General features: G+C 42.9%; 1 protein-coding gene and 1 pseudogene across 2 annotated transcripts; one reads left to right on the plus strand and one right to left on the minus strand.

The window, feature by feature from the left end:
- Positions 1-11,067: 11,067 nt before the first annotated feature.
- On the plus strand, positions 11,068-101,714 carry MRPL1 (mitochondrial ribosomal protein L1). Of its 2 annotated transcripts, none has more exons than XM_040966560.1 (9): positions 11,068-11,162; positions 24,138-24,252; positions 37,892-38,150; positions 43,924-44,007; positions 45,940-46,011; positions 50,161-50,272; positions 66,762-66,868; positions 98,953-99,034; positions 101,404-101,714. In XM_040966560.1, the coding sequence occupies exons 2-9, from the start codon at positions 24,173-24,175 to the stop codon at positions 101,520-101,522; spliced, it is 915 nt and encodes a 304-aa protein (XP_040822494.1). In that variant the 5' UTR covers positions 11,068-11,162; positions 24,138-24,172; the 3' UTR covers positions 101,523-101,714. The 2 variants fall into 2 exon arrangements, with proteins under 2 accessions (XP_040822494.1, XP_040822493.1); XM_040966559.1 differs by lacking the exon at positions 11,068-11,162 and adding an exon at positions 12,259-12,393.
- Positions 101,715-138,456: 36,742 nt separating this feature from the next.
- Positions 138,457-138,557, minus strand: LOC121147623 (annotated as a pseudogene).
- Positions 138,558-144,179: the final 5,622 nt, after the last annotated feature.

The raw sequence follows: 144,179 nt of genomic DNA on the forward strand, positions 1-144,179 counted from the left end.
TGGCTGGAGTTGAGCTGATCCGAAGCCTGGAGCCGGGAGCTGCTTCTGGGTGTCCTACGTGGGAGCAGGGTCCTAAGGTTTTGGGCCATCCTTGACTGCCTTCCCAGACTACAAGCAAGGAGCTGGATGGGAAGAGGGACCACCGAAATTAGAACCATTGTCCATATGAGATCCCGGTACCTGCAATGTGAGGACTTTAGCTGCTAGGCTATTGTGCCAGGCCCTAGAATAGAACTTTAGCAAAGTGAAGACTCATGAGACAGATCTTTGATGCAGTGTTAAGAAACATCAACATTCCACATTAGAATGCTTAGGTTTACCTCTTGACGCTACTCCTGCGCTGGGAGGTAACAGATGATAGTTCAGCTCTTGGGTTCCTATCAACCATATGCGGGAACTGGATTCTGCATAGTTCAGAAGCAGGCTTTGTGGGCATTTAGGGAGTGGTCCAGTGGTTCAGCGATGGCTCTTTCAACCTGTTCTCAGCTTACCAATAAAGGCAAAAAAAAGACATACATCATTTTAAATAAAGATTTCATTTATTTTTACTGGAAACACAGAGAGGAGAGACAGAGAGGTCCTCAATCGACTGGTTCACTCCCCAAATGGCTCCAATAGAAAGCTGGAGCTGATCTGATCTTTAGCTGGTTGCCAGAAATTTCTTCTTTGTCTCCCATGTGGGTACAGGGGCACAAGGACTTGGATCTAGCTTTTGCTGCTTTTCCAAACCATAAGCAAAGAGCTGGGTTGGAATTAGAGCATCCAAAATTAGAACCGGCACCCATATAAGACGCTAAGGTGTTGCAAGAGGAGGCTTAACTATGCCTCCGTGCTGGCCACTAAATCTTTTTTTTTTTTTCTTTTTCCTTTTTGGCAAGGGGCAACAGGCTAATCCTTCACCCTGCATCACCAGCATCCCATACAGGCCCTGGTTCTTTTTCCATTGCTCCACTTCCCCTATAGCTCCCTGCTTGTGGACTGGAAAGCAATGGATGATGTGGAGGATGGCCAAAGTCTTGGAACCTTACACCCATTTGGGAGACCCAAAGGTGGCTGTTGGCTCCTGACTTGGGATTGGCTCAGCCCTGGCTGTTGCAGCCATTTGTAAAATGGACCAATGGATAGAAGATCAATTTCTCTCTCTCTCTCTCCCTCTCTTTCTCCTTCTTGTTTTTTTTTTCTTTCTCCTTCTTGTAAATCTGCTTTCAAATAAAAAGAAATAAGTTTACATCCCTGGAATGCAGGGATGGTTCAACATTCGGAAATCCATAAATGTTATAAACCATATCCAAAAACTGCAAAACAAGAACCACATAATAGTTTCAATAGATGCAGAAAAAGCTTTCGACAAAATCCAACACCTCTTCATGCTAAAAACTCTAGCCAAAGTAGGCATAGATGGGAAAATCCACAACATAATCAAAGCAATTTATGAAAAACCCAACGCCAGTATCATACTGAATGGAGAAAAGCTAGAACCCTTCCCACTGAGATCTGGAACAAGACAAGGGTGCCTGCTATCACCACTGCTATTCAACATAGTCCTAGAGGTACTTGCAGAGGCCATAAGACAAGAAAAAGAAATCAAAGGCATACGTATAGGAAACGAAGAAGTCAAGCTTTCACTATATGCAGATGACATAATCCTATACATAGAAAAACCAGGAGACTCAATACAGAAACTACTAGAACTTATACGAGAGTTTGGCAGAGTGGCGGGGTACAAAATTAATGAACGAAAATCAACAGCCATAGTGTACGCAAATAACACCAAGATGGAAGAAGATCTAACCAACAGGATACCATTCAAAATAGCAGAGAGAAGTATGAAGTATTTGGGAATAAATCTAACCAAAAGCGTAGGAGACCTATTCGAAGAAAACTACAAACTATTTAAAAAGAAAACTGAACAAGACCTCAAAAGATGGAATAACATCCCGTGCTCCTGGATAGGCAAAATCAATATCATTAAAATGTCTATACTACCACAAGCAATATACATTTTCAACGCAATTCCAATCAAATTGCCCAAAACATTCTTCACGGAACTGGATACAATGATTCAAAAGTTCATCTGGAAACACAAAAAACCACGAATAGCTAGAACCATCCTGAAAAATAAGAAGTTAGCAGGGGAATCACAATCCCGGACCTCTGGACATACTATAGAGCAGTGGTTATCAAAACAGCCTGGTACTGGCACAAAGACAGAAAGGAAGATCAATGGAATAGAATAGAAGCACCAAAAGGGAACCCACACAGATACAGCCAATTAATCTTTGACAAAAAGACCAATGACAGTCCAAGCAAGTGGGAAGGCCTCTTTAGTAAATGTTGTTGGGACAACTGGCTGATAGCCTGTAGAAACAAAAAGCTAGACCCTCATCTATCACCATACACTAAGATCCAATCTACATGGATAAAAGACCTAAACCTACATCCAGAAACCTTCAAACTCTTGCAAGAAAATGTAGGAAATACCCTGCAAGACCTAGGAGTAGGTCCCGACTTTCTAAGAAGGACACCAAAAGCAATAGCAGTTGAGAACAGAATAAACAAATGGGACCTCATCAATCTAAGAAGCTTCTGTACAGCAAGGGAAACAATCAACAAAGTAAAAAAGCAACCCACAGAGTGGGAGAAGATCTTTGCACACGATATAGGCGATAGGGGGCTAATTTCCAGGATATACAAAGAACTTGAAAACAACCAAAAAACCAAAACAAACAAGCCACTCAAGAAATGGGCACGGGAAATGGGAAACATTTCACAAAGGAACAAGTCCAAATGGCAAACAAACATATGAAAAAATGTTCCAGCTCCCTGGCAATAAGGGAAATCCAAATTAAAACATCGATGAGGTACCACCTAACACCAGTAAGATTGGCCCACATAAACAAGAACACCAACGACGCTTGCTGGCGAGGATGCGGGGAAAAGGGAACCCTACTCCACTGCTGGTGGAGCTGCAAATTGGTACAGCCTTTATGGAAATCAGTCTGGAGAACACTCAAACAACTCAAAATCTGCATACCGTATGACCCAGCAATAGCACTCCTAGGAATATATCCAAAACACCTGTTTTACGACAAACCAACATGCATCCCTATGTTCATTGCAGCACAATCAGTAATTGCAAAAACATGGAAGCAACCGAAATGCCCATCAGCAGAAGATTGGATAAGAAAACTTTGGTTCATCTACTCCATGGAATACTACTCAGCTATTAAAAAAAACCAAAATGCAGTTCTTTGTGGCTAAATGGGCCCAACTGGAAACTATAATGCTAAGGGAAATGAGTGAATCCCAAAAGGTTAGATACCACATGTTTGCCTTGATTTAACCTGTAATTTTTTGTTTGGTTGTTTGTTATTTTTTGAACCTGTCATTGATACTGTCTCAACCCAGATGTTTCGAAGAATGGAACTTGCATTATTTTTAACATATTGTTTACCCAATACTATGTCAATTAATTCCATAATGTTGTATATTGATACTGAGGTCTTGTTGGGGCTTTTAACTGACCGGATCTTTACTCTGTTAGACCTATCTTCAGACCATAGAAGGTCTCCCCAAGAGGCCACTGAACTTATCTGGACAATAAGACGCTGAACTTTATGCTAGGCATGTGTTTGCAAGCAATGAATCTCAACTGAACTTGAACTATGGTTATGCAACAAGGTGGAGGAATCCACCATGGGGGGAGGGGTATGGGAGGGGTGAGGGGAATCCCCAGCGCCTATAAAACTGTACTACATAATATAATGTAAGCAACAATAAAAAAAACAACAACAACAACAACAAAAAAAACCAAAAAGAAATAAGTTTAAAAAAACGACAGAAAGAGGGTAAGTATTGTGGCACAGGAGGTTAAGCCGCAAGGCAAGTACCCTCTAAGGAGCACTAGTTTGTGTCTGCAATGGGAGACCGCCGATCCAGCTCCCTGCTAATGTGGTTAATGTGCAGGGAAAGCAGCAGATAATGGCCTTGCCTTTCAGTTTCTTTCAACATTTGGTGCATTTATGGCATGCTTTTCATCTTCTGAGGCTTTGCTAAGCCTGGATCTACTCTGGGACCTTAGAATCTCAATTCCCCTATCTGAATATTTCTACCATTCATTCATTTTCTAAATGGCAGCTTAATGAGAACGAACCATGCCATGTCTCTGGCCACAGCATAGAGGGATGCTCTTCAGGCCAGGAAGTTTCTATGGAATTCTTTCTTTTTTCTAATTTTAAAATATTTTATTTTGTTGTATGATATAATACTCTAGGCTCTAGAGTAGCCCGTGCCCTTCCCCAAGGTCCCCCCTGCCCCCCTCACCCAGCATTGATTTCCCACTACTTTTACGATGGATGTCCTTCCTGAACAGTCACAAGTCCATCCTGCTGTTATTGAAGTGTTTCCTGACAGTGTAGGCATGGACAATGTCAGAGAGCCCATCATCTTACTGTTAGGATGTATTCAACTATTTTACTGGGAGTCCTTCTTTGGTCTCTATGCATAGAGACATACAGTATTTTGTCTCTATATTGGAACATATCAGTCTCTGTTACACTTCTATTGTATATCCCCTAAAATACAGAACCAGTGCGCACAGTCCACAACAGGGTGAAAATAAGGAAGAGGCTAATATGCAGACTATACGAAGAACTCCAGCATAACCGTAGGAACAAAAGAAATAAACCAGTTAAGAAATGGGTGATGCAAATGAGTAGACACTTTTCAAAAGAACAAATCCAAATGGCTCACAGACATGAAAAAATGCTCCAACTACCTAGAGATAAGGGAAATTCAAATAAAAAACAACACTGAGGTTCCACTTAACTCCAGTAAGGAGAATATTACCAATAATACCAGCTGGTGAGGATGCAGAGAAAAAGGAACCCTACTCCACTGCTGGTGGGAATACAGGCTGATGCAGCCACTGTGGAAGTCAGTATGGAGAATATTTAGGCAACTGAAAATTCAACTATCATATGACCCAGCAATTGCACACGTGGGAATATATCCAAAGGACCCGAAACTTGAGAAAGCAACATGTACCCCACCCCTGCATTCATTGCAGCATAATCAACAATTGCAAAGACTTGGAAACAACCTAGATGTCCACTGACAGAGGACTGGATAAAGAAACTGTAGTTCATCTGTTCCGTGGAGTACTACTCAACTATTAAAAAGAATGAAATATAATCATTTACAGCCAAGTGGGCTGAACTGGAGACCATTATGCTTAGGAAAATTAGCCAATCCCAAAAGGTTAGATACCCCATGTTTACTCTGATATAAGATAACTCCCATCAAAAATCTCAATGCTAAAATAGCTAGGGGTTGTTTTGTTCATCTTCTTATGGAATGGTTCTTTCTTGTTTCAATTTGCAGTTTTGTAGTGTCAAATATAATTGTTTTTGCTGTAAATCTTATCTTTTCACACTTCCTAGTTATCTGTATCTTTCCCAATAAGTTCTTGTGATTCATTAATTGATCATCAATGTAAGAGATACATTGCTTGTAAACACTAAGATTGTAAATGTCCATTTCAACACTGTTTTGCTACATATCATGAATAATGAAGGTCTAGTTTTTTTTTGTAATTCCTGCAACGCCACAAGGGTCACACACTAGCATCTATTCCTACAAGAAGATTTTCAATTCCCATTTTCACCACTCTTGTGATGCATTTCTATTCTTGTAGCATGTTTGTTAACTTCATGTTGATAAAAAAAATTTATTATTTTCACTCTGTGAAATTCTAATAACTGGGGCCGGAAAAGCAGATGTGATGGGACAAATTACCTGTTGCTAACATGTCTGATGAAACGTGGAGTGAGTAGGCTTTGTATCATAACAGTTCTGCTTTAAAAAAAAAGTGACATTTTGGCATGTATGGGAGACCACCTGAGCTTATTCCCTTTTTCTAGGTAAGAGTTTATTCAGAAGGTTCTGACTTAGGACCAACAATAGAATTCCAGGTTTTGCTCTTCGATGTGTTCTAGAATCTTGCTACTCATAATCTGATCAGTGCCCTCAATATCATATAGAAACCTCTCAGAAAGCAGACTCTCAGGCCTTACTCCAGACCCATCAAATTTCTTATTTGATTAATTTTTCACATTTGGTAAGATTTTCTGTGTTTTACCGTCACACTACATTGTTTTAGAGGTTTATTTGTGTATTTAAAAGGCAGAACTAGGGAGAGAGAGAGCAAGAGGGAGAGAGAGATCTTCCATTTGGTGGTTCACTCTCCAAGTGTCTGCAGTGACCAGGGCTGAGCTGAATTAAAACCAGAGTCTGGAACCTTCCGAGTCTCCCACATAGGTGTAAGAATCCAAGAACTTAGGCCATCCTCCACTGCCTTCTGAGCTGCAGTGGCAAAGATTGGAAAAGTCACCTTTGATTTTGAGAAGGGTGGCTCTAAGATGAATTAGTTTCCTATAATCTGTTTAAAGGTTATTGGGAAACTTTTAGCAATATGGACCACCATTTGAAAACAATGTGACAAAAAATTTTGTGAGTTGGCTGATTTTATGTTTGGTAGCTGGAAGTCAGCTACTTTGACAATGCTGACAACATGGAAATTGGCAAATACTGCAAATCAAATCTTTTGCATTGTAAAATCCGATTTTAAACTTTTGCCAGCATGCCACCGGATGGTTGCAAATATCTTAATTCAATCTGGAATTAAGCCAGCCTCTTGGAGAGAAAATGACATTCTTGCAGATGCAAAATATCTATTAAGTTCTTATCTGCCACTCTCACAATTTTGCATTGTATGATTATAAAATCTTTATTCTAGATGGTCAATTCTATGTGAGAACAAAATTCAATATGCAGTAAACAAAAAGGGGGGTAAGGGAATCTAGGAGCTGATAGGATTCAAATTCCAGGTAGGCTGATAGGTACTGGAAACCCTCCCAGCTGACAGCAACATGGAAGCTGAACCTCAGCCAGAGAACAATAGCCACAGTGCATAGAGGAAGATCAGAGCAGGTAGATTCTGGTCCCACAGCCATGCCACATGGGAAGCTCTATAGCCTTTATTACGCTGAGCATCAAATTGGTAAATAAAACAAGTTCTCGAACAGTTAATGTAAGGTGTATAAAGCAATGTTTCAGAAGGAGTAGATGTCAAAATATTGGTCTCTGGACAGTTGTATCAGTATCACCACATGATCTGTTATAAACGCAAATTTGGGCTCTGTAATCCCAAATCTAGGGGATTGGAAACTCAGGGGATGAGACTCACCGATCTGAGTTTAATACATCTTTCCCATGGTTCTGGTGTGCAATATGAAATATGCCTTGGAGGTTTTTGTGTTGTTTTGTTTAGAAACTAGTTTGGGAGACAGAGAGGGAAAATATGTTGATGGACACACAGAGAACACTTTTCCTCCAATTCATCATCTAAGTAAGTGCTACCAGTTGCTGGGGCTGGTGCCGGCAGAAGCTAACAGCTGGGAGCCAGGAGTCAACTCAGCTCTTCTATGGCCCGAGAGCCAATTCCTTGAACCATCGCTGCTTCCGCCTAGGGTCAACGTTTGCAGGAAGTTGGGCTTGTGAGCAGAACTGGAACTTTGACTCTGGGCACTCACATATTTGATGTGCTATCTTTTAAAATATGTAATAAATGTTTTATTTTTGATGATGTTTACACAGTTAAGGTGATGTGTTATCTTAGTTAGTGTCTTAACTGCTAGATCGTTTGTGTGCCTTGGAGTCCCTTGTTTATGTTTAGTAAGATAATTCATTTCAAAAAAAGAATTCATTTCAAATTGAACCCCAAATGGGAAGTGACTATTCTTGCTCAACTGAAAGACGGTTGAAGAAGGCAAAGAATACAGACGAAGACAGCCACAAAGGTAGGCAGATATATCAAATCTTTGTCCAGAGAATTATCTGGACAGGTTAACAGCTGGCATTTTGCCGACACCCTTAATGCTGTATCAACCTTTCTAGAAATCAACTGGAAAGAGCTGTATTTTAAAATGAACATGGAAGAATTGCATAAAGACACACTAAAGCAGTGTTCCAAAAATACTAATAGAATCCTTTCCTGGGTGTCATACATGCCTGGTAACACCCAGCATGTATGAGGACAAAAGTAGCATGGGTCATACTAAGAAAGAAGCAGGGCATAAGTTGTGGTGCAGTAGGATAAGCCTCCTGCTGGGATGCATGCATTCACATCAGAGTACTGATTCACATCCTGGAACCTCCACTTCCAATCCAGCTCCTCAATAATGCATCCTAAGAGGCAGGACATGATGGTGCAGGTGCCACCCATTTGGGAGACACGAATAGATTTCCTGATTCTGATTTCAGCCTTGTCCAGTTCTGTCTTTTGCAGGCAGTTGGAGAGTGAAGCAGCAGATGGAAGATTTGTCTGCTGTACTGCCTTTTGAGTAAGAGGAAAGTGAATACGTAGCAAGAAGGGCTGTGGCACAAGTCAGAGCCATATCAGAGCTCTGGTTTAACGGCCTCTCCGCTTTGGATCCAGCTCTTCACGGTTTTGATGCTCTTGGGCCCTTGCCACCTACGTGGGAAACAAGGATAGAGTTCCTGGCTCATGGTTTCTGCCTGGCCAAGCACCAGCTGTTGTCAACATTTGGAGAGCAGTGCAGTGGGTGAGGTATCTCTCTTATCTCTCCTCTCTCTCTGCTTTATAAATACACACACCGCTAAACATTTCAAAAAGAGGATTATAAATAAATACTTAAAGAGAAATAAGCAGCTATTGGAAGATGGGTACTGAATAACTGTTCCATCTGCCTCTGAGGTTAAGTGTTCTTTCTATTTCCCTAATAACGACACAATTAAATTTAATAATAATTATTCACTGGGAGCTTACTCTATGCCAGTTCCTATGTTAGTAGCTGGGAGTTCTTTTATTATTGATCCCATATCACAGGTGAGGAAACCAAAGTTCAGTGACTTATAGCTCTAAGTCACATAACTAGTAAGTGACCATACTGGACAGTTTGGCCCCGGAGCAATTCCTCTCTATTCCAGAGAAGCTGACTATGCAGTGAACCATTAAGAGACACGGAGTTCCCACTTCAGAGTTTTATAGTTTTCAAAGAATACGTCTGTAATTTTAATGAAGTCATAAGCCAAACAAACAAACACCTCTTCATGAATTGTTCTGTGCACAGGAACCCAGGATCCAAGCTGATTACTGTGACCAAGTTCTGATGTTCAAAGGGGACAGTTAACCAAGTTGTATCTGTACAGGATGGTGCTTTAGTGAGGCCATTACCGTATGCATATTAGGTGCAATTTTGTGTCCATAATGAATGTTTAAGTTCTCTCCTCTTACATCTCAACAGAGATATAGAAGAGTCCACAGATGGAGGTTGGTCTGTACAATGAGTTAAGCCCCTGCTTACAGCATCAGCATCCTATGCCAAAATGCTGCTCTGCTTGTGAACTGGTTCCCTGCCAATGTACCTGGGAAAGCAGGAAAAAGTGGCCCAAGTGCCTGGGCCCCTGCTATCCACACGGGAGGTCAGGATGGAGTTCTTGGCTCCTGGCTTTGGCTGGCTCAAATCTGCCTGCTGTGACCACTTGGGGAGTAAACTAGTAGAAGGAAGATCTCTCTCTTTCTCTTTTTCTCTCTCTCTGCATTTTGTAGAAATGTAAAAAAAACAAATCTTAAAAGAGTTCACAGATCGGGGCATTTAGCCAGACAACACCAACTATGGAAAGGAAGTAAATGTGGAATCTAAGGATCAGCGCCTTTAATCAGTTTTTCTTTTCTTTTTTTCTGGAAAGGTCTGAATGAATTTGCTCTAATTTTGACATTTACTTGTAAGCAGAAATAGTGTTTAAGCATCATGAAAGAAATGACTGCATCAGTAATTTTCTCTATAGCTCCATATAGCTAAGCACACTATTTGACACATGGTAGATATATACCTGTGAAGAGAGGGGAGGATGGAAGGGAGGATCAAGAGAGGAAAGAAAGTTACAAAGATAAATTCAAGTTCAAGTTCTTTGAATTTTTTACACAAACATCACACATGATTGTGAAACTTTTATATACATACATTTATTTATTTATTTTGATTAGGGCACAAAGGGTCAAGGGCTACAGGAAAGAGGGTAGTAAGACTATGTTTGGTTGTGGAACTTTTAAAGTAACTGCTTAGATATTAACAAGATATGTCAATAAATTAGAATATTTTTTATAAAACAAACTTATATTTTAAAAAGCTTCTGTTTATTAGTTGAAAGGCAGCGCCAGTGAGATTCCACATGCTGCTTCACTTCCTAAATGCCCCCAAAGCTGGGTCTGGAAAAGCAGAAGGCAGGAGCCAGGAATTCAGTTTAGGTCTCCTGTAAGAGTGGCAGGCATCTGGGGACATGGGTTATATTCCGTTGACTTTCCAGGCACATTATCAGGGAGATAGATCAGAAGCAGAATGGCCAGGACTCCAATTGGCACTCCCATAAGGGATGCAGATGCTGTAAGCAGTGGCTTATCCCATTGTGACACAGCATTAACCCTTCAAATGAGACAGCTTCCATTTTGTATAGGTGAGTACTACACACAGATGTGAAAGAAAGCATTAGGGATATTATCCTTTTGATCCTGTCATTTTCCTGCCAGTGGTGCCATGGAGACAAGGCAATTTTGCAGGCTTGTCATAGAGTTGTCACCAGTTCATGTTACACAGGAGAGGGCTTTAAAGTGTTTCTGAAAATTGCATATTGTCTTTAAAATATAAAAAATTTTTACTTTTCATGATTTTTACATAGGTGGTTAGAGTGTAAAGGGTCAAGAGCTACAGGAAATTGGGTGAGGCCATTGTTTCCACAGTCTCCTCATCTTGCAGTTCCCTCATACATTCATTCGTTCAGCGAATATGTATGGAGGGCCTGTAATGTGCTTAAAACTGTAGGAAATGCTGATTCTACAAAAACAAGTGGCACGCTTTCTCTACAGCAAGAGCTCACACTGGGGTGGAGTGTGAAACTGCAGCGATAGTTGTGCAACTGTGAGGATATGCTAAAAGCCATGGAATTGTGCAACTTAAATCGGTGAGTGATGCGTGGATTATGTCTCAACATTTAAAACAAAAACAAAAGTCAAGGGCTGAGTACTGTATAAAACCAGCGTGAAGTGGCCTCAAGAATTTAATGTCTGGGAAAAGGCTTCATCGGTGATTAAACTTTTAGCTGTAATGTTTATAAAGGTAAGTTCCAGGGGTTGGTTTGGAAGTCACCATCTGCAATGCCCACAGCACATGTGGGTGCCAGTTCAAGTCCAAGCTGCTCCACTTCTAATCCAGCTCCCTGCCAAACACCTTGGAACATAGCAGCAGATGGCCCAAGGGCTCCGGCCCCTGTACCTTCATGGGAGATCCAAAAGAAGTTCCAGGCTCCTGCTTTTATTGCTGATATCTGGGGAAATGAACCAGAAAATGAAAAATCTCTCTCTTTCTGTAACTCTTTCAAATAAATACGTCTTAAAAAAGAAAGAAAAATTACTTAGTGATACAGCAGAAAAGACTCCAAGCAGAAAAGCAGAAGGGACAAGCGCACCAAGTCGTAGAGGTGAGAAATGGTGTATACAGTATGTTTTAATCTAAACTGAGAAGTAGTACAACCGAAATCAGCTGTGTTTTGGACAAATCACACCAACAGCCATGATGTAATGGAAAGGACTCACCTTTTTTTTTTTTTTTTCCCTTGCAGAGTAACTTGTGCGCGTAGGTTTCAAATCTGCCCTTTTAGGTCTGAAAGTGTTACATGGATGTCTAGTACAATCGATCCTACCGAGGGGGCTTGCCAGCAGGGAGCAAATGGCGAGCAGACCCATGAAAGATTAACATAAAATCTGATCTTGCCCCGTTTATAAAAAGGCAGTTTGTTCACTGGCGGGCCCTGCTCCTCGGGTGGTGGCGACAAGTCTGAGAAATTCTTTTTAAAAAGGTCTTTTCATACTGGGAAGGGGGCAGAGGAAGCCCGTGCATTCCTCAGGTTTCCTGCTTTTCAAGATTTTAGAGGCTGGGTCCTAGGTGCTCTCGCCATCTATTAAAGTTACCATTCTGAGTTCACCTGCAGGATCAAAAAGGAAATACAAGACGATTGAAGTAAACACGGCACGGCCAGCACGCGCGCAACTTCCTAAGTGATTCAGTGCCCCTCGCACAGGAACCAAGGAACCCGACTCTGAGCAGCACGGAAGATTGACAGTGACACCGCCACGCCGCCAGCGAAATTAGGTGCTCAATTCCCCGTTCCTCTTGCACCTTCTAATTCCTTCCCACTTCGCTAGTTTCAGGGCGGAACCCTTTTTTAAAGTTCTTCCTAGTTGGGACGTACGACCGATTTCGTCAGCACAATCCGGGAAGGTCAATATGGCGGCGGCCATAAGGTGCCTCGGTGCAGGTGAGGCGGTGGGTTCCCGGGCGCGGACAGCGGCTGCGGCTCCGACTCGGCCGGTTGCAGCGCCCTCTAAGTCGGACTCTCCCAGGCACGAGCCTGCCCAGGGTGTCCGAAGTCCGCGTGGTCTCTCCGGGCTGCAGGTCTGCAGCGGATCAGTCCTTCTGAGAAGTGACCTAACGGGTTTCACTCTTCTCTGGTGCCTTCTTCTCTCAGACTCGGGTGGGAGGGGGATGTACCGCGACAGCCTTCCAGCCCCGGAGAGGAGGGCAGGGACGGGCTGGATTTCCTATGCCGAGAATGAGGGTCCCCGGGAGGGGTGTGGAGACAGCTGCCGGAAGAACCGAGTTCTAGAAAGAGAAAGAAAAGTGGTACGTGTGTGTGTGGCTTCTATCAGCGTGCTTTGCCGTTTTCAGAGATGCTCGTTTATGTTTTCTGGATACATCTTTGTAGGAGATTGAGCTCTCAAACTTGCAGGTGTTCTCTAATTAGGATCAGCGTTTGTCACTGGGAAGCTAATTGTATAGCATCTGCTTTCCGTAGTTGATAGTCAGTGATGTGAAGGAATCCTAAGCCAGGTTTCTTTAGCACTATGCCACCGTTTTCTCTTTGACTATTCCGCAGGAAAGCTCAATGTCAAGTCCAGCATCTTTCATTTGCTGCTCAAAAGTGAACAAATAGGGCTTGGCACAATAGCTCAGTTGGCTAATCCTCCATCTCCAAGCACCTGGATTCCATATGGGCACTGGTTTGTGTCCCGGCTGTTCCACTTCCCTTCCAGCTCCCTGCCTGTGCCCTGGGAAGGCAGTGGCAGATGGCCCAGAGCCTTGGGACCCTGTACCCGTGTGGGAGACTCAGAAGAAATTTGTGGCTCCTGGCTTTATATTTGCTCAGCACTGGCCATTGAGGCTACTTGGGGGAGTGAACCGGCATATGGGAGATCTTTCTCTCCATTTCTCCTTCTCTCCATAAATCTGCTTCTCTAATAAAAATAAGTAAATACAGTGAACAAACAAACATTTGTGTATCTACAATATAAAGATGTATTTATTTTATTTGAAAGGCAGAACGGCAGAGAGAGACAAAAATTTTCTGTCTACTGGTTTACTCCTCAGCATCCGTGATTGGGCTGCTACTGGATCAGGCTGAAACCAGGATCCTGAAATGTTGTCTGAGTGTCCCGTATGGGTGGCAGGAGCTCACACAGCTGGGGCATCTGCTTTCCCAGCACACAGGGAGCTGGAAGGGAAGTGGAGCAGCTGGCACCAACCGGATGCCCTGAAGGGGACTCTCTGTATCACAAGCCACAGCTTAACCTGCACGTGAACTCCCGCAAGTGTATTGATGGCATTGTTATATGGCAGAAATCCCACGTTGGACAAAACTAAAAGAAGTAAGAAGAGATCTTAAGATAATTGTTCCTTTCCTGAATTTCCTTTTCTTGGCATCCAGAATACGTCACTCTTGTAATCCTTCTGTACTTCCCTCCTCACATTTCTCCTAGCCTCATTCTGTTTCTTTGTTGTCCCAGGAATCAGGATTCCATCCTTCATTCTCTTACATAAGGTCAGTTCAGTCCCGTAGGAGGTGCTGCAGTTGCAGGCGGAGGCTTGGGCTGACATGCCATGGTGCTGTCCCCATTATGTATGTATTTTAGTGATTTATTTGAAAGACAGTGTGATAGAGAGCTGGAGCTCTTCAGTCTGCTCAAGTGCCCGCAACAACTGGTGGCTCAGGCTAAAACCAGGACCCTGGAACTCCATCTTGCTCTCCCATATGGTGGCAGGGGTCCAAGCAGTTGGGACTTTTGCTGCCTTCCCAGCTACGCAACAGGAAGCTGAAGCAAAAACAGAATAGGTGGAACTTGAACTTGCATTCTTGATAGGGTGCTTGCACTGCAGCTCATGGCTTAATCCACTGCACCAGCATGCCAGCCTCTATCCTAATATTTTTACCTTGATACTGAAGTGGAAATATTTTGGAATATTAGCTATAGTAAAAATATACTAGGTTTTATTAGTAATTACACTGTTTTTTTAACCTTTTATGCTTAATTTCTTAAAAAGTTATTTATTTTTATTGGAAAGGCATATTTATAGAGAGGGAGATCCTTTGTCTGGTAGTTTGCTCCCCAAGTGGCCGTGATGGCCAGAGCTGAGCCAATCCAAAGCCAGGAGCCACGAGGGCCTCCCATGAGGGTTCAGGGTCCCAAGGCTTCTGGCCATCCTCTACTGTTTTCCCAGGCCACAAGCAGGGAGCTGGATGGGAAGTGAGCAGCTAGGGCATGGACAGATGCCCATATGGAATCCTGGTGTGTGTGAGGCTAGAATTTAGCCACCGAGCCATCATGCCGGGCCCTGTTCTCAACACTTTTTGAATTATACTTGTGCTGGTGGCAGGTGTGGTGATACAGCAGGTTAAGCTGCTGCATGGAATATTCACATGATGGCGTTCTGCATTAGAGTGCTGGATGAAGGTCCAGCTATTCTGCTTCCACTCCAACTTGCTGCTAATGTGCTTGAGAAGATAGTGGATTGGGACTCAAGAAGTGGAGTCCCTGCCATTCATGTTGGAAACTTTGGTGGAATTCCTGGCTTGTGACTTCATGTGGTCCAGCTCCAGCTGTGGTGAGCATTTAGAAAGTGAACCAGCATGGGTCCCAGTGCGATAGCCTAGTGGCTAAAGTCCCTGCCTTGCTTGTGCTGCGATCCCATATGGGGACTGGTTTGTATCCCAGCAGCTCCACTTCCCATCCAGCTCCCTGCTTGTGACCTGGGAAAGCAGTTGAGGATGGCCCAAAGCCTTCGTACCCATAAGAATCTCCTGGCTCCTGGCTTTGGATCAGCTCAGCTCTAGCTGTTGCGGTCACTTGAGGTGTGAATCAGTGGATGGAAGATCTTCCTCTCTGTCTCTCCTCCTCTCTGTATATTTGACTTTCCAATAAAAATAAAAATTAAAAACAAAAAAAGAAAAAGTGAACCAGCAGATGGAAGATCGCTTTCTTATTCCTCTCTGTCACTCTGCCTTTCAGATAAAGTAATGTCTTAAAAAAAACTTACACTTGTGGTTCACATTCTGCTTCTATTAAGTAGCACTGCGTGGAGTCTTCCACATCTTCTGGTGCCTGCTTTCTATCCACTGCACCCAGCTCGCCCCTTCGACCTCTGCTCTAACAGTTCTAGCTCTACTCACTTGTGATAGCTGCATTCATCTTCTTCTTGTTTTTAATTTTTTGAAAATTTATTTGATTGAAAGGCAGTTTTACAGGAAGAGAGATCTTCCATCTACTGGTTCATTCCCTGAATGATACTGGGCTGATCTGAAGTCAGGAGCCAGAATCGCCCATGTCTCCCACGTGGGCACAGGTGCACAAGTACTTGGACCATCTTCTACTGCTTCCCCAGACACATTTGCAGGGAGCTAGATCAGAAGGGAAGCAGTATGGACTTGATCAGGTGCCCGTATGGGAGGCTGGCTTTGAGGGAGACTTAACTGTTAAGCCTCACTTTTTTTTTTTTTTTAAGATTTCACTGTTGGTTAAAATTGAAATAATTTTACTCCAACATAATTCCTGTATCCTATGGGATCTTCCCCATATTATGTCTGTCATTGCTGTCTCTCCCCACTAGAATGTCAGCTCTGCGAAGATAGGAATTTTTGTGTTTTTGTAACTGATGTATCCTAAATTGGGACATATTTCATTCATTGTTGTTGACTGAATAAATGAGTCATCGCAGAAAGATGCGTTCTTCTATTTGTTGGACAGTAGGCTATGTATGTGTATATATGTGTAAGTGTATAGGCACATGACTTTTATTTGAAAGAAAGAGATAGGCAGAGAGCTTCCATTTGCTGGTTCATACCCTGAGTTCCCTACAGTAGCTAGGTTTGAGCTAAGCCAAAACCAGGGGCCTGGAATTCCATCTTGGTCTCTCACAAGGGCAGTGGGAACTGCAGTGCTTGCACTGTCACCTGCAGCGTCCCTGGGTGCACATTAGCAGGAAACTGGGTTAGAAGTGGCGTAGCCAGGGTTGGACCCAGGAACTTTGGTTATGGGTAAGGGTATTGCAAACGGTGACTAAGCAGCAGGGCTACTTGCCCCCTCTCAGATAATATCTTAACTAATTGGAATATCATCTTTGCCCTCCTTTTAAAAAATTCTTTCATTCACTCCACAGATAGTGACTGAGTCTCCAGACTTGCCCAGCACTGCTGCTAGGTGTTAGGGTGACAGTGGCAAACAAGCTGTATATAGCTGTATAAACTTTTTTTTTTTTTGCCTATGATAGAGCAGCTATTAATTATATAATTTTTATTCATTTTGGTCTTGTTTTTTACTTTCCTTTTTTTCCCCAAAATTTTACTTATTTTTATTGGAAAGGCAGATTTGGAGAGAGAAGGAGATCCGTCATCCATTAGTTCACTCTGCAGATGGCTCCAATGACTCGAGCTGTTCTGAAGCCAGGTCTCCCACATGTGTGCAGGGTCCCAGGCTTTGGGCAATCCTCTACTGCTTTCCCAGGCCACAAGCAGTGGAGCGGCCAAAATATAACTGGTGCCTATATCGGGTCCTGGATTGTGCAAGGTGAGGATTTAGCCACTGGGTCATTGCACGGGGCCTTTTTTTTTTCTTTTAACTTTTTGAAAGACAGAATAAAAGAGATCTTCCATCTGCTCTTTTTCCCCAAATGCCCCAACAGCCAGGATGGGGGCTTGCTCAAGTCAGAAGGCTGGAACTGAATGTGGGTCTCCCCTGTGGGTGTCAGGGAACCGGTGGTAGTGGTCACCTGATGTGTCCAAGGTTGCTAGTTAGCAGGACACTAGCATGGGGAAATGCAGACCCTCCAGTACTGAATACATGTGCGTCCCTGGCACATCTTTTATTTTATTTTATTTTCATTTCTTTAAAAAAGTATTATTTATTTAATTAATCACATTGCATTATGTGACACAGTTTTATAGGTACTGGGATATTCCCCCCATCCCTTTCCAAGCCCTCCCCCCATGGTGGATTCCTCCACCTTGTTGCATTACCACAGTTCAAGATCAGTTGAGATTCTTTCATTGCGAGCATATATCAAGCATAGAGTCCAGCATCTAATTGTCCAGATAAGTTCAACGGTTTCTTGGGGAGACCATCTCTGGTCTGAAGGTAGAGCCAGCAGAGTATCGTCCCGATCAATTAAAAATCCCAACATAACATCAGCAATAATTTATAATGTTATGGAATTAATTGACATAGTATTGAGTAGCCAACATGTTAAAAGAAGAAAAAAAAATACAAGTTCTTTACCACATCCTGTGACTCCTTCATTGACATTTCAATTTTAGTTTATACACGGCTGGGTTCTATACACCTCAAAATGGCTATAGATTACTTTTCAGCTGTCTCGTGTCTATTTACATTATAATATTTAGCATTATATAGCTTTAAAGCATAATTTTGCTGGACTTGGCTTTTTTTTTTTTTCGGGTAGTCTAGACTGCCTTATAACTCTAACAGGACATATGTCAACAATTGAGGTTCAGAACATTTTTTAGGAGGGGTGTGCAGAGAAATCTTCAATACCCTAGCAAGGAGTAACCAATCTTTGTGTCCCACCTAGTAAGGTATAAGTGCATCCACGCTGACCGTTTCCTGTCTGATTCCAAGCTTTCCTTGTTGTTCTCTATCTATTCTAGAGTTTTATTTGTTTGTTTGTTTTCAGGGGTTTCTGGAGCTATCCTGATGGTCATTGCCAGACAGGGTGGGGACCCAAAGTTGGAACCAAGTGAGGACCAGAGAAAGCTCCCCTCCCTAGTCCCGAAGGAAGTTTACTGTTCGGTTTCTGCGGACTGCTCAGGGCTCCTGGCTGTTGTTCTGATGCCCTTGGATCCTGTGAGGAAGGATTTGGACTTCTTCCATCCCATGTGGTAGATCCAAGCGGGAGTGGATGACCTCAGAGTTCTTGGCCTCCGAAGGCACTCCAATTCCCCATGGTGTTCTTGGCGGTTGGGATGTAGTCCTTGGTGTTCATACTGATGGTCCTTGGTGAGAATCCGTGAGTCTTCAGGGTTGGGATACAAGCCTCTTGTCTCCCTGCTCCACTCTGGGGTCCTCCCCTGCTCTACCCTGGCACATCTTAATTACAGTTGTCCTAAATGCTGTGAGGGGGAAGTCTGAGATTGGATGAAAGACAAAATCTATTCTGAATCTTCAGGGATGGCTATGCTGAAGAAGTAGCATGTAAGAAGAGTCCCTGAAAATGAATTGAATTGCTCTGAATTAGCTGTGTGACAGATGAGTGGTAGAGAGAATGTACTCAGATGGAAAGAATTTTGCCATCGAAGGGTGGTAAAGAATGGGATGCAATGAGGTAGTCAAAAGGTGGCAGGCGTGACCAGTGGGAAGGAAGATGCTGTTAGAAGATGCTCAGTAGGTAGGTTAGAAGAAGCTCATGGAGTACTGGGGCAATAACTCAGTTGTTCAAGAAACCAGGTTAAGCCATCCTAGTTAATGTCAGATACTATGAGATGTTCATTTTAAAAATGGTCTCTCTTACTCATAGAAGGTGGAAAAGAAAAGAGAATGTAAAGGATAGATCGCTTGGGAGGTTGCTGCAGTAATTAGCTAGTAGATGATGGAGGCCTGGGCTGTCATGGTTGGAGGGAAGGGTAAGACTGCAAGGGTAGGGTCTTCTGGGAGGGTTGAGATGAAAAAGTTAGATGAGAAGGCACTTGTGGACTGAACCCTGAGGAATTCTCAACTTTCAAGACTAGTGATAAGACAGTAAGCCAAAAAGAAACTGAACTAGTTTCTATTTCAATTCCAAGGGCAGAGGGCTAGGAAGACTTCTGAGACTGGGGCAGATTCAGGTGTGTTCCAAAGTAATTGAGTTCTGATGTAACAGGAGCAGTCACCTACTATGCGTGAATGGGGAAGAAATGCATTAAAGGAAAAAATATAAATGACATTGATGCCAGAGGATTAGAAAATACAGATATTATCTGACAGTGCTACTGAAGTAAAGTACTATTTGTTTACTGTTGTTTCCTTAATTTCTGTTGAAAATTACAATTTCTGATTATTACTAGGGATCATAACTGGTAGTGCTTTTGTTTTTGTTTTTGTAAATAGCACATTGCAGTTGATGTATTTAAAGGTATTCCAAGGTTACTGGATTCTTGTTTAGTATGATCAGCATTGTCCCAAAACATTTGTCATACCTTGAATGGGTAATTGCTTGTTCCTTAATTTACCGTATCTGATTTTTTTTAAAAAGATTTATTTATTTATTGGAAAGTCAGATATACAGAGAGGAGGAGAGACAGAGGGGAAGATCTTCCATCCGATGATTCACTCCCCAAGTGACCGCAATAGCTGGTACTGCGTCAATCCAAAGCCTGGTGCCTGGAACTTCCTTCTGGGTCTCCCACGCAGGTGCAGGGTCCCAAGGCTTTGGGCCGTCCTCGACTACTTTCCCAGACCACAAGCAGGGAGCTGGATGGGAAGTGGAGCTGCCGGGATTAGAACCGGCGCCCATATGGGATCCCGGTGCATTCAAGGTGAGGATTTTAGCTGCTAGGCCACGCTGCTGGGCCCTACCGTATCTGATTTTTATGAAAAATCAATGTATTTGAAAGTCAGAGCTGCAGAGAGAAGGGAGGGATGCAGGGAGATCTCTGTTCACTGGTTCATTCCCCAAGTGGCCGCAGGGACTGGGCAGAAGCTAGGATTTAGAAGTACATCTGGTTCTTCCTCGTGGTGGCAGAAGCCCAAGCACTTGAGGCATCTTGTGCTGTTTTTCTCCAAAGTGTTACCAAGGAGCTGGATGGGAAGTGAAGCAGTCAGTACTCAGCTGCTCATTTGGGATGCCAGTGTTGTCGGTGGTGGCTTAACGTGCTATGTTACAACACTGGTCCATGTATCTGATTTAAGTTCGTTGACTTATGTAAAAATGTGGAGCCTCTCCCCTTAGACTCTTTGATTACAACATAACCTACTCAATTTGAGATCTCACTGGTCTACCTCCCTTTTTCTTGCTAACTGGTAAAGCCCATTGTGGTTTTTCTGCCACGAAGAATTCCTGACAGAAGTGGATCGCCTCTGCTGCCTCCGCTGTCACTATTGCAGGCTCGCACATTTCACAGTTGTGTTGATAATCATGTTCTCCGGCTCTCTCTCGGAAGATTGTAGATGAAATTGAGATTTTTAGCGTGGGGCTGTGGTGACAGTTGAGATGATAGTAGTAAGGAGTGAGTTGGTATGTGGGAGGATTAAGAGCTATTGTCTCGCAGACTTCTGCACCGCTGAATGTAAAGTCCTTGAGGCAGGAATTCGCTTGCTGAGCCCCAAGGTTGAAAGGGGAGCTTGGTGAGCATGTGGGAGGAGTTACGGGGCAGTGGGCGGGACCTTGCAGCCCTCCGTGAGGGCTTTGTAGCTGTTCTGCACACCCAGTGCTGTGGCTTCACTTCCTGCAATAAATCCTCCTTCTGTTCAGGCAGAAGCTTACCATTTCTGTACTGCTGGCTGTTGCAAAATTTTACACAATGAGTTGAATATCAAGATGTTGGGTAGTTAGCAATCATTTTACATGAAAATCTAGCTGCAGAGTGCTAACTTAAAAAAAATTGAATTTTAGGCTGTTCCCAACAGAAGAAAATATAGATGGCCAAACATAAAAACATGCTTGGCAAAAAAAAAAAAATACTTGGCCTAAGTCATCAGCAAATACCAATTAGGACAAATCTTCCACTTATTAGATTGGTAAAAGCTACAATGTTTGATGACACTGTGAGTAGTGTGTGAAGACGAGTGAGCTTCTACTGCTGGCGGATGTGCACGTGGGGACTGTTACTGTAGAGGACAGTGTTTATCAAAATTACAAATGTTTATACTTTTTGACCCCAAAAATTCACTTCTATAAATTGATTCCATAAATATACTCGTATTTGTGTAAAACAATGTTTGTACAAGATTATTCACTACAATACTGTTTATAATAGCAAAATGTTGTAAGCCATGAAATGATTGGTCCCTGATTAAGAACATGATAATACAGTTGCACAGAGTATATGGAATCTCTAAGATTATGCCCTTTTGGACTGCTGGGAAATTACCTCTTATGTATGCACATAGACTTAAAGTGTTGAGAAAAATACATGCGTATGCCCTCTGTGAACATCTCATAGCATAGATATGGGTGGAACAGGCACTTAGACCTTTAAGAGAAAAAGCAAGATATAGAGTAGTGAGTAGAATATGTTTTGATTAAAAAAAGTACTGTTTTGATAAAAGAGGACAGGACCATATGTTTATACTTGTACATACTACTGATTTTTCTGGAAGGATTCACAGGAAATCACTAATGTGGGAGGGAAGCTGGAGGTCGTGTGGAAGGAGGATTTTTATACAATCCTGTAATCTTTAGTTAAAAATGTAGAAAAAGATTTCTGTTTACAAGGGAATATATGTAAGATATAAGCAATAATAGTAGGTTGAAATTCTGAATCATTATAATTCAACTCGATAAATACAACATTATCATATTCAGAGACCCAGGGATTTTAATATTTCATCTTCCTCTTCCTGTTTTTCCTGAATTTGTGTTTAACAATACTGTTGTTTTTATGTACATTTTTTGACAAACATACTTCTAAATATAATCATGTTCAGTTTTTTTTGGAAATATTTATTTATTTGAAAGTTAAAGTTACAGAGGGAGAGAGATATTTTCTATCTGCTGGTTACACTTCTGATGGCTGCAGTGGCTAGGGCTGGGTCCGGCCAAGGCCAGGAGCCACAGCTTCGTTGGGTCTCCCATGTGGGTGGCAGGGTCCCAGACACTTGGGACATCCTCTGCTGCTTTTCCCAGGCCAATTACAGGGAGCTGGATCAGAAGTGGAGCAGCCAAGCATCGAGCTGGCGCCTAAATGGGATGCTGGCACCACAGGTGGAGGATTAGGCTTCTGTGCCGTGGTGCCGACCCCATATTTCTTTTTCCAAAGTTTGGTTTTATTTATATGAATGCCAGAGTGATTTAGAAAGAGGGAGAGACAGAAAGAAAAATAATTCTTCCATCTGCTGGTTTATCCCAAAGTAGCAACCATGTCCAGGATGGGGACAGGTTGAAGTCAGGAACCTGGAACTCCATCTTGGTTTCCCACGTGGGTGGCAGGGATAGAAACACTTGGACATCAGATGCTGCCTCCTCAGCCTCATTAGTGGGGAGCTGGATTGGAGGTGGAGCTGACAGGACTTTAGCAAGCACTCCAATATGAGATGCTCTCATGTCAGGCAGTAGCTTAACTGGCTGTGCCACAATTCAGACCTCTCTGTCATATTTCTTTTAATAAGTTTATAAAATTAATTTGAAAGACAGAAGGGTGGTAGTGGTGGTGGGACCTGGGAGGAAGTTGGGACAGGGATCTTCCATCTGCTGGTTCTCCCCAAATATCTGCAACAGCAGAGAGTGGACCAGGTTGAGGCTGGGAAGTGGGAGCTCGGTCTGTGTCCGTTGAGTAAGGGGTGAGACCCAAGTAGAGGAGCTGTCACTTGCCCTCAAGGCTGTGCATTAACAAGAAGCTGGAACTGGGAGTGGAGCCAGGACTGGAACCCTGGCACCATGATACTGTACATAGTTATTACAGGTTGTGTCTTAACAGCTAGGCCAACTGCCTGTCCTCGTTATTATGTTTCTTTCATTTATTTATTTTTATTACAAAGTCAGATATACAGAGAGGAGGAGAGACAGAGGGAAAGATCTGTCTGATGATTCACTCCCCAAGTGACCGCAACGGCCAGTACTGCGTCAGTCCGAAGCCAGGAGCCTGGAACTTCCTTCTGGGTCTCCCATGCAGGTACAGGAACCCAAGGCTTTGGGCCATCCTCGACTGCTTTCCCAGACCACAAGCAGGGAGCTGGATGGGAAATGGAGCTGCCGGGATTAGGACCGGTGCCCGTATGGAATCCTGGGGCACTCAAGCGAGGACTTTAGGCGCTAGGCCACAGTGCTGGGCCCATTATTATGTTTCTTAAAACTATGATTAAGAATAACAAAACAGGGCCCAGCATGGTAGCCTGGTGGCTAAAGTCCTTGCCTTGCTTGTGCCAGGAGGATCCTAGATGGGCCTTGGTTTATATCCTTGTTGCTCCACTTCCCTTCCGGCTCCCTGCTTGTGGCCTGGGAAAACGGGAGGATAGCCCAAATCCCTAGGACCCTGTATCCATGTGGGAGACCCAGAAGAAGCTCCTGGCTCCTGGTTTTGAATTGGCTCAGCCCTGGCAGTTGCGGTCACTTGGGGAGGGAATCAGTGGATAGAAGATTTTTCTGTCTTTCCTTCTCCATAAATTTGCCTTTCCAGTGGAAAATAAATACATCTTAAAAAAATAATAACAAAATAGAGGCAGGTGCTACAGCAGCACCTATAACCCTGGCATGCCGTATTGGAGTGCTGGTTTGAATCTTGGCTACTCTGCTTTTGATCCAGCTACCTGGATCAATACTCCTGGGAAGATCCCGGACACCCATATGGGTATGTGGATGGATTTCCAGATTCCTGCTCAGCCTGGCCCAGCCTCAAATATGTGGCCATTTGGAGAGTGAACCAGCAGGTGCAAGATCTCTTTTTCTTTCCTTCTCTGATGCTCTGCCTTTCAAATAAATAAATCTTTAAACAGCTGCAAAATATAGAATGTTTTTGTTTTGGAAATGCTGATTTTTATGTAATGATTGTTTAGTTCTCCTATTTTGTATGTGTTTCCTTTCTAGTCTTGATACGTCATCAAAGGCCTGGTCTTGCCAAGATGGTTTGTCAGACATCTCTTTATCCCTGTTCCATTAACATCCAGGTGCCCAGCAGGCATTTTGCTGCTGCTGCTACAAAGTAAGTATTTTATTTTTTCTCCTGTTACTTCATTTTGTATCACTTAAAATAAAAAAAAAATTTTGCTTATTTATTTTAAAGATTATTTTAATTTGAAAGGAGTTACAGAGTTACAGAGAGGGGATGAGAGAGAGAGAGAAAGAGAGAGAAAGTGGGATCTTTTATCCCCTAGTTCGCTTTCCACGAGCAACAATGGCTGGAACTGATCTGAAACCAGGAGCCAGGAGTCTCTTCCAGGTCTTCCATGTGGATGCGGGTTCCAAGGGCGTTGGGCTATCTTCTGCTGCCTTCTCAGGCCAGAAGCAGGAAGTTGGGTGGGAAGTGGAGCAGTCAAGACATGAACAGCTGCCTATATGAGATGCTGGCATTGCAGGTGGAAGCTTAGCATACTCCACCATGGCGATGGCTCACCAAATTATTTAATTGGAGAGAGAGAGATAGACAAATAGACTAATAGACACATGAAGAGAGAACTTCTTTCCTCTGGCCTACTTCCTAAATGCCCACAATGGCTGGGATTGGAGAATTCAATTCAGATCATATCCGTGACTGTGGCAGGAACCCAGTTTCTTGGGTCATCGTTGCCTCCCAGGGTCTACGGTGGCAGGAAGTCAGGGTCAGAAGTGAGAGCTGGGAATTGAACCCAAGTGCTCTGACATGGAATGCGGGCATCTTATCTGCTAAGCTAACTATCTACTCCCTCATATAAATTACTTAGTAAGAGATATACTTAGTTCTATTGCGAGTTAGAGGTATATACAGTTGTAAAAGTTTATTATCTTTGCTTCTTTCACCTTACACTTCTGAAGACAAGATAAACACATAATAACAGTACTTAACACCTAGTGAACAGTGGTGTTCGATACGTTGCTGGACTGTCATGCAGCTTTATGTGGCAGTTATTGTTTGGCTTATTTTATTGTGAATAAGATCAGGGCGCAGATATGTGATATAACTAGTGCAGAGTTGAGAGCTGACAAGTGTTGGAGCTAGGATTGGACCCCATTGAGTCAAACTTTTTTTGAACCCACTGTTTCAGTGAATTTGAGTAAGTTTTTCCTCTCTCCCTGAGTGAATGAGTGAGCAAGTGTGCTTGTGTGTGAGTGTGTGTAGGTCTCTCTACTCTTTAAATTGTGTGTTTTCCTGCTAAGTACTTCTCTTTGATCAGGTGTTACAGGATTATTTATCCTATGATAATGATAGTGGGATTTCAGATGTGACTAATTTGTAGTAGGGTATGAATTTAAGTTGATTATGTAGCATTTGAATAAGTATAAACTTAAGAGATAAAAATAAAAAAAAATATGTATTTAGTTGAAAGGCAGAGTTAGAGGCAGAGACAGAATGAGTGAGACAAAGAGAGAGATCTTTTATCCACTGGATCACTCCATATGTGGCTACAACAAGTCAGGCTGGGTTAGGTTGAAGCCAGGAGCCAGGATCCGAGTTTCATCTGGTTCTCCTATTCTGGGTACAGGGTCCAAATGTGTAATCCATCCTCTGGCTGCTTTTCCAAGTCCATTAGCAGGGAGCTGAATCCAAAGTGGAGCAGTTGGGACTCAAACCATTGGCTGTATGGGATGTTAGTGTGTAACTCACTGGGCTTCTGATTTTTTTTTTTTAATAATAAAAGATTATTTGAAAGGCACAACAGTTGAGAGAGAGGGAGAGGGAAAAGGGATGGAAAAGCAGAGAGATAAGGGAGAGACAAAGTTCACTTTTCTAGTCAGTCTCCAAGTGGCTGCCAATAGCCAGGTCTCTGCCAGGCTGAAGCCAGGAACCAGGACCTCCTTCCATGTGTCCCAGGTGGGTGCTGGGGCCTAAGCACTTCATCCTATGCTGCCCTCTGGTGCATTACAGGGAGCAGGATCGAAGTCAGAGTAGCCAGTATATAAACTGGTGCTCCAATATGTGATGGTGTCATTGCAAGCAGTGGCATGTCACACTTTGCCACAATGCCAGCCTCTCAACTTACAACTTTAAAGAGCAATGTTTTTTCAATATTTTATTTATTTTTTATTTGAAGGGTAGAGTTACAAAGAAAGGAGAGACAGAGAGAGATCTTCATCTACTGGTTCACTTGAAGTGGCACCACAGGTAGAAGCTTAATGTGCCATACCACAGTGCTGGCCCCCAGCAGCGGTTTGTTTTCTAGTAAGAAGCTGGGCTCTTTCTTTGTTGATACTTCCACCCCCTTGTTAAACTGACTGGCAATGTGATAGCCTAATAATATTCTTGCTTTGCTCCCCACTGAGGCAGGACTGAGAGCAGATGTTGGCTGAGCACTCCAGCTCCTTCTTGAACTATCTCCCTGCAGAGCATCTTACTAATTGTGCTTTTCCCCAGATGGTGCTGAGCTTACTGAAATGCAGAAACAGAGGTGGTAGTTAGCATCATCCTTTTTCTGATTGTCTTCTACGTTGTTACCAGTTTTGAGGCTAAAATGTCTTAGATAGAATAAGATATTGCGAAGCTGTTGTAAAAACTTATGAACTGCTTACTTTATGCCAGATACTCTACCAAGAGTGTTAGCTCACTTCATTTAATGTTAGTTAATTTAATCTTCCCAGCAGCTCTGTGGATCACAGATTGTGTTTTAAGTGTTTCACAGAGAGAAGAATGACAGTCCAGAGGTTAAGTAATGTGTCCAGGGTTGCATAACTACAAGCTCGTGGAGGAAGGTGTTCAGACCACGTTGGCAGAGATGAATAGAATCCATGGCTTTGGAGGGTGGGATCTGAAAAGCTTGTGGAGTTCAGTCTCCAGGATCTTATGACAAAATTTACTGGAATGCAATTCTTAGCTTATGGGGTACCCCAAATGAAAATGGAAACATGGGAATATATGTATACATGTATCTATCTATCTATCTATCTATCTATCTATCTATCTATCTATCTATCTCTATATATATATATATAGAGAGAGAGAGAGAGAGAGAGAGAGGAGAGACAGAGAGAAATATATTCTGTCTGATGATTCACTCCGAAGTGACTGCAGCGGCCTGTGCTGCGCCAGTCTGAAGTCAGGAGCCAGGAGTTCTTCCGGGTCTCGCACACGGGTACAGAGTCCCAAGACCTTGGGTCGTCCTCGACTGCTTTCCCAGGCCACAAGCAGGGAGCTGGATGGGAAGCAGGGCTGCCTGGATTAGAACCAGCGCCCAAATGGGTTCCCAGTGCATTCAAAGGGAGAACTTTAGCCATTAGGCCACTGCATGGGTTCAGGAATTTTTTAAGTTTGTAAACATTCTACCGTGTGATACATTCTTGTTTCTGTAAATTTAGTGTCTGGCAGCTTGGCCGTGCTGTCTCTGTGTTTACTGTGTGTAGTGGAGTGTGTGTTGGGCACTGAGCAGGATGGTGTGATATGAAGATGAATCAGGAACCTGTTCTGGTCCTCTACCTTGCAGATTTCGCAGTGAGCTGGCTGCAACGTAAATGGTTGCTTTTTAACTTTTTTTTTTTTTTTAATGAGTTTGTTAACTCTGTTGATAGATAAGAGGTACTCATGGTAAGCAGTTTAAAAGTAAAAGGGGTATGTAGTGAAAAGCAGGTCTTGTTTCCACCGTTCCTGAACCACTCAGTTTTAATGATCTGTATATATTACTTAGTTTTTGTATAAGTAATAATATCTGGTATACTCTGTTCTGTGTCTTGCTTGCTGTTAAATTTACATATTTTAGAAATAGTTTCATATGGAGCTGACTTTTTTTTAAGATTTACTTTTGTTGGAAAGGCAGATCAGATTTACAGAGAAGTACAGACATGGAGAAAGATCTTGCATCCATTGGTTCACTCCCCAAATGTCTGTAATGGCTGGAGCTGAGCTGATCCAAAGCCAGGAGCCTGGAGCTTCTTCCAGGACTTTCACACAGGTGCAGGGTTCCAAGGCTTCGGCCTCTCCTCTATTGCTTTTCAGGCCACAAGAAGGGAGCTAGACGGGAAGTGGAGCAGTTGGGACACTAACTGACACGCGTGTGAAATCTCCGAGCTTGCGAGGTGAGGATTCAGCCACTGAGCCATCACATAGGTCCCAAGCTGACTCACTGTAGAATATGTTATTGGGTGAATATTCCATGATTTTTTATAATTCTTCCTGTGTTGGCACGCATTTCTGTTTTGTCATATGAGTGATTCTGCTGCTAATGCGCATGTTATGGTTCCGTTACTTTGCTGCCTCTTGCGCTCTGCCGCCAGCCTGGGTGACAGGGATTGAATTCCAGGCTTTGTCCTGGATGATGTGGGCACTTAGGGAGTGGAACAGCGGATACATCGTCTCTCTGTCTCCATCTCTGATTCTGTCTCTCTGGTTTTCAAATAAGTAAATATTTTTGAAAATTTAAAAATCACAAAAATTTATGAAGAGAGTTTTTTTTTCATATCTGACAGTGAGAGTTGTTTAGTAGCTTGATGGAATCAAAGCATTCATAATTTAGTTGTAGTGGTTTTCATTTTTAATATAGTGAATTTATAATATATTTTAAAGATTTTTTTCAGATTTAATACATTTTTAAAGATTTATTTATTTGCTTGGAAGGCGGAGTTACAGAGAGGGCTAGATCCATCTGCTGGTTCACTTCTTACAGCTGGACTGGTGCAGTCAGGAGCCAGGAACTTCTGATCTCCCACAGGGGTTTAGGGGCCCAAGGTTCCTACCACTTTCCTGGGAACATTTGCCGGGGGCTTGATAGGAAGTGGAGCACCTGGGACTTGAACCTAATATGATTTTTAATAGAAATCTGAGATGAGGTAGATGAGCAAAACTCATTTTTTTTTCCTCTCTCTTTCTCCCTTTCCCCTCTCCCACTTTCTCAGCTGTCTGGATCTCCCCTGTGTGTGTGCTCTGCTTGCCAGCAGCAGGTCTTGATTTTGAAAAGGTCACTAAAAAAATTCCTGGCTTGTCCGACTCTGATTTAGTTTCCCTCTTGACGGTGGGTTCTTTCCTCCCCTGTCGCTATGTCTGACGTTTTTAGCGGATGCTGGGCAGCTTGTGTAGAGCAGCGGAAACTAGCCTGTCTGCCTGCAAACCGTCGTGTGTGTTCCTCCTTCACGGGTCGGGGGCTGAGCCTGGTGCTGGTGTGTTGTTGTTGTGGTTATCACCAGTGTGCAGTGTGGGTTTCCTTTGTGCATAGGGCGGGGCTGAGCAGCTGGAGGTGCTCTGGGTGTTCCTGCCCAGGCCCCTCCCTGTCTGCCCTGCATAGCAGCCTCTCCCCTACCAGGCCTGCCGGTGAGCAGTTCTCTGGGCCTGCTAGGCTGGCAACAGTGGCAGGGGGAAATCTCTGTCATCCTTATCCACCCTTAGCCTCATGTAAGCCAGCACAGCTGGATCTGCAGGATGGTTTTTGTCCCTTCTTCCCATGTATCTGTTTCAGGCCCTGCTTGCAAGTTTCATGTTACTTCCCCAATGTATTGGTAGAGGGTACTGGACTCACTGTTTCCTGCCCCGCCTGCCCTTAGGCATAGAAATTGTTGAGGTCTTTTTTTTTTCTTTATAATTATTATTATTTTTTTTTTCAAGGCAGAGTGATAGTGTTGAGAAAGGGAAAGATTTCCCATCTGCTGTCTCTTTTCCAGGATGGCCCCAGTGACCGGCATTGGGCTACACTGAGCCAGGAGCCAGAACCTCCACCCACCCCAACATCCACTGCTTTCCCAGGCACGTTAGCAGGGAACTGAGTTGGAAGCAAAGCAGCCAGAACTGGAACTGACACCCTGCTGTAGGATGTTAGCATCAGAAGTGGTGGCTTACCGCACTGAGCCATCCCACCACAACTCTGGCCCTTTCTTCTCTCCCCTGGACACAGTGGTGTATACCTGGGCCTTTCCCTCCAGGCCTGTGTGTTCTGGGAACACCTGGTGAAAGTGCATGGCAGAGTGCTCGTGAATGTGGTGTTACCTGCCCGTGGGTCTCTCCCTTGCAGGGAGATTGTGCTGCCACACTGGCCGTAGAGTGTTAGCTGATAGTTCTCTTACTGGCTTGTTCTTCCTGTTGAGGTGGGTTATGGGGGGCTGCTTTTCCTTGTTTTCAGATTTCTTCCCTGTGGTCTCAGCTTGTGATGGGATTAAGAAAAGTTGTGGTTTTATCCAGTTCTTTCTCACTGTTAATACTCTTTCCAGCTTTTGCATTGGAAGCTGGAACAGAACTTCTGCATTAAGTTCAAAAGGTAATGAATAAACCAACAGCAGAGGTGTGAGTGAATATTTATGGATTAGACTGAAGGGTAACATTGTAGGACATTTCTATTCCGCCAATAAGCCTAGACATCTTCTCCTGACTTCCGTTTAGTAGGGTTTGACAGAAGTTGTTTGATTCCCACCCTCTCCCCGAAGTCCTCAGTGTGAAAACTTGTTCAGCCTTGATGGGCCTTGGAATCTTCTCTTGGAGTGATCATGAATTTTCAGAGGTCTACAAATGCACTTTATTATTTCACTAACTTTTTTTTCTTATTTTCTTGAGTATGACCCTGCAATTATTTTTCTGTTTGTGTTTTGGTAGTTGGGTGCAGATGGGGCATGGAGAAAGTTATTAGCTGAGTCCAGTGTCTTATTACTGACTTAATCTGGGGGGTTTAGTTACCCAGGTAACTAGAGCTAAATTCTCTTCTTGGGTTCACACTGCCAGGTGTTTGCTCCTGCACCTTCTTAAAAACCTTCCTAGCATAATTTAGCTTATTCACTGAGAATCACAGTATTGAAGTTCTTCTGATAGAACCTTACTTAAATGCATGAAAAACAAAAATCTTCTGAATGCAATTCTTGTGAGTAAAGGTAAACATTTGTTATAGGGCCATGGGAAACAGACAGTGGATCTGTGAGATGAATTGTTAGTGAGGGAATGTATTAAGTTGTAGGTTTTCAAGGCAGAAAACCTTCTTTCGAGATTCTCATTTGTTCTGTGCTATAGTGATGTTATACTGGTTTTTTTGTTTTGTTTTGTTTTACTGAAGCATTGTTCCTTTCACAATTTAAGCATATTTTCACTGAACCGCCTCAAATATTTTAAGAAACAAGGTCCCAGAACATAAATAAGTGCAGTGCCATATGCCTTTATGAATCAGACTTCTCTTGGATTTGGCAAATAATTGCAATTTGAAAAAGTCAAACATCAGCCTCTGGGAAAAATCATGCTAGTTGAAAAGTAGATGTACAAGTTCAGCTGTGCTTGAAAATGTGATGAAATCGGCATATATGTTAAGGAAGTCTGGAGCCAGGGTGAGGACATGCTGGTTACTTTAAAGAGCAGCGTTGATTCCTAAGACAGGTTCCTCCTTCTATTGGCTCCACTGCTTCTTTGCTAAATATAAACCAAAAATGTGGTTTCTCCAGTTTGGAGGGTTTCAGGATACACATTTTAAGGATGTTGTGGACTACTTCCAAGGCAGCTCTCGAGACATGTTGCAGCCACCATGTACGTGAGCGCTTGCTCAGGCTTGCTGTTGTCTGAGGATTGCCATCATCTGCTGTTGTGTCTGTTAGCAAGGAGGGTGCAGTTATTAGTGGTGGTAATAAAGATTTATTGAATGTTAACTGTGAGGATGGAGTCAGATGTTGGATTTGTTTCTGTTTTGAGAGTCACAGAAGAGGGGCTATGTGCGTGTGTGTGCTGAAGCAGGGCAGTCAGGAACTGAACCCATTTGTCCACGTGGATGCCAGGAATCCAGTTATTGAGCCATCACTGATGTCTGCTGGTGTCTGTACTAATAGAAAGCTGGAGATGGTGGCCACAGTGAGATTTGAATGCAGGAACTCGGATGGAGGAAGTGGGCATCGTGGTCAGCAGCTTTGCTGCAAGGCCAGACACCTGCCCTTTGGAGTCTGTTTTGATTTTTTTCAATTGCTTTTCTCTTATCCATTTCTTTGACATGAATTTTATTTTATTTTTTTAAATTGCTGGCATAGCAAATTACCACAAACTTTAAAAGAACACACGCAAGGGGCTGGCACTATAGTATAATAAGTAAAGCTTCCACCTACAGCATTGGCATCCTAAATATGGGTGCTAGTTCATGCCCACTTCTGATCCAGCTCCCTGTTTGTGGCCTGGGAAAGCGGAGGATGATGGCTGTAGTCCTTAGACCCCTGTACCCATGGGAGACCCTGAGAAAGCTCCTGCTTCCTGGCTTTGGATCGGCTCAGCTCTAGCCATTGTGGCCATTTGGGCAGTGAGCCAGCAAATGGAAGATCTCTTTCTCTCTCTGCCTTTGCTTCTCTTTGTAGTTTTGCCTTTCAAAACAGACAAACAAACAAACAGACGAAAAAACCCTGCATACTTTGTATTTTATATTTTTGTTAGTTATCGGACACTAGTCTCAATAAGTTAAAATCAAGGTGCTGGTGGCTCTAGGGGATAACCTGTTTCCTTGCCATTCTCAGCTTTAAGAGCCAATCTACATTCTTTGGCTTGTTCTCACTTCCCCCATCTTCAAAACAATGACAGGTCAAATGCCTTGCAGTGTTCCAGTGTCATCTCTCCATCTGTGAGGTAGCCAAAAAAAGGTCCAGATCCTTCCCTTTAAGGACTCCTGATGGATTGAATTCCTAGATAGCCTGTGAAATCTCTGTCTCCTTTTTTTGTTGTTGTTGTTGATTTTCATCGACTTGGATAAAGAGAGGGAAGAACGGAGGGAGAGTGTGAGTGAGCACGTGCACGTGTGACCTTGGATCTGCTGATTTGTTCCACAAATGTCCACAGCATCAGATGTTTGGCAAGCCCAAAGCCAGAGCCCAGACCTCACTCCTCGACTCCTGCATGGATGATGGAGACCCGAGTAATTGAGCCGTCAGTTGCTGCCTCCCAGGGAACTGAAATTGGCAGTGGAGCTGGGATATGGGCCCAGCACTTTGTATGGGATGTAAGCATCCCAAATAGTATAAATATATATTTTTAAAAGATATATTTTATTTTTATTGGAAAATCAGATGCACTGGGAGGAGGAGAGACAGAGAGGATGATCTTCCATCCGATGACTCACTCAGCAAGTGGCTGCAATGACCGGAGCTGAGCTGATCTGAAGCCAGGAGCCTAGAGCCTCTTCTGGATCTCCCAAAAGGTTCCCAAAGCTTTGGGCCGTCCTTGACTGGTTTCCCAGACCACAAGCAGGGAGCTGGATGGGAAATGGGTCTGCTGGGATCAGAACTGGGGCCTGTATGGGATCCTGGTACATGCAAGGCAAGGACTTTAGCTGCTAGGCTACTGCGCTGGGTCCCCCAAATAGCATCTTAACCACAGTTCCAAGCCACTACCCTCACAAATGTTTTAATTAATGAAATATGTTCTAGAAAGATGTTTGAGTACCATAGTAGGCAGAATAATACCCCCTCACTACAGCTGGTACAGTGGGAGACCTGGAAAGAGTTTGGAACTTTGGATTTTGGCCTTTGAGTTGTGAATCAGTGGATAAATAAAATATATATAAATAAAAATAAGAAAATAAGCATTTAGCAACATTTATGGTTAGAGGAGTGTGTGTGGGGGCTGAAGTTGTGACACAGTGGCTTCAGTCACTGCTTGGAGAGCAGGCATATCGTATCAGCACCAGTTCCAGCTCCTGGTGCTCTGCTTCTGATCCAGCTCCTTGCTGCTGGCCTGGGAAAGCAGCAGAGGATGGCCGGAGTTCTCGGGCCCCTGTAACCCCGTAGGAGGCCCAGTAGAAGCTAATGGGGCTTTGATCTGCCCAGCCCTGGCTGTTGTGGCCATTTAGGGAGAGAAGCAGCTGATGGAACTTCTCTGTTTTTCCCTCTTTCTTTGAAAGTCTGCCAAATGAATAAATAAGTAGATAAACAGGTAAATACATTTTTAAAGAAAGAGTACATGTGTGATACGAAGTGATGCTGAGAAACTTTTTATTACCGTAGCTTTTCCCCCTTAGCTTCAAGCTCTTACCTGCAATTACCTGTTGAACACATTTTCTTTTCAAGTGTTTTGTAAGTGCCCTGTTAGTTTGTGCTATGTAACAGACTGTGCCATCGTTAATCCCTGCCCACACATCACGGGTCAGCTGATGAAGGCTGGGTTCAGATGAGTCTCTGATGACCTTGGCTAGACTTGCTGGGCACCTTTGAGGTCGGCGGAGAACTGTCTAACCTAGCCTGGAGCGCTGTGGGAGCAGCTGTGTTCCACCCAGCCCTCATTCTTCTGGATGGCTAGCCTGGGCATGTTGTTCTTGGGAGATAGATATAAAAGCAGGCAACATATGAAGCCTCCTATTGTCTAAACTGAGAGCCAGTCAAGTATCATTCTTGCCTTATTTACTTGTGGTTAGCCAAAACCAGGAAATATTCAAAAAGTTCGTGAAAAAATGGAATTCAAGGATAAATCTATTTTTCGTGCCAAAAAGTTTGAAATCCATGCATATTTTTTTGTAATGTGTATTTTCCATGATTTTTGTGAAACTCCCCTGTAGTCAGAAGGCCAATACAAGGGGCTGGGAAGTATACTTCACCCCTTTAGTCGGATGGGCTGCAGAGTCACTTAGCAAAAAGGGACTCGGAGGGGGAACGAGACAATGGTTGGGCAAAGAATGCAGTCTGCCTTACACCCTGAAGTCCATATGCCAAACTGAACTGATGGCCTCGCTCACCAGAATCCCGTTTTTGCCTCATTTCTGCTCATGGTTACCGATACTGCTCTGTCTATAGTTACTCAAGTTAGAAACTTCAGAAATATTGAGTCTTCTCTGTCTCCTTTCCTTGTCTTTGGTGCTTACTTTGTGTATCTTCCTCTCTTCTGCGTGTTTTCTAGCCTTATTACCATCCCGGCTCTGATTCAGGCTGCGTGCCACCTGGAATGGGAAGGGAGGATCATCTTGGGATGGCCTCTGGTCCTGCCTCTGTTGACAGCCACAGAATCCCCTACTGAAATGTGCACGTCATTCGTGCTCACTGCGTTCCCACTGCCTGGAGAAAGGCCCTCTGGTGTAGAATCTCCAACGTCATTTTCCGCTCTTTCCTGCCTTACGCGTCACCCTTTTAGTTCCTGTGGTCGATAAACTCTGGCCGGTGGGCCAGATCAGGTCTGCAGCCCCGTGTTTGTATAGTTCATATGCTGGGAATCGTTTTACATTTCTTAAATGATTAGAAGACAACTGTAATGTTTTGTGACACATGAGAATTATGAAATTCCTACTTAGTATCTATAAATATGTGGTGCTGGAGCACAGCCATGCTTGCTCCTTCAGGCACTGCCTATAGCTGCCTTGCCCTCAGTGGTGGAGTTGAGTCACTGTGACACACTGCCCGGCCCTTTATGGAAAAAGTTTGTCAAACCCAGAGCCAGCCCTGTAGAACTTATAATAGCTTCCATTGTATAACATTTTATTTCATGCCTCACCACTTTTTATTATTTTGTTTCTTTGCCTGCCTGTATATATTTTCTGCGTAACAGCACGTTAATGTATCATTTTCATATCATACAACTCACTCACTTGAAGTTCACATTTCAGTGGTTTTCAGTGTATTTTCTGAAGTGTGTAATTATCACCATCAGTTTTATTTAAACATTTTCGAAAAACCCCATGCTTGTTAGCCATCAGTTTCTGTTCTTCCGTTCCCTCCCCTAACTCTAGATGCCACTAATCAATCTACTTTCCTCTTCTATGGATTTGGCCATTCTTGATATTTGGTCTTTTGTGACAGGTTTCTTTGTCTTAATATAATGTTTTCTAGTCCATGTGTGTCTTAGCATGTGTCAGTACTGCAATTCTCTCTCTTTTAACATTTATTTAGTTGAAGGACAGAGTTAGAGATGGAGAAACACATAGAAAGAGAGTGAGTGAGGAAAGGAGGGAGAGCGAAAGAGGAATCTTACTTTCATTTGTTCACTCCCCAGATGGCCACAAAGGCCGGGAGAGGGCCAGCCCGAAGCCGTGAGCTCGGCATTGCATCTGGGTCTTCTGTGTGGGTGTCAGGAGACCCGATACTTGGGCTGTCCTCCTCTGCCTTCCCAGGCACGTTAGCATATGTTGAAATGAAGCAGCTGGAGTTGGACTAGCACTCTTAGGTGGGATGCTAATGTTGCAAGTCACAGCTTAGCTTGCTGTGCCACAAAGTTGACTCATTCCTTCCTATTACTGATTAACACTCCACTGTGTGGATTCGTCACAGCTTAATCTTTCCATTCGTCATTTGATGGATATTCGTTTCTTTGGTTATTTTGAATAATGCTGCTATGCACATTTGTGTAAAAATTTTTGTGTGGTTTTAGGATTTTACTTCTATCGGGTCTAAATCTAGTTAGACTAACTCTTGTCTTTTTAAAAAATGATTTATTTATTTATCTCATTGTTTTGAAGATTTGTTTTTATTGGAAAGTCAGATATAAAAAGAGGAAGAGAGAGGAATATCTTCCATCACTGATTCACTCCCCAAGCGCCTACAATAATCGGAGCTGTACCGATCCAAAGCCAGGAGCCAGGAGTCTTTCTTCTGGATCTCCCACGTGGATGCAGGGTCCCAAGATTTTGGGCTATCCTGGACTGCCTTCCCAGGCCACAATCAGGGAGCTGGATGGGAAGCAAGGCTGCCTAGATTAGAACTGGGGCCCATATGGGGTCTTGATGCGTTCCAGGTGAGGACTTTAGCTCCTAGGCCACTGTGCCGAACCCAGATTTGTTTATTTTTATTTGAAAGGCAGAGTTACAGAGAGAGAGGAAAGACAGAAATAGAGATCTTCTATCTGCTGATTCACTCTTTAAATGGCTTCAGTGTCTGTAGCTGTGCTGGTCTGAAGCCAGAAGCTTCTTCTGAGTCTTCTATATGCACAGGGGCCCAAGAAGTTGAATCATCTTCCACTGCTTTATTAGATGTGTTAGCAGGGAGCTGGATCAAAAGTGGAGCAGCTGGGACTAAAATCCGCTCCCGTGAGGGATGCCGGTGCTGCAGGTAGAGGCTCAGCCTACTTCTAAGGAAGGGTGCTGGCCCTTCTTTATCCTTTTTTTAAAAAGTGTATTTTAGTTTTATTTGCTTGAAAGAGTGAGCAGAGGAAGAAGAGAAAGAAATTGATGTTCCATGTACTTGTTCTTGTTCACTCTCCCAAAGCCCACAATAGCTGGACTTAGTTGGAGATGGGCCATCCAGGTCCCTCCCCAGGGGGCTAGGATTCACACACGCGGGCTGTCATCTGTTGCCTCTTAAGGTGCATATCGCATTAGCAGGAGACTGGATTGAGAGAATGACTTGTTCCAGCATTCCGTGATCGAATGTGGCTATCCCAAGCAGTGGTTTAACTGACTGTGCTACCACATCCAAACCAGCCTTGTATTTTAAGAGCTGCTTATGGGATTGTCTGTGCGAGAGCTCTTCCCCAGTCTCTTGGACTACACTGCCTTTCCATGGGCTCCTGATTGCTCTCGTAGTACCTACCACATTCTGTTAACGTGATCTCATGGCCTGGCTGTTTCCTCTGCTGCACCCTAAAATCCTGCAGTATCAGTGTTTAGTTAACTTTGCACTGGCAAATGGTATGCACTTTTACCTAAATGTTTGTTGAAGTAGAAAAATTGTGACGCAGGCTGTGCTTTTTAACTGAAGTTGATCTTCTTATCTTGTTCTATTCCATGTCTTGCAAGCTTTAAAAAAAGTGTCACAGGATATTGATATAACCGGTCTTGAATTTATCCTTTTTTTTTTCTTCTTCTTTTAAGGCCTGCAAAGAAAACGAAAAAAGGTGCCAAAGAAAAAACGCCAGCTGAAAAACAAGATGAGATAGAAAAGCTGAAGTCGTATGTCTACATGGAGGGCGAACCTGCAGAGGATGTCTATTTAAAACGCTTGTTCCCCAGGCAAATCTATGAGGTGGAGAAAGCTGTTCAGTTACTTAAGAAATTTCAGGTTCTGGACTTTACCAATCCCAAGCAAGGGGTCTATCTTGATTTGACCCTAGACATGTCCCTGGGGAAGAAGGTACGTGGACTTAGTTAAACCATGGCTTTGTCTTGGTGTTTCTTCTTTTTTTTTTCATAAATATATTTTTACTTTGAATTTTGAATTGTGTGGTACAATTTTGTACAGGCTGGGATTCCCTCCCCAAACTCCAAACCCCGTCAGATTTTTTCCATTTTGTTACAATAGTGTAGTCCTTCATAAGGAATCATAATTCTATCAGTCTCTTATTTAAGTGTACCCCGACTTTGTTGGTACAGACAATGTCAGTCAGTCCAGCATCCCACTGTCTACACATGCCCAACAGTTTCATTGGGATTCCATATTTTGTCTGGATGCAGGGTTCCGTTATACCCCTACGTCATTTTTTTAAAAAGATTTGTTTATTTTTATTGGAAAGGCAGATACACAGAGAGAGGAGATAGAGAGGAAGATCTTCCATCCACTGATTCTCTCCCCAAGTGGCCACAATGGCCAAAACTGCGCCAATTCAAAGTCAGGAGCCAGGAGCTTCTTCTGGGTCTCCCAAAAGTGTGTAGGCTCTGGGCCGTCCTCAACTGCTTTCTCAGGCGGCCACAAACAGGGAGCTGGATGGAAAGTGGGTTCATATGGGATCCTGGTGTGCTCAAGGCAAGGGCTTTAGTCGCTAGGCTATCGTTCCGGGCCCAGTGTTTTTTCAATAAAAAAAAAAAATTTCTTGCTACCATATTAATTTATGGAAAATGTGTGCTCTTCCTAACCGTTTCTTAATTTCCCAAGTGGACAATACCATATTGGAAACAGGAGAATTGGTGAATATGTGTCTCCTGTTTTCTTGAAGAGTTTGTAGCATAGAAGTGTTGAACTGATTAAAAGGAGTTGACGTATCACCCTAACTTGGGGAAATAAGCTGTGTGTAGTGTTTTCTTTCTTGCTTGCTTGCTTGCTTGCTCTCTTTCTTTCTTTTTTTTTAAAGATTTATTTATTTTTATTACAAAGTCAGATATGCAGAGAGGAGGAGAGACAGAGAGGAAGATCTTCCATCTGATGATTCACTCCCCAAGTGACCGCAACAGCTGGTGCCGCGCTGATCCGAAGCCAGGAGCCAGGATCCTCTTCCATCCTCAACTGCTTTCCCAGGCCACAAGCAGGGAGCTGGATGGGAAGTGGAGCTGCCGGGATTAGAACTGGCGCCCATATGGGATCCTGGTGCATTTAAGATGAGGACTTTAGCTGCTAGGCCACAGCACTGGGCCCTCTTTTTTTTTTTTATATGAACGAGATCTTTGGATTAGTTTAGAACCTTAAAATGTCTTCTTGGGGTACTTCTGTTGAGACCACAAGTGTCCCAAGGTCCCCACTCTTGCTTCAGCTGGAGTCAGAGTTAGAAGGCTTGCATGTAAAACTGTAATAGCAGGAAAAACATTAGACCAGTATTCAGGTCTGTGACTGCTCTGAATTTTACATGTTTTGTTTAAGGAATCTAATTGTTTTTCAAGACTTATTTATTTTACTTGTAAGAGTTACAGAGAAAGGAAGAGAGAGAAAGAGAGAGAGAGCAAGTATGCATATCTTCCATTTGCTGATTTACTCCCCAACTGGCCACAATGGCCAGAGCTGGGCCAGTCAGAAGCTGGTTGCCAGGAGCTTCTTCTGGGTCTGCCTTGTGGGTGCAGGGACTGAAGGCTGAGGGCAGCACTCTGTGCTTTGCTGGGCCATTTGTAGGGAACTGGATCAGAAGTAGAGCAGCCTGGACTAGAAATGGCATCCATATGGGAAGTGAGTGCCACAGGTGGAGGGTTAAGATGCTGCACAACCACACTGGCCCCAAGAAATCTAATCTTGTTTTTTTGGAAATGGGATGGTAGCTGTTATTGGGAAGATGTCTTTCTTTATTAAATCTAAAAGGTACACATTTTGAGATCTAATGTAACAGTCACAGTGATAGGCAGAGCTCCTAGGAGGAAGCCGTACAGGGAAGTACTTAAGAGCGTACAGTACAGACCGCAGTCCAACCTTCTGCACTATTAAAAACATTTTTATTCACTTCATTTTATCTGAAAGACAAACACAGAGGGGCGCTCTTCTGTCTGCTGTTTTTACTTCCCAAGTGCTCACAATAGCCAGAGCTGCTGACCCATTCCAGAACCAGAAGCCAGAAGTCAGTTTGTCTTTCCCATGTGTGTGGCAAGGACCCAAGTGCTGGCGCTGTCACCTGCTGCCTCCCACGCGGGCTCTGGTAGGAAGCTGGAGCCAGAAGTTGAGCTGGTGCTTGAGCACAGCCACTAGAATATGGGTTGAAAGAGTTCCAAAGTGTCTTAACCCGTTGTACCAAACACCCAGCCCTGTTGCTGCTCTGTGTTGGGCCACTTTGTTGCTTGCCGTCAGATTTACTGCTTAGCTTCCTTAAATCTCAGGTTTTTTTCCATCTTTTTGTAAGAGAAAATGTTCACATTATATGGGTGCAACAAGGAATAAATGAGAAAATGCAGGTGATGGATTTATCCATGCTCAAGGCTAGCAGTGAACATTTACTGAAAGCTTTGCATCAGGCCACATGCTGAATGCCATGCATGCGTTCTGTTGGTTAATCCTATGATAGTCTCGGAAGGAATAGGCATAATCTTTTTATTGTGGAAGGATTTTATTATTTCATTTTCTTTTTTTTTTTAAAGATTTATTTATTTATTGGAAAGTCAGATATACAGAGAGGAGAAGAGACAGAGAGGAAGATCTTCCGTCCCATGATTCACTCCCCAAGTGAGCCCAATGGCTGATGCTATGCCGATCTGAAGCCAGGAGCTAGGAACTTTTTTCCTGGTCTCCCACGTGGGTGCAGGGTCCCAAGGCTTCGGGCCGTCCTTGACTGCTTTCCCAGGCCACAAGCAGGGAGCTGGGATGGGAAGTGGAGCTGCTGGATTAGAACTGGCACCCATATGGGATCCTGGCAGCATTCAAGGAGAGGACTTTGTCCACTAGGCCGCAGCGCCGGGCCCTATTTCATTTTCAAAGACAAAGGAAAGCCTTGCTGGGTATGTTATCCTGAGCCGAGAAGTTTTTGCTTTTAGAATCTGGAATGTGTTGCTCCCTTCTCTTCTGTCCTGTAGGGTTTCCTGTGAGAGGTCTCTTGTGAATTTAATTGTCAGTTGATTTTTTTTTTCATGAGCACATTTAAGGATCTTTTTCTTATGTTTCGTTAAAGAAAGCTTGATTATCATGTGTCATGGTGAAGATCACTTTTGGTCAAGCCTGTTGGGAGTTCTGTATCCTTCTTGGATATTGTTTCCTAATTTTTCTCTAGATTAGGGAAATTTTCTGTTAATATTTCATTGAATAAATTTTTAAACCCAGCTTTTCTCTCTGTACCTTCTGGGACTCCCATAACTCTTATTTTGGCCTTTTAATAATGTCTTTCAATTCTTGAATACCTTTTTTTTAGCTTGACCCAGCTCTGCTTCCAGCTTTTTGTTTGTTTCCCCCTGGTGACAGGAAATATCTTCCAATATTTAGATTCTTTATTCTGCCTTCTTCATTCTATTTTGGAGATTCTCCACTGTACTTTTAATTTGCTCCACTGTGTTCTTCATTTCTGATATATCAGCTTTCTCATTTCCTGCATGACATATTCCTTAAATTCCTTGAATGCCTGCTTTACATGCTTCTCGCTGTTGATAAGAAGCTTTATAACAAGTGTTTTGAGTTCTACATCCCCTATTTTCTCGCTGTCTTTCTCAGTGAACTCTGCGGTTGGCAAAGGCTTTTGTTCCTTGCAGGGGAGTCTTCAGTAATATTCATTACGCCTTTGTTTCCTGTTTTGCTCACTGTCATTGCACTTTGGGTGATCAAATTCTTCTCCTTGGGGCAGTTTTCTAAGCTGTGTCACCCACAGGTCTGCAATTCGATTTTACTTATTGTGGTTGGTACAGGATTCTTTGTTTGCAGCCACTTGTGCCACTCCCTCAGCGAGTTCTGGATCTGGTTTTTTTTTTTTTTCTTTTTAAATTTTTATTGCAAAGTCAGATATATATGCAGAGAGGAGGAGAGACAGAGAAGAAGCTCTTCTGTCCAATGATTCACTCCCCAAGTGAATGCAACAGCTGATGCTGTGCTGATCTGAAGCCAGGAGCCTGGAACTTCCTCCAGGTCTCCCAGGCGGTTGCAGGGTCCTAAGGCTTTGGGCCGTCCTTAACTGCTTTCCCAGGCCACAAGCAGGGAGCTGGATGGGAAGCGGAGCTGCTGGGATTAGAACCAGCGCCCGCCCACATGGGTTCTCGGCATGTTCAAGGCGAGGACTTTAGCCACTAGACCACGGCGTTAGGCCCTGGATCTGGGTTTTTATGTTAGACTTCCACCATGATCTCAGTAGTCCCAGCTCGTGGCTTATCAGCCTTCATTTCCTGTGATACCATGCTGAGGCTACAACCTTTCTCCCACTTTCGGTTGGAGTGGGTCCCACGTTTAGGGAGACACCAGGAGTCCTGTATAGCTAGATTGTTGGTGGTATTGATGTTACTGGAACCTGTTGGTCGTTAGGTCTTGGGACCATATAAACCTATTTTGACCTGTATGATGCCAAAGTCAGTATTATATTCCCTGTGGGACCAGTGTAATGTCCTGAACTCAGTGAGCTTGTTCGCAGCTCAGTGTATGCACAGCTCACTGTTGTCCCCTGCAGTCTTAAATTCTTTGCCACGCTGTACTGTATGAGGTGTTGCTTGATGTTCCACTACTAGAGTTCTTGATCTGTTGGCCATCTGGTCTGAGGGCCGCCCAGACCCATCTTAGGTAAAACCTGTAGGATGCCACGCTGTTGCAGTTTGCTAAGCCAGAAATGAGCTATTCCCAGCTCAGTGCATACTCAGTCCTGTCTCATATCCTTTGCTTCCCTATGCAAAGTGGCTCCCAATGGCAGTGGCACCTCTAGGGGGTGAAGTCTACCCTTGGCTCTAGGTGGGCTGGCAGACTGGGCTGTTCCTCCACCGCCTGTCCTGTACCTGCCACTCTGTCTCTGTTCTTGGTCAAATCAAACAGAGCAGCAGATGGGCAGTTTTTTGGGTTCACCTCCTGAGTTCCCTGTGAACACTCTTCCCACCTTGTTCCTGGCGCAGTTCTGACTGCTGGTGCAGTTCAGATCACAGCTCGCTGAATGTCACTGGGGTATCGGTCACTGCAACATCACATAGTGGTGTCCTCTGCTTTCCTGTGTTTGTCAGTCTCCAGGTGCCCCCCTGCTGTCATTCTGTCCTCTCTGCTTCACACTGGCTGATGTTTCTCCATGTGTTTAAACGCGTCCTTACCCTATTCTGCCATCTTTATTCTCCAGGAGGATCTCTTAATGTTTTAAATGATAGTTGATCATTAGTTCTGGACCAATAGATGTATGCTAGAGATAAAACATGCTGGGGCCAGTACTATTGTGTAGAGGGTAAAGCCACTACCAGTTACGATAAGGATGCTGGTTTGTGTTGCAGCTGCTCCGGTTCTGATCCAGCTCTCTTCGAAGGTCCTGGGGAAGCTGCGGAAGATGACCCAAGTGCTTGGGTTCCCGTGCTCATGTGGAGACCCTGGCAAAGCTCCTCGCGTCTGCTTGGCCTAGCACTGGCTGTTGCAGCCATCTGGGGAGTAAAACAGCAGACAGAAGACCTATCTGTTTCTCTCAGTCTCTCCCTTTGTCTCTGTAACTCTCACTTTCAAAGTAAATATCAGAAATCTTAAAAAAGAAATAGAGCATCCTTGAAAACATGTTGGTTGCGTTTTATAGAATATGAACTAGATGAAAATAACTTTCTGTAATTTTTTCCTCTCATGTATTTAGAAAAGAGTGGAGCCATTTGCCAGCGTTGTTGGTTTTCCATACCCATTTGCTTCCGAAATCAATAAAGTTGCTGTATTTACAGGGGTGAGTAACTTATTTTGTTGCATATTATATAATTTCATTTTAAAAAGAGATCGTATTAATCAGTGATTAGAATAACTGAATACTTAGAGAAAATGGTGGCATTCACTCACTCTTATTTTGAATTCAGTATTTGAGAAAGAGCTAAGCCAGAGGAGAGATTTCAGTGTTGCTGATCTACTACATTGTGTTTCTCACAAGAAACTGAAATGTGGATTTTATCCTATGGACTGTTGGTTCCTACTCAAATTTCTTTTCTAAAATAATAGGTTTACTTTAATGTTTGTAAATGTTTAAAATCTGTTTGAGAGGCAGAGAGAGAAAGAAAATGTGTTCAAATCTCAGTTTGCATGCCAAGTGAGAGAGGGAGGTAAGGAGGGGAAGAGAGAGAGAGAGACAGAGAGAGAGAGAGAGAGAGAAAATGTGCTCGCATCCCAGTTTGCATGCCAAGTGAGAGAGGGAGGTAAGGAGGGGAAGAGTGAGAGAGAGAGAGAGAGAGAGAGAAAATGTGCTCCCATCCCAGTTTGCATTACAAGTGAGAGAGGGAGGAGTGGGGAGAGAGAAAGAGAGATAAAGAAGGAGGGGGAGAGAGAGAGAGAGAGAGAGACAGACAGACAGACAGAATGTTCTCCAAATCCCAGTTTGCATGCCAGCTTTCTGCAATGGCTGGGGCTTGGTTGGAGATGACCTAGTGCTGGGAGCTGGGGCTCAATCCAGGTGTCTCATTGGGAGACTAGAACCCAAACACTTGAATCTCTTTAATATAGAATATTGGTGTTCAGGCGGTGACGTAATGTGCCGTGCCACAACACTGGTTCCCAAAACTATCCGTCTAATTTATTTGAAATCAGAAAGTGCAAAACAGAGTGACCAATAGGATATTTTAAAGAGACTAAGTAGTGCTTATGCAAAGAGCCTCAGAAACAATAACTTTAAAAAAATTTAATCTAGAAATGAAAAAATCACCTATGTAATAAGCCACAGTAGTATAGTAAATATAGCTTTTATTGGGACTGGTTTTGTGGCTGTTCCACTTCCCTATTCATGCTCGTGTGAATTACCACATGGTGGTCCAAATGCTTGTACCCACACCACCCATGTAGGAGACCTGGAGGAGTTCTTGGCTCCTTGCTTTGGTCTGATTCTGCCCCAGTGGATTCAGTTATTTGTGAAGGAACCCAAAGGATGGAAATTCTCTCTTTCCCTGTCTGTCTTTCTGTATTTCAGATAAATGAATGTCTTTAAAATATATCTGTAACTGTTATCATAAATTTTATATTAAAAGTGTGTGCGATACTTATGAGCTTGTCTTATGTTTTGATTCTTCTTAATCTAAAATGCAAACTTTTTTTCTATCTTATTGAAACAGAAAGTACTTTTTTTTTTCAGAAAATTTGGGTATGTAGTCATTGGAATTCCACAACACTATAGTAACTCAGGGAGTAAAACATTTTCATGGTAAAATCAGGTGGTATAAATGGAACAAATGGAAAGAAAATAACTCTGCTTCGTTTCCTTTTGAATTTGTTAGACACCTGGCTAAATGATAGCTCTTTGATTTCTTAAATTAAAAAAAATCCGCTTTCATATTTGCTTGGCAAAATATCTTGATTTAAATTAGCAAAAGTAGGTATATTTTTATCATATACTTTTGGGATGCAGTGTGTTGGTAGCACTGGATGCTTGGGTTCCTAATATCCCGGGCTGATGTATTTGCTGATGTGTCACCTATGAAACTCTTTAATTACCTACAAACTAAGGTTATTCTGGATCTACAGTTCTGATGCATTTAATTGAAGATGCATCAATTCATGCATTTTCAATTGAAAAAGAAACCACAGTTTTTATATTGAACTGTGCTGCCATTTCTTATGGGATAGTTCCAAGCATACTGAACTTGTTTAAAATTAATGTGCTGATGTTGTGTTTTGGTAGAACCCATCAGAGATTAAAATAGCCGAAGAGAATGGAGCTGCTTTTGCAGGAGGAGCTGATCTGGTTCAGAAGGTACAGTGTTGTTCTCATGTTCATTCGTTATTGTTATCTTCACCATCCAGTGGTTTATTGCATGTTGTACGAATCACTAGGGTCATATGTTTTGATAAATGGATAGTAGGGCCTTGTAGAACAGGCAATAGATTTGTTCCTTTTTTCAAGAATTATTTGTTTGGAAGACAGAGTTAGGGAGAGATGGAGAGATTTACCTGCTGGTTCACTTCCCAAATGGTCAAAATGGCCGGGGCTGTATCAGGTCAAAGCCAGGAGCCTGTCTGCATCTGGGTCTCCCATGTGGGTACAGAGGCCCAAGTGCTTGGACCGTCTCACAGCTTTCCCAGGCATATTACCAGGGAGTTGGAGTGGAAGTAGAGCAGTCAGGACTTGAACTGGATCCCAGATGATGGTAATGTTGATGTTACAGGCAGTGCTTTAACTTGATAGGCAAGGTGCCAGCCTGTTTCTTTCAGTTTTAAAAATCAGTGTAAGAAAAAACTAACTAGACACGTTTGGTATTGATTATGCTTGATTTATAGTGTGATTTTTTTGGGGGGTGCGGGGAGAGGAGGTGTTGGAGGAGGGTGCCTGCCTCTGCGTTGTTTATAGGAGTTTGTGGGTGGTTAGAAAGAGCATTGAGACTCTGGTTTTGAATTTGAGATTTAGAGTGAAATCCCAGAGATTTAGCTCATGTGGATGTCTTTATTGAAGATCAAATATTTATTTAGTTTTGTAGGAGTGAAAACGTGAGTCCCTTAGTTGATCACAAAGAAGAGCATCTGACCTCTATAATGTGGCACTTTTGGTTTCATCTCCCAGTCAGTTCAGAGTAGCATGTGCTCAGCATGGTGATGACAAATGATTGTGAACCATGCTTTTAGTGACCAACAAAGAGGTTATACAGCCTATTTAAAAACAATAGCAATATTTTTTGTTTTTGAGAAGTGGAAAGAGTAAGTATGGAAATATTTCTGAAAATACAAAAAAATTGAAATACTTTGATGTATAAAATGTGACAAGGAGTGGGTGTTTGGCCTTTCGGTAAAGATGGCTGTATCTCACATTAGAGTGGTGGGTTTGATAACCTGTCTCCAACTTGTGCTGTCAGTTCCAGCTTCCTGCCGATGCAGACCACGGGAGGCAGTGATGATAGCTCAGGTAACTGAGTTCCTGCCACCTGCTTGGGAGACTTGATTGCCTTCCTGGTCGTTGTGCATGTCTGGGGAGTGAACCAGCAGTTGGATGCTTTGTCTGCCTGTGTCTCTCTGCCTCTCAAATGACCAGTTAATTAAAAAATGTAATAGGCACAGAATTTCTCTTTAGGAGGGCTAGTGGTGACGTGTTAATAACATCACTTGTGCAAAGGATCAGACTCAGTATGTTCCTGCAGGTTACACCATGATCTTTTGAAACTTGTCCATTTACTTGTAGAAAGTATTTAGGTTATACAGTAAACTCAGTACTGCGGTGCATATATTGTCATGACTGCATTTAAATTAGCTTGCTATTCTGACTTATGTAAAATACAAGGTAATATACTAAACTTTGAGTCATTTCTAAGATCTTAAGTTCATTTTACTTACTTTTTGAAACATCACAGATATATATTTAGAAAGATTTTAAAGCAATTTATGTCTACATTTCTCTAAGAACATGATTTTTATCCACAGTTTTATATTATTCCAAGATAATAATTTTATATAATTCCAATTAACTGTAATTATTGTTACTGCTACTACATTGCTTTGAATGGTAGAGAGGTACACAGAGCAACAGAGGCAAAGATCTTCTATCTGCTTGTTCAATCCCCAAATACCTGGGACTGAGCCAGGCCAAAGCCAGGGGCTTGGAGATCCTCGGGGCCTCCCCTGGGACTGAGCCAGGCCAAAGCCAGGGGCTTGGAGATCCTCCGGGCCTCCCCTGGGACTGAGCCAGGCCAAAGCCAGGGGCTTGGGGATCCTCTGGGCCTCCCCTGGGACTGAGCCAGGCCAAAGCCAGGGGCTTGGAGATCCTCTGGGCCTCCCCTGTGGGTGGCAGGGACTGAAGCACTTGAACCATCACTGCTGCTTTCTAGAATGTGTGTTTGCAGGAAACTGGAATTGGAAGCAGAGCTGAGACCCTTTGATCTGGAAGATCAGTGTCCCAAGTGGCATTGTAGCTGCTGTGTCAGAGCCCATCCCCAAGATTTTAAGATCAGTTATTGTTATCATGGGCCTGGTGAGGTGGCATAGCGGCTAAAGTCCTTGCCTTGAACGTGCCAGGATCCTATATGGACGCTGGTTCTAATCCCGGTAGCCCCACTTCTCATCCACCTTCCTGCTTGTGGCCTGGGAAAGCAGTCGGGGATGGCACAAAGCTTTGGGACCCTGCACCCACGTGGGAGACCTGAAGGAGGTTCCTGGCTTCTGGCTTCAGATTGGTGCAGCATGGCGCAGCACCAGCCATTGCGGTCACTTGGGGATTGAATCATTGGAAGGAAGATCTTCCTCTCTGTCTCTCCTCCTCTCTGTATATCTAATTGTGCAATAAAAATAAATATAAATCTTTAAAAAAGAAGGCATGATAATCTAAAAAAAATTATTGCTATCACCTTTGGGCATAATTTTAAACTTAGTTTAAAGGAACACACAATTAGTGTAGAGAGGTACTAATGGAGTAGAAACCCCACAAAATGGTATTTTTGGTCCACGAGACAGGGGTGCTGATTCTAGAACCACAGCACTTGTCATTGAGTTCTGAGTCGGCCTCTTACAAGTGTACTGTGGCTGGTCTTCCCTGAGCTCCGAGTTCTGAGCTTCCTTGTCTGAAATGTATGATCCACTTTAGTACCCACCTTCTGTGATAGTTACAAAGACCATGTGAAATGTTTGACTGACTGCTTGCCACATGAAATGTGCCCATTTAATGTGAGTTGTTATTGTTAAGAAAAGTGTAGTATATTACTAAGGAGTAAGGAATTTAAAAAGAAAAATAATAGTAACAGCAAGATAGAATTCCAGAGTTGCTTAATTTTGCTGAAGTTTTTAGGATTTACTGTGTAACTAAACCAAGGCTACAAATGGCATATTTATGGTAAGTTTTCACAAAAACTAATCATTAGTTATGTGTTTGTTGCCCAGGCAACATTGTTTTCTAAAATTTGCTTAGTTATATAATCAAGTACATTTTCAAGTGATTTTTTAAAATGGTCGAAGTATAATTATTTTGGATGCTTGCCTGAATTGATAACAAATATCTGATTTTTAACAAAGATTTATTTATTTAAAAGGCAGAGTTAGAGAGAGAGAGAGATAAAGAGAGAGAGGAAGATGGAGAGATCTTCCATCTGCTGCTGGACTCCTCACATGACTGCCAAGGCTGGAGCTGGGCTGGTCTGAAGCCTGGAGCCAGGAGCTTCCTCTAGGTTTCCCGTGTGGATGCGGGGGCTCGCGAGCTTGCAGTCTTCAGCCACTTTCTCGGACAAATCAGCAGGAACCCGGATTGGCAGTAAAGCATCTCGAACTCAGACCCTTGTCCATTTGGGGTGCCACTGCTGTCGGCACTGGCTTTACGTGTTGCATCACTGTGCTGGCCCCAAACTGTGTCCTTTAAAAATCGAGCATTAATCTCTTTGTTCTGCGAGTGGAAATAGAGCACAAACAGTAACAGCCCTCCTACTCTTTTATTTTTAATTACTGGTGGCAAGGAAAATTTTAGTTTTAGTTGTGAAAATAATTGTAGATTTAGTTCTCTTGATGCTCTAAATTTAGAAAGTGAGGCTGGCAGCTATTGTTATTATGTTCACATGTGATCTTTTTGCAAAAACTTTAGCTTGTTCAGTTTTAAAGGGCATGCAAATTCAACTTTGTGGGACTGAATGAGCCTTGTTCACATCAGTGCTCTGTTTTGTCTAACAGCCCCATGAAAGAATTAAGATAAGTAAATATTACAAGTATATATATGGCAGCTGGGACTTTTTAAAAGAAAATGCTTTGCTTCTGATGGTTTTCCTATTTTGTAAGCATAATTCCTAGTGTTTGAACAGAACAACTGTGCTTGATACTTTTTTTTCCCTGAATCAAAAGAGAAATTATTACATTATACTTATTTTCAGTAAGATAAATTATTACATTATACTTATTTGCATGTAATCTAAGACTATCTTCTTTGTTATTTGACTTTCAGATTCTGGATGATGAAATTCAAGTAGACTTTTATATAGCTATTCCAGAAATGATGCCTGAACTTAATCCATTAAGGAAGAAACTGAAAAAAAGATTTCCAAAACTTACTCGGAGTAAGCAAAAGTTCTTTTAATTATTTCAGTAGTGCAAACAACCTCTTAAGGACAGTGTAAATAGTTTCTCACTCAGCAAACAAAGGTAATGTGTATGTAGAATAAATATGTACTGATTGTTAAGTATTGTGCTTACAAGAGCATGTGGATTATTTTTTCTTTGGAACAAATATTGATAATTAATTTGCAAGACAATCTTATTATAAAATTTTATTTTATATGTTTATATTTTGTTATAAAAATTGTTTTATAATGCCGGTTCTTTAAACTTAGATCATCGGCCAGCAGCAAATTAATGAAATGTGTATTCTAGATATGTTAACATCATGTTATTTAATAGGCCTTGATCTCTTAACAATAGAATGTGTCAGCTCATTTTCAGCAAGTATATGAATACTGACTGACCATGAGTCGGCTGGCTTGTCCTTTAAGGCATCCTCCCCTTATGGACTTATTTCCCATCAAAAATCTAGTCAGAATAGTAAGGTCACTATTTAACCATGTTGTAAAGTGTGACAAGTTAGATAGCCAACTCCAACGGTGCTGTGCGTGTTCAGTAGTGGGAAATAAAAATGGCCTTCTAAAGGAAGTGATTTTTTATTTAAAAGATTTATTTTTATTGTTTTTTCATTGGAAAGGCGGATATACAGAGAGGAGAGACAGAGAGGAAGATCTTCCGTCCAATGATTCACTCCCCAAGTGAGCACAACGGCCAATGCTATGCCGATCCGAAGCCAGGAGCCTCTTCTGGGTCTCCCACGCGGGTGCAGGGTCCCAAAGCTTTGGGCTGTCCTCAACTGCTTTCCGGGGCCACAGGCAGGGAGCTGGAAGGGAAGCGGGGCTGCTGGGATTAGAACCAGCGCCCATATGGGATCCCAGGCGTGCAAGACGAGGACCTTAACCACTTGTGCCACTGCGCCGGGCCCAGGAAGTGATTTTCAAACTGAATTCTAAATAATTGGTTGAAATAATCAGGTGGGATTTTTTTTTTTTTTTTAAGCAGAAGGACAGTGAAGTAAGTCAGAAATTATGGTCCAGGCACAAGAAATATCAGTTGTATTTAGCTGTAGGAAATGGAAGAAAATTACAGGAAGTGATACTGGAAAGGCAGATTTCCTTGTTGAGTGATGGATTAGTGAGGGTGGACTTTTACTTTGATTCAGCACAAATTCTTAGATGTTTTTGAGATGGGGAGTGACATGATCTGTTTTTTAGAACTTTTATCTGGCAAGGGTTTTCTGAAATGTTTTGATGTGATTCAAAATCGAGGACACGGAGGGCAGTCAGAGTGTAACTGCTGCAGGCTAACAAAGGAAATGTTGAGACTAAGGACTTCATAGTGAGACTGGAGGGGACAGAACAGATGTTAGAGACTTTAGGACTTTGTGAATAAGTTGTTATGAATGGACAGGTTGAGAAGGAGAAAGGGAGGAGTCAAATGATGCTGAAAAATTTAAGCCAAGGGGCTCCTAAAATGCGTTATGATTGATAGAGGCAGGGAGTACGCAGAGCCTGCATTGGGGTTCAGCAGGTCAGAAGTGGAGCAGCCAGAACTTGAGCCAGCACCCATATGGGATGCTAGCTAGTGTCTCAGGCAGTGGCTTCACCTGTTGTGCCATGACAATGGCTCTGATAGGTATTTCAAGTAAAATGTTACGGTATAAACAGAACAAATGCGGGGCAGGCATTGCGGTGTAGTCTGAGAAGCCACCACTTGCAATACTGGCATCCAGTATGGGTGCTTGTTTATGTTCTACCTGCTCTACTTTCAGTCGCCTGCTAATGACCCAGAAAGGCAATGGAGGATGGCCTGTTTGCTTGGACCGCTGCCACCCACGTGGGAGACCTGAAAGAAGTTCCTGGCTTTTGGCTTTAGCCTGGCCAGTTGTTGATCATTGTGCCCATCTGGGGTGAGGAGGTGAAATCAGTGTATGAAAGATCTCTCTCCCTGTCTGTAATTCACTTTCACAGTAAATAATTTTTTAAAAAAATTGTTTGTTTAATTGAAATTAGAATTACAGTCAGAATGGCAGAGGCAGAGCTATCTTGTTCATATCCCAGATGGCCACAATAGTTAGGACTGGGCCGGGCAGAAACCAGGAGCTTCTTTTGGGTCTCCCTGTGGGTGGTAGGGGCCCAAGCACTTGGACCATTTTTGCTGCTTTCCCGAGGCCTTTAGCAGGGAGCTGGATTGGAGCTGGAGCAGCTGGGATACGAATCAGTGCCCAGATTAGACGCCACAATGCCAACCCCAGTAAATAAATCTTAAAAAAGTAAATATTTGAAATTGTTTTAATAGATTTTTTGTTTTCAAATTTTCGTCCTTTTTGAACTAAAAAGTCTTGCCAAAATTATTCATACATATTGGGTTCTGACACTTGCCTGAATTCTAGATTGTGTTCTGTAACTTAAGCAAAGGCAATTGTGGTCTCTAGTTCTTTTGTTGTGTTGTGTTTTGTTTATTTTAATGGCCTCCATTTAATCACGTTGTTGTGAGATTTTAGATTGAGGTTTGGCTTGTTAGGAATTTTCATTACAGTAGTTTTGTTGTTGTGAAATCAGGCTTTTGCTCTTTGTTAACACCAGTAGTTAATTGCGATTTAAGAAGTTAGACCAAGCTGCAATTGAATTTGATGAAAATATTATACTTCTTATGTTGTTTTTAGTTTAGTTCAACTTCAAGTCAGAGGGAAGCAGTACTAAATATAGTTCATTAAAACTGTAAATGGATGCCTACTCCTTCTGTGTCCAACTAACTCCCTGCTTTGCGTGGGGAACTAGTATTCTCTGACATTAATTTTGTCTCTTTTGTACTTTATCCGTACTCTTAGTTTCTGTTTTCTTTAACTTTGAAATTTTTTAATATATTGTTGTTGAAAGATTTGGGATTACTGTTTTTGAGTTTAAAATATTTTCAAATAACATTTCTGTATTCAAAATAGCAAAAGTTTCCTGCTAAAGTGTTTAGTGGGCTTTATTTCTACTTTCATAATGAATCACACCTTTCATATGCCACAGTCAGGAATCTAAAGAGTGTTTCTCAACCCCCTGTTTGCTTAACAAGGCACCCGTAAAAAATACAGACCAATCTTTCCCCTTTGCTAATATTTTCTTTTCACCCCCACACAAACTGTTTAACAGCCCTGGCAAAACCATGTGTGTTCTTTAAACATGAAGACAAGCGATTAACCTGTCAAATTGTTAAAACAAAACACCAGATGTTCATTAGAACAAATGAAGTTTCTATTATGCATTTTCAGTGCTTATTCAGATGCCTGTTTAGGACCATTTGAGTCCGCTTAAACCCACCCCAGAGACGTTCGAGTAAAATAGAAATCAGGCTCTGAACAAGTGGATGAAATTAGAAAAGCAACAAGCCCCTGCAGCTGAGCTCATTGCTGCCCAGCTCGTCCCTGTTTTACTGGTGGGAATGGGTGGGAACCGTCTTGGCAAGATGGAATGTGCACAGTTTGCAGTGTGCTTAGTGCTGCAGTTTTACTCGTTTTAATTCTTACGTAACTGTAGAAATGCTCAAAATTTTTAAAACGCATGTTTGAATTGTTTTCCCAGTATTTCATTTTTGTTTCATTAGCCGAAACCTTTGGAAATTTCTTCTTAAACTTTGAGCAGTTTGACTGCTTTTGGCATATTACTTCCTTTTTTTTTATCCCAGTATGAATGCCCTCTGAAATTCTTTTCTTTATAATAAATTTACTGATTACATTTTTATTCCTAAATTTATTATTTAGCATTTATTGAACCAACAATACTAGTATGAAAAATGTCTTAGTGGGATTAATATGTCATACACGTCAGCTCCATGATAGGTATTGTGGTATATATGGAAACAGTTGAGATCTTTTAAGTTATTTTAAGCTTTTGGTCACTAAAAGGACAGGATTAGCAAATTAGATTTACTAATGTGTATTTCTCTTTAAACACCCCCTGTCTAGTTCACATCTGAGTAGGACAAAGCTTTCTATACAGAAGTTGTCCTGTGTCAATTGAGACTAAGAAATAGTAAGATTATTGAAATCTAATATGAATTTTTTTATATTCATGGGATAATATGTTGTACCTCAGTTTTGCTTACATTATTGAAACAGTGAGATTGCTGTGGTTATATGAGTAAGTATGCTGGGACGCAGTTTTTGTAGAGTAATCAATTTGAAAGTTCCCTGCAAATTTTATGTCTCATGTATTAGTTTAAAAGTTACTCAAGTGTGAAAAACTCCAGCAGTGATGAAGTACTGTTAGATGACTCTAGGTGAATAGGGGCGTATTGCAGCTGGGCCTGGTCCCCCATCATCTCCTCCCTGCTCTTTCTGTCACACGTTCACTCTCTCTACTTCTCAGCTCTTTACACGTCCTGTCCCATCTGTCTGAAATGCTCTTTGCTTATTTGCCTTGTTGACTTTCTTATACAAATATCAGCTAAGCAGCTTCAGTGCCTTCCTGATAATAACTGTTACCACCCCAACCCCACTGCACTTCCCGTTATCACTGTGTTTTTGTTTGCTGTCGTTACTGGACATAGCTGCTCAGAGGGTCTAGTCTTTTGCAAGATAGAACTCATGCATGAGGCAGAGTAGCAGAAAGCATGCTAGCCAGGCGTAATGCAGCGAGTGCACCTGCCAGGCCAGGCGGGTATCTCATTAAGAACTGAGTCCATCCCATTTTGGGTTGGAGTTTTTATGGATATGAGTATGGGTCCTCTGGTTCTCCCCTCCCTCCCTCTAACCTGGGAAAGTACCAGGTGGGGAGTTTCCAGGTGTGGAGTTCTGGAAAATCTTCCCAGGACCTTATTGGCCTGTGGTGCAGGGCAGTGGAGAGTACCCTGAGCTGTCCCCAGGGAAAGGGCTCACACCCGTCTAACAGGGTTATTGGACAAGAGCAATTACATCAAGTCTTAAGTGCTTGTAGGGCTTGTTTCCATTTCACATAAATTCATTTTCCTTCAGAAAGCCCATTTTCCTCAAAAAAAAAAAAAAAACACCTGTTTTCTTTGATCCTGCTTAACACATGTGTTAATGTATGTCTGGCTCCTTACGTCACAGAAGTTATACTTTTACGACTTAAGCTTACATTTTGTTTCTAATCAGTTGCACCAGTTAGACTTATTTACAGTAATTGACTATACATTTCCATGTGCCAGCCTTGGGTGTGATAGATATGAACAAGACAAATACGGTCTCTAACATGGTGGAACTAATCATTGTGTTTCTTACAGCAGGCAGTTTGACATTAGTACTTGGTCCTGCTCTGATTTCTCTAGTTAAACAAATAGGGAAACATTGTCTCCTTTTTGACCATCATTTGATTCACCCTTGTTTTTGTTAAGTGAAGATCGTGTGTTTTAAGATTTGCTTGTTTCACTGAAACAGTTATACTGGCCAGATGGCCGTGTCAGCCAGGGCTGGGCCCGAGTGAAGCCAGGAGCCAGGAGCCCCATCCAGTTGCTCGCAGTTAGCTGCAGAGATCCAAGTCTGTTTCGTCTTGCTCCGCTCTCCCAGGCACTGCAGCAGGGAGCAGGATCGAAGTGCAGCAGCTGGGACTTGCACCGGCCCCTTATGGGATGCGGCCCTCTCACCTGTGCTTCTGCCTGTGCTCTTGGTTCTCGCTGCTGCTTTGTACCAAGTTTTCCATACGAGTTGCTTACAGCTCTTGACTGTCACCATTTCCTTTCCATGTGTTACGCTTTTTTTTATAGTCTTCACTACCATAATTAACTGAAAATGTTTCTTTCAATTATAGTCACATTTTGTTCCACATTCAAAGGTCTATTCTCAGTGGTCTGTGTTTTCATGGGAGTCTTTTTTACATGTATAATTCTAATTCATCCTTGCTTTCTATACCTTCACCTTACTTAGTAAAGGGAGGAAAGAAAAGGTACATCATGGCGAAATACCCATCTTATAGTTCAGAACAGACTACATTCATTGGAGATTGGATTGTGAGAATTAGAGGAAGAAAAAGTGAAAAGATGAAAGAAAACAAAAGAAAATACTATAAAAGCACATAAAACAGGAAAAGAGAGGAGGGCAATTCCATAGCAAGAAGGGATAGGAAAGCTGTAGAAAGCCATGGCAACTTAACATTAAATTATACTGAAAACAATATAGAATGGTGGTTAAAATCACTATCTCCTAGTGTTGGCTTTATCTAACTTACTGTGATTTTAAGAACACTTATAATGTTTAATCGTATTTATTTGCACGGCGGAGAGAACAAGAAACAGAAACAGACAGAAGACAGATCTCACATCTGCTGCTTCATTCTCTGAATGCCCTTCGCAGTTGGGGCTGGTCAGGCTGAAGCTGAGAGCCAGCAGCCCAAGCGAGGTTTCCCACACAGGTGTCAGGCACCCAACCGCCTCAGTCAGCATCTGGTATGCATTAGCTGGAAGCTGAAATTGGAAGCAGAGCTAGGATTTTTTAAAAAAATATTATTTTTGTATTGGAAAGGCGGATATACAGAGAGGGGGAGAGACAGAGAGGAAGCTCTTCCATCCACTGACTCACTCCCCAAGTGGCCACAACGGCTGGAGCTGTGCCAATCTGAAGCCAGGAGCTCTTCCGGGTCTCCTATGCAAGTGCAGGGTCCCAAGGCTTTGGGCCATCCTCTGCTGCTTTCCCAGGCTACGAGCAGGGAGCTAGATGGGAAGTGGGGCGCCCATATGGGATCCCAGCACGTGCAAGGTGAGGACTTTAACCATTACGCTATTGCGTGGGGCCCAGAGCTAGGATTTCACTCTGGACACTGTAACAGGGAATACAGATGTCCCAAACATCTTTTTTTATTTTTTAAGGTATATTTTATTTTTATTGGAAAGGCTGATTTACGGAGAGAAGGAGACAGAAAGATCACTCCCCAGGACGCCTTAACTGCTAGAGCTGGGCCAATCCAAAGTTGGGAGCTTCTTACAGGTCTCCCACACAGGTGCAGGTTCCTGAGGCTTTAGCCTATCCTTTGCTATTTTCTTAGGCCATAGGCAGGGAACTGGACGGGAAGTAGAGCAGCCTGGGCATGAGCCAGTGCTCATATAGGACCCTGGTGCTTGCAAGGCGAGGATTTAGCCATTGAGCTATTGTGCCTGGGTCCCCACCTTCCTCTCCCTGCCCCCCTTTTATTTATTTTTATTAGAAAGGCAGAATTACAGAGAGAAGGAAAGGAGGGAGAGAGATCTTCCATCCGTTGGTTTATTCCTCACAGCAGCTGGAGCTGAGTTGATCTAAATCCAAGAGCCAGGAGCTTCTTCTGGATCTCCCACTTGGGTCCCAATACCATGGGCCATCCTCTGCTGCTTTCCCAGGGGAGGCCACAGGCAGGGAGCTGGATGGGAAGTAGAGGAAGTGGAGCAGCTGAAACACAACTGGGATCCATACGGAATACAGTGATGATTAGTCTGTTGAAACACCACGCCATGCCCTTAGGGATGCTGGTGCGGCAAAGCAGAGGAGCAGCCAGCTGAGCCACTGTGCTGACCCCCTTCCAAACATCTAAAGCCCCAAATGTCAACTCCAAGAAAATTTTGAACATTTTTTTTAAAGATTTATTTACTTATTACAAAGTGAGATATACAGAGAGGAGAGACAGAGAGGAAGAACTTCCGTCCTATGATTCACTCCCCAAGTGAACGCAACAGCCGATGCTATGCCGATCCGAAGCCAGGATTCAGGAACTTCTTCCGGGTCTCCCACACGGGTGCAGGGTCCCAAGACTATGGGCTGTCCTCGACTGTTTTCCCAGGCCACAAGCAGGGAGCTGGATGGGAAGTGGAGCTGCTGGGATTAGAACCGGTGCCCATATGGGATCCTGGTGCTTTCAAGGCGAGGACTTTTAGCTGCTAGGCCATGCAGCCGGGCCCAATTTTGAACATTTTTAAAAAGATTTATTTATTTTTATTTGAAAGGCCGAAATTTCAGAGGGAAAAGACAGATAGTTTTCACCTGGTCTACTCCTCAAATGGCCATGATGGCTAGAACTGGGCTGGTCCAAAGCCAGAAGGCATAAATTCTTCCCAGTCTCCCATGTGGAAAGAGAAGGACCTGAGCCATCCTCCACTGCTTTCCCAGGCCATTAGCAGGAAGCAGGAAGCTGCTTTGGAAGTGGGGCAGCTGCGCACTACAGCAGATGCCTGTGTGGGATTCCTGTGCTGCAGAAGTCTTAATGTGCTATGCCACGTCACCAGCCCTGAGTTTTACACGCTTTATTGCTTCCGTTTATTTTACAAAATGAATTTTGCCATAAGATCTACATAAGGTTTTTGTGACAATGTATATAGGGTATAGCACGAACGGAGCACTTGAAGTAAATGTACCATGTGTGTCACTGTTACAGTTGCCCCCCTGCCACAGTTCTGAATTAACAGTTCATTTTCTGCTATGATGTTAAGAGAACTTATTCTTTTTCATGTTTTTGTGTGCCACTTATGCCTTCATAACTCCTTTGTTGAATAAGCACACAGTATTTTGTATACTTCAATTGATATTGAGGATTGAAGAGTGAAAGGTATTTCTCAGGAAGATGCGCACTGGGAAATCAGAACATGACTGCTGTGCTAACGTGTTGTAGATGTGGCAGTGGGAAGTGTGCACATGAGTTGGAAGAATGGAGCACTGTTTTGCAGAATCAAATTAGACCAAGAAGACAGTTGAAATGCTAAACATGAATAGGCATTTGTTTTTCTAACATGCGTGGGAAGGATGTTTCCTGGGAAAGAAAGTGGCTTTTGCTAATGTATGGAAGCATAAGAGGGCCAGTGTGTTCAGCAAGTTATAAGTAGCTTTCTATCATTTGGTACATAAAGTGATATCAGATAGTACTGTTCAATGGAGTTGGACCGTGATAGGCTAGGGGCCAGCTCAAGGAGGGCCTTCTGTGCCTGACCATGAAGATTAGATCTTATCCTGTTTGCAAACAGGGTCATTGCAAGGTATTGCTCTGAAGCGGGAATAAGATGGTTGCTGTAGAAAGTGTGTGAGTGGTAGAGAGAGGTTTTGAGGTATGTGAAATATTAGGATTAGATGGCAGTGAGAAAACTGTTGCAGGAATGAAGGTAACAGATAATGAAGGAAAAGAGTCTTGGTGGTACAGTGAAGGAGGGGGGGGAGAGAAGAATCTAGAGTGATTTCCTAATTTTGTTCTTGAGTAGCTAGTGAGTATTATTTTCAAGATGAACATGTAGGAAGTGAAGAGCATGAGGGTTATATCACTAGGCAAGGGGAATAAACGAGCTGACACCAATTGTTGTGTATCGGCAGTGTTAACATGAAGTAGGTGGTGATAAAGTGTGCATCGTGCTCTCTAAAGCAAGTAAAAAGCACACAAAGCGATATAGCATAAAACTAAGAGGGACAAAAATGATATCCTAAAAAGTTTTTCTGTAAACAAAAAGTGAGAATTGTTTGGCCTCAATCTTAAGATGCCCACAGCCCTTACCCCAGAGCCTACGTTCAAGTCTTGGCTGTGCTTCCAATCCCAACTTCCTGTTTAATGCACACCCTGAGAGGCAGCAGGGCATGGCACAGGTGGTTAAGTCATTTCCAGCGATGTGGGCAGTCTGAGTTGAATTCCTGGCTTCCAGCTTTGGCCTGACCCAGCGCCAAATGTTATAGGCGTTTCGGGAATGAACCAGTGAATGGTTCTGCAGTGTTTTGCTTCTGCTACACTTTCTCTCTCTCACTGGCCTACAACTTAAAAAAATAATAATAACAATATAAAGGAGGAACAAAAATAAACAATAACATAATATGAAATAAATAGAAAATATAAATATTAATATAAAGATATAAATTAATCTATGTCAGCAGTTATGGACTGCACACTTCGTCTACAGGAACAGTTTACCACCATAAAATGACAAAAAATTGCAAGTTTATACTGTAAATATATAGGAGACACTTTGATACTGAAACATACAAAAAGACAAAGTAAAATGATAGGTAGAGTTATGTCGTGGAAACAGTGAGCATTGTTGAGTTGTTTGGTGAAGGTGATACTGGACAGAATTGACTTCCAAGTCGAGGAATATTACTACCGGAAAAGAGGGAGATCCTGTGAAAAAGAGCCTCAAGTGACAAGTGAAGCAACAAGTGACAGAATTGAGAGGGGAAGTAGGCTAATCACCAAGTATTGTTGGAGATTTTGATTTTCTCAGTTAACTGACAGAATATACAAACTGAAAAATCAGTGAGGATGCGCTGGATCGGAATCATGCTGTCAGCCAGCACGGCCTGTTTGTTATTTACAGAGCGCTTCCTCATCAAGTGTTGAGCACTGCCAGTGGTTCCAGCCACTGGGTTCCAAGTCAAGTCTTTAATAAGTCCTATTAATTAGGAAATTTTAAGTCAAAAACAGTGTATTTTTTGTTCATAACTAAATTAAATTAGAAACCACAAATCATGAGACCCATCTGCAAACATTAAAAGGAGACTACCCACCAACTGAATAATTCAAAGAAGAGACTGAACTGCTTTCCACTGAGTGACAATGAAAACACAAGATGTGTGGGAAGCGGTTGAAGCAGTTCTTGCAGGGAAATTTTAAACTTTAAAGGCTAAATTTAGAAAAGAATTATCTAAACCACTGTGCTAAGCTTTTACTTTAAGAACTGAGGAAGTAACAGATTAAACCCAAACTAAGTGGAAATAATACAGTGACAAAGATCAGCGTGGAAGACACTGAATGGAAAGGAATATCAGAAGATCATTGAAAGCAAAAAGAGTTGTTTGAAAAAATCAATCAAATTGATAACACTTAAGTGGCACTTAAAAAACATCAGAGAACACAAAGATTGTCAGTGTTAGGGATGAATTAAAATGACAAGACAAGTCATTTATTGGAGGAAAATATTTAGTGCAGATATGAATATGCATTGTTTTCAAAATGTTTTTCATCAAGGTAAAACTTTATTTTCCATAGACGTTTTGAAGTAACTGCTCATGCGAAACAAGCACTTGTATGCAAGATACATTAAGAATGCTTAGGACTCAGTAAGACTATAAACATGATTATTATTATTATTTTAAAAAATGTATTTATTTGCAAGGCAGAAGGAGAGGGAGGGAGAGCTCTGTCGGCCGTCTCACTCCCCACGTGGCCACGGCTGTCAGGACAGAGGTTGGCCAAAGCCAGGAACCAGGAGTTTAATCAGGTCTTCCATAGGGACGGCAGTGGCAGATGCGCTCTGAACATTTGCTGCTGCTTTTCCATGGTGTCAATTGAGAACTGGATAGGAGCTGGAATATTTAGGCAGCAGCTTTAGCCACTATACCGTAACACCAGCCCCAACCCGAGTTTTTTTTTTTCCCCCCGCTGATGCTCTGCCGATCCGAAGCCAGGAGCCTCTTCCGGGTCTCACATGCACACTGGTGCAGGGTCCCAAAGCTTTGGGCCGTCCTCGACTGCTTTCCCGAGCCACAGGCAGGGAGCTGGAAGGGAAGCGGGGCCGCCGGGATAGAACCAGCGCCCATATGGGATCCCGGGCATGCAAGGCGAGGACCTTAACCACTGCGCCACCACGCTGGGCCCCAACCCGAGTTTTAAAGGGAAGGGTTATAGGGCAGGTTTTGCTTCAGTGGTTAAGATGTTGGTTGGGTTGCGTCTGGAGTGGTGTCCTGCTCCGGCCGTAGGTTTGGGCTGCCTGCTGTTGCTTAGGTGAGTTTCTGCCACCCTAGTTTCCAACTTTGGTCTGTCATCATCCTATTTCGGCCTCTCAGGAATGAACTGGGATGTGTGAGTATGCTTTCTCCTTCTCTCTCTTCTGCAATAAATAATTTTTAAAAAAGAATTAAGAGGGCAAAAGATTCAGTCGGATGTATAAGGTATAGAGCATTGGTGATTAAGCACATGAAATGATTTGAAACATCTTGGTCACTAGAGAAATACAAATTAAAGAGAAAGGCAAAAGAATTTACAACAATAAAGAACATTTTATTTGTACTTGTTTCATAATGAGACTGACTTAAAGTTAATGCCTGCATCAGCACTAATCCATTGCCTTTTCTAGAAGCTTTTTTATTTCTAATTGTATACCTTTTTTTTTTTTTTAGTGTTCTATCAGTTCTGTGTTTGTGTGGGACTCTTTCCTTCTTAAGCTCTGTCCTTTGCCACTTCGTTACCATTGCATCACCTCAGGGATATTAGATTCAAAACTGTGAAGTCATTTATTTGTTCTTCTAACATCTGTCATAGTGACTTCTTACCAATGACCTGCCTGTGGCTAGAAGTCCTGTGCTCGTAGCCTGAGATGCACATTCAGCAACTAGAAATGGATCTGGGGTATTTCAGGCCGTGTGTCTGGGTGAGATCACTTGGGGAAGTGTGCATGAATAGAACATGAGAGACCGGATGACTGAGCCCCGAGGCAGCTCAGACTTTGGACGTGGGCTGAGGGAAGGAGGCGCTCAGCCAGTGCTAATGGAGGGGAGCAACCATTAGCAGCTGTTTCAGGGGAGAAGTCTGGGCATTCTAAGAACCTGAGCATTTGGTGCAGCGCCTAGGGTGCCACGTGGGGCTCCTGCAGTCCAGATCGGGGTGCCTGGGGTCAAGTCCAGACCCAGTTCTGTTTGTAGCTTCCTGCTAATACATTCTCTGGGTGACAGCAGAAGACTTCAGTTCTTGGGTTCCTGTCACCCATGTGAGAAACGCGAGATAGGTTCCACACTCCTGGCTTCTGCCTGGCCCAGCCCTGGTAGCGTGGGTCTTTGGAGAGGGGACGCATGAGAGGAAGGTTTTGCTTGTTCTCTCTGCCTTTCAAATAAAATGAAAAAAAAAAAGTTCTTGTAATTTTAGCAAAATATTGTAAGAAAAGGAGAGACTCCTTAAACTGCTGCTAATAAGGTCAGAGGAACGTGAGACAGAGAGACTATTGGATTTGCAAGACCAAAATTCTTTAGAAATGTAATAAAATTGATAATCTGATTGAAGTAGATGTAAGACAAGGAAGTAGAGAAGTACTTTTTTTTTTTTTAAAGAATGTGAAGTGTGGAGGGAAGCTGGGAGGCATTGTGAAATCATGGGAGACTTGTTCGTTTCGTTTTATTTGAGCTGGGAGAGTTGATAGGTTTGTAAGTAGTGAAGATTAGCTCAGAAAGCTGGGAAGGTTGAGCATGTAGAGAAAGGCGGGTAGCGTCACTTTCTGGGTGAGCATTGGTGGGATTCGGGGCACAGAAAAGAGATGGCTTTTGGACAGTTCTGGAACGTTAGGAAGGCATTGATGGGGTGTGGGTTCTGGCTAGTCCCTGACTAATTCTTGCTGTCACTGTGCACAAAACACTGTTCTTATAAAAAAATACGCCAAAGATACGTATCAGTGATGCATTTTAAATACAAATGCTTTAACCAGATGTGTCTTCTTGGAATACTGCCACTAGCGTCTCACTGTTCATCATTATATTGTCTTTGTTACTGTTTACTGTGTAGTTACAGCAGCATGTCTGAAAAACCTTTGTGTTTAAGTAATTCTTCTAGCAATGCATCTATTTGTTATCTGATTAATAGATTGTAAGATTCTGGTGAGTGATTGCTTTCATTTAAAGATGAACTGCTTCTGAATCATCCAGAATAAGTTCTTTTTTTATATAATAAATTCATTTTATTTTTAATGATGTTCTTGCAGTTGAGAGGGATACATGCCCATGTGGCTCACCGATGGGTGGGGAGGGTTGAGGAATAGGGGAAAGTGGGTGAGACCACTGCCTCCAGTCTTTTTTTTTCCTGTATCTGGGGAAAGTAGGGAGAGAAGGGGAGAGGGCCGCTGTCAGCCACCTGACTGCATCAGTACCCGGGCATGGAGGATGGCCACCATTGTTATCTGGGGTCCCCGATGTGGAGCATGTTTTGAGGGGTGCTGCTCAGGTGGTTTCAGTGGTTCTGAGATGCTCTTGATCTCACTGTGCCAACGTTGAGGAAGTCCTTCCAAGGTCAGTTGGCTGACGTAGTCCATGTTAGAGTCTCCATTTGCCCAGATACTTGCTGTAAAAGCTTGACTGGGAGAGATGTCCAGTTGGTTCTTCCCTCCATGGAACTGGACGTCCTCTGCAAGGTTCAGTGGACTGGTTCTCATGTTCTCTATGAGCATCTGGGCATGCCATCCACTGCACAGGCCTCAGCAGCCATGGAGACCCAGTTCTGAGACGTGCACTCGATGATCAAACCGCAGATCCTGTGATTTTCACTGTAATTGGAGTTCTGAGTCCAGTGGTCCAGTTCAGGGCAGTGGATAGGGGATTGTGGGCAGATTCCCAAAGAGACCTCATCTGAAGTGACTCCAGACCTAACTCCTGTGTTTCCCAGACAGTATGGGGTCCAGCTTAGTCCGTGAGCCTACACACACACACACACACACACGCACACACATACACACAGCCTCATCTCATATGCAAACCAATGGATGCTGGGACCCAGCCTAACCCTACCCACCACACACTCATCCCTCACACATATCAGTGTACAGCCTAGTTGGAGCAACCCCCCGGTAATCCACACTAGGCCTCCAGCCCTGGTTCCTGTGTGTGCCAGTATGGGTAGCAGGCTGCAATGACTGGAGCCGAACTGATCCAAATGCAGGAGCCAGAGGCCTCTTCCAGCTCTCCCACACAGGTGAAGGATCCCAAGGCCTTGGGCTGTCTCCTTGACTGCTTTCCCAGGCCACAAGCAGGGAGCAGGATGGGAAGCGGAGCAGCTGGCACATAAACTGGCACCCATATGGGATCCTGGTACATGCAAGGTGAGGACTTCAGCCACTAGGCTACTGTGCTGGGCTCCTTCCCTTCATCTTAAAAAAAATGGAATAGGGAACTATGCTGGCACACTCATATAGTCAACACAAATTTGGCATTATCCAGATCCAGATTGCCTGCCAGATCTTAGCTGCTTCTTTCCCAGCATTGTAATGCTTGGTAAGGTACAAGGCAATCTTGGCAGTTGCCTACAGCTGGGCAGAATAAGTTCTAAAATAACTCTGTGGTAGCAACATTTGCTACGGGGTGATGAGATCTTTCCTGAAGGGAAGATGTGCACGGTGGCAGTAGTGTCTCTTTAATGATGCTTTGTTCTTTGATGTTACTTGCCCTTCAGACAATTCACATCTTTGCACAGAATTAAACATTTTCAAGTTAAATATTAACCATGCATATTTTATAAAAAATTTAGGTTTAATGAATGACTAAAGCATAGGAGAGTAATTTATTGTTTGAATCACTTGTATATTTTTTTAGAAATCTTAGTTTTTCTTTTGTTTTTCTCCACTCGAATAGAGGCTATAGTGACATTAGAGTGCAGTAAGTTAAATCTTAGACCTTGATTTTTCTTGTGCCATTTTTTAAAAAAAGATTTATGTATTTTTATGGAAAAGGCATATATACAGAGAGGAGAGACAGAGAGGAAGATCTTCCATCCATTGATTCACTTTCCAAGTGGCTGCAATGGCCGGAGCTGAACTGATCCGAATCCAGGAGCCAGGAGCTTCTTTCAGGTCTCCCACACGGGTGTGGGGTGCCAAAGCTTTGGGCTGTCCTCGACTGCTTTCCCAGGCCAAAAGCAGGGATCTGGGATGGGAAGTGGGGCTGCTGGGACACAAACCGGTGCCCATATGAGATCCTGGTGTATGCAAGATGAGGACTCCAGCCACTAGGCTATCGTGCATGGCTCCTTCTGCCAGTTTTTATAACGTGTGCATAATAAACCTCCTCATTCATTGTGGTGTTTTCCACTGCTCAATCTTGCTGCTTTCTAGTATTTGATTTTATGGAAAAGCAAGCCGTCTACATACTTGGCAAAAGTAGTGGAAAGTCCTTCAAAGATTTCAAGATTGTGCTAGTAGTTTTTATTGTAAATTATTTTATATTATTTTAATCTGCTTTGAAAATATGCTGTGTCCATTGCATGTATTTATTTATAGCTGTAACGATATAACATTCTTACCACCATTTTAGTGACTTTAAAAACAACACACATTTAACCATTTCTGTGTGCCAGGAATGTGTATACAGCTGAACTGAGTTCTCTGCTTAATAGACTCACACAACTCCCATACCAGTGTTGGCTGAAGCTGCAGTCTTATCTGAGACTTGCCTGAGGATGGATCTACTTGCAGAATCACGTGATTATTGGGAGACTTCAGTTCCTGGTTGGCTGAGTGTGTCAGTTGGTTGCTGGCTGTCTGCTCCCCCAGGCTGCTCTCAGCCTCTGGCTCCATGACCATGTCCCATGACAGGTCATGAGACTCAGCTTTAAACCAGGAAGGGCGTCTCCCCTAGGACAGCACACAGTCTCGAGTCACATTCATGTCCACGCAAGCATTGTGAGCCTGGATTAGAGGCGAGTGGCAGGTCCCATCTCTACTCACGAGAGGAGGACCGCTCACACAAGCATCCAGACCAGCTCCATCTGCTCCCGTGTATTTGCTGTATCTTTACACGAGTTATGTGTTGGTACTTGTTTAGATATAAGTGATAATTTTGAACTTTTAAATTTTTCTAACCAGATTCCATTGGCCGTGACATTCCCAAAATGCTTGAGTTATTTAAAACTGGACAAGAAATTGCAGTAGATGAAGAAAGGGAGAACTTTCTCAAGACCAAAATCGCGACAGTAAGTGATGGCGGAAGGGACCAATGATCCTCCTTTCTTCTTTGATAAGTGATCCGTTAGTTAGTTATCACGTTATCACGTTGTATTGGTCGTTTGAGCTCATTCCTGACATTAGCACTGGGGGTGGCAAGAAATGTACACCTAGATAATTTTTAAAATTCTGTGGATTGAACAGATAACTATTAACACTCCTGAGGATTCCCTCCTTCCAGAGTTAGGTGTTCCTCACGGACATTCACAGTTGACCCTCAGCAGTGTGGGTTTACACTGAATGGGTCCATTGGTATGTGGATTTCTGGGAGATTTGTAGTGAGTTGAGAGAATTTAGAACTATGTAGCTCAGAAATAGTAGCAAAAAATAAGAAAAAGCTAATGCATCCAAAACATGTAGGTTGGCAGTTGCTAGATTAAAAAAAAAAAAAAAACACCCTGAAACATTGGGACTACCAAGACCAGAATGATGATAAAACCAGGTTTATTGAGATCTGCTCCTGGGGGAGGTTCATCGGTCCCCAAGGCAGCGGGCTGCTGAAGTTGTGCCTGCAGTGAGCCGCACATTCCTTATGTAGTGGTGGTGATGGGGCTTGAAGTAAAGGGGTGTGTTCTGTTCTGATTGGTCGGCTCCGTTTAAATGAGTCCGGGGTGGCTATTCTTGGTGGGAATTTTTTGCACCACTGCTGGGCTTTCTCCCTGTTCCTGGGCCCTCCGGGCTAACAGCAGTAATTCATCATTTACTGTTATAAAATATACACAAATCTATTATAAAAATTAAAATGTATTGAAACACAAAACTTACAAGCTGTTCATGACACAAGTAATATAAATACATATAGTAAAAATAAAAATATAAATGTGAACAAATATAAAGGTTATTTTTATTTAATGCACTGTTAAATCTCAACTGTGTGAAATTAACCACAGGACTTGCTGTACTCCTGTAGGAATTCATAGCCTTCTCCTGGCTGCACACGTGCTTTGGCATCAGTAACATATCATTAACTGCTTATTTCAGTAAAAACTCATCTTCCATGTTTCCTGTCACCGTGTGCGGTACACGTAACTTGTCAATTTGACCTTATAACATGCATAATTGGCTGTTCATGTACCCACAGGCTCTCTCCAGTTAGCAGTAGGCTTTGAGTAGTTAAGTTTTGGGCCTGGGGATTCAAGAGGTATATGTGAATTTTCAGATGCATGGGAGCTGGTGTTTCTAATGCATGTGCCACTTCTTCCCTGCAATCCCGTCGTTGTCAGAGGGTCAGCTTTGTTTATTCTGTGTGTGCACGATGCTGTGTGTGTCATTTGTTGTCTTGAAGTTTACGCTGTTTGAGAGTACTGACTGAATTTTGTGCATTCCCTATGAATCCTTGCAGAGTGTTGAGTAGCTGACAGGGTTGTAATATAGTCTGGTGGGATAATTTGTTTTCTTTGCTAAGTTCTGATTATCTCTTTTTTAAAAATTCTTTTTTCTATTTTTTTTGCACATATTTTTTATATTTTACCTCTGTATTTTTAAAATTGCTTGTTTACTCATGGGTGATGCTGGAAATTAGTTTCCAGTGCTAATTTTAGCATCCTAGTACCAGAATGTCAGATTTATAGTACTATTCTTTTTCTTCTTTTTTTTATATACATGTATTAGAAACATTAAGATTTTCCAAAATATGTTCTTTATATTAAAGGATCTCAGAAGTATCTGTTGATTGCAAAATTTCAGCAGTGTCTACCAAGTGTCAGATGCTATTCTATGCACTGTTTTTATTCCTGGCCCTATGAAGACTGGAATTCTGTTCCCCGTTCTGTAGCTGGAGGCCTGGAAGCCAGAGACATGACAAACCTTTGCAAGGTCCAACAGCTAGTGTGAAGCAGAATAAATACTTGAACTTTGCCATCTCCTCCATAGTGGGGGGTCTTTACCCATCTTGCGTGAGTAGCTGGAATACTTGTTCTCTTCTCACTTTAACACTTAAGAGGCATTCTGCGTAGTAGCCAGCAGCTTGTAGTCCAAGCTGCATCCACTGTGGAGTAGTGAAAAACAGAAAAACACACTAGGCTAGTTTTGCAACAGGAAACTTGCTTTGGAGTGGGGACAATACAGGGTGACTCTTCTCAGCAACTGGGGAACTCCTGCTTGCCATTAGGAACGTCGAAGCTGAGCTCCATTTTATTCAGTGCTGAGATCTGCTAGAATCTGCTGCTGGAATTTCCTTGTTCCAAAAGGCCCTGGGCAGTGCTACTTGTTTTTTAGGGCTGACAGTGCTGTAATCTAAAAACCAAGCAAAACAAAACAAAACAAAGCAGTCAAATCCTAAGGAACTCTTTTGGAGTTGTGGAGACTTGAGTTTGAATGCCTGTTTTGCTTCTTATATATAGGAGAAGAGACTTGAAACATGCTTTTTACTGTGTCTCAAACTGTCTCATCTATAAAATGTACATGATAAATACCTCCTTCACAATGTGGTTTTGAAGATGAGACGCATTTTTAAATGGTGTTACATTTTGTTATTGTTTTTGGTTGGCCTTTTGGAACTATGGAATATCCTATTTGGATTCTTCCTAGCTAGATTAAATCTGTTTTCAGTGTATCCAGTGTGTTGATGTTTTCAGTGTATTCTCGGGTTAATAGGTTTATACAGTCACTGATTTAGACTATCAGAAAGCATAGTATCTGATTCATTCATTTCTTTCTTTCTTTCTTTGTTTCTTTCTTTCTTCCTTCCTTCCTTCCTTCCTTCCTTCCTTCTTTCCTTCCTTCCTTTCTTTTCTTTTCTTTTCTTTCTTTTTTTTTTTTTTTAATTAATGCCAGAGTCATGGGCCTGGGTTTCAGATCAAGCTACTCAGAGTTGAGGAGTTATAACGCTTTTTCTCAGTGGAGAGGAAATAAATCTAAAATAAACACATAATACTTAATGGGTATAGTTTAGTAGGAGTTAGAGAATGAATTTAGATTCATACTGCCTTTTTTAAAAATGTCTTTTATATATGTGGAAGACAGACTTATCTTCTGTCTGTTTGTTCATCACTCAGACAGCTGTGGGAGCCAGGAGCTTCTTCTGGGTCTCCCACCCGGACAGTAGGACCCCAGTACTTGGGGCATCTTCTGGTGCTTGCGCTAGGGCATGCTCAGGGAACTGGATCGGAAGTGGGGCGGTTGGGATTTCAACCAGTGCCTACGTGGTGTTGCAGATGGTTGCTTTACACATGATGTCACACCACTGGTCCCTTAAATTCATACTGTCTTGATTCAGACCTGGTTCTAGATTAGTAAGAACTGTGCAGTTCCTCTCTGAACCTTAGTTTTTTCCTTATTTCCCATCCCATAAGCAAAATTATGTTAGTATGGTTAAATATTCCCTAGACTAAGACGGAGTAGATGAGATAATAACATAACAACTATTCAGCAGACCACTTCCACTGAAGTTAGGGTAGCAGCGGAGCCTCCCGCAATCCGCATGACCTTAATACCAAAAATCAAAGAAAACTACAGTGCAGTGATATCCATGGACATTCAAGGCTGCATTTTAGCAAATTGCATCCAGCAGTATGTAAGTCGAATAGCATATTATGACTATTGCAGTCCTTTTGCTTTGTTCCAGCAGAATCCCTGAAACGGGATGGTGAAGAATAGGCACTTTGGAGGCTAGGAGGTCAAAGCGCCTGGGGCCGGCATTTTGCAGGGGCCGTGCTGTGTTTTAACCCGGTGGGAAAGCAGAAGGATGAGGGGACATGAGCAGAAGCAGCACAACAGGAACTACCTCGCTTTAGACAGTGGTTCCTCAGCTACCACAGTGACAGGTGCTTGAACTTCAACATGAGCTGTGGAGGGGACCTGCCATACTCAGATAATGTAGCTACGACCAGATACGGGTAGGAATGTAAGGTTATTCATGGAGAAAAGAAATCATGATGATTGGTTAAACTCATGAACAAAAAAAAACAACCCTAAAAATTGATTTTCTATTGTGTATAAAGAATGTTTTGTTTTCGCATTTACCTGATATTTGTTTGGAGTGTCTCCCATTTGGGGCTAGTGCTAAGATATTTGATATGAATGTTTAGTTACGGTTCTTTTCTATGGATGTGTGCTTTCATTTCTCTGGGTAGACATTTAGAAGTGGAATGGTAGAATCATCAGCAGGTGACTGTTCAACTTAACAAACCATTAGGGGTCAGCACAGTGGCAGAGCAGGCTAAGCCTATGTGGTGCCAACATCCCATATGGACGATGGTTTGAGTCCTCGCTGCTCCACTTCTGATCCAGCTCCCTACTAATAGCCTGGAAATGCAGAGGAGGCTGGCTTAGGTTTTTGACCCCTGCGCCTCTGTGGGGAAACTGGAAGAAGCTCCTGGATCCTGGCTTTGGACCGTCCCAACTCTGGACATTGCAGCCATTTGAAGAATGAACCAACAGAAGGATAATCTGTCTCTGTGTGTCCTTCTCTCTCTGGTACAGTAAGTAAATAACAAAAACAATTTTCCAGCAACAATAAGTTATGGAAATAATACTGTTATTGTTTCCAGTAATAATAAGTAGATCTTAAAAAAATAAATTTTTGTGGGGGGCCCGGTGCAATGGCGCAGTGGTTAAGGTCCTCGCCTTGCACGCCCAGGATCCCATATGGGCGCCGGTTCTATCGTGGCAGCCCCGCTTCCCTTCCAGCTCCCTGCCTGTGGCCCGGGAAAGCAGTCGAGGACGGCCCAAAGCTTTGGGACCCTGCACCCGCGTAGGAGACCCGGAAGAGGCTCCTGGCTTCAAATCGGCATAGTATCGGCCATTGCGCTCACTTGGGGAGTGAATCATCGGACGGAAGATCTTCCTCTCTGTCTCTCCTCTCTGTATATCTGCCTTTCCAATAAAAAATCAAATAAAATAAATCTTTAAAAAAATAATTTTTTTTTGTCTAAAATGTTTTACTTTTTAAAGTAAATTTGTTTGTTAGAAAGGCAGAGTTACACAGAAGAAGAAACAGAAACAGAGAGAGAAGCCTTCTGTCTGCTGGTTCACTCCCCAGAAGGCCACAATGGTCAGGGCGTACATTCTAATGTTATAGAGGAATTTAAAACCAATTATATCAAGTGTAAGAAGACAAAAGATAAAGTATGTATTATCTAATTCTGTTTATATAGAATGTTGCCTGTGTGAACTACCGTATAGTGACAGAAAGCAGACCAGTGGAGACAGAGGTACGTGGAGAGGGGCAGGAAGGAGGACTTTGAGAGGGATACCTTGCATTTGGGGGAGTGATTAATGGGTTGGTTTTTCTGACAGGTTATGCCTTATGTATATGTCAGCATGATAAATTATACACCTAAGAGATGTGCAGCATGTTTAACGGGATATTAGTTAGCAATGACAAGGAGCAAACTGTAAACACATTTTATTAAATGGATTATACTCAAGGAATGAAGCCAGGAAAAGTACGTTCTGTATGATAACTTTAACACGAAATACCTGAAAAAAGCAAACCTTCATACGTGCAGTAGACTAATGTTGCCTGGAATGGGGATGGGAAGAATCATTTGTTAACAGTAAGAGTGCGTGAGGGGGCACAGTGTAGTCATGACATTTTTAAATGACTGCAAAACTTGGTAATGGTGATGTGGGACTCCAGTTAAGGTAGGGAGGGTTGAGCTATGGAGGAAGGTGAGTGGGAAATATGTTTCAATTTTTTTTCTCCTATGTCTGCAGTGGAGGAGGGGGAGAAGACTGCTTCTTGCTGTCAAGTCACATCAGCATCCAAGGATGGGGAACAGTAATTTGATAACATCTTAAGAGACCCCAATGTGGGGAAGAATGTTCCCAGGGTGTTACTTGAGTAACTTTGACAGTTTGATGGTGAGTTGTTAGCTTCATTGCACCAGGTTTGAGAAAATTTTTCCAAGGTCTGTTGGTTAACTAAGTCCACCTTAGTGCATCCACAGACCCAGGAAAGCTTGAACAGGAGAGTTGTCCATCCTGTTCTGCCTTAGATTTTCTAATGACGTACTTGACATCCTCTCTTGGCCTAGAGTTGCTGGCTGTCATGTCCCCCGTGTGCACCTGGGCGTGTTATCCACCACACAGGCCTCAGCATCTGAAGAGGCCCAGTGCTGATGCATGCACTCCAAGTTCGGACCACACATCCTGTGACTTTCTGGGGTGGCTGGGGTTTGAGATCAACAGTGTAGTTGGGAAGTTTCCTAAGAAATCTTGCCTGCGGTGATCTGGCTTGACTCTTGTGTGCTCAACCCAATGCAGGGTCAGGTTTAATTTGTCACATGCACCAACCAATGCATATACTGATAGATGCACCTATTTGGACAGTTCTGCCCCCAACTCCATCTCTCACGTGAAATGATGGGTATTGCAACCTAACCCAACTCTACCTGCCACAGGCCTGGTTTTAATTGCATATCAGTGGGTTTCGTGGGTGTGATGCCCACTGATCTCCACCAGACCTGCTGTCAGCCCTGGTTTTTGTGTATGTTGTCAGGTGTTGCAACTTAGCCTAATCTGTCCCACATCCCACCTGATTGTTGTTGTCCATACCTATGGGTGCTGCAGATTAGCTCAGTACAACCCTCCCCCAGACCCCGCCCATAGACATGCCAATGGGTGCTTCTGCCTTGCCCAGTCCAGTCCACCACCAGCCCTGACTCCTGTGCTCACTGGCAGGAGCTGCGGCCTACCAGAAGAGTGCCCATGATTTCCCTGCCAGGCCCATTGCCAGTCCCGGATCTTGCACTTGTACTGTTACTCACTCAGCCTGATGACTCATACCCAGTTCCAGCACTTACCAGTGTGTGCTGTGGCCTAGCCCAGCTGGCTGTACCCATTCTGGCTCTTGTGTGCTATGGGGTGTGGCAGTCTAGCCCATCCTGGCCCATCCCAGCCCGCCCCCAGTCACAGCTCACTCTTTCCAATGGAAGCAGCAGCCCAGCAAAGGAGTCCCTGTAGTTTTTCTACCAAGCCAGCTCCCTGCTCAGGGTCTAGTCCCAGACTGAAATGGCCCAACACCAGTCTTGGCATTTGCCAGCGTATGATACAGCCTGGCTCAACCTTTACCACTCCAATTCCATCTCTTACCTATGAGTGCAGCACCCTAGCCCAGTCTGGCCCACCCTCAGCCCTCACGTGAACTGGCCAGTGAATGTTGCCATTCAACCCAGCCTGGCTTATACTGTGTCTGGCTATCATTTGTGCCAATGTGTGCTATGAACTGGTCCAGTCTGGCCTGCCCCCAAATGCAACCCACACACATGCAGATAGATGCTTCAGGCTTGCCTAGCCCAGTCTGCTCCCAGTCCTGGCAGCACTTCCCAGTGGGAGCTGTACTTCAGGTGGAAGATTAGCTTGCTAACCTATGCTACCACACTGACACCTATCTAAAAGTAATTTCAGAGCACTATTGTGAAGTATCCATGCATGACTGTGACATTTATGCAGTTTGGAATAATGAGGATATAGTGTCTTTCTTATTTTTCCTTAATAGCCTGCATGATACAGAATGAGTGCAGATGAAGGAATATTGATACTGTTGCATGCCTAGTTGGGGTTTCTCTTTATTTTCAGTAAAAGGAAATATTTATAGCAGAGGTTGGTAAATGGCAGCCAAGGGCCACATTCAGTTGCCTATAACCTAGTTTTGTACAACTTCTGAGCCAAGAGTGGTCTTTATGATTTAATATGCTGCTGAGATTGGGTATAACCAACAGGCCTAGGGTATCTGCCTTTTTACACAAATGGTTTGCTGACCCTTGATCTAGGAAAGCATTTTTTTTGAGAGTGAAAGCATTACTGCTGTGTTGTCATAGTGCAATCATTTGCACTCGAGGATTAGCGTCTTGGGTAATAGAACTCAACCACTAATATCTTCTTACTCTGTCAGAACTGTACTAATGGTTTAATAGCCAGCCATTATCTAATGTTTATCAATGATGTGTATGAGTAAATTAGTTTCATTCTTAATCTTTCCTACCATTGTATCTATAACTTACATAATCACGAAATTGGCTATGAATGTATACTATCTAATCAAAAACCCATTTGAGTAATAATGTCATTCAAATGATATGCTGACCATTATGAAGGCAGAACAAATTATTGGCATGTTTTATTTATTTATTTTTAAAAAGATTTATTTATTTTTATTGTGAAGTCAGATACATACAGAGAAGAGGAGAGACAGAGAGAAATATCTTCCGTCCGATGCAGTGTTTTATTTTTTAATCAGTTGTATTGTTATTGTCTAGTCACCATTTCTTTTCCCTCTTGATATGAAGCATAATTTATTGGGATAAAAAGACGTTGTGGGCCTGGCGCGGTGGCGCAGTGGTTAAGGTCCTCGCCTTGCACGCCCAGGATCCCATATGGGCGCTGGTTCTATCCTGGCAGCCCCGCTTCCCTTCCAGCTCCCTGCCTGTGGCCCGGGAAGGCAGTCGAGGACGGCCCAAAGCTTTGGGACCCTGCACCCACGTGGGAGACCCGGAAGAGGCTCCTGGCTTCAAATCGACATAGTATCAGCTGTTGTGCTCACTTGGGGAGTGAATGATGGGACGGAAGATCTTCCTCTCTGTCTCTCCTCTCTGTATATCCGCCTTTCCAATAAAAAAATAATAAAAATAAATCTTTAAAAAAAAAAGACGTTGCAAAGCAATCAGATATAAGGAAAAGATCTCAAAATTATAAATAAAGAATTAAAGAGGAGAATATATATATATATATATTTAGTTTTTCCAATTGACCTTGAAGTAGAAATGAATATAAGAGACATTCTAAAAGGAATAAAGGAATGAACATAACTGGCCAATAATTGATGTTTTTAGTAGTCTATTTTCAGATTAGTTTCAAAAAGAGAGATACATTAAAGGAGAGTTAACATTTTGTTACATCTGAGAAGGAATAAAAGATGTAAAAAAAAAAATAAGAAGTTTTGTACATTTTGTTTGTTGTATCTTCAACTCCTTAGGAAAATGTCTTGCAGGTAGTAGATGCCTAATGGCTAATTGTTGAATGAGTGAATGTACTTACAAGGGGACTTGCATTGTTCAAGGAAAACAATTAAAATTTAGTTTTATTACAAGTTTTTGAAATTCATACATAGTTTTTCTTAATATGTATTTTCTGTGAGTTTTAGGATGACCACTCATAGATGCAATTCCAAAATAATTTTACGTCAAAGTAAATTTACCTGTTAATTCTACTTTTCTACAAGTTTTTTGAAGTACTTTTGTATGTATCAACCCAATGAATCAGTGGGAGATCAGCTAGTAATTATTAACAGATGCTTTTACTTACTCAGTGAATCAATGCTTTTTTTTCTCTAAATTTAACCAATTCACACTAAACTTTTCAGACAATCTTAATGGAATAATACAGCAAATAAAATATTAATTGCTAAATGTCTACAGCATAAGTCAGAATTCAGAATTTTGTTTTCTGTTTTTTATGGAAATGCTTAGTCAAATACGTATTTTGGTATTATACAACAAAATTAAACCATGGCTAAATATCTTGTCATAAATCTGTTGGGAATTTAAAAAAAATATTTGTTTATATGTATTTGAAAGACAGAATTAAGAGAGGGAGAATGAATTTTCCACCTACAGGTTTACTTACCAAATGGCCAGACCAGTCGGTGTTGGGCCAGGCCCAAGCCAGGATTCGGGAATTTCTTCCTGGTCTGTCACAGGGGTGCAGGGAACCCAGCATCTGAGCCATCCTCTCACTGCTTTCCCAGGTGACACATTAGCAGGGAGCTTGATGGAAGTTGAGCAGCTAGGAATCAAATCAGCACCCACATGGGGTACCAACATCCCAGCTGGCATCTTTACCCAGAATACCAAGTGCTGCCCACTGTCAGACACTGTGAAATAAATTTTCCAAAAGTACCCTCCAATCTTTTGTAACATGCCACTAATCCATTTTTCCCCTCACTGATTTCCTCATGCTTTTTAAAATACTTGGCCTTCAATGTTCTACACAATTATACTTCAAAGTGTAATTGAAAGGCACTTGTATCGTTGTTTAACGTTTTTGTAATTCTATGTATGGTATAAATTCATTTTAATGTTATCAATACCAACGATTTCCTTTTGTAGAGGCATGGGCAGTACCTTCACATTTCAAAAATGAGGAAATGTTCTCTTTCTCCTTTCACTTCTGTTCATGTTGACTGCCTCACATTTTCAAAAACAAGGAAATGTGATAGTGTTGTTGTAGTTGAAGTTTTATTTGCTGAGAATGGTGGAAATCAAGGAATAGAACTTTTCACTAAGGAAAAAGCTAATAGAGCTATAAATTATGGAAAAGTAGGACTTGTGGTAGGCGGCATTTATGACCAAGAGAGTTTAAGTGAAGAGGAAATTTGAAAGGTGCTTATTTGGTGTATTTAACCTACTTTATACTATAATAAATGATCTAACTCGTTACCTGTTGTCTATACTTAAGAGGCTACACAAGCAGACTGATGCTTCTGTGTTTTCATGGAGCCACTAACTACTTGCAATTGTTGAATAGAATCTCATGTATGCAGAGGTAGTTGCTGTAGTTTGAAGTTGAATAATATTGAGACTAATAAAATTCAGTACAAGTTAAGGACAAAAACATAGGTTTGCTTTAAAAATGCATACTGAACCTATTCAAAGATTTCATGTGTTATGACTCCATGCAGTTTTAGATAATTTAAAGAAATATTTTTTTGCCCCTTTATACATGCTTTACCATCAGAGCAGTAAGTGCGCAGACTTTTTTTTTTTAATGGCCTTCCAAAGTATGCTTAGTGAAGAGATACTGTATTTCCAAACAACCTTTTCTGTCTTAACTTTTCATTGTTTTTAAGTGCACAAACAACAGTTTTTTTGTTTGTTTTTCATTAAAATTTACATAATTTCTTTGAAAGGCAGAGCTACAGAGAGAGGGAGAGAGTTACAGACCTCTTCCATGTGCTGGTTTAATTCTCAAGTGGCCACAATGGCTTGGGCTGAGCCAGATGAAAGCTGGGAGCTTGGGGCTCATTCCAGGTCTCCCATGTGGGTGCAGGAGCCCAAACACTTGGATCATCTTCTGTGCTTCCACACATAACATTAGCAGGGAACTGGATCCTAAGTGGAGCAGCCAAAACGTGAATGGTGCCCATATGGGTTGCTGCTGTTGCAGTGCCATAGTGCCAGGTCCCACCAGTGCAGCTCTCTAAGGCAACTCTTCTCTACTATTTTCTGAAAAGTCTTATCAGGAATTTGATGTTCTATCTTCCCTTTATCTTAGAACAATGTGTTTATAGCACTCTCCAAAAGAAGATGTAAGGGCCCAAGCAGCTAAAGTACTAGCCTTGAATACACCAGGATCCCATATAGGCACCAGTTCTAATCCTAGCAGCTGCGCTTCCCATCTAGCTGTGGCTTGGGAAAGCAGACAGGGATGGCCCTTGGGATCCTTGGTTTCTTGCACCCATGTGGGAGACCTGAAGGAAGTTACTGGCTCCTGGCTTTGGATTGATGCAGCTCCGGCTGTTGCGCTCACTTGGGGAGTGAATCATGTGATGGAAGATCTTCCTCTCTGTCTCTCTTCCTCTCTGTATATCTGACTTTGCAATAAAAATAAATAAATTTTGGGCCCAGCGGCGTGGCCTACTGGCTAAAAGTCCTCGCCTTGAACTTGCCCCGCGATCCCATATTGGCGCCGGTTCTAATCCTGGCAGCCCCACTTCCCATCCAGCTCCCTGCTTGTGGCCCAGGAAAGCAGTCAAGGATGGCCCAAAGCTTTGGGACCCTGCACCCGTGTGGGAGACCCTGGTTTTGGATCGGCATAGCACCGGCCGTTGCGCTCACTTGGGGAGTGAAGTATTGGACAGGAGATCTTCCTCTCTGTCTCTCCTCCTCTCTGTATATCTGACTTTGTAATAAAATAAAATCTTTAAAAACAAAAACAAAAAAATAAATCTTTTAAAAAAGATATAAAGAGAAATTAACTCATATTCATAGTGCTTCAGGTAAGTTAATGAAGAAATGAAAAAACCTGTTTTTGTTTTTTTTAATCTTATGTAAAAAATTTTCATTAAGCCTTAGCTCTAAGGTAGCTCTTTCCCTCAGAAGAGGAAGTTGTTGAGCATGGAGAATGCTGGCTCGTGGCTGTGGGATCCCCTGAACATGGCTGGATTCTTGGATGTGAGGTGCAAAGCAAACACAAGAGATCTGGCTTGTGATAAAACAGCACTTTTTTTTTTTTAATTACATCTAAAACTTCCTTTCTCTCCTGACTTTGCTTTTTCTTCCTGTGCAAATGCTCTTCTCGCTTCCTTTCCTTCTTGACACAGTACTTCAGCTTAATATCACAGTTTGTCATACAAGTGAAAGAATTTTAATAGCCCTGTGTGGGCTGTCACGTACTTTAGTTCTCTGTTCCTTCCTTACCACTGTGTCATAAATTATGCACATACACAAATGCTGGTTGTTTACTGAGTGATGCACGTGTGTGATTCGTACCTGAGAGTATACACATTGTTGTGAACAAAATCAAAAGTCACTAAATAGTTGCAAATATAGATCACACACACACACACACACACACACACACACACTAGGTAAGCTGTCTGAATGATGGTGGGCTGTGTATATGGCTATTTTATTTTACCTACTTGGAAGGCAGAGGCAGAGATCTTTATCCATTGATTCATTCCCCAAATGCCTGCAACAACTGCACTAGGCTGTGCTGAAGCCAGGAGCCGGAAACTTAGTTGGGTTTTCCTTGTGGGGGCAGGCACTTGCTCACGCCCTGACTTGCAGCATGTGTGTGAGCGTGAGAGTGGAGTTGAGACTTGAATCTAGGCACTGTAGTGTGAGATGCAGGTGTTCTGAGGGGCTGCTGCTGCTGCTGCTGTTGTTGCTTTTTTCCTTTTTGAAAAAAACAATATTTACTTGTTTGAAAAGTAGTGTTATAGGGAGATGTAGAGACACACAAAGATATTTTTAATCTTCTGATTTAGTCCGCAAATGGCCATGATGGCCAGTGTTGATCAAAGCCAGGAACATCTGGGTCTCCTGCATGGGTGCAAGGGCCCAGGCACTGGCCAGTCTCCTACTGCTTTTTCAGGCACATTAGCAGGGAGCCAGAATCAGAAATGGAGCAGCCATGGTTCAAACCAGCACCCATATGTATAATGTGGGCATTGCATGTGGCTTATTAACCCACTACACCACGCTGCTGGCCTTTTAACTTTTATTTGAAAGGCATGGTTAGAGAGAGGAAGGAGAGAGAGAAAATGAAATCTTCCATTTTCTTGTTCATGCCCCACAGGGGTTGTGTCTGGGCCATGCTTAAGTCAGCTTTATTTGAGTCTATACATGGGTGCAGGGACCCAGGAATGTGGGCCATCTTCTGATGCTTTCCCCAGGAGCATTAGCGGGAAACTGGAATGAAAGTGTAGTAACAGGGATCTGAACCAGCAGTTTATAGCTTAACCTTCTGTATTACAAAGCTATCCCTTCTCCTACACTGCCCAGCCTACTTCCCCTGTGGCTTACCTGCTTTGCTGCAGTTATTTCCAGTGCGAGGTGACATTAGAACAAACTGAGTGATGTAAATGAACAAGTTGTGCAGCTGATGTGGGGGACTCGGGGCCTCTGCGGTGGCTTCTTAAGTTGATCCTCTGCTTGCAGCGCCATGCCACTTGGGTGCCTGTTCATGTCCTGGCTGCTCAATTCCTGATCCAGTTCCCTGCTTGTGGCCTGAGGGGAAAACAACAGAGAATGGCTCAAGCCCTTGGGGTCCCTGTACCTGTGTGTAGGGTTAGAAGAAGTTGCTGGCCCCTGGTTTCAGATTGGCTCAGCTCTGGCCGCTGTGGCCATTTGAGGAGTGACCTCGCAGAGTTCTATGTCTCTGCTTCTCTTTCTGCATATCCACCTTAAAAATTTAATTGTTTAATGAAAATCAAGGAGAAAAGTGTTGTTGGGGGAAGGCAGCAAGTTTAAATGGTCTGAGGGAAAAAAAGTGGGAGACATTACATTTCCAAGAGATATTTCTCCTTTGGCTACACAAGGCTAAAATATCCTTGAAGAAACACATGCTCAAAAAGTTCTGAGAGAAGTACTGAATGCATACATGAGAACTGTGTTAATACAGGAGAGTCAGAATCTTGTGTTTTATTGGCAGGACATTCGTAAATAGTTATGTGTAATCGCAGTCATGACTTGCTTTTATTCTAATAGCAAACATTTTGTACAGAGGTTTTTAACCTTGGGAAGCTGCTGCGTGGCTAACAGTGGACTTGACGTTTTTGCGAACCTGTGCAAACTAGATGCAGAGCGTTATCTGCATGTGTACAGGCACCTTTTTCTTGGATGAATGCTCATGTTTTCCATCAGATTCACGATTCATATATTCTTTCTGCAAACATTTATGGACTGTGCCCTTTTCTAGATAATAGGGGCATAAGCATCAGCAAGGTAGACCTCAGATTAAGAATGTGCAAGAAGAAACTGTTGGGAAGAGGAAGTGTGGGTAAGAAGTAGAATGCGAGGACTGATGTTTTAGATAGCGCGTGTCACACGGGCCTCTTGGAGGAAGTGACTTGAATTATGATCCAGAGACAGAGATTGGGGAAAGCGCATTCTAGGCAGAGCAAACAGTAAAAGCAAAGGCCCTAGAGACTGTGAGGACCGGTGTGACCTGTGTGGCTGGGCAGAGTGGGACTGAGTGGCCAGGAGAGAGTAAAGATGCTTCTCTCAGGCTGGGATGCAGAGCTTTGGAGGGTTTATCCAGGGGAGCACTAGGTCTGAAATTAACTTCTGGAAGGACCACTCACTGTATGGAGAATAGACTATAAGGGAATTTGGAGGCAGATTGCAATTGAGATTCTTTATTTTTTTATTTGGTTTTTAACTTTTAACAATCTTTTTATGAGAAGAGTGAAACAGACTAAAGGACAGATACAGCAAATGATATCTTCTGCTTCATGTCCCAGACACCCACACTGGCTGGGCCAGGGCTGCAGCCACAAGCCAGGAACACACTCTGGGTCATCCACATGCGTCTCAGGAGCCCATGTACTTAAGCCATCATTGCTGCCTCCCAGGATTCACATATGCAGGAATCTGGAATTGGTAGCTGGAGCTGGGACTTAAACCCAAACCCAGGTACTCTGATGTGGGGTGTGCTCATCTTAACCATCAGGCTAAACACCTACTCCTTAGGGGCGTGGGCTTCTGCATGGGCTGGCGTTGTGGTATACCAGGTAAAGCTGCCGCCTGTGGTCCTGGCGTCTTAAATGGGCGCTGGTTGACGATCTGGCTGTTCTACTTCTGAACCAGCCCTCTCCTGATGTGCCTGGGAAAGCAGCAGAAGATGGCTCAAGTGCTTGGGCTCCTGAGATCCGGAAGAAGCTCCAGGCTCCTGACTCCTGCCTGGCCCAGCCGCGGCTGTTGTAGCCATTTGGGGAGCGAGTCAGCACATGGAGAATATTTCTCTGTTTCTTCTTGTCTCTGTGTAACTCTAGCTTTCAACTAGGTGAATAACTAAAAAAAAAAAAAAAAAATTAAGTGTCTTTGCAGTAATGCTAGCTTGGGATGAGGCTGGTTTGGATCCAGTATTAAAAGTAGAAATAATGCTGATTCCAGTGCAACAGCTAACACTTGGCCAGCCTAAAGCCAGGAGCTGGAAGTTGCCTTTGGGTTTCGCACGAGGGTACCAGGGGCTAAAACACTTGGAGCATCTTTCGCTGCTTTTCCTGGGCCATTAACACGGAGTTATATTGAAAGTGGAGCAGGAGGGACACGGACTGGTGCCCGTGCAGGATGTCAGCATTACTGGTGGAAGCTTTTCTCACTGTGCCACAGTGTTGGCCCTGAATTTTTTGGGTTTTTTTTTTTAATGATAAAAATGTTTAACTGTGTAAATGGCCTTCAGACATGACTTTTGCTGCATTCCAGTGTTTTGATTGCTGTTTCTTTACATTATTTTCTAGATAGTCTGGTGATTTTTTCCTATTTGGGAGGGTATTTTTGGAGATTTGTAACTCTTTTTGGCTTGTTTACATTTTTCTTATATTTTACATTGCTTTGTGGTTGAAGAGTATTTCTAATTTCTCTTTTTTAAAATTTACCACTGTGGTGTGTAGTCTGAGAGTGCTGTTCTCTTTTTGCAGGTGTAGCACTTGTTCTGAGGCTTCAGGGTAGTGCAGTGAGCACCACAGTGGTAACTGATAGAAGATGCAGGATCCTAGGTTAGCAGTGGAGAAAACCAATCAGTGCAGTCTAAACGTCTGACCTTTTTTTTCAAGGCTGAGGATATGGCTCCGAGTAGCTCTGCAGATGGAGATGTGATGAGAGGTTCGGAACCAGGGAAGGTCAGTGGTGGAAAACCACTGCAGAGAATCCTTCCATATTCCGTGACACTGGAGAATGCCCTCAGTGATGGCACGAGGGCTCAGGGTTGGCACTGTGACACTGGAGAATGTCCCCTGTGATGGCACGAGGGCTCAGGGTTGGCACTGTGACACTGGAGAATGTCCCCTGTGATGGCACGAGGGCTCAGGGTTGGCACTGTGACACTGGAGAATGTCCCCTGTGATGGCACGAGGGCTCAGGGTTGGCACTGTGACACTGGAGAATGTCCCCTGTGATGGCACGAGGGCTCAGGGTTGGCACTGTGACACTGGAGAATGTCCCCTGTGATGGCACGAGGGCTCAGGGTTGGCACTGTGACACTGGAGAATGTCCCCTGTGATGGCACGAGGGCTCAGGGTTGGCACTGTGACACTGGAGAATGTCCCCTGTGATGGCACGAGGGCTCAGGGTTGGCGTTGTGCTGCAGCAGGTCAGGCTAGCTGCTGCCTGTGATGCTGTCACATGTGAGTACTGATCCAAGTCCTGGCTGCTCTGCTTCAGGCTCGGCTCACCGCTAAGTACCTGGGAAAGCAGTAGAAGACCGCCCACCTCGTTGGGCCCCTGCTACCCACATGGATGGGGTGGCAGGATCCTGGTTTCAGCCAAGCCCCACCCTGGCCGTCGTGGCCATTTGGGGAGGGAACAGTGAATATAAGATCTGTCTCTGCCCCTTCTTTTCTTTGTAATTCTGCCATTTAAACAAATAGAAAACAAATCATAAACAAACCAAAAATTGTACTGAAGGAGACCAGAGTTGAAGAAACCCAAAACTGGGTATTAACTGAGTATTTCAGAGGGTTTCAGAGTTTGTTGGAAATGCACATTATTATTGTTATTCAAGTTTAAGAGTTACAGAGGGAAGGAGAGTCAGAGAGAGAGAGAGATCTTTCATCCACTGTTTCATTCCCCAAATGACCACAATGGCTGGAGCTGGGCCTATTCCAAGCCAGGAGCGAGGAGCCTCTTTTGGGCCTCCCATGTGGGTGCAGGTGCCCAGGGACTTGAGTCATCCTCTGCTGCTTTCCCAGGCCATGGATCGGAGGTGGAGCAGGCAGGACTAACCACTGGCTATATGGGATACCGGTGCCTCAAGCTGAGGTTTAGCCTATGTGCCATGGTGAAAGCCCTGATGCACATTATTTTTCAATCTATTTTTTGTTGAATCATTTGAAGCCCCCTCACTTATATGCTAAATGCTGAGAACCTTTCCTTAGCATTCCTGCTGCCCCTGCTCCTGGACTTGGGTCGTAGAAGTCTAGCAGTCCTGTGGGCCGTGGAGATAATAGGTTTTGTTCAAGGGTATTAGTGGTAGTAAGGCCTTTGTATCCACTTTACATTTTTTCCCTTTCCCCTTTGAATATTCATAGGGATTTTTTTTCTGTGTTTCTGTCTCTGGAGTAAAGGATAGTTGTTCATATTTGGTTCTTGATGAGAATTATTTGACATAATCACAAATTGTTGTAATTTTATTCTTGAGCCTTGTTTTCAGATTTTCCTTCTTTTTCCCTATGCCCTGAGCCCTCACCTCCCAGCCCCATTCCCGTCCCCCACTTCTCCCTTCCATTCTCTTTCCTTCCTTCCTCTTCACCCTCCATTACCTCCTCTGTACACTTTTTTCCTTGTTGGTTGTCTACTCACCTGTCAAAATTATGGAAAATACAATTAACTTTATGGGAAAATTAGATGAATTAATGGGAACACTTTGTCACGGAACAGATTTTCAATGATATGCAATTAATTCTGATTATAGAGTTTCTAATCAAAAAATGTTTAATAGATGCTGCTTGAATAATTAATGCTCTATAATTAACAAATCAGTTGTTTGTGCTGCAAATTTTTACCATACTTTATCAGCTTGATTTCCAAAGACATCAACATTTTTTCCTGCAATCTTATACACTTTATTAATTTACTACATCATAAAACTTTAAAATATATTTGGCAGTCTCTGAATTATCTCTAAATCCAAATTAGTGGCAACTTTTGGAACCCTGATTCCTCTTGTGTGTGAAACCGCGATTCCTCTCTTTATGTTCCTCTGTCACAGGACGGGTTTGCACTAGAGTACTATAAAATCAGATGAAGTCAGTTACGGATGATATATTGTAAAACTACAGATGTGTGAGAGCTCAGATATGAATGCCATCTCTCCTGTTTGGGTTTTGATACTGGGACATCTAGGATCTTATCAATACGTACCTAAAGCTTTTAAGAATTTGAAAGGAGGAAGTTTAAAAATCTTTCCTAAATATGATTAAATTTATGAAGAACATCTTTTTAAAATATTTTATATAGAAGTGCATTTGTATATAATAGCTTAGCTGTGACATTAAGCTATAGCAGTGAAGAAAAAAATAGAACAGTTTTTGTTTTTTTTTTTTTACAATCATGTAAGTAGACACATTTTGATGACTTGTAAACAATATTGGTAATAGCAAATCAAACCTAAGCTTGTTTTAAAATGGGAAGGCCAACTCAGAGTTGTGTCTACCACGAATCATGCCAAGACCTGACTGGTGTTTCTTGTCTGGGCTTCAAATACATTTAGAGCTTTGAACTACTTAGTGTAGAGGCCGGATCTTTGATGTCTTTTTTTTTTTTTTTGTGGATGTGGTCCATTCACAGGTGAGTATCACTATGCTTTGCTCTCATAAGTTATTTTGAGGCAAGGATATTGTCAATCTGGCAGCTGATAAAAGCTGAAGAATACTGTAATGGAAATAAACAAGTTCAGGGCAAGGGAATATAAACATAGTAAAATCTTGTGTTGAAATCCCCAGGCCTCGGTTTTGGTGGACATGTTAGAACAGGAAAGGTGAATCTGTTGGAGTTAATTCAGTTAAGCAAGATGTGTCTAGCCCAGGGTGTAGAAACTGAAAGCTTATTTTGAAGCCACCTGAAGGAGTGACTGAAGATGATTGTTCAAATAAAGGTACAAACGGTTCCTGGCCAGAGGATGCTGCCCATTGGCCCCTGGCTCACTGCTGCTTGCTCTTCATTCTGCTTACTCCCAACAGTTAATAATGATTAACTTTTGTTCCATTTTTAATCTGATGTAGTGTTCTGTGTTATAAATAAGGGAAGTATAAAGAAAGGGGCATGATCTATAGAATATAAAATAGAAGAAACGGGCTGACAATGTGTCTTAGAACTTATTAGGTCTTAAGAAGAGGAGAAACTAATATTTACCCAGAATCCCTGTGTGCCAGGACCATCTTTGATGCTTTATTATGAGAGGTATATTTTTACTTGGGATAATTTATCATCCTTGTAAGATTTTAAGTTTATTCTTAGAATGGAGTTTTTGCTAGTAGAAATGTTACAATTAAAAAAAAATTAGCTCAGGCCTGGCGCGATGACCTTAGTGGCTAAAGTCCTCACCTTGCATGTGCTCGGATGACATATAGGCGCTGGTTCTAATCTCGGCAGCCCCACTTCCCATCCAGCTCCCTGTCTGTGACCTGGGGAAGCAGTGAAAGATGGTTCAAGGGCTTGGGCCTCTGTACCCACATGAGACCTAGAAGAAACTCCTGGCTCCCAGCTTCAGACCAGTCCAGCTCTGGCCATTGAAACTATTTAGGGAGTGATCCAGAAGATGGAAGGTCTCTCTCTGTCTCTCCTTCCTTGTGTAACTCTACTTTTCAAATAAAAGTAAAATTTATCTTTCAAAAATTGTAATTATGAAAGTAAACTGTAGAACTCACTTTTTCTAAAATGTTTTAATTATCATTTTATACAAAAAGTAGAGGGACAGAGACAACCAACAAAGATCATGCATTCCCAAATGTCTACAAAAGCCAGAGCCGGGCAGACGGAAGGCCGAAGCTGGGAATTCGGTTTCCGTCTCCCACGTGGCTGGCAGGGACCGAACGTCCCGAGCTGCCACCTGCTGCCTCATAGAGTGTGCATCAGGAAGCCAGAACTGGGAGCAGAGCTGGCTCTTCAGAACCCAGCCACCCCGATGGGACACGTGGGCATCCCAGGCGGCCTCTTACACGCCGCACCACTCCCTCCCTCCATAGAACATTCTGAAAACACAAGTCTAGTGGCAGATCAGTGGTCACTGGAGTTAGAAGTGGGTTAGGCCTGAGGCGTAAGTGTGGATATGCCTGAGAGATCACACGGAGAAATCTTCTTGGACTCTGTAATGGAATAGTTATTATTGAAATGTGTGTAGGAGTTAAACTTTGTGGAACTGCACATGTTGCTAAAAGGTCAGTTTTACTACCTTTCATTTTTTTAAAAAAATATAATTTAAAAAATATGTGGGAGACCCACCTGAAGCACTTGGTTGCTAGCTTCAGCCTGGCCCCGCCCCAATTGTTGTGGACATTAGGGAGTGAACCAGTGATGGAAGACATCTCTCTCTCTCTCTCTCCTTCTTTCTAACTTCGAATTTCAAATAAATGAATAAGTCTAGTTTTTAAAAAAGTGCATGAGGATGTTTTAGCAATAATCAGCTTGTTAGAAGTTACGTTGGTAGTCAAACAAAGGAATTTTGAGCTATCATCCATTACCCATAGTGAAATTAATTCTTATCTTGTGTCATCTATGAAGAAATAAAGTAAACCTTATGATTTATGGTATCCTTAAGGGATGATTTTGTAATTTTAAATGCTAATATAGAACTATTTTAAACTAAGAGGTAATGAATGCAAATAGTAAAATGTTTGGAAAATAATGAATGCCATAGATAAGAATATATAAATCATTCAGCATTCCAGTAATCATTGGCAACATTTTAGTACTTCTCATTACTGTGCTTCCTCTTCATTTTTTGATTATGTAGTTGCTATTGTAAATTGGGTTTTGTGTTCTTTTCCTTGAACACGCTTTTCCATGTCTTTAAAATTCTTGCTAAATGACTCTTTTAAAGCTGTTTTATAGCCAGTTATGTGGATTTTTAAAAATTTATTGAGCCTTACTTTTGTTTGGCATTTAAATAATTTCTACTATCTCATTACTGTAAGCATCACTCCAGTAAACATAAATCCACATCTCTCATACCCCGAAAATATATTTTGTGTCTATATAAATAACTGTACAAGTGTTTGCTGAAAGTCTGATTTTAGTGAGGTGCAAATATGAATAGTTTTCTTTCATTCTTTAGGTACAGCTGTTCCCTGTACAACTTCCCTTTTGTGTTAGCAGTTTAGACAGAATGTGTTCCAGCGACTGTCAGCTCAAGCCAGTTCAGAGCTCTTATTCCAAATCTGAGGAACTCCCGTTTTGGAGCCAGGATCTTACAGTTATGTGAGTGGAAGTCTGGAAGACTTTTGATGCCTTCCACCTTTCCCACTCTAGCCCGTCCAGCACTCTGTTCGGAGGTACCCTTCCCAGGTGTAATGTTTCTGGAGTAGTGGTCTGGGAGGGATGGAAGGGGGATGGCAAAGCCTCTACTGCAAATGCATTCGCAGTGCCCAGGTTACTCGTTACTTATGACTGTCTCCAGTATACTGATTTTATATCTTCCATATAGCATGTATTCAATCAGCCAGTCCTTTTTAAAAAATTATTATTATCTTACAGATTTTTTTTTGTTTGTTTGTAAGAGTTACAGAGAGAGAGTTACAGAAAGAGAGAGAGAGAGAGATCTTCTATCTGCTAACTGGCTCCTCTGATGACCATGACAGCCAGGGCTGAGCTAGTCTGAAGACAGCAGCCAGGAGCTTCTTTCTGGTCTCTCGCGTGGGTACAGGGTCCCAATCATTTGGACTGGTTAGCCATACCATCCCAGGCTGTTGGCAGGCAGCTAGATCAGAAGTGGACCAGCTGGATACAAACCAATGTCTGTATGGAATTCTGGCATTGTAGGTAGTGGTTTACCTTCTATGCTATAATGCTTCTACTTTTTAATCATTGCTTTTTATTTATTTATTTGAGTAAATAGGTTTTCAAAATAAATTTGAATAAATAAATTATTTGAATACATTGAACATATGTGACAGAAGACAGAAAGAAACACGGTGAGACAGATCTTTCATACCCTGTTTCAGTCGCCAAATGGCTACATGGCTGGGGTTGGTCCAGGCTGAAGCCAGTAGCCTAGAACTTCACCCATGTCCTCCACATCTCTTCAGGGGCCCAAGCACTTGGGCCATCATCCGCTGCTTTCCCAGGTGCATTAGCAGAGAGTTGGATCAGACCTGAAGCAGCTGGGACTTGAACTGGAGCTCACACGAGATTTCAGCATTGCAGGTCGTGCTATCCAAGTCTTCTTTCCTTGGCAATGCCTTGCAGTCTCTGCACATGGGCCTCATGGGGACCTGCCTCACACTTGGCTCCTCCTTATTCTTGGGGCTATTGTTGATGTTTTTAGTGGTCTTAATTGTTGCTGTCTTCCTTTATAATGTAGGCCTGATACTGTCAAAATTGAACCTGGGTCATGAGTCCTAAAGAAACGTGTTTAAAATGTTTCTAAAATTTATAGCCGCTTTGAAAAATCACTGCTAAGCATTTTCCATGCTTTTATTTATTTATTTATTTTTAAATTATTTTTATTATTTTTTATTGGAAAGGCGGATATACAGAGAGGAGAGACAGAGAGGAAGATCTTCCGTCCAATGATTCACTCCCCAAGTGAGCGCAACGGGTCGATACTATGCCGATCCGAAGCCAGGAGCCTCTTCCGGGTCTCCCACGCGGGTGCAGGGTCCCAAGGCTTTGGACCATCCTTGACTGCTTTCCCAGGCCACAGGCAGAGAGCTGGAAGGGAAGCGGGGCTGCCGGGATCAGAACCGGCGCCCATATGGGATCCCGGGTGTGCAAGGCGAGGACCTTTAACCACTTGCGCCACCGCGCTGGGCCCATGCTTTTATTTTAAACAGAAGTACAGTTCTTAGTTTGACAAGTACATCTTTTTGCCTCATCTGCATAGTAGATGCGTAATAGGAACGTGCATGTCTGTTGGTGGCCAGCAAAAGCTTTGTTCTAAATAAAGCAATGCAAAACAAAAACACATCCTTACTGCAGTAAAATGTAACGGCTCTTTACGCCTGCACTTCCTCAAACATCCTTTGACATATTTTCTATAATACAAGTCAGCAAACTATAGACCCCGGGTCAAATGTGGCACCGCACAGGTTTTTGGAATGGAACGACACTCATTTGTAGTTGGTCTGTGGCCCCTTTTGTACTATAACAACAGTGCCAGGTAATGGGGTGGAGCCCATTTGACCTGCAAACCCTAAAAAGTATTTATCATCACACCGTTTGCAAAGTTAGCCAAGTCCTGTTTATGCCTCCCTCGAGAATTCTTTCTAGAACAGATCAGATAAACATGTCTCCTTAGAAACATTAAACACATCACTACTTACAGGATATGTCTGAAAATCTTTACCTGAACATGGAAATCCCTTTGCAGTCTAGATCCAGATCGCTTTCTGAGGTTTCTTGCTGTCCTCAGCCATGGACCCTAGTAGGAAATACTGAATTTGAACCTGAAAAATGCTCTGATGTATTTTTCCAAGCTTTTCCATGTCTCCATTTCTAAAGTAAGGGAGGGGTAGCAATGGAACCTTCCTTGAAGCTGTGAGTGAGAGTATCTCTGTGCATGCTTAGACCAGAGCTTGGCCCAAAGCAATTGTCCAACAATCAGAACTGCACATTTAGTTATTATTTATTTGCAAGGCCAAACAACAAGGAGAAACAGGGAGATTGGCAGTAGGTGGGGGTGGGGAGGCAGTAATCTCTCACCCATTGGCTCACTCCCAGGCAAGTCTCAGCCAGGAGCTGGAAACTCCTTCTAGTTCTAGATCTTAGATGTAGGTACAGAGGTGCAAGCAACTTGGGCCATCACCTAGTGCCTTCCTGAGTGCATTAGCAGGAAGCATGGCAGCCAGGACTTGAGCTGGGCCCCTGACAGGAGATCCTGGTGAGGAAAGCCACAGCTTTAAACTGCTATGCTATCATACTAACACCTGGTCTGTAATACTAACATCTTGGTCAAGACAGGAGTCATGCACTTTAAAAAAAAAAAAAAAGATTTATTCATTATTTTTATTGGAAAGGCAGATTTACAGAGAGGAGAGACAGAGACAAAGATCTTCCATCTGCTGGTTCACTCCCCAAGTGGCTGCAATGGCTGGAGCTGAACTGATCCAAAGCCAGAGCCAGGAGCTTCTTCTGGGTCTCCCACACAGGTGCAGGGTCCCAAGGCTTTGGGCTGTCCTCGACTGCTTTCCCAGCCCGTAAGCAGAGAGCTGGATGGGAAGTGGAACAGCTGGGATACGAACTGGCGCTCATATGGGATCCTGCTATATGCAAGGCGAGGATTTAGCCACTAGGCTACTGCCCTGGACCCCATGCATTTTTTTAGGAGTTATTTTATTTTTTATTAGAAGGGCAGATATACAGAGAGAAGAAGACACAGAAAGGTCTTCCATCACTGGTTCACTCCCCAAGTGGCTGCAAGGCTATTTTCACAGTTTCCAGGTAGAGATAACTAATTACTTAAAAACAGTCACAAGTCCAAGGGAATGGATGGGCTTTGCTGCAGCATCAGCTGGAAGATGCTGACATGGGGGGCAAATTCTGCCAAGTTAAACTGCAGAACCACTTGAAGAATGCAAGATCTGGTAGTGAGAATGGGCCCATGAGGGGAACAGTGGACATGTCCTTTTTGGGTTATCACTCCAACTGGTGAGCATGAGAACCAGGACTGGAGCAGGCGTGACTAGACAGAGTTGGCACCCACCAGCATGTGGGGCTGGATAGTGAAGCTGGTTGGGTTGAACTAGGCTCCAGTGCCCATTGACATGTGTGAGAGCTGAATGGGATGTGGGACAGACTGGACCAGTCTGCTGTACATACTGGCAAACATGGGAACCATGGCAGGGGGCAGGCTTGGTGGGGGTTATTGCGGGTCAATCCGACTAGGCTGTAGCTCCCCCTGGTTTGCATGAGGGCTGAGAGTGTGGTGGGCAGGATCGAATTGGGTTCCAACAGCCATTGCTTAGTGTGGAAGACAAGGCTGGAGACAGAACTGATCCAGAAATTACAACCACCAGCATGTGCATAAGCTAATTGGGGCGATGGACTGTGCTGGACCCTGTATTGGCAAGCACACACAAGAAACAGATCTGGGATCACTTCAGATGAAATTTCTATAGGGATCCTCCCAACTGAATTGCTGGACTCAGAACCCCAACCATGGAGAGAGCTGCAGGTTCTGTGGTTTGACTGTGTAATACATGTGTCAGAACTGGGCCTCCTCAGTGGCTTAGATGCAGCAGTGGACAGCATATAAAGATGCACATGGAGGATTTGGCAGTACATTGGAACCTACAGAGGAACCTGGTACCATAACAAAGAACAGAGGGCAGAACAAATCAATCAACTACCCCAGCCAAGAGTTGGCAGTAATAACTGGGCAAACGGAGACTCGAAGGTGGACTATGTCAACTAGTGGATTCTGAAGAGATTTCATAGTGCTTGGAGTGGTGAGATTGGCAGCAAGTCAGAACTATTGAACTATCGAAACCTCATGAGCAGGACCCTCGGACATCGGGAACTTTGGGGTGGTATCAGGTGGCTGTCCTCCATCCCAGCATGCAGAGGTGCTTGGGAGGCTGGGTGTGGCTTCTCTCCTTGCCTCCCCATCCCCCCAGTTACAAGAAGAAGGAAAAAGAGAATGTGGAAATGGTGATCTCACCCACCTTTCTTTCTCTCTCTCTCTTTTTTTTTTAAAGATTTATTTATTTATTTTTTTATTACAAAGCCAGATATACAGAGAAGACAAGAGACAGAGAGGAAGATCTTTCGTCCGATGATTCACTCGCCAAGTGATGCAATGGCCAAGGCTGCGTCGATCTGAAGCCAGGATCCAGGAACTTCATCCAGATCTCCCACACGGGTGCAGGGACCCAAAGCTTTGGGGCATCCTCGACTATTTTCCCAGGCCACAGGCAGGGAGCTGGATGGGAAGTGGAGCTGCTGGGATTAGAACTGGTGCCCATATGGGATCCTGGCACGTTCAAGGCGAGGACTTTAGCTGCTAGGCCACCGTGCTGGACCCATCACCCACCTTTCTGTAGCCCTTCACCCTAGTCACCATAATCAAGTATGTAAAAATCATCAAAATAAAAATAATCAGTGATTTTTAAAAAAATCACCACATTCACTATAGCAGAAGCTGGCTCCTTCTGCATGGACATGTGTTTGCTTAAAAATCATACTTCTTGGGCCCAGCTGGTGGTAGGAAGGCGGGTGGATAGCTGAGATGTAGTGAAAAAAAACATTGCATTTCTGATTTATCATTGTCAGCACAAATTTTGCATGCAAGCCTTTAAAATTTTTTATTTGAGATAGAGACTCTGTGTGTGTTTCCATCTGCTGATTTATTACCCACTTAGCCGTAACAGCCAGGAACTCAATCCAGGTCTCTCATGTGATCGGACAAACCCGATCACTGCCCTCTCCTGCCTCCTAGAAGCTGCCTCAGCAGGAAGCTGGAGTCGATAGCCAAAGCGTGAATCAAACACAGGCATGCCAGTGTGTGCCACAGGTGTCGTCGCCTCTGGACCAAATACCTGCCTCTGGAAGGGTTTTGTGGTTTTTTTAACTTTATTTTTAATATTGTTTACATAGTTGAGTGGAATGCATGCCCATGTGGGCCCCCAATTAGGGTGGGAAGGGTCAAAGTATGGAGAAAGGTGGATGGGACGATGTTTCCATTTTTGTTTTTTTGTTTTGTTTTTTTTTTCTCTGTGTCTCTTGGGGGAGAAGGGGAAAGGATCATGGTTTATAGTCAAATTGCATCAGCACCCAGGGATGGGTGATGGTCATTTGATGATGCCTTTGAGACCCCCATGTGGGGAAGAATATTCAGAGGGTATTACTTGAGTGATTTTGATAGTTCTGAGGCATTGTCAGCTTGGTTGCACCAGATTGAGAAAATCTTTCCGAGGTCTGTTGCCTCACTAGATCCTCTGTAGTGCAGTCACAGAGCCAGGAACACGCTGCAAAGTTTGGCCAGGTGAGTGGTCTAACCTCTTCAGCTTTCCGTCCTCAGAGGAAGCAGTGTCCCCTACTGGCCTAGATGAGCTGGCTGTCACACCTCCACCGTGCATCTGGGCATGCTGTCCACCGCACAGGCATCAGCAACTGAGGGGGCACAGTCCTGACACACGCACTCCAAGGTCGGACCATATCTTGTGATTTTCCCTATGGCTAGGAATTGAGTCCAGCTATCTAGTTGGAGACAGCCTCCCCCCACCAAAAAAAAACTTTGCCTGGGGTGACCTCAGACTCAACTCTTATGTGCACAGCCAGTGCAGGGAAAGATTGGGTCTGTTACCTGCCCAGCCAAGCATGCACCCCAGCCCCAGCTTTTGGTATGCCAGGGCATGGTGGATAAGCTATTTAGCCTGGCCTAAGCCTCCCACTTGGGCGGGTGTCTTGAACATACCTTCTGGTTTTCCCTCCAAACCACCCTGTCTCAGCTCCCTTGCCTACCTGAGAGTGTGAGTCTCTGGTCTGTGGAAGCCACGAGAAGTCACTCCTCCCCTGTCCAACTTCTCCCCTCAGCAGCCCCCATTCCAACAATCCCCTCCCTACCTTCCCCAGGCAATCTGCAACCCCATCACCACCCTTTGACATGTGGCGTGCCTGACGGGCAGGGCTGCGTGTCCTGGCTCGGCATCCCCTACCTTCCCTGCATATTTTTTAAAAAAGAAAGAAAAAAAGAGGCAACCATCTTGGCACCCTGGTAGAGTTAGCACAGATTTGGCATTAACCAGAATGCCCAGCAGTTACTGGCTGCTTTTCTCCCAGCAGTGTACCACCTGCACAGCTACAAGGCTCCCCAGGCAGCTGCCTGTAGTTTTAATAAAACTGGTGTATGTCTATGTTTTGTTCCTGTGGGTACTGATTGTTACCAGTAGCCAGTTTTAACAACTATAACAATGTAAGTAATGCCCATAAGATATGTAATTGTTTTCAGTTTTGCCAATCTGAAAAAATAGATAACATGAAGAGGCCTGTGCTGTAGCATAACAGGTTAGACTGCTATGATATGACTGCGATGCTGGTTTGAGTCCCAACTGCTCCACTTGTGATCCAGCTTCCTGCTAGTGTGTTTGGGGCAGCAGCAGAGGATGCTTTTCTTGGGTCCCTGCCGCCATGTGGGAGACCCTGAAGAAGGTTCTAGCTCCTGGTTTTGGGTCTGCCCAGTCCCAGCTGTCAGGGTTATTTAGGGAGTCAAATCAGCAGATGGAAGATTTGTCTCTCCCTCCTCTGCTTGTGACTCTGCTTTTCAAGAAAGCAGATAAATCTGTAAAACAAATACAATGAAATATTATGACCAGAAATATATTTTATAGTTCAGTAGAGGGTATGGTAAGCATTGTGGTCATGGCTGACTGGCTTGGAGACAGGGGTAAGACACCGACCTCCCTCCCTGCTGAGGGGCCTGGGGAAGGTTCATGGTTAGGAAGAGCTGGTGCATAGCTCTGATTGCAGGGACTTGCAGTAGGGCACTTCGGCTGGTTACAGTGGGCCTCACACCGGATTTCCGTTCTTAGCTGACTGCTGAAAGGGCTTTGACCTGTTTCTGTCTCAGTCATGGTCCTATCTATTTGATTCCATCATGAAGTTTCTCCTCCTCCTTTTTCTCTTCACATTTATTTATTTATTGGAAAGACAGAGAGACAGAGACAGACAGATAGAGAGAGCGCGTGCCCCACTGGTTCACCCCCGAGTGGCAGTGACTGGGAGTGCAGCTAGGGTTTGCCTTCCGCACATGCCCTCAGGGCCTGCTTGACCAGGTGTTCAGAAATGCTCTCCTGTACAGCTTGGAAAGCTGCGACTAGACCCTTATGGTGGCGGGCCCCTGTTGTTAAAGCACGGAGCAACAAAGAAGCCAGGCTACCTGGCAGGAGGCTTCTAAATTTCTGGTACATCAAGAGGACACATGGGCCCGGCGTGGTGGCGCAAGTGGTTAAAGGTCCTCACCTTGCACACCCGGGATCCCATATGGGCGCCGGTTCTAATCCTGGCAGCCCCGCTTCCCTTCCAGCTCCCTGCCTGTGGCCTGGGAAAGCAGTCGAGGACAGCCCAAAGCTTTGGGACCCTGCACCCGCGTGGGAGACCCGGAAGAGGCTCCTGGCTTCGGATCGGCATAGTGTCGGCCCGTTGTGCTCACTTGGGGAGTGAATCATCTGACAGAAGATCTTCCTCTCTGTCTCTCCTCTCTGTATATCCGCCTTTCCAATAAAAAAATAATAAAAATAAATCTTAAAAAAAAAAAAAGAGGACACCTGACTAAGCGACACTCTCAGGCACAATAATAAAGATCAGTGGTGTTAAATTTGAGCAAAGAAGTATCAACTATTTTGATATCTGTGTTTTCCAATGCAAATTAAACTTGTTGAAGGCTTCCTAATTAGGAAAATTGCAGCAGAAACAATTGCCTTCTGTTTGTAAACCATGTTTTTATTTTTGCCTACAGCTGGAATGGCAGTGTAAAGCTGTAAAACAATAGGAGTTTATACTATTACAATATAGATCACCACTATTAAAAGAGATACTTGTGTCATCTTTTTCTTTTAACTGTTTCCCAAATTGAGGTGGAAAGGAGCTTACTTAAATGATGGTTGGACCCGCTGTGGTAGCTTAGTGACTAGAGTCCTCACCTTGCATATTCCAGGATCCAATATGGGTACTGGTTCGTATCGCAGCTTCTCCACTTCCCTTCCAGTTCCCTGCTTGTACCTTGGGAAAGCAGTAGAGGATGGCCCAAGGCCTTGGGACCTGGAACCTGTGTGGGAGACTCAGAAGAAGTCCCTGGCTCCTGGTTTTAGACCAGCTCAGTTCTGGCTGTTGCAGCTACTTGGGGAGTAGTGAACCAGTGGACAGAAGATCTTTCTGTCTCTCCTACTTTCCTTATATCTGCTTTTCTAGTAAAAATAAATAAATATTAAAAAGGGGGAATGATAGTAATAATGGGAAATCAGTAATAATAGGAAAATATTTGATTTAGAATATTAAGAGAGGAAAGGAAGTGAGGACATGCATGTGTTTTCTTTTTAACAAAATGTGTGAGGGGTTTGCTTTACCACCGAAATGCTTGCTTCCACGCAAGTTAAAGTCTAAAGCCAATAACACCTACACTTGCTCACTTAGCGTTCAGTGCTGTATCATTGCCATGTTGCTGCCAAATACTGTTTGATGATGATTAGAGAATTTTTTCAGGGGAAATTATGTTTACAGTAACATTTTTCTTTCTTTTTTACGGTGGTCTCATGTCGCTGCCCAGCAGCTACACTAAAAGATGAGGCACGCTCTTGAGGGTCTGGGAAAAGCCAGAACTACAACCGGACCCCTCACTGCCAAAAGCGGCTGCGTTTAAACCCTTTTCTCTGCTGCTCCTTTCCCCATTGGCCTTGGCTTTCCTCTGCTGCTTCTCCAGCCCTCTCTCCGCCACCCTTCTTTGTTCTGGTCCCCATTTTCTGCTGCATTTCTCCATTCTTGTCCCTGAACTTAGGTCTTACTACTTCTCTACCGCTTTTCCAGCCCTCTCTCCGCCACCCTTCTTCCTGCCCGTCCTTCTCCCCATCCTGTCTCTCTCTGTCATAGTCTCTCCGTCTTTCTCGTCATTGTCATCATCATCATCATCATCATCCGTCCCTCTGTCTTGACTGTCTTTCTCTCTTAGTCGTCTGTTGTGTCAGTTCGGTCCGTCGCCTAGCTTTTACCGGCTACTTTTATATCGTTTCTCCACCAATCACTTCTCTCCATGGGTCCACCTTCGCTGATAGGCCAGTAGCAATGACATAATTGCAGTGGGCGCATTAGCCTATCCCTGTGACTTCCTGTTTACCTGCTGGGGAGACCAACCCCACCTCCTGGCCCTGGGCCAGCCTCCATCTTGTGATGGCCCCTCCCAAATCCCAGGAGGGCTCTAGCACCCTGCTCCCCACAGTCTCAGAGTTATTGGAAAATAGAAACTTGTTTTAACGTTTTACTGTAAGTTTTTTCAGTATTGCTATTACATGTCTTATCTAAATTTTTAGAAATCCATTTAAAAAGAGATAAAAGAGAATGGATTTCTTTTTTGACACAATGCAAAATTTTGTAAGCATTCAGCCTAATGATTTAACATATTCCTGTTTAGGAAGAATAACATGGATCACGCTTGAATGACAATCGTTAAGATTTTTCAAGGGCATAAATCGGGTTTAGTCATTTTATGAAGTGGACTCAGTCACTGTATATTACTTACTGTGGTTTTTACCAAATGGCAAAATAATTGTTATTGCACAAAGTATTTCTAAAGTTAGCACATTAGCAGAACATCTTGACTCTGTGAGATGTGTTTTGTCTAAAAGCATGTATTCAAGTAGTCTTATTTTGGACTCACAAAGGCATTAACTTGTAAACATTCTCTTTGCTTCCTTGCAAAACAAGCCAACAAATAGCTAAAAAAGAAAATAGCTTCAGTTCCTCGCGCTCGATGTGAATAGAATACGCTTTGGGGAATTTGCTTGGAAACCACGGGATCTCAGAAGAACTTCAGCATATAACTTTGCTGTAATATGTTTTGTACAATAATGAAATCTTAACATGTAAAGATGTGTAATTACGTAGAATTGTGAAAGAAAAGTTAGGGAAATTTTCCCCTTTTCACAGTGAAATCTGTTATTTGATGTTGTGATATGAGGAGAATGAATGCCTGATACAGTTTCTCATTGGATTAATCCTTCATTTTGTGTGTCCTTTCCTTTCAGTTGGACATGTCAAGTGACCAGATAGCTGCAAATTTGCAAGCAGTTATTAACGAAGTGTGTAGGCACAGACCACTGAATTTGGGTAAGTGATTTTTTGAGGTAGACTTAAACTTCTCTATTGGCCTGTGGTGCTTAAAAAAAAAAAGTAAAATGTTAAGTAATAAGCCAACATGCAAATATAATAGCAACCCTATTTCTAGTGTTGAGATAAATAAGTGAAATTTAATTCTGCAAGAAATTCCTATCCTTTCATAATTTTTCAATTTAACCAAATTTAATTTTAGTTGTTTCGAAAGGCAGAGATCGATCTTCCATCTGCTGGTTCCCCTGAAATGTCCGCTGCAGCCAGGACTGGGCCAGGCTAGGGCCAGGCTGAGCCCAGGGACCCAGAGCTCCGGTCAGGGCTCCAGTGTGCGTGCCAGGGACTCATGTGCTTGAGCCATTGTCCGCTGCCTCCCAGAATGCGCATGGGCAGGGAGTTGGATGAGAAGTGGAGCTGGAGCTGGACTCAAGGCAGGCACTCGGATATGGCTGCAGGAATCCCAAGCAGTGAATAGCTCTGTGTCAAACACCTACCCCTTTTAATCTTATATATATAAATAAAAATAAATAAATAAATATACATCTAAATAAATATATATTTTAACTACACAAGAGCCATGAGTCATTTCTTAAAAGTGGCATGATCTGTGGGGGAATTACTATCCTGACTAAAATGTGAAACTGTTTTGGCCCTAGAACTCAGGCTTGTCTGGTGCCTTGTAGGTCATTCACGTTATTTCCTGAGATGAATTTCACTCATGGATAGTTGAACCATGCATGAATGCAGTATACTCAGTTCACTTCTAAGTTTACTTTTAGTCAGGTCTAGCTTCATAAATATATTCCTAACTAAAAAGCTATTAGTGGGGAAATCAGTGTCATGGCTCATTGTGTTAAGCCACTGCGTGTGGTGTTGGCATCCCAGATTGGCGTGCCAGTTTGAGTTCTGGCTGTTCTACTTTAAATCCAGCTCCTTGTTGGTGTGCCTGGCTGAGCAATGGAAGATGGCTTAGGCCTCTGTCATCCTAGCAGGAGACGCAGGTTCTGGGCTCCTGGCTTCAGCCTGAACCAGCCTTGGCCATTGCAGCCATTTGAGGAGTGAACCAGCAGACAGATGAACTCTTCCGTGTTTCTTCCGTGTTTCCTTCTGTCACTGTGCCTTTCAAGTAGCTAACTAGGTTTTTTTTGTTTTAAGTCAATAGTATATACATACTTCATTTATTAATTCTTTTCTCCTAAACATGGTTGTAATACTTAGTAGCTGTATGTGTGTAGATTCTTTTATGAATATATTTATTTTTATTTATTTGAAAGGCACAGTGTCAGAAAGATCTTCCATCAACTGGTTCACTCCACAAATGGCCACACTGGTCAGGAATGGGCCAGACTGCAGCCAGGAACTGAAGACCCCATCCCAGTTTGCCATGTGAGGATGAGGGGCGCAGACTGGCACCTGTTCTGCTGCTTTTTGAGGAAGCTGCAAGGGAGGCGCGGCACTTGGGACTCCATGTGGCTGCAGGATGGGATGTGGCATTTCATGCTGCTGACCATACAGAACCTGTTCCCCTAAGACTTATTTATTTATTTGAACATCAGAGAAATAGACAGAGAGAGAGAGAGAGAGAGAACTCTTCCTTCTGCTGGTTCACTGTTCAGAAGGCTGCAACAGCTGGGGTTAGGCTCGGCCAAAGCCAGGAGCCAAGTGCTGCTTCCTGTCTGACATGGGCCCAGTCACATGGGCATGTTCCACTCTTTTTTCGCAGGCCGTTAGCAGGGAGTTGGTTTGGAAGTGGAGCAGTGGGGACTTGATCTGCTGCCCTGAAGCGATGCTGGCAGCACAGCGTTTCACTTGCTGTGCCACAGTGCTAACCCTGTGACCGAGAACAGATTTCAGCTTAGGATCTTCTGAGGCTGTAGCAGGAGTGAGATGCTGGCAATGTTGTCATCTGCATTTCTTGCAGTGAAGCCCCTTCATACTGTTTTATGTGAAGATTTTAAATTTTTATGGAGTTTTACCACCTGTTTGGTAACACAAAGGTAGTGTCTGTGCTGACTTTTAAATAAATATATAGAATCTTTAAATTTAATGCAAATATCAACACCTACTCCCTTCACTCTTGACTTTGCAATAAAATGAATTCCAAGTGATCGTCTACTGGGAGTGAAAAACGAATCATTTGTGAAAACATGCGGCTTCGTGGACAAATCCCTCAGTTTCTAGAGCATATCATTTGTCTTCTACTCCTAGACATGAAACTGCCTTTCTTCCAATGTTGAGTATTAGTGCAGCTGTGCAGTCCTGGAGTGATGAAGCCGACCTGAGCCCTGTTCGAGTTCTTGTTGTGTTTTGTGTTGCTGCTCGGGAATCCGTGGAATATAATTAAAGCTGGTTTCTGCCTGCTGTCCTAGGGCCCTTCGTGGTACGAGCTTTCCTTCGAAGCGCCACAAGTGAAGGTTTGCTGTTAAAGATCGACCCATTGTTGCCTAAAGAAGAAACGGCTCAAGAAAAGAGTAAAGCCAGTATTTAAATGTCTTACATCGTGAAACTATTTGTAACGGATAGCGGCAAATACAATAAAACTGCACAATGTCTACATTCGTGTTGCTTCTTGTTCTTCTCGAAAAGTTTCACAATACAAAGTCTCAACGGTTTCAAAAATAACAGCAATTTTCCTCTGTGTCTGAATTTACCTTTTAGACCTTGCCACGTTTTCTTCCTTGAACCCAGATTCTACGTCTTTACAGCAGCAGTTTCCAGCTTGAATCATTTTCCCTGGGGAGCCATAACCTTGGAGGAAATTGTAATATCCCCTTCGCCCACAAGGCTCAGAATAGCAGTGTCATGAACTGCCTCACCACATGACCCTTCTAAAGCAAGAAATGCAAAAAATGCTCGGCCAGAAATACTCTGAATACCATTTTTTGATAGCATGAATATAAAAAGATGACTAAGCCATTAAAACATGTAGGTGGGTCGTTTTTTATGAATCAGTTTAAGAATAATATGCTGCATTTTTGTGATCATAGCTCACATTTTTATCATGCTCTGCAGACCTACAGCCAGAGTTGAGCCAGCCCCAAGCCCGGATCGTGGCAGTCCATCTGGTCTCCCGTGTGTGTGGCAGGTGCCTCAGCACCTGGGCCGCCACCTGCTGCTTCCCCGGGTGCTCTAGCAGAGAGCAGCGGCTGCAGTGGAACGGCCACGACCCGCACCAGTGCTCAGGTGGCAGCATCCCAGGCGATGGCCACACTGCAGGCCGTTGGCCTCACTGGATCCTCAACTCCTAAGTTTAATAAGGAATAGGTGTTTGTCAATGAGCATTCCTGTGAGGAGAGTAGAACAGTTTCACCCGTGGATGGATGATGAGGCTAACAAGGTAAGGGTCCGTCATCTGCCCATTTCCACATAGCGGCGAGTCCCCAGGTGTGTGCCAGCATGTGACAAGGTTAACAAAAGGGTAGGATTTGGACCTGCCCTTCCTGAGGTGATCTTCCACTTTTTCAAAGAGTGTTCAAATGCTTTTCCTTTATGAAATAGTGATGATAATAGGGATTTTGTTAACATCGTCTTTATAGATTTAGCAATTCTCATGTCTCTTAAATTGTTTTTGAAATTTTTGTGGTCTAGGTGCTCTGAAATAATTATGAACGATCACTCCCCCACTAAGCCTTTTTTTCCCACGGGAAAATTAAAATGTAGAGACTTGACCAGAAAAGCAGTCACGTTATGACAGGGCAGCAGTGGCACTTACCAGCTTGAGGAGTGCGTGTGACCTCACGTGTCACGAGGGATTCAGAGTAACAGTCCCGCTTTACGGATAAGGAAAGTGAAACTTGGGGAGGTCCTTTTCAGATAAGATTCAAACCTAAATCTGATGTGGAAGCTTTTAGGCTCCTTCAAGCCATTCTTAGTCACCAGGTGTGCCAGCTTTTGCATGTTCTAAAAAAGCCATTTGTTAAATAGTTTAAAATAGTTTGAATGTTGAGTAACCTCACTTGAGCGTCTTGGTGTGTGCAGTGAAGGGTTATGGCTGACGTCCAGGAAGCAGGAATGGGAGAGTGAGAGGGTGTGGGGGGCCAAGCCAGAGGGGACTGAAAGGACCCCCTGCTTTCTCACCAGTCCTTGAAAGTTTGTTGGTAAATGCTGACTTGAAGGTCCAGGTTCACGTGCTGGAAGATTCGTGATTTTACTTGTGGATTTATAGTATTACTATAGATTAAAAAATAATTGGCAGAAATGGGTGAGAATTCTACTACTCTCCGGCCGTCCTCCTGGTCCCTCGCCTTTCCCTGGTGATTACAGTGCTTTGGACAAAATCTGAAAGTACAGTTTATTCCTTCCTTATTTCTAGAAATGATGGCCTAGGTAGGAAGGTATGATGTTGCAAAAGGCCTTGTCACATCCTAGAAAGTTGCCTCTTAATCAGAACAAGTGAGGAAACATGGTTGAGAAACTTGGTCGAGGCAGAAATATCCCAGGTTTCCTTAATTGGCGTAAATTGTTCCCTATTCTGCCGTTAGAACATCTTAAGTGGCTAACAAGGACCTGGTTCCATGTTGTAAGAATTGTAGAATTATATTACCAGATGCACATCTCTGTAGTAGGGGAGTCAGCTGGTGGAAGCTCTCCCTGTCTCTTTCTGCCTTCCAACCTAAAACTAATAATTTAAAGTCTGGGTTCTAATCTTATGAGAAGAAAACCGATACTCTGTTATCCTCTCTAAAACAAGGCTGCCATAAAACGTCAGTAACCTTTCTAATCTACTCTTACGGTAAATTTTCATAATGCACATGGCATTTCACACATAGAAGTGATACAGAGTATTACCAGGGGTTGGTGCTGTGACTCAACAGACCAATCCTCTGCTTTCAAGCACCAGCATCCCATGTGCGTGCTGGTTCGTGTCCCGGCTGCTCCATTTCCCTTCCAGCTCCCTGCTTGTGGCTTAGGAAAGTAGTAGAGGATAGTCCAAGTCATTGGGACCCTGCCCCCATGTGGGAGACCCGGGGAGACTCCTGGCTTCAGATCAGCTTAGTTCTGACCATTGCAATCTTTTGGGGAATGAAACAGCAACTGGAAAATGGGAGATTTTTCTGTCTCTCCTTCACTCTGTAAATATGCCCTTCTAATAAGAATAAATAAGCCCATATAAAAATAAATATTATTACTAATGAAAATATATTTAGTGGTATTGCTGGGCATGGGATGGGGAGACCTGTTTCAATACCAATTTCTAAAAAATATATTTTTAAGATTTATTTATTTTTATTGCAAAGGCATATATACAGAGAGAAGAAAATACACAGAGAAAGATCTTCCCTTTGCTGGTTCATTCCCCAAGGGGCCACAACAGCCGGAGCTGAGCCAATCCAAAGCCAGGCCCACGAGCTTCTTCCGGATCTCCCACGTGGGTGCAGGGTCCCAAGACTTTGGGATATACTTGACTGCTTTCCCAGTCCACAAGCAAGGAGCTGGACGGGAGGTGGAGCAGCCAGGAATACAAACTGGCACCCATATGGGATCTCAAGGGCATGCAAAGACTTTAGCTACTAGCCTATATGGTGGCAGGCCCCATTTCTTAAAAAAAAGCTTAAAACAAGCAGTAAATCACAGTGCCCAGTAGGTGGCGAGCGCGGTCTTTCATACAACTGCTAAACATTAGGGTACTAGGGTAAAAGTACTTCTCAGTTGTACAAGTAAAACGTTGTAGATGACTTGCAGCATTGTTTTGGAGTGATTTTTTTTTTTTTTTTGTATTGGGGTGTTAACGCAAGGTTCTTTATGTGTCTAATGCATATATAGAAGTTTTAAAATAGAATTCCAGGTTTTATTCTAGAATTTTTCAAATGTGTAGAAACTAAGTTAACGAAACGACAAATGCATACACACGTATACCCCAAATTCAGCACTTTTTGAAAACATTTTTAAAAAGGTTTATTTTTATTGGAAAGACCGATGCACAGAGAGAAGGAGAGACAGAAAGATCTTCCATCTGCTGATTCACTCCCCAAGTAGCTGTAACAGCTGGAGCTGAGCTGACCCAAAGCCAGGAGCTAGGAGCTTCGCTCTGGCCTCCTACGTGGTGCAGCTCTCAAGCTTTGGGCGGTCCTCGACTGCCTTGTCAGGCCACAGACTGAGCTGGAAGGGAAGTGGAGCCTGTGAGTTGCCGGTGTTTGCAAGGTGATGATTAGCCAATTGAGTCACTTTTGAACATTCTGGGGTGTCAGTTCATCTGTTTATTTTAGTGGTCTCCCCCTGCCCTGCCCTGCAGTTCATCCTCAACCCTGGTCAGGAATTAAAAGCAAATCTCATCCATCAAGTCAGTTCACACCCAGGGTTTAAAAGCAGTCAGATCGTAATTAGAAGAAGATTTTTCGGGCCATTATTCCGACACCTATCGCTTTTATGTTTTGTGCTGGCCATCGAGACCCGTTAGTGGTTGGATTTCTATTTCTCACGTAGTAGTGGGCCAGACACCTATTGCTAGCTGACATCTTTAGCCACAGGGATTGCCTGTACATGTCAGCACTTTTAAAAAACAGGAAACTATCACTCCTTACGTTTTTACTCAATTTGAAAACTTTTCAGTTCCAGCTCCCTGCTAAGGCAGAGAGCGCGAGGCAGCAGGCAGCTCACCTGGGAAATCCTGCTGGAATCCTGGGCTTGGCTTTCTGTCTGGCCCCGCCCTGGCTCTGATGGGTATTGGATGAAGCTGCGTAGGAGACATTTATCTTCGGTTCTGTCCTCTGCTTTTCAAATAAAAATAAGTAAAAGCTTAGGAATAGTACATGCGGACATTTTGACAATCAGAGAAATGGTGATCATGAAGAAGTTAGGAATTCAGTGACGCATCACTTTGAGAACAGCTGCGTTCCATTGTGGCCCTTTGGCCTTCCCTGTGTGGGGGCTGCCTTCCGCAGTCGGCACAGGGCTGCCATCCTGGAGGACAGGCAGGCGGACTTTCCAGAGCTTCCTACGGCTTCAGGTCTTCAGTCACTTCCAGCTGGTAAGATGTCACTCCCCAAGCCCGAGTCCTTTACTGAATGGAAGTTTCCACATCTTTCTGTGTACTGTGTAAAACCTTAGCTGAGGGCGCTTCAAAAGCCCACGGAGAATAATGGAGTTAGAAGCTCCTGTGCAAAAATTTTGAAATCTGTGCTTACACGTACTGCTGTTTGCTAAGCTGATAATGTTTTAATGAAGCTTTATACAGAATTGTAAGTTCAATACAAAAACCTTGCATTGCTTACAGGGCTGTGCATAAGACCATGGGTGGTACGAGAAATGAATCACCTCTTCCATTATTAAACGTGTGTGGAGTGTATTACAGGGAGCTAGGAGCACAAGGACGAAGATTTCTTGGCTATCGTCGCCTAGGATGACATTGCAGCAGGCCACTTTATTTTTAAAATCTTCTTTAAAAATACCAAGTTACATACATAAACTGCCAAGCTGCTTCAAGTGGCTGGAGCATCCTGCGCGACCCACACCTGTGTGTTCCAATTTCCTCACGTCCTTGACCGTGCTTGGAAATGTCCATCTCTGTAGGTGGTGTAATAGATGTGTAGTAACACATGCTTTTCTTAAGAAAATGAATCATAGAGAAAGAATATGGGGAAAATGACACATTTTCGTGTATGTGCTGCTTAGAGGAAATACTATGTATTATAAAGCGTCCGAAGTCGTTAGGATTAATGTAGACTTCTTGGGGTGAAAATTCTGGAACAAAGTAAGGCCAAACTTAGATGCTTTGAGCTCTCCTGCGAAGCAGTGGTGAGCTCACTGCTGGGGGTCTTGGCAGCCAGTTCTGTCAGTTAGCAGTGCTCAGTTACAGTCCATAGAGATTGACTAACCAGGGGGAATGAACTGCTGGGGATGGGCCAGTCAAAGGAAATGCCAAACAGCTGGTGCTGCTCAGGCTCAGTGGAAGCAGAACAGCCCAGGGAAGTTCAGTCTCCTCGGAGGGCTCCTGCCAAGGTAGGTGGCTGTTTCCCACCTTTCTGTTTTTGACTGTATGTATATGTATTTTAAAGATTTTTTAAAAATTTCATTGAAAAGTCAGATTTACAGAGGGGAAGAGAGTCGGAAAGGAAAATCTTCCATCCGCTGACTCACTCCTCAAGTGGCTGCAAGGGCTGGAGCTGAGCCGATCCGAAGCCAGGAGCTTCTTCCGGGTCTCCCACGCTGGTGCTGGCTCCCAAGGCTTTGGGCCGTCCTCGACTGCTTTCCCAGGCCACAGGCAGGGAGCTGGAAGGGAAGTGGAACTGCCGGGATTAGAACCAGCACCTACATGGGATCCCAGCGTGTGCAAGGTGAGGAGTTTAACCGCTCTGCTACCATGCTGGCCTGGTTTTTGAGATGGCATATTTTAAGTTTACATTATACTTAAACTTTTAATGTCTGTACTGAATACAGGATTCAACCAATAAAAAGTGAAAACCTAATCCAGGTCAGAAAATAGGCAAGAGGTGTAAACAATAATCAAATGAAAAGGTATTCAGCTTGACTCTTGTAAATCTTAAAAGTCACAAAATCTTTAAAACTGTAATATAGAGTTCTTCCCAAGTTGACAAAGTTTAAGACAAACTTTGACAAAACCTTGTATTTTCAGCAAAACTGATCCATACAGACATTTCTTTCTTTTTAATTTTACTTCTCGCATTGTCTTCCTGGGTGTGGCTTATTTCACTTAACATGATATCCTCCAGCTTCAGCCATTTTGGTGCAAATGACAAAATTTCAACCTTTTTGTGGCTGGATAATATTATCTTTTTTTAATTAAAAAAAAAAAACAAAGAGATTTTATTTGTTCCATGGATATACTGCTAAGAAAACAATCAGCCTTTTCTTACTGCCCTGCTTGCCGCTCCCCAATATCCGCCTCTCCCCCTCTCCCTTCCCTCTCACCAGCACTATTTGTGTAGATGTAATTCCAATCCATTCTATAGTCACAGGCTTCGTTTGCCAGTAATCATAATACTCAACACGTAAAAGATAAAAAGACCACAAGACCATATTTCCACTGGAGTGGAAGCTAAAAATGTCAATTATATTCCAAACTGATCATTTCAGACAAACATAAAAAGTCTTCCATACTACATTATTTGGTATGTTCTGTATTAGTTGCTACATACAAAAGAAAATATATATTTGTCTTTTGAAATGTACATGTTTCACTAAACACAATGCATCCCAGTTGTAGACTGTTATTCTATGTGTGTGTGTAAGTGTATATATACTTTCTTTATCCATTTATCAGATGATGGATGCCCTGGATGATTCCATATTTTCACTGTTGTGACTGTGCTGCTATAAATATAATGAAGCAGGTTTCTTTTTGATACAATGAGTTCATGTCTTTTGGGTATACACCCCAGTATTGGCATTGCTGTTTCATATGGTTTCTCGTTTCTGTTATTGGTGTTGTTGAAAGTTTGTTTTATTTATTTGAAAGGCGAAATTGCGAAGAGATAAGGAAAGAGAGAGTTACCATCTGCTGGCTCACTCTCCAAACGGCTGCGAGAGCCAGGGCTGAGCTGGTCCAGTGCTAGGATCAGGAGCGTTTCCTGGGTCTCCCATGTCGGGATAGGGGCACAAGCCCCTCTTCATCCTCCACTGCTGTCCTGGCGGATTAGCAAGAGCTGGTTGAAGTGGAGCAGTGGGGTCTTGAACTGTGCCACATGGATGTCACCATTGCTAGCAAGGATTCACTCACCCTTGGTTTAAAATTCTCACTGTAGCAATCATTTATTTGTTTAATGTTATTTTAAAATATTTGATTTGTTGCTATTGTGAATGGAATTTTTTTCTTGAAATAAAAAAGTTGCTGTCTTAAATCTTCAACTCCAACCTGTGAATTGGTCTATCTATTCTAACAGCTTTTGGTGAAGTATTTAGATTTTTCTTTGCACTTGTTTTCCTCTGCAAACAGCTATTTGACTTCCTCCTTCCATTTTGATGTCCTTTATTTCTTTTTCCTCCACAATTGCTATTGGCTAGCACTAAAAATGCTGTATTGAAGAAGAATGGTGAGGGCCTGGCGTGGTGGCACAGTGGTTAAGGTCCTCGCCTTGCATGCCCGGGATCCCATATGGGCGCCGGTTCTAATCCCAGCAGCCCCGCTTCCCATCCAGCTCCCTGCCTGTGGCCCAGGAAAGCAGTCGAGGACGGCCCAAAGCTTTGGGACCCTGCACCCGCGTGGGAGACCCGGAAGAGGCTCCTGGCTTCGGATTGGCATAGCATCGGCCGTTGTGCTCACTTGGGGAGTGAATCATCAGACGGAAGATCTTCCTCTCTGTCTCTCCTCTCTGTATATCTGCCTTTCCAAAAAAAAAAAAAATAAATCTTAAAAAAAACAGAATGGTGAGAGTGGACATCCTTTCTTATTGAAGATTCGGGGGCAAAATATTTTTCCCCATTGAGTATGATATTGGCTAATGAGTTGTCATATGGAGCCTTTGCCATTTTGAGATGTGTTCCTTGTATATCTAATTTGTGGAAGTTATTATTGTGTTTTTAATCATGAAGGGAAGTTGGGTATTAAATGCTTTTTCTGTATCTGTTGAGATAATCATATGGTTTTTGTTCTTCATTCTGTTGATATGATTTATTACATTTATTCATTTGTGAATGTTGAACCAGCTTTTTATTCCACTTGATCATGATGTGTGATCTTTTTGATGTGGTGTTGGATTTAGTTTGCTAATTTTTTATTGATTTTTGCTTCTGTGTTCATCAAAGGTATTGATATGTAGTTTACTTTTGGTGTTATGTCTCTGGTTTTGATTGCAGAATGATTCTGGCCTTGTAAAAAGAGTTTGGCAGAGTTCCATCGTGTTTATTAGTTTGAAATACTTTGAAACTATTGTTATTAGCACTTCTGTAAATGTGTTTTTAACATGTGTTTATTTGAAAGGCAGAATTACCAGAGAGAGAGAGGGAGGGATTAAGAGAGAGAGAGAGAGAGAGAGAGAGAATCTTCCATCTGTTGATTCACTCCCCACATGTCCGCAGTGCCTAGGGCTGACCATGCTGAAGTGAGGGCAGGATCCAGGATCTGCTGGCTCTCCTACAGTGCAAGGCCTCTGCTCTCCCACGCAGGTTAGCAGGGAGCTGGACTGGAAGCAGAGCAGCTCAGACTTCAACTGGCACTATCTGGGATGCCAGCATTTTAAGCAGCAGCTTAATAATGACCACCAATTGCCTCAACAGTGAAGCAGTAGTTAAAACTTATCTATTCCTTTGAATTTTTCAAATTTAATAGCATATATTTGCTCATAGTGTTTTCTTATCATCTTTGTATTTCTATGATATCCATTATAATATCTGCTTTTCATTTCTTATTATTTGAATAATAATATCTTTGTCTTATCTTTGTTAGTCTGGCTAAAAGTTTGTCTATTTTGTTTATTTTTTCCAAGGTCCAACCTTTTGTTTTGTTGCTCTTTTGCATTTTTAAAATTTAATATTAGTAATTCTTCTCTGGTCCTTATCTTATTTCTGGCATTCTATTTAGGGTTTGGTTTGTTCTTTTTTTTTTTTTTTTTTTTTTGCTATGTATCATTAGGCCATTTATTTGAGATTGTTCTTTTAATAAGCTTTTTTAAAAAAATAAATTTCACTGTTAATACCACTCTTGGTGTCTCCCATGTCTTGATATGTGTGTTTTTATTTTCATCTGTTTCAAGAAAATTTTTTTATTTCATTTTTTATTTAAGGCCTACATGTCATTCAGTAGCATGGTATTCAATTTCCATGTGTTTGTAAATGTTCTATTCTTCTTGTTGTTGATTTCTAGTCTCATTCCTTTGTGGCCTGGGAAGATGCATGATATGATATTGATGTTTTAAAATGCACCTGTGGCTTGAGGTAGTTTGCTAGAAAGTGTGTTGATGGGAAGCATGCATATTCTGTAGCTCGCAGGTGTTACTTTTTTGTGTTTTTCTCTAAGATTATTTTATTGGAAAGTCAGAGTTACAGAGAGAGAGACAGAGCAAGAGTTCTTCAGTCTGCTGGTTCACTCCCCAAATGGCAGAGATTAGGCCATGCCAAAGTGGGAGCCAGGAGATTCTTCCTGGTGTCCCACACAGGGGCAAGAGCCCAGGGACTCAGGTTGTCTTTCTCTGCTTCCCCAGATGCATTGGCAGGGAGCTAGTGGGAAGTAGAGCAGCCAGAGCTTGACTCGGCACCTATGTACCTGTGTGGGATGCAAACAGCACTGTAGGCCGTGTCTTAACCTGTAAACACACAGTGTTATCTCCCGGTGAATTTTTTTTTATAAATGTCTGTTTTGTCCATTTACTCAATAGTATGGTCCAATTTTTATGTATCTTTGCTGATTTTCTGTCTGGGTGATCTGTTCATTGATGACCGTGAAATGCTGAAGTCCCTCACTATTTTTTTTTAAAGGTTTATTTACTTGAAAGTTTGAGTTACACAGAGGGAAAGCGAGGGAAAGCATTTCAGCCTCCTGGTTTGTGGATTTTATCTTTTCAAAAACACTAGCTCACTATGGATCCTGTGTGCTCCAGAGGCAAGGATGGTCAGCACGTGCTGAGGGATCGCCCTGAAGGCAGGCACGTCTATACGCTGTGGAGGACACTTCATCCATGCCCCCTGCAAAGCAGAACAAACATAAACAAGCCCACCCAAAACAAGAAGACCAAAGCAAAACAAAGTGAACCAACAAACCAAAAAACTCACAGCCAGCCTTACGGGGGAGAAATGGCTTAGGCTCTCACTGCACCATTGACTCAAGTTGTAATGTGGAGATCAAGAGTTTTATGGTATTCCAAAAATAGCTTTTACCAAAGGAAGGGAAAAAAAAAAGGATTTATTGACGAAATCAGTTATTCCCTCACTCAACAAACTATTGCGCTCTAGGCAGGAAGATTAGTTTTGTTGAGTGATTCTATGGAATAAAACGCACTCTGTTGAGTCGATCAGAATTCCCAGATTCTAAAACCCGGCTTTGAACATTATTCCCTCCTATTCATATAAATCTCAGCTTTTGGCAAAATCGAGTTTACGAAGTTTTAAAATTATTTTTCTAGTAGATCATCTACCTTCTGATATTATGATCTAAACCTAGAGCAAGGACTACAAATTCCTTCTACTATGTCATGCCCCAATTCCAATTAGACACAGAAATCATCTCCATTGGTTTCTCTGTGGCCTCAGGAGTTTAATTGGCACATCTGTGTTAGTCTGTGTTGTAGGGCTGCAGTGTGAGATCTCCACACGTGCACCTTGTGCACTTTCAGATTTTTTCCTTCGTATAAGCTGCGTATAGTCATGCTGTTGATGGAAGATTAAAATACCTTTTTATCGTGTCCCACAAATTGCAAGGTAATTTTCTCAGACTTATAATTTTCTCAAGCATTTCTATTGTTAGTTGGCTCTGTTGACTGACCAAACTCTGACTCATTATTAGAAAGCTGTAATTTAAATCTATTACTTAGTCACACTAACTGAGGAGCTGGCTTACTCTTGGTTTTGTGTGTATAGTTTGAAATTTTGTTTTTCTATTTTAATTTCTTAAATTATCAAGCTTGGATTATGCCCCTTTTCACAAAGGTAATTTTAGTTTGAAAGGCAGAAGGGGAGGATGGGTGGGAGGCATAGAGAGAAAAGGAAAGAGAGGAAAGAGAATCCCTTACATGCTGGCAGCTTCCCCAATGTTGGGGCCAGGCAGGCTGAAACCAGGCGCCAGAAACTCAGTCCAGTTCTCCCACGTGGGTGGCAGGCACCCCCACCTGCTGCCTCCCAGGATTGTCCAGCGGGAAGCTGGATGCTAGAGCAGGATCCGAATTTGAATCTTTGCACTCTAATGTGAGATGCAGTCATCCCAAACTGTGGCTTAATTGCTGTGGTAAACACCTATCCTTCTTTAATTTTAAAAATCATTTTCAAAATTCAGACTAGGAAAAATTCTGAGAAGTTGCGATAGCTTCCTAGTCCAACATAATTTGGGGGGGAAGTGATTTGATAGAGAAGTAAAACTGACAGAGACAAGGTTAATCCTGATGCTTACAGAGCTGTGGGTAGTGTGTTCAGCTTTACAGGTCTGTAAGTGTCTGCAGCAGTTATGATTAGATGTAGACTGATAACAGATTGTTGCTTGGAATTCCAATTAAAAATAATTTGTCAGGGGCTGGTACCGGCTAAACAGGCTAATCCTCCAGCATACCATAGGGCGCAGGTTCTTGTATCAGTTGCTCCGCTTCCAGTCTTGCTCCCTGTTTATGGCCTAGGAGAGAAGCAGAGGATGGCCTGAGTCCTTGTCCTCCTGCACTCGAGTGGAGACCCAGAAGAAATTCCTGGCTCCTGGCATTGGAACATTTCTGACTGTTGCAACTGTTTGGGGAATGAACCAGTGGATGGAAGATCTTTGCCTCTGTGTCTCCTTTTCTCTGCAAATCTGCCTTTCAAATAAAAACATATAAATTTGTAGAAATAATTTAAGTTTTCAATGTGAAAATTTAAAGAATAATTTACTTTGTTTAATATGTTGAAATAAAGTATTAATTTGAAAGGCAGACTTATATACAGAGAGATGAAAAGAAATCATCTATTCAGTGATTCATTCCCCATATGGTTGAAATGGCCGGGGCTGGCCTGGGTTGGAGCCAGGAGCCAGGAGCCAGGAGCCAGGAGCCAGGAGCCAGAGCTTCTTCCAGGAATCTCACGTGAGCACAGGGGCCCACAAACTTAGGCCATCTTCCACAGCATTCTCGGATGCAGTAACAGAGATAGGGTTAGAAGTGTAGCAGACAGAACACAACCTGTTGCCCATATGAGATGCCAGCGTTGCAGACAGCAGCTTAAATTGCTCCAACACAGTGCCAGCCCCTGTTTAACATTTTGAATTGATGATTGAGGCCCAAGATAAGAGAGAATTAAAACCTGATGGAGAAAAAGGAAAGAAGGGAAGGAGGGAGGATGATGAAAAGGAAGAGAAAAAGACAACCAAGAATTTGGTGATGATGTCTACCACCAGGGATGCTGGGAAATGTGAACGAGGAGATCATTTTTAGCATTAGTGGTCTATGCTGAATGTCATACTCCCAGCTACAACCTGCACAAGGTGTGCTAACTTTGAACATTCACTTGCTAGTGTAATCCAGAGTGTTCCTGGTTATGAAATGATCTTATGAATGTTCACTTTCTATTGACTCACAGTGTTGTGAAGACTGAATCAGGTAACATAAATAATAAAAACTAATGTGATAGTCAACCATGATAAGTCCTGCAGCTCTTCATGTGAACTTAAACACGTAAAAAGCTCCAACTAGATCAAAAAGAAAACCCTGACTTGTATGTCTGTCCATGATGGACTATGTCCTCTAGTAATGAGGAACTGGGATCCCAGGCAGAAAGAGTGAAGCAATGGCTTTGGGATATTGGGAGACAGGCAGTGCAGCAGTGTGCTCTCTGAGTGGATGAGAACAAAGGTGTGAATCCCACCAAAAGCCTGGAAGCCAGTCACTTTCAGGTCAGTGCATGCAGAGGAAAGCCAAGGCAAGCAAGGCAGAGACTAAGATTGGATCCCGGGAAAGCTGCAGCATCTTCTCCAGGTGGCGACCCATGCCCAAAATTGGTGCAGTGGTTTCACTGCATCTTACTGCGTGCTAACGTACCTGTGCAGGTTGTGAGATGACACAAAGCACCCCTGAAAAGAAATTACCCGGAATACTGTAAGTTGAGCAATTCCCAGCTCTTGAACATGGCCAGGAAGCTTTGGAGTTTCAGCAACTGATTAACAAAACCTCAAAGGAGATATTGGGCACTTTTGCTCTCACAATGGGGCAAAAAAGGCATTGAAGTAAAAGCTGCTCCAATCCAGCACTAATGAAGTTCAGAAATACTCTTCAAAAGGATCAAGATGAGTGTTTAGAAACTGACGTGCCAGTCAGGTTTACACTCTAAGTGAAAAAATCCAAATCCAGAACCTTAAGAACAAGTAGTGACAGTGTCTAGGAGCCAGTAAAAATGACGGCATACAAATAAGCAGGAGAGTGCCAAGAAAATCGATCAATAGAAACTGACTCAGAAGTTACAGAGGTGAATGAAGTCATAGATAACGGTATTTAAGCAACTATGATAACAGCACCCGACCATGGCGTGTCTGGACCATGACAGGTTCTCACTAAATGTTCAGAAAAGACAGAATATCTTGCAGAAATCATGTTTGGGTCATACAGCAACCCAGGACTCAACATTGCAGTCCAGGTAGTGCTGAGCTTAGCAACATCTTGGACAGCTTCAGAAATTGGTGAACACCCCTTGACAGGAGCAGGCATTGGGGCCAGGGCCAGCAGCACCTGTGGTCCCAGGGACAGGTTATGGAACTGGAAGCTGCACAAAACACATCCCAACTGCAGGTAGATATTCTGCATTGCGTTTAGCAGCTGCTAAGCAAGAGACAGGTGGAAATCCCTCAGAGCAGTCACTGGAGACCACAAAGATCATGACAGCAAGACGAATACTGTTACATTTGCCCTGATACAGTACAGGAAATTGTTAAGTATGGCAGGGATCCCTGAAGTGGGTTTGTCAAAACACCAACATCAATATAATCAATCAGAAGAAGTTCATTACAGATGTAGGATATGAGGTTCCTGGGCCCTGGGCCAGCATGATGGCTCAGTTGGCTAAAATCATCACCTTGCAGATGCCAGTTCATGTCCCAGTTGCTCCACTTCTAATCCATCTCACTGTTTATGGCCTAGGAAAGCAGTAGAGGATGGGTCAAAGTCTTGGAACCCTGCAAGCATGTGGGGGACCTAGAGAAGGCTCCTGGTTCCTGGCTTTGGATCAGCTCAGCTCCCCAGCTGTTGCATGGCCATTTTGGGAGTGAACTAGCAGAGGATGGATGATCTTTCTGTCTCTCCTTATCTCTGTAAATTGGATATGCCTTTCTAATAAAAATAAATACATCTTTAAAAAAGTGTTCCTGGGACATGAAATCTGCTTTCATGCAGAGTTTGCTAACCTGGGCTTTAATGGAGCCCAGGTCGGATGCTGTTGATGAAGTAATACAGAACTGTCCATCAAGTGCAAGGCCTTCCGTATAGGAATGTCCTTTAAGACACTCCAGAATAATCAGGGGATTATTCTGCAGAGAAATTTAAAAAGAGAGGTGGATAACATGTTAGAACTAGGCAAAGTGCTGAACTGTGGCAGACTCAAACTCAAGCCTGTGACGGTTCAGGTCAAAACAACCTGTGCTGTGCTATGCTGTGTGGTTTGGAAGCTCAATGTTGGCTTCCATCCCAGAGTTCTTGCAGGTTTGCCATGCCCAGAAGGGTTATGAAGACTATGGCCCCGGTGTCTGCCACACAATTGTGTCTTTGGAATTAGGTGTGCATTGATTACCATTCAATCCTGCCCTGTTGGGGAGCAAGGGTCCTTCTGACCCAGAAAGACCGCAGTTCCTGTAGACAGTGATGTCTGGGTTTGGTGTGTGAGCCGTCTACTTGCATAGCCCAGCACCTTAGGCATAGTGCACTCTTTCAGCACAAGCCGTTTTTGTATGTGACCATGTGGTATGCCTGACCCTTTTTCCCTTGTCCTCCACCTTCCTGCTTTCCACATTTTCTCTCTTCCCCTCCACCTAAGCATCCAGCTGACAGATGGACTTCCGAAGGAATTTAAATACAATTTTAAAAAATTTTAGGAGAATAAAAGCACACCAGAGGATCATACTAAATAATGTAGTTTCCTCGCCTTGGAAATGATGTTGCATTGTAAACTCTTCCTCCCAGCCTATTTTCATAAGTAAAATGCCATAAACTTGAAATACAAATGATATTTAAATGTTTTGTCATTTTGTATTTATGGTGTTTGATGCAAGCATGAATAGATCCGAATGTCCTGGAGTGCTGTAGTTGAAGTTCCTAACTGCAAGGCACGTGCTGATGTTGATAGTCAGAAAGCAGAGCCAACTTTGGCCACATGTTTGCTCGAAATGATCACGCTTCTTTAGAGTGACATAGCATCTGGACACTAAGCAATGTTATATGAGAATTATTTTCAATGATGCATCTTTTAGCTTTTTTGTTGGAACTTCCTGGAACTGTTTTTATGGAAGATGATGGTTTGTTGGTGGTGAGTGTTGGATGAAATCCTATCTTGCATCATTGTAATAAAAGCTGTTAGAATCCTTATTACAAAAGCTGTTATAAAATGTTCACAATTTTAGAGAAAAACTTGGGCATAATGTGGAAGTAAAGAGAGGATATTAAAAAGAAGCAAAGGAAACTTCTAGAGCTGAAAATGGCAATTCCAAATGAAACTGCCTTTGCTGAAAATACCACTGGATCGACTCCAGCAGAAGGGAAGAATAACGATCTTGAAGATGATGGTGATAAAAACTATCTACACTGAGATCTGAAAAAATAACAGAAATTAAAAGATTAGCTCCTCTGCCATCCTGGGAGCAGTCCAAAGGATTTAACACAAAGGAGAGGAGCTAGGAAACATATGGAAAGAATAATCAATTAATTGCTTCCAAATAAAATGGAAATTATGATTTCCCAATGAATTGCTTTAATTCCAGGTGTTGCAGAATTCCAAGAACAGAGTCCAAAGAGTGGACTCTGGCAGGATTCTCAGCTGACAGTGGCTGGATGGGAACAGCTTAGGAGACAGTGAGCTACTGTCCTGTACTGTGGTGTCTTTCCTCCCTATTCACAAAAGTTTATTTGTAAATGTAAAACAGATTCCAAGGTGACACTTTGTTCTAACCGGGTGGCAAAAAGCACTGTGGCTGGAAATCCAGATGTTCAGATGGGCACAGGATGAAGGGCAGCATCATTTCAAGCACAAGGAGTGCCTTACTTTTTTGCCACATTTTCTTAATTCCACCTGTGCCCCATGGCCTTTGCTTTTAGCTCCTTGAACTTCTGTTTCTCCTCATCCATTTCCATGGCTGCTTCTCGGGTCTTCTTGAGGACTACTTCTGTCACCTTACCATCCACACACGGTACCTGCTGCCACATCCCCAGACCCTGTCACTCGAAGGCACATCACAGCTAAATTGCTGAGAACCAGTAACAGAGTGAAATTCAAAGAGAAAAAAGGTCTAGAGAGAGGATTTACTGCTAATTTTGCATCAGAAACAATGTAAGCCCAAACAGAAGGTGAATTAATGAAGATTTTAACATACTTAAAAAATTTTTTTAAAATGAGAACAAAATACCATATTTTTAGACCAAGAGTACCATGGAAATTTAAAAGCTGATAGAAAAAGGTTCTGATCAGGAGGGAACCCAAAGATACCAAGTATAAACTCGGTGCCAGGCAAAGGGACGAAGAACACTGCCCACGGCAACCATATGGCAAAGCATGCGAGGTGTTTCTCACAGTTCCCATTCACAAAATAACCTTTAAAAAATAGGGGTTGTTTATTTAAAGGCAGAGTGGCATCTTCCCTCTCCTGGCTCACTTCCCAAGTGACCACAATGGATGGAGCTGGGACCAGACCAAAGCCCGGAGTCTGCCACTCCATCTGGATCTCCCATTTGGGCCATTTTACACTGACTTCCTAGGCACAACAACACGGAGCTGCACCAAAGTGGAGCAGCCAGGACTCCAACTGCTGCTTCTATGGGATGCTGACATCACAAGTGGTAGCTTAATAAAACACATCACACCGGCCCCTTCATAAAATTACCATGTGAGTGAAAAATGTAATAACAACATATGGTCAAATATATATTAAATTCAATTAAATGCATGACAAAAGCAGCACGGGGAGGTTGGATGTCCACTTAGGGAGAGCTTAGTGCACGTAAGTGTGGTTTATTGCACTTCTCTAAGGCAGACAAACGTCATCCCTAGACAAAAATCATCCTAGAGTCAACATTTGCTATGTTGAAATTTTTAGCTATTATGTTGAAACAAACTTGTACTTCCAGAAACAAACTTCATGGTGGACATGACAGTATAGTTGCTTAATGCAGCAAAAAGTTGACACTAACAAGGACTATCGTAAAAGTCACAACACAGCATTTCCAGCAACCCACAAAGTTTACTTGTATGTACTGCACTGATTGCCTCTCAGCCCAGGCCCCAAACAATTTGTTTTTGCCACTATAGATTTGCCTGTTCTAGAGATTTATTGAAGATGATCATTCAGTGTAATGCACTGAATGTTTGGCTTCTTTTGTTTAAGAATGATGATTTTGAAACTCACCAATTCAGCTGCAAGGATCGACAGGTTATTTATTGTCTTGCAAATGTTTACAATTGGTTTGGGAGAGAGATAGACATAAAATAAGAGACATTTCTCATTGGCTACTTCATTCTTCAAAGTCTGGTAAATGACCAGGGCACGGGTGGAGCTGAAACCCAGAACTGGAACTCAGCTCTGTCCTGTGTGGGTGACAGGAGCATGATTATTTCAATTATTGCTGCCTCCTGGGGTCTGTCTTGGCAGGAAGCTGGAGTCATGCTCCAAAGTTGGGCCTTGATCTCAGGTACTCCTATGTGGGATGTGTTGAATCCCCTCATTTGTTCTTTATGAGCAATGTTGCCTTGCATAGATACATCTAAGGAACCCATTGATTCACCTGTTGATGTGCACGTGTGTTAGTGCTGGTTTGGGACTGCTCTGAATATGACTCTGGTGAACGTTCAGGTAGAGGTCTTTTTTGGTGGACATTTGCTTTCATTTCCCTTAAATATTTGTAAATGAAGGCCAGTATTGTGATGTCAAGCCACTGTTTGTGATGATGTCAGCATCCCATATAGATGCCAAGTGCCTGGGCTCCTACCACCTTTGTGGAAGACCTCGCTGAAGTTTTTGGCTTTGGCCTGGCCCAGCCTCAGCTGTTGCAGCCTATCTGGGGGAGCGAAACAGCAGATGGAAGATACTGTCTTTCCTTCCCTCTCTCTCTCTGAAACTTTGACTTTCGAATAAATAAATCTTAAAAAATAAAAGTTTACCAGTGGGTCATATGATTACTGTTTAACTTCAACAAACAGTAGTTATATCATTTTATATCCCCATTAGCAATGTGTGAAAGTTGAAATTGCTCAATATCCTGAGGAAAAGTTGGGATTTTTTTTGACTATTTGAACTGTTCAATTTGGTGCATAGTGGTGTCTGAGAGTAATTTTAATATGCATTTCCCCAATGACTTAAGGATGTTGCACTTCTTTTCATGTGCTAATCAGCCATTTACTTATCCCACTTTTTGAAGTATCTATTCATATCTTTTGCTCTTAGAAGAAATTGGATTATATTCAAATGCTTGGTGGGGTGCTTAGAATATCCAGGTTCCTTACTGGGGTACCTGGGTCCAGTTCACAGATCCAGCTCCAGACTTCTGCTTGCAGGGATACAGCAATCATGCATCAACTGGTTGGATTCCTGCCACTCATGTGGCAACTCTTGCTTTTGGTTTCAACCCAGACTCGCCATTTTGGGCATTGCAGTGAACTAGATGATGAAAATTCTCTCTCTCCCTTTCTCTTTTTCCTCTTCTCATTCTAATAAACAAAATAAAGATATGTTTTGTTTTTGACACTAATAACCTCAAATGTATTTCTTTATTTTTTTTCTTTCTTTTTTTTTTATGATATTTACCTCGTTGATCAGCGTGGGAAGGGTTGAGGACCAGGATGAGACTATTGTTTCCAAATTTTCTTTTTCTTCCTCCTATATTTGGAGTAACAGGCTGAGGGATAAGGGGAGAAGCTACACCTAACCTCCCAACTGCCTTGGTACCCTGGGATGGGGAAGGGCCACCCAATGTCACCCCCGGGTCCCAAGTATGGAGCATGCAAAGAGGGTTCTGTTCAAGTGGTTTAATAGTTTTGAGATGCTGTTGATATTGCCACTACAAGGACGAGGAAATCCTTTCAAGGTGTATGGCTGAGGTATTTGTCCAATTTATTCTGCCCTCCTTCCTCTGCTATGGGACCCTCTGAGGGTCCCCATAGACTGCCATATCCTCCATGGGCATCTGGATATGCCATTTGCTGCTCTGTCTTAGACACGGAAGAGGTCCAGTTCTGACACATGCACGCCACGGTCAGACCACAGATTCTACAATTCTCCCCATGGTTGGAGTTCTGAGTCCAGCAGTTCAGATGGGGGGATGCCCAAAGAAACATCATTTGAGGTGATCCCAGACTTGACTCTTGTGTGTGCTTACCAGTGTGGTGTCCAGCTCAGTGAGTTACCTAAATCAGCCTATGCACACACTGGTAGTTTCAATTGCTGGGTCAGTTCTGTCTCCAGCCCCATCTCTTACGCAAACTAATGGATGCTGTGGCCTAACCCAACCCTGCCTCTTACACACTCAGCCCTCATGTACACCAGTGGGAACTGCAGCTGAATCAGAGCAAACCCCCAATAACCATACCAGGCCTGCTCCCAGCCCTCGTTCCTGTGCTTGCCAGTATGTGCAACAGACGGGTCCAGTCTGCCACATATCCTGTTCAGCTCTCATACATGTCAGTGGTCATTGAAGCCTAATTTAACCCAACTGAGCCCACTATCTAGCTTACACTCCTGCTTGTGGGTGCCACCACCTGCCTAGCCAGGGCTGCCCCAAACCCTGGTTCTTATACTCACCAGTGGGAGTTGCGAGTTGCAGTCCAACAGAGAAGTTCCCACAGATTCCCTACTGGGCCCACTTGCGGTCCTGTATCTTGCCCTCTCCAGGTGGTTCTGCTTTCTAGCTTGACAGGATATGCCTCCAATCTCAGCACTTGCCAGCTGATGTTATGGCAAACCCCAACCAACTTATACTTACTCTAGCTCATGCATGCACCAGTGGATACAGTCCCACCTGGCTCTCCCCCTAACCCAGTTCACATTTGGCCAACAGGTGTTGTAGCCGTTTCTGGCCTGGTCTGCCCCTCATTCCAGTACTCATGCTCAGCAGTGGGAGCAGTGGCCCAGCAGGGGACCCATGCTGCTTTCCTATTGGGATCACAGCCTTCCCCTGGGTCTCATATGTGCTGTTAGGTGCTGGAGCCCTGTCTGGCATGGCCTGCCTCACCTTGGCATTTACCGGCAGTTACTGTAGCCTGGCCAGGCCTGGTCTGCCTCTCATTCCAGCTGAAGTTGATGGGTTCTACAGTCTAGCCCAATCCAGCCAGCTTCTAGTGCCAATCCTAATGTGAATTGGCTAGTGTTGTAACCTGACCCAGCCTATTCTGCACACTGTTCTAAGATCTGCCAGTGGGTATTATGAACTGACCCAACATGGCCTGCCTCCCTGACCTGATCCCTCATAGGCTGGCAGGTATTGAACCTGGCCTGGTCTGGGCTGTTTCCAGCCTTGGTTCTTGCACTCACCTACAGGGACTTTATCCTGAAAGAGGAGTTCCCCAAGCTACTCTGTCAGGTCTCCATCCAGTGGCAGATCTCATATACAACTGTGGGTCTTGACCCAGACTGACTTAGTCCACATCCTGTCCTGGCAGGAACAGTGACCTTGACCAACCAACCCACACCAGTTCCAGTGCTCACTGTTGAGTGTTACAGCCCAGCAATACCTTGTCCACACCCAGACTAGCTCTCACATGGTTCAGCACTCTCATGAGCACCAGAGGGTGCTCGAGTCTAGCCCACTCTAACACACTCCAGACCCAGTCCGCCACACCCATGCCAAAGGACACTGCAGCCCTATCTGGTCCTTATCACCATCCACATTCCAGCTCTTGCATTCACTAGTGGGAACCACAACCCAGCTGGGGCATTCTCTTAGCTCCCCAACCAGGTATGTTCCCAGTCACAGATCTTGTGCTTACCAGTGGTTGCTCTGATCCATCTTGGTATAGCCCAACCCCTATCTTAGCCTTTGCCATTGGATGCTGTATCCTGGTCTGTCTCAGCCAATCCCCAGTCCCAACTCTTGCTGGCAGGTGCTGCAGTCTAGTCCTATCAAGTCTACTTCCATCTCTGGCTCATGCAAACCCGTAGGTGTGATAGCCTAGCCTGACATGGCCAGCACTCCAGCCTGGCTCCTGCACATGCCAAGGTGCTAAGATTTGGCCTGGCCCTGCCAGGTCCATCCCCCTTCAAGAACCAACCTTTACACTTGCCTGGCCTGACAAATACCCAAGCCTGAATCACATGCTCACCAGAGGAGGTATGGCCCACCAGGGGTATTTCCCAAGTTTTCCCACCAGGTCCACACCCAGATCTGCGCAGATCTTACACATGACAGCAGATGCTAAGCGCTTCCCTGGCATAGTTTGCCTCCTATCCCCTTCCAAGCCTTTGTGTGAGCTGGTGGATGTTACAGCCTGGCCTGCCCCACACTCTATTCTTGGGTGTGCCTGAAGGTGCTACAGCCTGGACCAGCCAAGCCTGTTCCCACCTTCAGTACCATGAATGTCAGAGGGTTCTGTATTCATGCCTAGCTCAGCCTGTCATTATCCCTAGCTCTTAAGCAAAGCAGCAGAAATTGTAGTTTCACAGGGGTGGGTCTACATATCTCCTACAGAATCTGTCCACAGAGTTGATACTCTCACATACTGGTTAGTGTCATGGCCTAACCTGTTGTTACTTGTTTCCTGTTCTGACACTCACTGGCAGGTACTGTAATCTAGCCTTACCAGGTATGTGCCTGTGGGTGGTCAGCAGTGATCAGTGTTAACTAGCCCAGCTCAGCTCTCCCACATTGGCTGGTGCATCAGTCTGACCCTTAAAGTTCCTGCAGTTCTCACCTCTAAACTACTAGATCTCAGCCCCCTTGCTCACCGCAGGTACGGTGACCTTGTTGTTGGGAGTCCCTCAGAAGTCATTCCTCACCTGCAACATATTCCCTCAGTGGTCTTTCCTCCCACACATCTCTTTACTCCCTTTCCTGATCAATCCACAATACCTGTGCCTAGAAGTACATGGGTTCCCCAGCCCAGACATCTAGTTTTCCAGTGGGGTGCTGTGTTGACCTGGAGCTCTGCCTGCCCATTAGGGTCCCAAGTTCCTGGCATGTGTGTTAACCTGGGATCTCACCCTTTCCCATTCAAGCTTCAAGCCCATTGGAAGTTCCCCAAGCCCAACCCATCAGCATTTTGACCTAGGGCTCTCTCTTCCCCTCACCTCTTCTGGGACCTAGGCTTGCTTTGACTGCCTTGGTGTGAGTCTCCAGGTCCCCTTTTCCCCCTGCCAGAGTTATCTCCTAGGCCTCCTGCAAGCCCACACCCCCAGCCTGCCACGAGCCTTCACACCCACCCCAGATGCTGGCTGGCACTGTGGCAGGAGCAATGGTGGCAACCAGCCAGTTTTTTTACTCTTATTTTCAGTTTCACAGTCTTGTAGGTAAAGGGCTTCTCCCGACTTGCCCTTTCTTTCCTCCTTCCCCGTTCTCTCCCAGTGTCCCCTGTGTAAAATAAAAATTCTTATACTTCATTGTTTTATTTAGCTCTAGAGTGTTTTAATATAATCTTTTTAAATCTTTTGTCAAATGCATGCATTATAAATACCTTTTCTCAGTTTTAGATGTGATTTTTATTTCCTTAGTGGTGTCTTTTTTAGAATTTTATGATTTCTGTAACGGCTCATTTAATATTTCTTACTTAGTGCTTTTTTGTGTCCTAAGAGATCTTTATGATCCCTGAAGTTGCAAAAACTAGCTTTCCATATATTTTTATATATTATGGAAGTTTTCACTTTTAATTTCAGGTTTATGATACATACTATGTAAGTTTTTCACATGGCACGTTGATTCGAGTGTGATTTTCCATGCAGATATCCAGTTAGCATGGTTTATTGAGAAGATGATTTATTCCTTGACTTCTGGCATTTTGGTCAACAATCAATTAGACATCTACTGTATGTTTAATTAACATACATTACACACACACACCTGTTTTTGAGCTATTTAGTCTTACTGATCTGTTTGTCTTTGTGCTAAGAGCACACAATCCTGATTCCCATTAGTAAGTATTTAAGTCAGACAATATAAATATTCTTTGTTCTTCTTTTTAACATTGCTTTTGATTGTTTCAGTCCGTATGCATTCCTGTATAAGTTTCATTAGTTTTGTTTATTTAAATACCTTTTTAACAGACAGAAAAAACTGTACATACTTCTGGGATGCTATATGATGTTTTATAGTGATTACATTGCATAATGTTCAATCAGAATAAATATGTCTTGTTCTTCAAACATTTGACATTCCTTAAGGTTGAAACTATCCCAAATCTTGTCTTTTACTTAAAAAGGAGAGAGAGCAAGGGAGAGAGAGAGACAAACTTCCATATACTGGCTCAACTCCCCAAATGACCACAGTAGAGGCAAGGCTGAAGCCTGGAGCCTAGAACTCCTCCACTCCTGGTCCTCTGCATAGATGCTAGAGACCCAAGTTCTTGAGCCAAGTTTCTCCGCCTTCCAGTTACATTAGCAGGAAACTGGCTCCAAAGTAGAACAACTAGAACCTGAACTCATATTCTGATCAGTGACGCCAGTGAGTTAGCCCACTGCACTACAATCCTGGCCCCCATTGTGTACTATACACTATTGAGTTCAATGGAATTATCCTTTTTAAAGACTCCAATTGTGAGTGTGGTCATGCAGTACTTGTCTTTTTGTTCTTGCTTAATTCACTAACATAATAAATTTCAGTTCCTTCTGTGTGGTTGCAAATAGTAACAGTTTATCCTTTTTAAACGCTGAGTGATATTCTGTCACGTACACATCCCACATTTTCTTTATGCATCAATGGATGGACATTTGGCTATTTCTATTTCTTGGCTATTGGTAATAGTACTGCAATAAACATGGGAGTAGAGATGCCTCTTCCATGTACCAATTTCACTTGGCTTGCATAAATAACCAGTAATGAGAATGCTGGATTGTAAAGTAATTCTACATTTAGTTTTTTGAGAAACATCCGTACTGTTTTCCACCATGTCTATAGGAATTTATATTCCTACAAACAGCATAAAAGAATTCTCTTTTCTCTACATTTTTTTTTTCTTTTAAGTAATGGTCAATCTGACTGTGAGGTGATGTTTCATTGTTGTTTTGGCTTACATTTCCCTGAAAATTAGTAATTTTGAGCACTTTTTTCATGTACCTGTTGTTCATTTGCATGTCTTCCTTTGAGAAATGTCTGTTTAGATTTACTACTCATCCTATATAATTTTTGGAATTCCCTTATAAATGTCTACACAAAAAAGGCTCCCTGAAACTTGACTGGATTTTTTATTTTAAATTAGTGAGAACAAGTACTTTACAAATACTGGTTCTTCTAATCCACAAAATGGCGTGTAACTTTATTTGTGTCTCCTTTAATGAAGCACACAGAGAGCCAGGTTGAGGAAGTTCACTTCTACTCTAATTTGCTAAGAGTTTTTTCATGAATACGTGCTCAATTTTATCAAGTCTTTTTTATTGTTCTGAGTCTATTTAAAGGACCACATGGATCTTCTTTTTTAGGTTATTAAAATGCTGAATTTGGTTGATTGCTTCTTAAAGGCCATATCAACATTTTGTTTCTGGGATAAATTCCACTTAGCTGTGAGGTATTCTTTTTTCATATATTGCTAATTGAAATTTGATAATATTTTATTAGTAACTTTTTCAGCTAGGTTCAGAAGAGATACTGATCTTTAATTTTCTTTTCCTGTAATGGTTTTATTATCAGTTTCATAGAATAACTTGGAAAATACAACCTCCATTTTACGAAGTTTTTTTCTAAGATAATCATTATGTTCCCATCCAGTGAATTCGCCTGGAAGTGTAATGTATTTTTTGGATCAACTTTAAATTAATGTCTATTTATTTGATAAAGAAGCATTCTAGCATTAAAATGCTTATTCTTTTAGCAGTTTTAGATTTATAATTTTTTAAGAAAATATTTGGACAGCTAAAAAATTGTACATATTTGTAGGGTACCATGGGATGTTACAGTGCAGGAATAAATTGTGTGGTATTCAACCAGGGTTGATAAATCTTATTTCCTTGAACATTCAACTTGTCTTAATGATGAAAGCATTCAAAAACTTTTTCCTAGTTTCTAAAAAGAATATGTGACATCATCATCATTTATAATCATGCCACTGTTCAGAATGCCAGGGCTCTGTGTGACTGCTTCTTTCCGTCCCTCCGTCCACCTTGATATGTCTGTTATAGCATATGTTGCTTATAACAAGCTCCTTTAAAGTGAAAGAAACTTAACATTGGTGATAGGAAAAAGGGGTCGGGGGAAGATAAATAGTAACAAGGAACTCTATACTTATTTTTGGATTCAATTTTGTTCATCAACTTTCTTTTTAAAAAAGTTTCATGTATCTATTGGAAAGGCAGAGTAACAAATAGCAGGGGGTGGGAGATAGAGTGTCCATCCTCTGGTTGGCTCCCCACATGTGTGTAGTACCTGAAGCTGGGCCATGTTGAAAGCAGGAGCCAGCGAGTCAGTGCAGGTGTCTCTTTTTTGAGGCAGATACTCGAGTGCTTGAGCTGTCATGCACTGAGCCCGATGTGTGCATTAGCGGGAAGCTGAATCAGGAGCAGAGCTCGCACTCAAGCCAGACACTCTGATACGGCATGCATGCATCCCACCTAGTTGGCTGCCTTACCTGTTGTACCACAATACCTGGGCCTAAATTTTGAATTTTTGATGTCTATATTGCCTGTCTCCTAACATATTAAGTAATTATTTTTAATTGTTTTGTTTTTAGTTCTGTGTTAAAGATACAAATAGCTTATGCACTGTGTTTATAAATCTTACTAATGAGCTTTGTACCTTCTGAAATGTTCTTCATCGTTAGCATCTCTTTCTTGTAGTTCAAAGAACTCTGTTTAGCCCCTCTTGTGAGACATGTCTGGCAGTGATGCATTTGCTCTGTTTTGGTCTGGGAATGTCCTCATCTCTCCTTTTATCTGAAGGATCACTTTCGGGGGACAGTTGTCTGTGCTTGGCGATAGCCTTTCTTCAGTGTTATTTTTTTCCTTTGGTTTTGTTTTTCTTCAGTAATGTGAAGGTCCCACTCCCTCCTGGCCTGTAAGGCTTCTGTTGAGAAGTCAGCTGTCAGGTGAATTGGGACTCCTTTATGCTTCTGATTTTTCTCTTTGCAATGTTGAGACTCTTCTCTCTCTCAGTAAGTATTTTGGTTTTTTTTTAAATCTACTCAAAAAGCGAGACAGAAGGATGAGATTTGCCTCTAATGGTTTCTTTTCTTTTCTTTTTTTTTTTTTTAAAGATTTATTTATTTATTTATTGGAAAGGCGGATATACAGAGAGGAGAGACAGAGAGGAAGATCTCCTGTCCGATGACTCACTCCCCAAGTGAGCGCAAAGGCCGATGCTATGCTGATCCGAAGCCAGGAGCCTCTTCTGGGTCTCCCACGCGGGTGCAGGGTCCCAAAGCCTTGGGCTGTCCTTGACCGCTTTCCCGGGCCACAGGCAGGGAGCTGGATGGGAAGCAGGGCTGCCGGGATAGAACCAGCGCCCATATGGGATCTTGGGCGTGCAAGGCGAGGACCTTAACCACTGTGCCACCGTGCCAGGCCCGGTTTATTTTCTTAATGCATGTGACAGCCAGGGTCAGAACACACCAAAGCCAGGAACCCAGAATCCCATCTGGATGTCTCACGGTGTGGCAGGGGCCCAAGCACCTAAGCTGCCATATGCCGCCTTCTGAGCTGCATTAGCTGGAGCTAACTGCAAATGCAGAAGCTGAACTTGAGCTGGAACTCTGATGTGGAACAGGCACAGCCCAAATAGAGGCCTCGTCAGCTGTAACACAGACGCACCCTGAGAATCTTCACTCAGTCTTTGGCCACACAGAGTTTGATGACAGCGTGGGTATCTCCGGGCTGGCTTGGTTCTGTTGGATTGGACTGGTGGCCTCTCACCTTCCTACACTCAATTCTCTGTATCCTCTAGCAAGTCTGTGTTATAATTTCTTTGATGTGCTTTTTCTCCTTTGGAATTTCGTAATCCTTCTTGAACCACAATGTTGTCCTGGGGTTTCCATTGAGCTTTTTAACATGATTTTCTTAGTCCTTTTCTTCTTTCAACTATTTTAAGTGGCCTTTTTTTGAGCTCACTAATTCTTTCTGCTGTTTTGTCTTATCTGCTGTGGGTATCTTCTTTAATCAAATTTAAAAATCTCACCTGTTTTTCAGTTAAAGGATTTTGGTTTGCTTTTTTAAAAATTGCCTTCATCTCTGATGAAGTCTCTTCATTAAAATATTGACTCATTTCCTTACATTCTGTTGAAGTCCACTGAGTTCCCTTTAAGCAGCAGTTCTGAATTCTTTATCCAAGTGTTGAAAGTGTCAATTCCTCACTGGAATCTTTTGTCTGTTAGGTGAGGTCATAGTTCCCTGAGTTTTTTTTTATGAATGTACATCATTACATTGAAGAATTGATTGTTTTTCAAGCCTTTGTAATTTTTGCTTATGGCTATTCTTCCTTGAAATCTAACCTACTAGCTTGTTTTCTCTGAACTTGTGGATACTTCTGCTGTTTCAGCCCTGAATGCCAAGTCACGTTAGTGTTTGCCGCAACTCACCTGTTGGTATGTTGTCATTTCAGTCCTAGAGGACACCCGAAGCTCGGATTTGTCCCAATAGTGCCTAGGAAGGGAGTACTTCATAACTCCAAGCCTCTTCTTGGCTTCAGATGGGCTCAGATGCTCAGATGCCTGGGCCTGTGCACACAGATGCTGCGCTGCTGGACAACACCCAGCTTCCAGAGCCCAGAACCCACTGCCCAGAGCCCTGAGCCCAGAACCTTCCCAGACCTGCGTAGCACAGGGTAGGACCAAATTCCCCAGCAGGGGCTATGGGCTCCTGTCTGGCCCTGACCTTTCTTACGGCAGCCCTGCTGTGCTGTGTCATGTCGAAGGGTTAGATTTCATAACTTCTTCTGTCCCAAGCAAGAGGCTCTTCTCTTTGCACTGTGGTTCCTGGAGCTGCAGGACAATGATGCATAGGCTTATTTGTGTCTGTTTGCTTCAGTGTGTCGGCTGTTACTACTGTGCGCACTCCAGGCACTGAAGTCTCTTGATTGGCTCATAGTCCTCTTACGAAGCTCTTGTGAGCAGCTATGCAAACTGGTATCCTCACAGGAAGACGATCACCAAAGCATATTCCTTACCCTCTGTATTGTTCTGCTCTCTGGTTTTATAATTGTTTCTAATGTCAAGGAATTGATTTCTTCCATCTTAGTATCAAATTTATTGGGATAAGTATTTCTAAAACATTCATTTGTTGTTACTTTGTTATCTGTAATGGCTATAGTGATGTTCTTCCTCAATTTCTACATTGGATATTCATGTCAACTCCCTTTTCTCTTCATCAGCCCCAGCTGGAAGTTTATTATTTTATAGATCAGTTGAAGTATTTTTCATTTTATTCAAAAGGCATGCACACACACACACACACACACGCACTTTTTCCAACACAATTGAACAGACTGTCCTTTTCCCGTTGTGTGTTCTTAGCGCTTTTGTCAAAGAGGATCGATGACCAATGTATGTGTTTTTTCAGTGGTCTCTGCACCATTTTATTGACTTAAGTGTCAATTGTTTATGCCAATATATTGTTTTAATGACTATAGAACTTAGATATATTTGTCAATTAAATAATTTGATTCTTTTAGTTTTTTTTTTTTCATGTCTGTTTTGGATTTTTGTGGTTTTTCTTTCTTTTTTAAAATTTTTTTTAAATGTTCTTGCTTAGTTGATTAGGGTACAAGGGTCAAGGGCTACAGGAAAGTGGGTAATACCATTGTTTCCACATTAACATCATTTTTTCCCCCTGTGTCTGGGGTCAAGGGAGAAGTAAAGGGAGAAGCCCCACCCAGCCTCCCACCCATCCCAGGTCCCCGATGTGAGGCATGCTCTGAGGGTCCTGCTTATGCAGTTTTGATAGTTCAATAGGTCTGAATTGCTGCCAGTCTTGCCATTCCAATTGCGATGAAACCTATTCAGAATCGACTGGCTGACAAAGTATCTTCATGGTTGGGGTTCTGAGATCAGATGTTCAGCTGGAGGGATCTCCAAAGAAACTTTATCTGAGATGATCCCAAACCTGATTCTTATGGGCGTTTGCCAGTACAGGGTCTGGCACAATCTGTCACCCCAATCAGCTTATGCACATGCTGAGTCAGTTCTGTCTCCAGCCCTGTCTTCCACACAAACCAATGGTTGTTGCAGTCCAGTCCAATCCTGTGCACTTCATATTCGGCCATTACATAAACCAGTGGGAAGCGCAGCCTAGTTGGGGCGACTCCTCATAATCCCTACCAGGCCTGCTCCCAACCCTAGTTCCCATGCATGCTAGTATGTACTGCAGACTTGTTCAGTCTGTCCCCTATCCCATTTAGCTCTCGTACATGTCAATGGGCATTGAAGACTAATTCAACCCAGCCAACGTACTATCCAGCCCACACACATGCTGGGGGATGCTGTTCTGTCTAGCCACACCTGCCCTTGTCCTGGTTTTCATGCTCTCCAGTGGGAGTGGTTACCCAAGAGGGAGGTGCCCAATATTTCCCTACTAGGCCACTCCCATTTCTGGATTATGTACTCTCCAGGTGGTTCTGGCATTAAACTTTACAGAATTAGCCGCCAGTGCCAACCTCTGCCATCTGATGATATGTCAAAGCCCAACCAACACTCACCCACTCTAATTTTGTTTGCACCAGTCAGAACAGTCAGCCTAACCTGGCCCTTCCCTGATCTAGCTCACATGAGGCCCATAGGTGTTATAGCCCTGCCTGGTCTGGTCTTCCCCCATCCCAACTCATGCTCTCCAGTGGGAGTGGTTGTCCAGCAGGGAAGCCCACATGCCCCTGCCGGCTTTGCCCCCTCCCTCCCAGTTCTCATGTGTGCTGTTTGGGCACGGCAACCACATCTGGTATGGCTCACCTCACCTTGGCATTCCGTAATGTGCACTGGCATGTATTGCAACTGAAACTGGCCTGATCCACACTGTATGCTGGTGATTGGATTCACCAGTGGTTGATGTGAACGGGTTCAGCATGGTGTGTCCCCTACCTATGCCATATGTATGATGGTGGGTATCTTCCTCTCACCTGGTCTGGGTTGCTCCATGTCATGGTTCTTGCGCTCACCTGTAGGTACTGTGTCCTGATAGAGGAGTTTCCCAAGCTCCTCCTTCAGAACCTCTCCCTATGCCAGATCTTGCGCATACTGATATTTCCATGGGCCAGCCCTCCTTGCTGGACTTCAATCCATTTCAGTTCTTACTGTTGGATGTTTCAGCCCAGCCAAGGCTTGTCCATACCCAGTCACTGCTCACACATGGCTCAGTAGGGGCAGAGACCCAGCCTAGTCCATCCTACATCTACCCAGGTTCTCCAGAGCACCAGATGGTGCTGGAATCTAGCTCAGCTAGGTGTACCCAGCCTCAGTTCACACTTTTGTGCCTAGGGAGATTGCAGCCATATCCAGACCAGAATGCAGCACCGACTCTAGCTCCCATACCCTCCCATGGGAACCCCAACCCCAACCCAGCAAGGGTGTACTCTCACAGCTCCCCAACAGAGTCTGTTCCCAGCCCTAGATTAGGTGTGTGCCAGTGGTTTCTCTGACCCAGTTGGCTTAGCTCCTCACCTGTCTCAGTCTTTATCTTCAATGCTGTGGCATAGTATCCCTGGCTCATGCAGACCAGTTTGGGTAAGAGCCTAGGTTGGAGTGACCTGTGCTCCATCCTGATTTCTGTTCTTCCTTGTGAGTTGAAGCTTGCTTGGCCCTGCCTGGTCTTCCCCCTTCCAGTTGCAGCTCAGCCCACCCCACATCCTATTTTAGGATGCACCTTCAGGTGGTGCTGCCTTTACCTGCCCAGATTGCTGTTGGTTCCTTTACTTGTAAGTGATGGCAGTTGCCATGGTTACTCCTAGCTTAGCCCATCACCGCACCAGCTTGTGAGCTAACCTGTGGGATTTGTATTTCCACAGGGTCAGCTCACACTTCCCCCACAGAGTTTATCCAAGGACCGAGTTCTCTTGCATGCTGATTACTGTCTTGACCTCGATGAATGTAACCAGTCCATTATTCCACCACCCAGTCAAGTAATGGTACCTAGCCCTGCCAGACAGGCCCCATCCATAGCTTTCATGTGGACTAGTGTGTGGCAGTCATTGATGCTCTATGCTAACAGCCCATCTAAGGATCCCTAATTTGGCTGGTGAATCACTCTGGCCCAAATAGATCTTACGGATACTCGCCTCCAAACCATCAGGTCTCAGTCCCCACGAATGCCCCAAAGTTTCATGATCCTGTTACTGGCAATCACCCAGAATTCATCTCTCACCTACAGTAAATCTGGCCTTATTCATGGGTGTCCCAAAGCAGTAATTTCATATCCTAAAAATCCCAGAGCTCTCTGCTGGACGACCAGCAGACAAAGCCTGGCACCAAAGCCTAGGACATGGTCACTGCCTTTCTGCAGTGGCTTTGGCCTCAATCCCCAACCTTGGATCCAGCCTGGCAGGGGCACCCCCCACAGGTCCCCCACTGTGGGGAACTGTAAGACATGCCCAACCCCAAGGCCTGGACCCCTCCCAGACTTGTCCTGCTGCAAGGTTTTGGCGGTAGGGCGGAGTTAGGATGTGTGGTTTTTCAATGTGTATGTTTCCATTTGAATTTTGGATTTTTTTTTCCTGCTTCTGTGAAAACTACCTTTGGGATTTTGGTAGGGCTTGAACTGATTCTAAGTCTCTCTTTGAGTTGTATAGGAATTCCTAGTAGAAACATTATAGCAATAAAATCCTAAACTAAGAAGAAGGATTTTATATCAATGTCCTAACTTTATGCCTCAAGATCTAAAAAAACTGCACATTAGCAAAAGGAAGGAAATAATCTTGAGACTAGAGTAACAATAGAAAATATCAAAGAACATGTTTTCATTTTTTTATTATTTATTTTTATTGGAAAGGCAGATATACAGAGAGTAGGAGAGACAGAGATAAGATCTTCCATCCGATGATTCACTCACCAAGCGGCCATGGCGACTGGAGCTGAGCCAATCCGAAGCCAGGTGCCAGGAGCTTCTTCCGGGTCTCCCATGCGGGTGCAGTGTCTCAAAGGTTTGGGCTGTCATCGACTGCTTTCCCAGGCCGCAGACAGGGAGCTGGATGGGAAGCAGGGCTGCCGGGATTAGAACTGGCGCCCATATGGGATCCCGGCATGTTCAAGGCAAGGACTTTAACTGCTATGCAATCATTCCAGGCCCCTGTTTTCAATTTTGTTAAATAAATTCACAAATGTTAGGAAGAATAACAAATAAAGAATGTTGAGATGCTGTTTTGGATGCCAGCATTTCATACAGAATGTCAGGACTCCAGTTCTAGACCTACTCCCCATGTCCAGCTGCCTGCATGCACACACCCTGGAAGGCAGTGATGCTCGTGCCCCTGCATCCCATAGGGGGAAGACCTGGACTGAGTGTCTGCCTCCTGGCTCAGGCCCAAGTCTGGCTTCTGTGAGTGTTTGAGTAATGAATCAGCAAATGAAAATCCTGCTCTTGTCTCTGTCTCTCTCTGCTTTGCAAAGCAATAATATTTGAAAAAGAAAGAGAATTCAAATAAATTATAAATGAAAGATGAAACATGGTTACTGATACTACACAAATATAAAAGGTCATAAACTGCTATCAAGTATTAAATGCTAACAGTTGGATAACCTAAAAGGCCAAGAAACATTTATTTTCTCTTTTTAAAAGATGTGTTTTTTCTTTTATCAGAAAATTAGATTTATCAAGAGAAGGAAAGACACAGAGAGAAAGATCTTCCATTTGCTGGTTCCCCCAGTGACTGCAATGGCCAGTCCTGAGCTCATCCAAATCCTGGAGCCAGGAACTTCTTCCAGGTTTCCCACAGGGTGCAGGGTCCCAAAGACTTGGGCCATCCTCTACTGCTTTTCCAGGCCATAAGCAGGGAGCTGGATGGGAAGCAGGGCAGCCAGGAATAGAACCATCACCCATATGGGATCCTGACACGTGCATGACAAGGACTTTAGCTGCTAGGTACTGCTCCAAACCTTGAATCTGACATTTTTTTTTAAAGATTTATTTTTATTATTTTTTATTGGAAAGGCGGATATACAGAGAGGAGAGACAGAGAGGAAGATCTTCCGTCCGATGATTCACTCCCCAAGTGAGCCGCAACGGGCCGATGCTATGCCGATCCAAAGCCAGGAGCCTCTTCCGGGTCTCCCACACGGGTGCAGGGTCCCAAAGCTTTGGGCCGTCCTCGACTGCTTTCCCAGGCCACAGGCAGGGAGCTGGAAGGGAAGCGGGGCTGCCGGGATTAGAGCCGGCGCCCATATGGGATCCCGGGCGTGCAAGGCGAGGACCTAACCACTTGCGCCACCGCGCTGGGCCCTGAATCTGACATTTTAAATCTATATTATGTTTAAAGGCTTACAGATTCTACTAAACAAAGAACTCTTCAAATAGTAAGTAATAAGGCCATACAGCAGGAAATCGGCAAAAGGGCTATTATAACCAAATGAAACGATGTTTAACTTTGCTCATATAACTTTTTAAATAGTACCAAAATCATTAAAACCATAGTAGCATATATAATTCCTACCCATTTTTGACAAAGATTTAAAACAAAATGTTAGGAAATGCTGTGTTTGCAGCAAAATTGATATACACAGTTTTTTTTTTTTTTTAATATTACTTCCCAGAGAAAGAACAGAGGAAGAGAGGAAAGGAAAAGGGGGAAGCTGTATTCCTGCTGAGCTGCATGATGGAAAATAAGAACAACAGCAACAAAATGTTAGCTCCCACACTGATGGGAGAACGTGGGCTCTTCGTCTTTCTACGTTTGGCTTGGCTTACTCAAGATGGTGTCCTTCAGTTCTGCCCGTTTTGCTGTGGGGGTCTGGGTTTCATCCATTCTCTTTGGCCAAATGTCATTTCATTGTGGAGAGATCGAACCTATGGTTGTTCTATGATCCCTTTTGTAAATTGATGAACTCAATTTACTAGCATTTTGTTGAGGATTTTTGCATGTATATTCTTGAGAGATTGCTGATGCATAACTTTTCTTACATCTTTGTGAGGTTTTTGTGGTATAGTGATGTGGACTTCTAAGATGAATTAGGAAGTGCTTACTCTTTTACTTTAGGAGAGTTAGTCAGAATTGCTATCAGTTTACTTGAAAAATACCTATCAATATTTATAAGGGAAGATATTTGGGCCCAATTTTTAATCATTACCTTTAGTCGCTCTTTATCTGATTGCATGTTTTTTCACTCCTTTAATTTCAGTAATTTTGTCCTTATAAGAATTTGTATCTGTTGTCTAAATTATCTGACTTGTTGGAATATATTTCTTCACAGCATTCTCTTACTATCTTTTTCTCTATGATTCATGGAAATGTTTCCACTTTTACTTCCGATTTTTATTTTTTTTTTTATTTTTTTTTTTAGATTTATTTTTATTATTTTTTCATTGGAAAGGCGGATATACAGAGAGGAGAGACAGAGAGGAAGATCTTCCGTCCAATGATTCACTCCCCAAGTGAGCGCAACGGGCCGATACTATGCCGATCCAAAGCCAGGAGCCTCTTCTGGGTCTCCCACGCGGGTGCAGGGTCCCAAAGCTTTGGGCTGTCCTCTGCTGCTTTCCCAGGCCACAGGCAGGGAGCTGGAAGGGAAGCGGGGCTGCCGGGATTAGAACCAGCGCCCATATGGGATCCCGGGCGTGCAAGGCGAGGACCTTTAACCACTTGTGCCACCGCGCCGGGCCCTACTTCCAATTTTTAAATTGGAGCTTTCTCTCAGCTTCTCACGGCTTGCATCTGTGTTGGACACACGCATGTCAGATTTTCCTTCAACACAAGACACAGAAAGGGTAAAGAATTTTTCAAAAACTTCATCATATATCTTAAATGATGTTTAAATCTGCTTTCTATCTCCAGTTGTACTATCATGTAAATCCAATGTTTTTTTTTCTCTTAAATTCCTCAGCAAAATATTTCCGCCTTTATTATTATTTTTTAAAGTTCCAGAAAGTTGCCGACAACATTCTAGTTATCCATAAAGGCAGACTAAGAGGACAATTATCAACAGTTATTCTTTAATATAAAAGACAATGCTCTCTTTCTTTATGCTCTTAAAGAGAGAGAGAGAGAGCTAATTTCAACTCTTACCCTACCCATATTGTCTATAATATAATATAATTTTCAGGTTTAAAAGCCTAAATTAACCATGAGAAACAGATGGGCTTGTGATGGTCTTAGAATAATAAACCACAGCCTTTATTATATGTTTTTAGCTTGGGAAAACCATCTCTTTTCAAAGAGAAAGTTATGGGTGTTCCCAGGTGAAAACATTTTTTAGCATATAATTATAACTCAGTGTTCTAAGAGAATTAAGTTCAATAGAGCAAACCCTTTGAATGACTACTAAAAGAAAGGAACAGTGAGGTCAGTTTGTAGTTTATAATTCTGAAGACAGGTGTTGATACTGACAGCTCAGTTTCATTACTGAAGTCAACAACGAATGACCTTGTAAGAACTATGATAACAATGGTAGTAACTGATGTTGTCATTTTTTTCAAAATCATGTTAACAGATGTGTTTGGAGGGTTAATTGTAGATGATATTGTTAAGTTTTATATTATTTGGATAGTTAGAAATAGTGACATATATATAAATAATGACATATATGCATGTCACTGTTGAACATTCTTTAAAAATGGACACAATGAACATTCTTTAAAAATACATGTCATATTAAAAGTGTAAGCTGTTATGTTTTTGAACATTTAGTTGTATTGTAAATTAATGAACCTCACTTCTTGCTCATTTATCATCATATACTCTGCTTACAGATTTATTACAATTTATCTGTATTTATTTGTTTGAATATTCACTCATTCAATACCTATGACCCATGCCTGATACTCATGAATAATTTTTTATCACTTTAAATTCACATTCTAGTACCTCACATACAACATGTATTTTCCAAAATTGATTGAACAATAAAATAATGAAATCCATATTATTTTTTTTAAATAGTACTTATTTTGAAAGAAACAGAGAGAAAGGAACAGTTAGAAATTGAGCACTCATTTGCTAGTTTACTTTCCAAATCTCTGCTATTCCCAGGGCTGGGACTAGGTCAAGGTCAATAACTATACTAAATTCTCATATGTGAATGGTGAGAACTCAGTTATTTGAGTCATCAGTGTTAAAAGCAGACTCCCACTGTCTGCTTTGGCAGAAAGCTGCAGTCAGGACCCAGAGCGGGGACTCAGATCCAACTACCCCCACTCCAGTACGGTATGTAGGCATCTTAGGCATTAGGTTGAGTGCCTGTCCCCAGATTATACTTTGACCCAAAATAAGTGTAATGCAGGCTACACAAACAAACCAAAGCCACACAACTACTTACATGGTTTCAATAGGTATGTTAGAAAAAACATAAAATAGGTAAAATGAGCATTAATATTTTTTAATTCCCTATATTCAAAATAACCAACATTTCAATGTGCAATCAATATACTTTTGTGTCTGTAAATCATTTTCATTATTCTTGCACCATGCTAATCTTCTCTGTATCATCCCAATTTTAGCATATGTGCTGTTAAAGCAAGCACTGCAAAGTTTTTTTCAACGAATTTTATAGAATTTTGAAAATTTTAATTTAAATACAGAGAGAGAGAGAGGAAGGCAGAGAACTTGAATCTGTTGATTCACTCTGCACATGCCCACAACAGTCAACAGTTAGGGTTGGGCTCAGACCCAAGTTGGGAGCTGAAAATTCAATCTGACTGCACCTGCTGTTTGAGTAGAAAGAGTCCAGTTACTTGAGCCACAACAAACACCTCCCAGCATCCACATTAACAGGAAGTTGGAGTTCTAATCTATCTAGTCTAGACACTATGCCTTCCAATTGGCATCTTGGGTGCTAGGTCAATTGTCTGCCCTGAAATATGCATATAAATGAAAAATACAAATAAACAAATATTTTACACTGGTACCTTCATACAAATCTGTTAAAACTATTGTGCATTTTATAGTATCTACCATTTTATTAGCCATGTTCAAAGAGTTCGTAACCAGATGTGGCTGATGGTTAGATATTGGATAGCATAGCTCTAACTTGCTTCTCTTCCTGAGGATTCTAATCTTCTGATCCATTCTCCCCACTGCAGCCAATGTGGCATACCTGATTCCATTATTTTTTTTAAGGATTTATTTATTTTTTTATTGCAAAGTCAGATATACAGAGAGGAAAGACAGAGAGAAAGATCTTTCATCTGATGATTCACTCCCCAAGTGGCTGCAATGGCTGGTGCTGTGCCAATCCAAAGCCAGGAGCCATGAACTTCCTGCAGGTCTCCCATGTGGGTGCAGGGACCCAAGGCTTTGGGCCATCCTTAACTGCTTTCCCAGGTCACAAGCAGGGAGCTGGATGTGAAGCAGGGCTGCCGGGATTAGAATCGGCACCCAAATAGGGTCCTAGTGCATTCAAGGAGAGGACTTTAGCCATTAGGGTACTGCACCAGGCCCCTGATTCCATTATTATGTTTTTAAAATCCTTCATCAATTCCACATAGCATCAGCCTTCTAGGCTTGTGACAACAAACTGTGCTTATCTTTTCAATGTTATGTCGCTCAATCTTACTATAAGCTCAGTACATACCATTTGTGATTTTTAAAAAATTATTTATTTACTTGAAAGTCAGAATTACAGAGAAATGAGGGGAAACAGGGAGATATCCCCATTTACTGGCTCATTCCCTAAATGGTTGCAGCAGCCATGACTGGGCCAGGTCAAGTTGTGAGCCGAATCAGAGCCAGAGCAGCTGGCACTTAAACCATCATCCACGTGGAACTAGCAGCCACACAGAACCAGTGCCCACATGGGATGCTGACATCACAGGTGGTGGCTTTACTGGCCATGTCACAATGCCAGCCCCTGTGATTGTTTCCTAAAGACACTGTGCCACCTTTCTTCAAGGATTTTGTGAATGCCATACCTTCTCTTTTGGATTACCTTTCCCGACCACTTTGTTGAGATCTCAGCTGAGATTTTACTTCTTTCAGAAAAATTTGCTCAAATGGATAAATAGGAATTAAGTGCTACTGGTAGGAACTCCAGTTGCCCTGCTACTGACCTAACACTAGTGCTGATTGTACCTTATATTGAACTGTGTGCTGTCTGCCTGTGAGCTCCATGAGGAAGGGCTTATTATGTCTGTCTGAATTCTGTGAATTAATTGACTGCTTTGAAATCTCCTGAAGATGTAGCACATGGTCTAGGCATATTATACCACATAACATCAGTTTTACCATCAAGTACATACATGTAAGTATGTAGCTCAATAGTGGTAAGCACAGTGAACCCACCACATATTCAGGTCTGGTTCTGCACCCGAGGACTAGCCTTGCCTGAAAATACCTAAAAGCTCAACTGTGTCTAGAAAGCATGTACTGGGTTTTTTCCTTGTCCTCATTCCCTAAACAATACAATACAAATAAACACTGCATTTATTTTGAACACATACAGACAGTCTCTCTCCCTCACCACCAAGCAAACAACTTGTATATTGTTACTTAAACAATACTGGATGGTTTGTGTTTGTTCCATGCAAATATTATGCTATTTTATACAAAAGAGTTGAGTACCTACAGGTGTTGATATCCGCAAGGGCAGAGGAATGGCATTTGAGCAACTAATATCTGAAAATACTAAGGGGTGATTTTATATTTAATTGCTGTGCACAAGGTTTCTAGAACTTTTTCGTCTTGTAATACTGAAATGTTTCACTCATGAAACACTAATTGTCCCCACTCTCTCACAGCTCTAGGCAGCCATCCTTCTATTTTCTGTGTCTGTGAGTTTGGCTATGCTGGATTCCTCATGCAGGAGAATCATGTAGTATTTGTCTTTTTGTGACCAGCACGTTCATTACATTAAAGTGCACTTAAAGTTTTTAAAATTCTTACATTATTACGCGCAGCTAATTCCCACAGCCAAGTACTCTTTTCACGATTAGTTTACTGCAAGTCAAAATCCCAAGGTGATTAGTAGGTCCTTTTTCCCAGTAGGGTAGGAATGGGAGCAGGGTTGGAGGGGGAGAAATCTGAAAGGGACGCGTCTCCTGCCATGGTGGCAGGATGGGGGCTGCCAGGGTAGGGGAAGGGACAAGATGGAGGGGCTCGGGGAAGAGCCAGGAGAAGTGAAAGGAAGAGAGAGGGGGAAGGAGAGGGGAGAGCTGTGTGGGCTGTGGGCTCTGGCCCCAGGGACTTGTGGCTGAGATGATCTGAGCCACAAGTAGGTGGGTGGAGACCAGAGGTAGCGGCCAGAGACTGGGGAGTGGGGTTATCAGGTAAGGGGTAAGGGGCCAGGTTACAGCTCCACGAGCTGTGGGGAAGGGCAAGTGGGAAATGGTTCTGTGTCCAAGATTACATGTTCGAATAACTCCTCATAATGTTTCACTTAGAATGTAGTTCTCGAATTTTGTACATGTTGTAGCATGTGACAAGATTTCTTTGTATTCAAGGTTGCAAGAACTTTAGTCCATTTGAATTGTTTCCATATCTTGCCTGTTACAAACTAAATGAAAGTGTGGGAGAAACATGAGGATCACCCTGGAAGGACTTCTGTCCTAGGTCCTGGGAGGGTATCCTCAGTTCTAATTTCGCATACTAGGAAGCATACTCGTTCCAAACATTCTCTTTGATCTTCTGTATGTCATGTGTTGGTCCGAGTACTTCCTGGCATTGTGGAAAGGAGTCTGCCTCATTGCTAAATAACCATTGCTATTCCTTTTATGTTTTTCTAATGATATGTTTATAAAATAGTCCTGGTTAGCATACATCTAAGAATGAAGCCATGACTATCTACCTAACAATAAAAGAAGATTTATTGGAAGGACATTGTGGGTGAGCATAAAATAGAAAGGAGCACTGAAAAAAACAGATGTTAGGGAGCTGTGGGAAGGACAAGAACCAGGATAATAACTCGGGATTCTCAACTTGAGATCTAGTTATTGCATATGTTGCCATCAGATGCCTCAGGTCTCAGGTGTTCAGGGTAGAAATTATGGGACACAGAATCTGGCCTACAAGGAAAAAAAGAAATGAAATAAAACAAAACCTCACCCAGAATAACATCTTTGCCTCTCTGTTAGGGAAAACCCTGGGAAGAGGGCAGTGTAGTGAGAAAGCACTGGAGGTGGACAAAAAGCAACATCTGCTTTGATTATGAAAAAAAAAGCAACATCTGCTTTGATTATAATTATTTCTAATGGAGTAAGACTCAGGGAGAACTCAGGACTAGTCAACATCTTAATGATTATTATTTTAATTAAGCGACTCATCATTTAAAACGTCCAAAATTCATCAAATAAACTGTCAATCATTATGTTTGATTCATTCACAATTCAAGAAACATCAATGGTCTGTCATTCCAAATATGGCTAAACAACAGAATGATAAAGATGCATAAAACATACATATGTTTTGCCTCCCAATAGCTTTGTTTGTGTGGAAGTAACCAAGTATAGATAAATTGTGCAAAGATTAGAGTAAGCTTCATAGAAGAAATTGGACCAGGATGGACGTGGGCTTACCCTTGAAAGTCCATGGAAGACTTCTTGAATCCACAGAGAACAGCAGATGAGCCATTAATAACTAAAGCAGAAGATGGGCACATTTGATTGTTGTTCAGCACCGCACACAACTCAGAAGTTGAAGAATGCTACGTGTTTCTATTTATACACGTGTTGGGAGAGATGAGTGACAGATAATCAAAATCCAGGTTATTATGGATTCATGAGAGATTTAAATGAGGGATTTAAATTTTGTCTTGTGTGTTTGAAGAGTCCTGGGCAAGTGACAAAGATGATCAGATTTTCATATGGTTTCTGATGGCTATATGATTAAAAAACTGAAAATAAATTCAAAGAAAATTGCTATGATAAAAATTTTTAAATTATTTTGAAAGGCAGGGAGATGGATTTAGATAAATTTTCCACATATTGATCCTAAGTGTCTACCACAGCAAGGCTGGTTCGGGCTGAAACCAGGAGCCCAGATGTCAATGCTCGCAGGTGGATGGCTAAGACCTGCCACCTGTTGCCTCCCATGTGCTGAACGGCAGAAAGTTGGGACCTGAAGGAGAGCCAAGACTGAAACACAGGCACTCTGATGTAGATTCTAGGCATTCCAAGTGGAGTCCTGCTGAGCCTTATACGGTTAAAAAGAGAAGTGATAATAAAGCTCGAATAGAAGCCATTATTGGGGAAGAGAAGGAGCTTATTGAAGAGACACAACAGACAGGATCATATCTGCTTTTTTGTTTGCTTGATTGTTGTTCAGTAACATACAATTGAAACCAAGTAATTTATTAACTCATATAAGTGGAAAATTCAGAGAAGTGAAGGTGCTAGGCTCAACAGTGTCATTTTTTTAAAAAGTCAGTTTCCACTTGCGGCTCTGCTCACCATAGTGTCAGTTACTGGCTACTTCCATGATGACAAAATGATTGCAGCATTTTCAGCCTCATTTCAAACAGTACTACATCCAGAAAGGGAAAGAATGTTCTAGTAGCCTTCTTCAACTTTTTTTCAAGAACAGAAATCCTAGTTATCTCAGATCATTTCTGACTTAACTGCTATGGCCAGGAAAACTTGCCTAAATGAGGTGGTTTGAACAAACCACTTTTGCAAGGAAAATGAGCCCAGGTTGTAGAATAAATGGAGTCAACTTCCCGCAAGCACAGAACTCAGGAACTAAAGGCTTAGGCAGATGGTAAGTCTTAGGAAAACCTACCCAGGAAGAAAATCTTTCATGGGCTATGTCCCCTCTCCAGAACACATGGAAGGAAGAATTATCCGGAGGGAAGTAATGTTAAAGGAGGAGTTTCCTTTCTTTTACTGGAGATAATTGTGTTTATAGGCTGCACAGAGGAGCTGATTAAAAGGACAGTCCTGGAGCTGGTGCCATGGAGTAGTGGGGTGAACCTCCGCCTGAACCACTAGCATTCTATAGGGGTGCAAGTTTGAGTTCCAGCTGCTTCACTTCCAATATAGCTTCCTGCTGGTGGCCTAGGAAGGCAGGGGAGGGTGGCCCAAGGCCTTGGGAAATGCATCCATGTGGGAAACCCTGGGGGTGGATCTTGGCTCTTGGCTTTAGACAGGTCCAGCTCCAGCTGTAGCTGTTGTGGTCATTTAGGGAGGTGAACCAGCAGTTGGAAGATCTCTCTCTCT

Source organism: Ochotona curzoniae, unplaced genomic scaffold (genome assembly GCF_017591425.1).
Source record: "Ochotona curzoniae isolate NIBS_2020 unplaced genomic scaffold, NIBS_Ocur_1.0 scaffold_4506, whole genome shotgun sequence".
Lineage (NCBI taxonomy): Eukaryota > Metazoa > Chordata > Mammalia > Lagomorpha > Ochotonidae > Ochotona > Ochotona curzoniae.

Excerpts from the sequence above, each read along its gene's own strand:
- MRPL1 (XM_040966559.1), top strand. The coding sequence starts at position 12,363 with ATGGCGGCGGCCATAAGGTGCCTCGGTGCAG. Across the intron at positions 38,151-43,923 it reads ACATGTCCCTGGGGAAGAAG|AAAAGAGTGGAGCCATTTGC; the intron begins GTACGTGGACTT and ends TCATGTATTTAG. Across the intron at positions 66,869-98,952 it reads TCAAGACCAAAATCGCGACA|TTGGACATGTCAAGTGACCA; the intron begins GTAAGTGATGGC and ends CTTTCCTTTCAG.